General features: G+C 46.8%; 2 protein-coding genes and 7 pseudogenes across 2 annotated transcripts; 3 read left to right on the forward strand and 6 right to left on the reverse strand.

The window, feature by feature from the left end:
* Positions 1-14517: 14517 nt before the first annotated feature.
* Positions 14518-15349, reverse strand: LOC149356317 (uncharacterized; annotated as a pseudogene).
* A 43-nt stretch (positions 15350-15392) lies between these two features.
* Positions 15393-24219, reverse strand: LOC149356318 (uncharacterized; annotated as a pseudogene).
* A 6657-nt stretch (positions 24220-30876) lies between these two features.
* Positions 30877-54677, forward strand: LOC149356319 (aurora kinase C-like). Its single transcript, XM_089576307.1, has 8 exons — positions 30877-30929; positions 33220-33315; positions 38891-39020; positions 42286-42365; positions 44863-45001; positions 47267-47415; positions 53734-53965; positions 54573-54677. Exons 1-8 carry the CDS (start codon positions 30877-30879, stop codon positions 54675-54677), a joined length of 984 nt encoding a protein of 327 aa, XP_089432433.1.
* Positions 54678-76061: 21384 nt separating this feature from the next.
* LOC149356320 (uncharacterized) lies at positions 76062-76881 on the reverse strand (annotated as a pseudogene).
* A 53-nt stretch (positions 76882-76934) lies between these two features.
* Positions 76935-81135, reverse strand: LOC149356321 (uncharacterized; annotated as a pseudogene).
* A 5449-nt stretch (positions 81136-86584) lies between these two features.
* On the forward strand, positions 86585-116331 carry LOC149356322 (aurora kinase C-like). The gene is made up of 8 exons (XM_089576308.1): positions 86585-86658; positions 86951-87046; positions 96591-96710; positions 99984-100070; positions 102574-102712; positions 105403-105551; positions 109536-109767; positions 116227-116331. Exons 1-8 carry the CDS (start codon positions 86585-86587, stop codon positions 116329-116331), a joined length of 1002 nt encoding a protein of 333 aa, XP_089432434.1.
* Positions 116332-132843: 16512 nt separating this feature from the next.
* On the reverse strand, positions 132844-133668 carry LOC149356323 (uncharacterized; annotated as a pseudogene).
* Positions 133669-133721: 53 nt separating this feature from the next.
* Positions 133722-142811, reverse strand: LOC149356324 (uncharacterized; annotated as a pseudogene).
* Positions 142812-143218: 407 nt separating this feature from the next.
* Positions 143219-144179, forward strand: part of LOC149356325 (aurora kinase C-like) — a 27068-nt pseudogene continuing 26107 nt past the window's right edge.

Here is a 144179-nt window from a genome sequence, read left to right on the forward strand (position 1 = left end):
CGCCCAACCCTCGACTTCAGCGTATTTAATGCTTGCAGATATTCTCTATCGATGCCTTGGCTATGTACATGTGCTGCTTTATTATTATTTTCCTTTGTGATGTCGGCTTGATGCAAGACAGTTGTAGCGAAGTGCGCTTTATCGTTAGCCTGATAGGAATAAGAAAACCCTCGGTGAAAGCATGCTCCATGTGGGTTCATCTATTTCAGCCGTGAGGAAGTTGTGCTTAGGGAAACGTATGCTCACACTGCGGTATATCCTGCAAAGTTGCATGTTCGGTTACCTGTGCTTCTTATTTAATGCTAATCCACTTTTTTATCATTCTTTTTCTATTACAGCCGACATTTTCTTCTTCTCCCTGCGTGATTGAAGCGGGCGGCAAAGCCTGGACGTTTTCTCGCCTGGTGGGCAGTCGAAATCTTCGTGCAGAAGTCGCCTTAATCTTGCTTTGTCTGTAGCAATGCTAATAAACTAATTTTGTTTTTTCACTTCGTACTTCTGTGTGTTCTCCGTCATCCTTTCTGCACTCTGACTTCGGCATAAGGTGTTGCCGACCGGGCTTCTCGAGAGTGGCAAAGGGGATTGTGATACGAAGGATTTCTGACTCTCCGTGTTCGGGTCATATTTCACCATACACATGCTACCTAATTCTTCATGGCCATTGTTTTTCGCCGGTATTGGGAGAGCCATGAAGGTGAATGAACTATCGTGACGCTTTAAACACCTTAGCTTTTTAAACGGGCATGCTGCTACACTAGGTCAGTTTTTTTTTTCTGAACTGGGCGCTATTTTGCAAGTAATGTCTATGTGCAACGTTCGTGTGCGGTATAGAGGAAGATAAAAGGAGGGTTTCATAACGGACGACGTACAAACAGTGTTGATGAATGTAGGTAATATGTAAGTGCTGGAATGCAAGAGGAGGCGAGCTCTCACACAGGAAAGCCTGCTTGGATTTGGCAGCAGGGTGACGTGTCTATCAAAGATACCGTGATCTGCCTCCCCATCCCGTGGCTGTTCTGAGTTGTACGCGGCGTTGCCCTGGAGCAACAATTCCTTACGTAGTAATTTATAAAGCCAGGGCTCTGCTTTACTTGTCTGATGCTTTTTGTGCGTATTCACACTGTATTATTCTCTTTAGCTCTCGGGATGACAAAATAAAAATTTGGGTATGAAAACGGAATTAGATAGCATGATGATTCATATCTTGCTTTACAACCGTCACATTCAGACTGCTAGCTGTAGTAGCGCATATTCGCCGTGGTGTTCCGGTGCCGAAATTGTATACATTGAATTTTATTCTTATTGATAAAGGCTGCTTTCTAGAACCAGGTTGATAACAAACCCGCTGGGCATGTTGTTATGACGTCACAAGGTGACGTGACCTCTCTCGACCAGTCAGGGCATGTTGCGATGACGTAACAAGATCACTCGACCTCATTCGAGCGATCAGCCTATTTCGACTCGGATATCAGCAGGGTTTTTATGCCATGCATTAACAGGGAACCTGTGCTATCGGCTTTTGTGGCGTAGGTAGTCGCTAGAGAGAAAAACGTTTAAAGTATGAAATGGTTGGGTTGTCCTTCATTCCAGAAGCGGATTGGTCAGCGCCGCCTCTCAGTCCTCAGTTGTTGAGTTATTGATTCTTTGTATAGTTGGGTTTGTCTGGCATGCCCATACCATACGGTATAAGTCAGCCACTTCATTGCAGAAGGCGCGATGCGGTTCGTGCAAATTTGGAAACATACAGCTGAATTTGACAGGATTTATATAAGTATCCGATTGCAATTTGCTTAAAATAATCCCTTGCGTAGTAATCTTGGGAAATATTAGTAAACATGGGCATTCACAATAATGTCGATGAAATTACTCAAGGCCATTCGATATCGCAGAGGATAGGGCTATCAGGAAGCAGGACAGAAAGGGACATACTCGATGGGCTAGGGCTTCTATGCATTTGGTCTACAGTATATCATAAGAAGAAATAAAGGCTAATCCCGAGGAGAAGTTTGCGGGCGCTATGGTGCGCCAGTTAAGGAAAGCACAGGCCCTTCTGTTGCAAGGGAAGGAGCTGAGGGCGTCGGCTCTTGAAGCCGCGCAAGCAGCCAGGGAAGCCTTGGGCACTTCCTGTATGGCAGATACGAAAGCGGGCGGGAGGCTGCGTACTGCCCAGCAGCGAAAGAATGTATAGTGTGTGTATAGTACAGTGTATAGTCTCCTAAAATGCTCTGCGGCTTCCCTGAAATAAGCATCCCCCCCCCCCCCCCGTAGTTTCTAAGGATACAAGTTCATTAGCGCTCTGCATATCTGGGCAGCCTTTTGCACCGCTTGAGTGCTTAGTCCTCACCCTTCATTATTTATAGGCGCATACATTCAGCCGTTTTTACCTACTGAGACAAGTGATAATTTTAATTTAGTAGACAGCTACTCTCTTAGAAGTATACCGGATTGGCGATGTGCTTTTCACCTGGCGCCGCAACTGGTACCTTGCATGCGCAGTACGCAATCCGTAATTCTCCATGGCTGGCTTGCACTGACGTAATTGTAGGACCCATTTTTGTAGACCATTTGAAAGGTTGCGTGCTTATCTAATCAGCGGATCGTCACCTGCTCGATATACACTGGGCAAAATTTGCAAGTTCCAGAATCATGACACTTCTGATCTCATGTGAAAGCCATTTTTTTACATGGTTTGCACTTGCGCAGACCCGCTAATCTGTAACTCTCTAAAGTTTGCATCGTTCACCTGTTTAATCTCCCTTTCAATTTTCACATCTTCAGTCAAGCCATCCGTCCATATCAAAAAACCTTTTCTCTGTCTATATCTTCATTAGTGCTCCTGCTTCATACAGACACACACGCAAAATAAAAAAGACGCTCTCCATTTCTTTCTTTTGGCGTCACCTTTTCCTGAATTATCTCGTAACGCACAGAGCGAGCTGCACATAAGCAGGAGGCGATTATTGAGGAGCTCGTTCCTGTTGCGGTGATGCTCCGTCCATCGCACAGGGTGCCGCTGAGCCTATAGTGAGGCATAAGTACAGAATTCTTCAGAAAAAGGTGGAACACTTTGCTTCGTAATGTTCCCTGAAACCCAAAGGAGAAGGATTAACCTAGTTGGAGCTAGTTGGTTGTTTATATATAACGATAAACAGCGCAAAAGTACACAGAGGACAGAGAAAGGCAAGGCACGTCTGTGTGCGGTCTTCCCTTTCTGTGTGCTTTTTTTGTTGGTAGTTTTGCGCTGCTGTACAATGAGAAGATGCCTTTAGTGCGAAAGCAATAGTTCACGAAGTGAAACCGCCTGACCACTTTGGGTGAAGCTTGCCCTGAAGGGGGACATTGGTCAAACTATAAAATATTTTCTGTGGCTTCGCTCAGCTAGGCCAGGATATACATAGCAAAAGGTGCGTTAGGCGCCGAGCACTACATAATCGGCGCCTAACAACCATGGCGACCGGTTGCCATGGTTACGGCGCATGCGCAGTACTGGCCTGCGACGACCGCCCGAAATGCGCCGAATACATTATTAAAATAAATATTGCCGCGACTGGAACTACAACTCGCGCCGGCGCAAACAGATCAGCCTCAGTGGCCCCTGTACGAGGGCACTATGCCGGTCACGCCTTGTGTTCATCTGCAACACATCGTCTTCTTCAGCAACTAATATTAATATCAAACTAATATTCGCGCTTTTAGCTAGGTGGCGGTACTGACAGAGATGTGCATTGCATGCGTTGGCGTGGAGAAAGGTGTGGCAGAAGCATGGTCCATAGAGCAATACACGTTGGCATTGACAAGATTGCTGCAGAAACGCAGCTGTGGAGTGTAGACCGGTGGCGTGCATTCGGTAAATTGACATTGACGATGAAAAAACGAAAACGCCTATAACTGGCTCCTTGGGTCTGTGGACACCTCAATCGCGCTTTCATATCTGGTACGCGGTGTGGTCTACACCAGAGAAAAAAACTGCGGTTTCGAACAATATTTGATGCTTAGCAATGTGAAATCGCCGACAAGTTTTTGCTTATTTTACACCTACAATTCTTTTAAAAAGGTACAATTTTCTGAATGAAACACCACTGCCTTTACATGTGTTTATCAAAAGCTATCAGTGGGTCCTAGAAAAACTTTCCTTGCTGGGAGAAATGCCCTGTTATGGGGGTTCTGCTTGTACTTTTAAATTTTTTTTTATATGATCTATGGTTAACTTATTTTGCTATTTTTTTTCGCCATTGTGACTGAACGCTTTTTCTCTATAAGAATTTAAGTACCTTAACTGCCATCTGTTATCATTCAATTTCCTCTGGCATTCTTCACATAGTATTTTTCGTTGAGCTTCCCGTGCTCAAGCGGTGCTCAGCCCATATCCCCCTGTACTGCCTCGTTTGTGGTTTTACAGTGGGCACCTAGTGCTAGTCTTCCAACAGCTCTCTGATTTACTTCTAATCTCTAGTGATCTTCTCCCTTAAGCACAGAACCGGATTCCCAAAAGTGTGCCCCGGCACCATTATTCCTTTCCAAATACCTCTCAGTACTTCATATTTGTTGTACCCCCATAATGCCGCGTGTTTCATTGTCCCGGCGACTTTTCACCCGTTCGCCCTCAGAGACTGTTCGTGCTTTCTGTGTGCAGCTGCCCTTCGCTTACCCACACCGCTCGACCACTCTGGGTATTTCATTGCCTTGTATTGTAAGCACCTTATGAATTTCATTGTTGAAAATCATCACACCTCCCTTAGCTACGCTGAACCTGAAACCTAGAGCGTCTGCTTCGTCTCCACAACAATTAATTAGAATTTGCAAATCTTGCTGGCTATCTGCTCACAGTACGATATTGTCCGCATACTTTAAACCCGGGAGCCGTTGCTCAGCGACCTTTCCGCCCAAAATGCACGACAGATTATAACGTGGATTACTTCCTTGTAGCCTTCTTGCCATATTTACAATAGAAAACATGAACAGCAGCGGTGATAGATTACAAGCTTGCCTTAATCCTTTGTGTACCTCGACAGTTGTCGTACTTTTTGCCCCTTCCCATGTAATTTCAACTGCGTTATCTCCGTATATTTCCTGTTGAAAATCAGTTACCTCATGACCGATACCTTCAGTTTTTAATATGTTCCACAGTTGCTCCCTGTTCACTTTGTCGTATGCACCGCTTATGTTGGGAGGTCTGTTCTCCGCTTAAGCTGTTTCTGTGCATTGGGTAAGCACGAACAGGCTAGCATCTAAGCGCCTTTCCCTTCCGAAGTACTCCGAGTATCCTTATACTTTCTACCCATGGCTGCATTTTTAAGTTCATCACCGGCATTTTTCCCGAGCACTCAATTTCGCGGAATGTGGCAGTCACCAACCTTCCTAGCGAAGCAAGGCCTATACGTGACTCATCATACACGGTGCCACACCCATGATGCACCCATCTTCGCTTCAACTCAGCAGTACAGAAAAAAAAGCATGGTAATGGTTGGCGCCCTGTTTAAGAAGATGATTTTGGAATCCACATTTTTCTCGGAACTGAAGCCACATTTTCTTGATAAGCTCCTCTAGATCACATGCGCAGAACAGAGCACTATCCCCGTAAAAGCACAGAAGCTCAGAAGCGTTTTCATCTCGTCGTTCGTTTCTAAAAAAATTACGGAAAGTAAAGGCAAACGAAATGAAGCTACAGAAATGAAAGAAGAATTCAACAGAATCTACCGCATGCGATCAAGGATCGAACCGGGAGAACCGGGGGGAACTCTTCTAAAGAAAACGTTGCATTTTCGCCGGAAATATCCTCACGAAAACAAAGCCCCGTACAAATGATAACTCGTGAATGATGCAGCATATGCCCCTGGGAGTATGTTCAGCCGATCGCATCTACCGGTTTTCATATTTTGTAATTAATACCCATGAACATACAGAGTGACATTCGAGGGGGTGGGAGTTGATAGGGGATTAACCACGGCTCATTCGCATTAACTGCGATATTATGAAGATCAGTCGGTGCCGTTTTCTGGGGGTCTCTTTTAAGGGGCACGTTTCGTACTTTAGTTGTATCCAACTGTAGTTACCATCTTTTTGCATCTTGCCTATGCCTAATTCTTCAATGGGCGCGTATGTTGGGTAAACGGTATCTTAAAAGAATTTCATCTAATTTGTGGTGATATTCCATGCTCCCGGGCACCACTGTTGGGAAGAGCCGGACTTGTAAACTAAGAATAACCAGTCACAAAAGACAAGGGATAAGAGAAGGAGAGTTCACGCCACAACGACTGGAGTTGGTGCATTGTACTTTCAAACGTTTTCAATTTACAATGTACCAACCGGCCCGCATTTCAGATCTTGAGCCGGACTTGAACTGTGCTGTTGTAATTTGTCATCAAGGATGAAAGAACGTCCCTGGGAAAAGTCTCTTGTAAGCGCACCCCCGTGATTCTTGTGCTGTAAAAATTAGCTGCCCATGCGAATACCAACCGTGAGCGTATTCGTGTTCATTTTTTATTTTTTCCACTTACAAATGTATGACATGATCGGCTTGCTTCCTAATCGAGATTGTTACAAAATGCTTTTTATTTCCAAATCGCTGGACACAGGGCGACCCACGCAAGCCAGCGGGTTCCGCGTAGAAATGTACTTTCATTGTACCACACCAACAATGTTAATCACTGGCATCGATTTGCTACATTTTACAGTAGACATTTCGTGGACTAGAACAAACGATGTGTGGAATGGCAGGGTATATTGCGAAATCACAGCCGATAATTGGACTAGATATGCAGCCGCTACCCCAACAAGCGCTTCGACTTCGTCACCAATAGCCAGCGCCGTGGCCGCCGCGGTGCCACAAACTGGACCTTTCGCCATCACCGGTGGCGGGGCGCATTCGGCGGGTAGCTGCTACAGGAAATCGAGCGGTCGTGCTATAGTAAACGCTTAGTCCGACTAGGAAAAAATTCTCGATAGTTTGACAGCGAATTTTTATACCTCTTACCAACTCTAAATTAAAAACGCGGAAACAGTTTCCCTATCCCTGAAAATCATGTTGCTGCTTTTTCTAATGACCTGACCGCTAGAGCAGTGACCTAAATTCTGGAACCAAGTCTGCAGAGAACAAATCATAAAATAAAATAAACAAGTTACCATTTTGGCGTTGCGAGTTCGTTCTGCTCCTGGTGCCTTGATGGGCCGAAGGTAGTGGTGCCCCCTCGTGTGGAGCTCCCTTGCGTTCCACAAGTCTGAGCGCAGAAGGAGGGCGAGGGTAAGCAGGGAATGGGGAGGAGAGAGAGAGGTATAGACGCTTTACAGCGCGGAACTATGGGCGCCGCCATATTAGGTCAGGTGACCACTCTTCCATCGCTGGCCTTCTTGACTCCGCTGCCTGCCTGCGAGGAAGCTTCAACTGCAAGGACGTTCTGCAGCGAGACTATTTATTTTGATCGCAAAATGGATACAGGATGGGTTGGTGACTTCAAGCTTTGGCCAAGCTTCAGCGGCCGTGTATGTGCGCTAATATTTGTGCATTTTAGGCCTCTTTTCTCTTGTTTTCGTGTGGGCCTTCACGCCAGATAGCGTTGTTTGGTGACGGCGGTGTGCTCGCTGTATGTCCTTTCTCGCTTTTCTAACTTAAAAATTACTGCTGGTATTTCTGTCCTAGTGTGCTTATGACTGTTTTCGTACATGCGTTTGAAGTCAGAACTTCCTACATTTCGTTGCTGGACAACTTAGTTGCACTCTACGAAACATGTACTTTCTTTGCGGCTGGCTCGTAACTGCCTTGTTCTACAAAAAATCCCCAACACCTGCGTACCGGTCGCTGACAGATATTGAGAACTAATTATTTGTGTCTGATCGGCCGCGGCAATCATGCTGCGACCCGCGGCATGTGTTTACGGTGGATGAACGGCTGGTATTAGCTCCTGCTGTTCGACTTTGCATCAAGTAGAACCTTTGCTTGCTTCCGGAAAGGATTTTCGAATTTAAGCTCTTTAAAGCCTCCCGCAAAGAGCGCGAGATTTAACGTGCGCTCGTTTGCAAACAAGTTAGCGTTTATGAAAAGCTCTTTTGTATTTAACCTATAGCTGTTGCGTGGCATCTCCCGATGTAATGCGGTACGCCTTGCGTACGATGAGCCAAGTTTTGAGCGTGGAGAGCAAGCCATAACTGGCAGCCGCTAGTAAAATACGAAGTAAAATTATCAGCAAAAGCGACAATATTCTTCATAGCATGTTTCTGCACCCGTATTGTTAGATTAAAAAGGTCGGAGCTGAGGACGCATTTAATGAACAGTTCCTTTTATTTTGGTTTCGCAGCTACCTTTGCTCAGAGCATAAGTGTATCATGCAGAACTTTACTAGATTCCTTGGCAACCAACTTTCAACATGGGGACAAATTTTCTGTTACCACAAAGCTAACCAACTACAGAAATAGCACATATGACGACATAGTGTACTGATATCATTCTTTGTTTCAGCTGTCTACAACTACAAGATGGAAATGCCCGACACAGATGGCAATGCTGCCCTCAACTACCGAGGATTTGCTGAAGGCAGCAACCTGCTTGACAATTGGCCATGTCGGTGTGGCACTGCACCAGCAGAAAAGTGGTGTGAGCTGCATCCAGGCAGACATCAGGTCATCGCAAACAGCAAGCCGGACGTACCGAACACGAGTAAATTTTGGACAACCTTCCCCAGCCAGCTGCACATGCAAAGCGGGGCTGAGTGAACGGTGCAGCCATATTTGTGCCCAGCTTATGGAGGTTGTCGAGGCAACATCCAAGGGGCTCACCGGACAGTCACCAACTGGCAAAGCATGTGCATGGAATGCGGCAACAGCGAAAAATGTGACCCCGGCAACAATGGAGGCAGTTTCTTCACATAAAAAAAAACAGGAACAAAGGCCCGGCAGTTTTTATGGGAAAAGGAGATGCTCCTTCACTTTGAAAAATGCCCTCTCGACATCACCAAGCTGCAGAACACCATGCTACACGGTGTTCTGAAGCCACGCAGGAAATTACCTACAGGTGGTGGTGAAGACGGCCGTGCATGAAAGAAAATTATTTCCTGATGTTGCGCATGACTGACTCGAAAAAGTGAGTCGAGTAGGCATAGAGGCTGTCATTAAGTGCAAGTAAGATTGCCTTCTGGATTTTGTTGTTGCATAAGTGTACATTTTGTTTGTCTAAATGCAGTCAGTTTCTATAAAGACATAATGCGTAAAGATTTGCTTTTGCTATGTTCAAAACTGCATATGCAACGGACATCTGCTTACAGTTGAACCATCTCAAAATACTGGCTGTAATGTTTACCCAGTAATGAGCTTTACAGCAGAGCGTGCATATCGACATTGGGACATGTGGTATAGCATCAACAAGACCCTCATACCCATTTATACAGTCTGAGCTGTTCACCACGCGCTCTTGAATATGATAGCGCATGAACAGCAGGAGTTCCTATCATATGGTCATGTGGATTATATCAGATCCAAAATATCTTCAGCTGTCGGAGTTACGTCGCGCCTGCGCACCATTCTTCCTGTCAAAATTAGGCTGGTGGTGTATAATTCTTTAGTTCTATCTCTCTTACAATACAACATTATCGTTTGGGGTACCACTGGTATCACGAACAGTACCAAGTTACATCTTCTCCAAAAAAGAGCTGTGAGATGCATTGCTGCTGTTCCTTATTGTTTCCCTACGAGTGACCTCTTTTTAAAATATGAAATCTTGCCAGCCTTAGCTTTACACGAACACAGACTTTTAATGAGTTTCAAAAGTGCTCCGCGGAGCATTGAAAATTATGTTGGTAATTTGGCAGAACTTACAGAAAACACCCATATTCCACAAACCAGAAATAAAGAAATGTGGCTAGATCCTGCGCCTAGAGCATATTACTCAGAACAATCTATCTCGTATACGCTGCCAGTGCTGCCGCCGCGGTGGCTAAGCGGTTATGGTGCTCGGCTGCTGACCCAAAAGGAGCGGGTTCGATCCCGGCCGCGGCGGCAGAATTTCTTTGGAGGAGAAATTCTAGAGGCTCGTGTACTGTGCGATGTCAGTGCACGTTAAAGAACCCCAGGTGGTCGAAATTTCCGGAGCCCTCCACTACGGCGTCTCTCATAGCCTCAGTTGCTTTGGGACGTTAAACCCCATAAACCAACCAAACCAACCAACCTGCCAGTGCTATTAAATAAATAAAACAAAGAAATGTTTGAACCTTTCTAGCATTCAAATACTGTTATTGAGAAATTTTTTCTGAACAAGTTTGTGTCATCACGTTGCATGTATATTTGTGTTGGTACTTTTTGCTTTTTTTCCAAGGTGTGTTATTTTCTTTTCTGCTATAATGTATAGCGCAGAATTTTTTGCCGCTTCTCTGTTGCAATGGCAACATGAAAAATAGGACAGGACCTCTGTCAAGCTTCCGAGCTTTTAGTCCTGTCTCCTTCTCTAATATAGAGAAAAAATAAAAGGCTGATTGATTGATGAAGTTGCGATGGTTTTTAGAGCGATGATCTCTCGGGGTGCGCAATTCCAAAGTTCCAGGTGCACCGAGAAACAGCTATTGGTCATGCTGCAGCAGATTTGATTTTTTGCAACTTCTCATGATTTTAAAGTGCACCTATACATGGACCTACATTGCATACTGACTGCGTGATTTTCAGGTTTTAGCTACCATAAGCCTGTTTCGAATATGCGCTAAATGTCGTTAAATTAACGGACCCTTCGCGTACTGCAGAGTTCTCCAGCAGGATCATGGGCAGCACGACTGCAAGCTGCTGTGTCAGGCATGCCAAGGTTTCCTCATGACCAATGTGCTGCTGTCTCCTGAGCAAGCTGCAACACTGGCAAAGCACCGTCAGGGAAGTGCAGCGTGGCACAAAGAACGATTCCTAAGGATAACTTCCAGTGAGGCCCGTACCATTCCAATCAAAGCTGCCCCTGAGAAGTGGGTATCAAAGCACATACCTCCAAGCTTCTATGGTAATGCCAGCACACGGTAAGGAGCCAAATATCTCATTGATTCCAGCCTTTGGCGTGGTGACTCAGTTGCTCTGCATGGCATGCTGAAGTTTTTACACCTAGGATTCACAAATGCTATGGCAAGTTTTATAGTACAAGAACTATTGCTAAATACTGTTTTGCATGAGATGCTGACAATAGATTGGTTGTGACACCACAATTTTATGTTGTACAGCAGCTCTTTTGTGTATTTGCAGTGTGAACTTTCTATTACTGATTTATGCAACGTGCCAATTCGCAGGCCGGATTTGCCTGCAAAAAAAATGAAAGTATTACTGTCTGGTTGTAAAATATGATGTAAATTTTCATTCATTGCTTCCAACAGCAGAGCACAACTTCACGGCTTGTTCATTGCAAATCGCATGCAAGTTACAAGCCTGAAAGCATGAAATTGGAGGTTGGTTTTTGTTATATTGTGAATGCTTGGATTGTATATTGGAATATACTAGTCACTGTTGAAGTTACTTTAATATGAGGCAGACTAATTCATTAGAACATGAATGTAATTTTTACATGAAGGTATGGAAGAGATTCAGAAGCAAAAGGCCGTGCCTGGTACAAGGAAGCAAAGAACACGGACGTTGTGGAATGTGGCCTTATCGTCCGACCTGCCACTTCATGGCTTGGTGCCAGCCCTGATGGCATTACTCCAGACTCGGACACAGTGCTGGAAATAAAGTGCCCGACACCATAGACTGCACTCAAGCGTGGCACCCTTGATGCCCTGTTTAAGAGCGACAAATATGACGTGATTGAGAAGGGCAAAAAACTCATGCTGAGCAAGGCCGGGAAGAACAGATATTATCTGCAAGTACAGTTGCAGCTATTTTGCTGCGAGAGAAGCCAGTGCGGCTTTGTGATTTGGGCACCCAACGAGGCATACAGGGTCTGTTCTGAATTTTGTAGGACTGGTTTTTTTCCTGGGCGAACGGGCCGACGAGAGGCGGCCTGCGCGTGCAGGATTGCTGGAGGGGGATATTGGGAATGCTGGGGAAAATCGCCAGTCGGCTCTCGGCCGTTGAAGAGCGCAGGTCGCTTGCATTGTGCGCCCCTGTCGAAACGTCTCGTCATGCAAAATCATGGAGCGTTTATCGGATCAGCGATACACGATTAAATTTTGTGTAAATCTTGGTAAAACGGACAAAGAGACTCACGACATGATTAAGGAGGCCTACGGTGACGCTGCCATGGGTAGACCAGGTATTTTTTCAGTGGCGCAAGCTGCTCCGAGAAGGTAAGCAAAGAGTGCAAGACTACGACCGCTGTGGACACCCTTCGACCAGCAAGACTAACGAAAATGTGTAGCGAGTGAAACATTTATTCCAGAGCGATTGTAGGATGAGTATCAGAATGATTGCTGATGATTTGAGCATTCCTCAGACCCAAGTTTTTGAGATCGTGACAGAAAACTTAGCCATTAGGAAAGTGTGCGCGAGTGTTGTCAGAGCAGCAAAAGGCCAACCGGAAAGCGATCTGCCAGGATCTTCTTCATCATGTTAATGAGGACCCCGATTTTTTGCCCAGCACAAGGCGGGAACGCTGCCTCAGCCCCCCTACCGCCCCGACTTGGCCCCGACAGATTTAAATTGACGTTCAAGGGGAAACATCGCGGATTAGTAGAGGCGGTTCAAATGGCCGTGTCGAGGGAGCTAAACAGCAATCTGGTCCAGGCGTTCCTGGAGGCGTACGAGAACTGGAAAACTCATTAGCAGCAGCGTGTAGGTGTAGAAGGGTGCTACTTTGAAAAATTATAATCGTTTTTACTACTCTCATGAATAAATTTTATTAAAAAAATGAGTCCCACTACTTGCAGAACAGACCTGTATGTTATCGAGGTGCCCTATGACAAGCAGTTCTTAAGCAAGCAAGTGGCACACCCTGAGGATTTCTATTTATCACACCTGCTGCCAGCAATTGTTGACAGCAAGCAATAAACAGGTTCTCACTCCAATAAACTAACAAGATTCCACTAATCGTCTCGTCATTAAGAACAATTGACCAGGTTTATTTGTGCATGCAACATCAGAATCGTCAAATACGTATCTGAACATATAAAACAAATACAGGCACAAAGCAAAAACCAACAGGCTCGTACCCTCACCTGATACTGAACATTTCTCATCATCCCAAAAGTAAATGCAGGGAGTACAGGCAATAAATATTCAAAGAATGACAAAGTAAGACATCTCCTATATGGCTTTAACAAAGGTTTCTGTCAGACAAGCCAATGCAGAAACTCCCCAACAAAACTTTGCGTTGCATTTTAAAAATTCGAAATCCACACAAACGTCAGACCTACACTGTACGCCACAGCTGCAAAGGAAGTGCCCCTAAGAAAGCCGAAAACCAAACCTCAAACAGGGAGTTGCTCCACTCATAAAATGCACTGACCGATTCCACCTGTACCATTCTGCACATACAGCTACGGATGTCTGGGCTTGATGCCTTGCCTATAATGCTTGTTTCTTCAACTAGCATCTTACACACCCACTGCCAGTGGCACAAAAATACAAATACTGGTTGTGCTCATTTTAATGTATTTTACCTGAAAGACAAGTTGATTCAGGTTAACAGCTGTGAATATTTCCATCAATTAGATAACACAATGTAGCCACCCCCCCCCCCTTTACACAGCCTTCACTGAGTGTAAGAAAGGCTTTATTTGAAGCATCATGAGGCATTGCGTAACCATGGTCCTGAAAAAGCCCATGTAAAAGCATTAAAAAATTTCTGAAGGGAATGAATGGACTACATAGCCCTTCAAAGGAAAAGCAAAATTTCAACAGGGAAGGTGTCAAGCTGGAAGAACATATCTTTACCACCATCAAGACAATGAAATAGGCTCAGAACATCAATCTTGGTAGCTCAAACGTGCTCTTCAAATGATTCCAACTTCAGTTCCTCAAGGAGAAAGAGTGCTTTAGAGTTTGCTCTTCCTGGACGTAAGCTAGCGGACTTGAAATTTCTGTCGAACACATCGGTAATCGGATGGTATGAAAGAAGGCTCGAACGTGACTTGTTTGTAGCGGCAAAGATAGCTCGGAGCCATTAGTGAAATAGCTAGGAATATACCTGAATAGCATATATATATTGGCAGATATTTTTAGGTCATCAACAGCAGCCTGCCAGTACACCAGCATGCTAGAGGAGGTAATTCGTTGTATCTTGAAAGTGTTCACCTATAGGGCAGAAACTGTGAAGCCAATGAAAATGCTTAATATTAAATTGAGAGCAATGCGAGCTATGGATATATATATGATTAGAGTAGGTTGGTTGAGGGAATAAATGCAATTTAATGATCCTAGTTTAATGATATCCTAGTTGGAACTGATTGGCAAGTTTGCAGGGGTAAGGTGGCTACAGCTGGCCCAGAAGATTTAACTGAATGCAGGTTTGAGGAGCGTTTCTCTTGCAGAGAACATTAGTGACGTTACTCAGTGAACAGAGAACATAGGAGGTGCACAAAAGAAAGAGATGACTAGAAGATGTGGCTACTCCACATAAATCTCGATGCATCATTCAGGTGTGTTGCCTACCACTTCCAGATGCTTGCCTGAATGCGACGGTGCCTGAGCACCAGGCTCTGATGCATCACCATGATCTCTAATCAGATTTGGTTGGAGGTTGGAGAGCCCAGCGATGGCACGAAGTACATCATTTGCTAGGGGTTTCTTTGCGAATATACTAGCAGGGCATTGCTTCAAAATCCTGAAGCATTTGAGACGCCTAATTGATCGCTCAACATAAATCTGAAGTCTTGCCAGGCGACGCGAAGCTACTACCTCTGAACGACAGATCTGCGGCCGGCCTTTGGAAAAGCATGTGAGTGAACCTTTGACACATGGTGGCAGCAGGTCACCTATGTTAATGCCACGGTCAGCGAGGACTTCATCGCCTTGCGTCAGGTGGCCTAAAAACCCACTGTCCAAAGTGATGAAACGATCGCTGCACGGCCACTAACGGTTTTAACATCAACTTAATAAACCCACTTGGTGCAATGACGAAAAATTTTGGCCGTATTGTGCGATTTGTAGGAACTAAGTTATATTTCTTCTGTGCAGCTGCCCAGGTCTGTCAATGAAAATTTCGAAATAGTCCACAATGCAAGTTACGAAGTAATTCTCCTCAAAAACATAGGTCACTGTGCTCCATATTATTGCTCTTGGCCGCCAGAACACTATGTACTCTCTGGTGAACTTTGCAAGTTCTTTTACAATGTAGCAGAAAATCATGCTAATGGCTGCCGTGGATGCACCAAAACGTAAGGCGAGGTCATTCAGCAACAGGCCAAGACGCAGCTGCATCAGTGTAAGTAGGATTTGGTCCTCAAAGGGCATAGGGAAAGGGCTCTTCACAATATTGGAAAGAGTGTGAACCAGTTCGTCAAATGCTACTTTTGACAGACCTGTAAAGAATAGGAAGAGACTTGGTGCAAGAGTTGAGTATGCACTGAAGATAGTCTGGCAAGCACTGTCTGCAGTGACTGGGGCCTGCTTGCGAGTGGTGTCATACACATGGTCATGAACAGCCGCTGGCTCCTCCACTCGAGTTGCTTTTTCATATGTTTTGGCAATCTTGCATCTGCAGCCACAGGCCAAGTAGCCATCACCAAGATACTGAGTTCCTTCTCTCCTGCACAACGAAGGATGGGGAGGAAAGCGAGACAATATTTAGCACGGTGGTATGAGCTAACAGGCACACAGGATAAAATGACCATGCTGTGCAAGGGTTACACTACAAGGAAATAACTTGAGTGTTCTGACTGTATAAATGTGGGCTGCATCGTACTCCTGTAGCGACTTGCAGAAGTACTGAAAGCTTTAAAGGGACACTGAGGAAAAATTGAAATTGGCCTCTATCGATAAGGTATTGTGTTCTAATCACAAAGAGATTATGATGAGCGAACACTTGGCCGACAATATACAGAGTTGTTCTCAGTAGCCCGTTAAACACTGCTAATGATAGCAGCAACTTTAATCGTAAACAGATTCTGCTGTTGAAATCCTCAACTCTTTCACACGCTATTCTTTTTTCTCCACTCAAATGAAGCACAACTACCAAAAATGTATCTTCAAGTGCAAAATACTAGTAGAGGTGTTATTATGGAAATAGCAAAAATAAAATTATGCAACTTATGAACGATTGTGGGTCTAATTTCGATTTCTAAGGTGCATATTACGCTTTAAATTGTAAAAAAAATGATGTCACTAATCGTGGCAAACTATATTTGCACAAATATGGTAGACGCGTGCTACCCCGCTGAAGAGATCGCTGCATATTTGTTTACTTCATTCACTGTATGGCACAAAAACCACCTTATTTGCGACATGAAGGATGCAAAATTCACTTGGAATGCAGAAAGCACTGCTAAGTGCAGCACACTCTCAGCTAAAGGAGCAATATCCGTACCATACCACAGGATTAAACTGTGCATATGATTAGTGAAAGCAAACGTGCATGTTTTGCGACAGACTAGCATAAAAGCACGTAAATGAGAACCCATAAAGGATAATTCACACCACTTTACTGTACCTATGTGACAGGTCCTCTGTTGCAATGTTGATGGGCAGGTGATCATAAGCTGCAGCACTCTCTTCATCTTGCTCGCCTGATGAATGCTGCATGCCCCTTTCCTTGCATGACAAAGATTGAGCTGTTCAACACGCCTCTGGCTCCAAACTTGTGACGTCGTGCCCCTTGTGACGTGGTGCCCCCGTCGTGCCCTGTTCCCTTGTGGTGAACAGTGTAAAGAATTGCACAGTATGAAAATTAAAAAAAAATAAACTGCAGTAATGAGCAAACTCCAAAAGCCATACCGGTGTTCCAAGGTGCAGTGTTGGGTATGGATTGTCTCTAGTGGGACGCCCATCAATGAAATGAACTGAGCATACCTGCAAGACATGTGTATGAAGGCCACATTAAGTTCTGACAACCAGTGCAAGCGGACTACGTCAAACACTACAAATGCAAGGAAATATGTAATATGTTCATTCTAACTAAACATGCAATATGTTGATTTCATGCAACTGTCCAGGCGCTGCACTTCTGCTTTGTGCTCTTCAAAAATATTTCACCATAATATTTTCTCAATGGATATTTGAGAAGTTTTGTTTTCTGTAAACCGGGGCGCACAAGAAATATTTTTCAACCGGCGTTTGCACCCACTCAAGAATAGCTCAACAGTATTCATAGGCTGCGCGATGCCAAAATTCATTAACAAAAAACAATTCCAACACAATGCCTGGAAAGCTTCAGGTCGGATTGTCATGTCTGGCATCCAAGAACTGGGCGGCGTAGACGTAGCATCGAAGGAACGTTTATTCCTGCTACTTGGCAGGAAGCCAACAGGTTACATACTGAGCGCGGTGGGCCCGTGCGAGCGGTCTTTTAAAGCCAGCACGGGCTACCCGATAAGAGATAGCCGGGCAGTGAGCATGCGCAGACAGTACGCGATAACACGAGTGCTTGGTTTCGCGCGCACACATCTCCTTCCTCCTAATGAGCCCAAAGTCCTTTTGCTACATTATACAATGCAACTAATGCTATGGCTGATATCTATCAGGAGGTCGCCGGTCCCTCTGTGGATAGCGTCGCTCCCCTGGAGGGTCGTTTGTTGCCGCAGGGGCCGCAGCTGGAAGTGGCTCGTTGGCGCTCTCAGGATCCCCGAAATCTGGAATAAAATCTTTCATGATGCTCTGCTTTGAGCTGTCGATGCTGATCAGTAGCTGGTCTTGATGACGACGCCAAATGAGCACCCCACGATTCGTCTTAACTCGAACCTTGAATGAAACGGGGCCAGACTGCTGAATGATAGTGCCAGGGACCCATTTCTCAGGACCTCTGTAATTCCTCACGAGGACCTCATCGTTGATGTTGAAAAGTCGCTCACGTGCCTTGCGTCGCACCATATCGGAGAGCTGTTGCTGAGCCACTCTTCCCCCGACAGAAGGCTTGACTGCGTCGAGTCTCGTGCGCAGTCGTCTACCTATGAAAAGGTTTGCTGGAGTTTCTCTTGTAGTCGCATGCGGCGTGTTGCGGTACGTCATCAGGAAAGTCTGTAAGGTTGCCTGCAAGGAGTCTTGGGGTCGTCCTTTCCGCAACGCAGATTTCATTGTCTGTACAAATCTCTCCGCAAGGCCATTCGTGCTTGGATGGTACGCTGCACTCACGATATGACGACCACCGAAGCCTTTGACGAAGCTCTTGAATTCTTCGGAAACGAACTGTGGTCCGTTGTCGGTCACGATGGTCTCGGGTACGCCAAAACGCGAGAACAGGTCTTGGAGACACTGAATTGTGTGGTACGCCGTAGTCTTCTGCATGACATAAACTTCCGGCCATTTTGAGTGTGCGTCCACAGCAACAAGGAATATTTTGTCTTTCATGGGTCCAGCAAAGTCCAAGTGAACTCTTTGCCACGGCGAAGTCGGCCATGACCATGGATGAAGCGGAGCCGGTGCTGGTTCGTTCCGTTGCTGTTGACACTCTTCACATTTCTTCACGTGTTGCTCTAGGTCCGCGTCGATACCAGGCCACCAGACGTAGCTCCTCGCGAGTTCTTTGCATCTTACGATACCGGGATGACCCTGATGAAGTTCCTCAAGCAAGAAGGCTCGGTGTTTTGGAGGCACGACTACTCTCATGCCGTACATTAAACACCCTTGATGAACTGTGAGCTCCAAACGCTTGTCGAAGAAAAGTTTCAACTCCTTTTCAGCGACATGCGACGGCCAGCCAACACTTGTGAAGTTCAGTACCTTGCTTAGTAAATGATCACGCCTCGTTTCACGAGCGATGTCTTGGCCTGTGACAGGCAGCGTTTCCAAACGAAGCGAATAAAAAGTTTCGCTTTCTTCTGCCGATTGCTTTTTGCTGCTGTCGAGCGGCAAGCGCGATAAACAGTCTGCTTCCGCATTATCGGTAGATTTCTTGAATTCAAGAGCATAGTTGTAGGCTGACAGCGTCAGCGCCCAACGCTGCATGCGGGCAGCTGCCATCGCGGGAATGCCTGTTTTCGGGCCGAAAATTGTTTGCAGTGGTTTATGGTCAGTCACAAGCGTGAAGAACCTTCCGTAGACGTAGAAGTGAAACTTCTTTACGCCGAATACGAGGGCAAGGGCTTCTTTCTCGATCTGACTGTAGTTCTTTTCGGCACTTGACAATGTGCGGGATGCGTAGGCAACCGGTCGAACTGATCCATTGATCATTTTCTGCGAAAGAACTGCGCCTATGCCGTACTGAGATGCGTCGCAGGCAAGTTGAAGCGGTCGCTTCGGATCATAATGGGCAAGAACTGGAGGGGAAGCCATAGCTGCTTTTATCTCCGTGAAAGCAAGCTGGCATGACGCATCCCACGTCCACTCTGTTGTTTGCTTTAGCAGCCTGTACAACGGCTGTGCCAAAGTCGACAGACGCTGAACAAACTTGCCGTAATAATTGACCATCCCAAGGAATGACTGCAGTTGCTGCTTGTCTTTTGGAGCAGGCGCATTTAGCAGTGCCAATACCTTTTCAGGCGATGCGCAAACACCCTCGGCGTTGATGACGTGGCCCAGATAACGGAGCTCTCGTTGAAAGAACGAGCACTTATCGCGCCGAATGCGCACACCGCGTTCCTGCAATCTTGACAAGACGGCTTCCAAGTTATGGAAATGCTCTTGCTTGGTCTTGCCTGTGACCAGGATGTCGTCAAGGTAGCAACTGACTCCTTCCAAACCTTTCAGCATGTTGTCCATAATTCTTTGAAATATGCTTGGGGCGGACGAAATGCCGAAAGCCAGACGGTTCATAGTATACAATCCCTTATGCGTGTTTATCGTCAGTAGTTTCCGGGAGCTTTCCGCCATAACTACCTGCTGGTAGGCCCTACTCAGGTCGATCTTTGAAAATTCCTCTCCTCCTGCAAGCGCTGCTAGAAGGTCATCTATCCGAGGTAGCGGGTACCGGTCTACTTCCAGACAGGGATTGACGGTGGTTTTATAATCGCCACACAGCCGGAGGCTTCCATCCCTCTTCACTACCGGTACCAAGGGCGTTGCGTATTCGCTTGTAGCAACAGGCGTTATGATGCCCAGCTTCTCCATTTTCACAAGTTCCGCTTCTACTGCACCTTGCAGAGCAAAGGGAACGCTTCTTGCCTTTACAAACTTCGGCTGTGACCCTTCGCGAAGGACAAGCTCGGCCTGCTCTTCCGTGATGGTACCTAGCTCATCCTTGAAAAGTTCGGAATGGCTGTCTAGCATGGCTTCCAGCTTTTCTTGCCAGTGCTTTGACATTTCTCGAGAGAGACCAAGGTGATTAAAAAAAACTAGGTTCTTCCAATCCAGACGAATATCTTGCAACCATTCTCTGCCGAGGAGTGCCGGTCCTGTAGTGTCCACGACGTACAGGGGAAGCTCCACGCTCTGGTCGTTGTGGTGCACGACGACTTTCGCCAGACCCTTCGGTTTTACTATAGCCCCAGTATACGTGCGCAGCTTTAACGATGCTGGCTGAAGTCGCTTACGTGGAAACAGCCTCCGGTATTCGCGCCATGATATGACGGATACGGCTGCGCCGGTGTCAAGCTCCATCGTCAGTAGGACACCGTCAACGTTCACGGGTACAGTAAATGGGTCTGCGTTGACTGATTTAAGTGGGACAGACGACTCGTTTCGGACGGACGTGAGCATCTTCACACGTTTCCGGGGCTTTGCCTCCCTAGCTTTCTTTCCTTTCCTGCAGGCGCGTTGAATATGCCCTTTTCGGTTACAATTATAACATGTATCGCCGATATGAGGGCATGCTTCGCTAGAATGATTGGGTGACCCGCAACGGAAGCAGCTTGGCGACATCACAGACTGCTTTTCGCCTCGAACCTTATTCACTTCGTACGCCGGGGATGCGCTGTTATGCGTGAACGCCGCGCTTTTAGTTGCAGTTTCCATGGCAAGAGCTCTATCTACGGCCTTCTGGAAGGTTAGCTTCTTGTCTTCTGTGAATAATACACGCTGAATGTCCTCGCGGAGCAGGCCGCAAACGAAACAGTCCCGGAGCGCTTCATCCAAGAAACTTCCAAATTCGCAACTCTGCACCAGCCTTCGAAGTTCCGCGACAAATTCTGTAATGGACTCACCGCTTCGCTGTGACCGCTTGTAAAATTTCGCACGCTCTGCGATGACGGACGACTGCGGCGCCAGGTGATCGCTCAGGAGTTTCAGAAGACTGTCAAACTCTCGTGACGACGGTGCGTCCGGTGCCGTCAGCGACTTGAGCAGCGCATAGGTCTTCGCGCCGATGAGACTTAGGAAAGCAGGAACCTTCTTTGCTACTGGAACATCATTGACCAAAAGATAGGCTTTCAACCTTTCCTCGTACGAGCGCCAGTCACTCGTGGTCTCGTCGAAAGGTTCAATGTGGCCGATGTGACTCATGACTCACTTGGAAGTTTCGGCTGCCGTGATGCCAGTTTCAGGAATTTCACCGCAGGGAAATCTTCGTGGCGGGAAGCTTTTACACAGAGGCCAGGTTCTTCACACTGCGAATTCCGTACGGCGGTCATCCCATCCTCGTCGCCAATATGTCATGTCTGGCATCCAAGAACTGGGCGGCGTAGACGTAGCATCGAAGGAACGTTTATTCCTGCTACTTGGCAGGAAGCCAACAGGTTACATACTGAGCGCGGTGGGCCCGTGCGAGCGGTCTTTTAAAGCCAGCACGGGCTACCCGATAAGAGATAGCCGGGCAGTGAGCATGCGCAGACAGTACGCGATAACACGAGTGCTTGGTTTCGCGCGCACACAACACGGATCCTATCTCACGTGCGCAAACACTCGCATCTCCCCGTTGTGGCGAAAATGAAATGCGGCCAGGAAGGCATGTTCGCGTATATATTTAAAAACGAGAAGGTAGAGATAAGGTATTTACAGTGAAACTGTTTTACGCTTCAAGCGCGAATGCACAGCCGACTCGAAAGGCACCGACCAAATGCGGACATGGACATCAGCCCGTTTAGCTCGGTCCTAGATGACATTATATTTACCATTAAAACAGCAGGCTCTATGTCGTACTACCCTACTCACCGTTTCAGGCTCATGCACAAAACGTCCTCTACGGCAACCGAATTAGCAGCCATACGAGAAGCCGTCCTTTATATTGGTCACCAGCCAGCGCAGCAATGGACTATATTCTGCGACTCGAGATCGGCATTGCAGGTCGTACAAACTTATCTAAAACCAAGGGCATGCGAGCAGCTGGTTCAACAAATTGTAGTTTTGTTAGCCGAAGCTTTCCACCGCGGCCATATCATAAAGTTTCAATGGATACCGAGCCATTGCGGCATAGCGGGAAACGAGCGTGCTGACGCCGAGGCTCGGATGGCACATAGTGATGGTGCTTTCATTGAGATAGCCTTTTCTAGATCAGACATTGGAGCCTTGTTGGCGCATTTAATGCAAGCTGCAATGCAGTCGCACTGGCATGATTCGAGTCATCAACAGGACCGCGTCTGTAACCTTGACGCTGGCTCACGATTACATTTGCCATCTATGGTGGTGCGACGTCACGGGACTTTACTCCACCGGCTACGGCTTGGCGTTGCCTACACCAAACACTATCTTCACAAGATCGGCATCGAAAGTAACCCAAATTGCGCACAGTGCCACACTCCAGAGACTATTGGACACCTTCTTTGAGAGTGCCCGAACTATACTGCTGAAAGAACAACATTGGAGGCGACTGTGAAACGACTGGACTCTCGCCCTCTCTCTGAGGAAACTCTTCTGGGCGCCAGGACGAGACGTTCTGATTGGTGCCGTGTGACAAAGGCCCTGCTCACCTTTTTGTGTGAAACAGGCCTGGATACTCGTCTGTGACCGCCTGTGCACAACCTACATGGTTAATAACATGTGTCGGTGTTTGTATTGCTGACACCAGTTTTATGAGTTTTATGTGCGTCTACTCACCGCGATGCGAGTGCCAGCCAGTGTGGTGTGTGTGGTGTGTGTGTGTGTAGACATCACCCGAGAAACTCATTGTATTATGCCATCATCAGCCTTCATTCGCACTTTCCTTTTCCTCCTCTTCCCTTTCCCCTGTGTGGAGTAGCAGGCCAGGGCCATGTTACCACCGGCCGACCTCTCCACCTTTCCCTCATTAAAATTCCTTTCTCTCTCTCTCTCTCTCTCTCAGATTAACATTGAATGCAAGGTGACTGAAACGATACTAGCAAACCAAAACCTCCCGTCAGACCATGTACAGAAATTCGTTTCAACAGCGGCTTGAGGGCGCGATCACTAACGGCTGCCGGCGTTACAGGTACCGTCAACAAACGACCCGAGAAACTGGAGCTTCACTTTTATCCTGTGTACTCACCCTAGCCGATCAGGCGGGGTAGAAGTCTTTCCTCTGCAGGTTAGCGATCTAATGCTGTCGAATCAACTTGTTCTTCTCTCCTTGCGGAAACCTGTGCATCGGAAATCTGTGCATCGCGGACAATTTTTGTGATCTTGAGACCCGTGTGTTTCGCAAACAGATATGTTCCCAGCCTTAAAATCTTCGTCGCAGTTCTTGCAACCGAACACGGAACATGTTTTGCCTCTACTGTCTGCTGTCGTCTGAGATCCTGTAGGCCACTTATGTCGAGACGGCGGTGGCGCAGTGAGCGTCAACTAAGCAAACTGCTCTCTGTAAACGGTCTATAAAACGCCGCGTCTTGCAGAGAAGTCCCCAGTCGTCTGCGAACGCTTTGGAGTGGCTACCCACTGAAAATTTATCGTACGCCTTCATTGGACTACGCTCCTGGCTAAGAGGCTTTCGTTCTGTGCTTCAGTAAGTATTATCGGTACATATTCATAGCTGACTAACAGTAGCAGTGAAAGATTTTCCGCGGTGCGCGTCTCTAAGCCTCAATTCTGGTTCCTTGATTCGCAGGTGACAGCATGGAGGACCCCGGTTATTACAGCGAGTGGGTAAGCAGCGTCGAAGACCTGATGCTCCAGGACACACCACGGTCGTTTACGCCACTGCCGAAAAGCCGGCACGATTCCCAGGAGCAGTCAAATCCCTCCAGTTCGTGGGTGTCTTCCACAGTTCCTTGCACGTACTAGTGCGATGCATCAGTGATCAGCTCCGGGTCCTGATCCATTCTCTGTCCGCCGTTGCGACCAAAGAAAATCTCCGTTGAAGAATCTGTGTCTCGCTGCCGTCGGAGCCTACAATTCTCTGACGGTTGCAGGCATCATGACAAAGGCGGGCGCGATGATTCCGAGGAGTTCCCGTCAAGCACTGGTGACGCGGAAGGCGCTCTTTTTGCTAATGAGTTGCAGGAGTGAACCAGCGAGACGTCTTGGAATTTTCTGGATAGCCTGGAGAACGACTCCGTCCAGCTGCCTGCGCTCTTCCAGCGCTTCCCTGTCAACGCTTCTGCCTGTGCAGTTTGCCGTGAAAGGCAGCTCCTCCGCTTGCAGCGCGATCGGATCATACTGCCACGTATCATTGCAGTGTTCGTTCGTTCGTGCTGAAGGCCGCAGGAACGGGGCGTTATCATTTTTGTTCTTGACGCGTGAAGCTACCCGACTAATCTCGATTGATGACAGCCATGACGAAGTGCATCTACGTTTTTCCAGATTGCTGTAGTTGATTTTGACCGGTTACCTCGAAGTTTCCTTGCCGGCTTTAAGTTGAACTATGCAGAGAGCGGCCGGCATTCGTAGTTCGACAACTGACAAGCACGTTTTCTGCTTACGCCCTGTCGTGCTGTTCAGTTCTTTCGCTGGCGCAAGTCAGCCCAAATAAAGGGCTACGTTTGCAAGTCGTGTTGCTCTTTTCCTGACCTCTCGACTGCCGTCACTACAACTTGAAAATACGAGCCCAGACACGTCTGTCGAGCTATAACGCACTTCTGGAATCCTCGGAAGCAGCGGCGAGAGCATAGAATCATTGGAATAAGCTGCATTTGGATGGTAAGTGCAGTATAGTTGCATAGCGTGCTTAAAGCTTGCACACAGTTTCTGTCAATGCCTTGGCTATGTATTCATGAACTGCTTTATTATTATTTTCCTTTGTGATATCGGCTTCATGCGAGACAGCTGCAGCGAAGTGCGCTTTATCCTTTGCCTGAGAGCGTAAGAATACCCTCGGTGAAAGCATGCTCCATGTGGATTCATCTATTTCAGTCGTGGGAAAGTTGTGCTGAGGGAAACGTATGCTCACTCTGCGGTATATCCTGCAAAGTTGCATGTCCGGTTACCTGTGCTTGTTATTTAATTCTAATCCGCCTTTTTTGTCATTCTTTTTCCATTGTAGCCGACATTTTGTGCTTCTCGCTGCTTCACTGAAGCGGGGACTTGGTCGAAGTCTTGTGCAGAAGTCGCCTTAATATTGTTTAGCCTGTAGCAATGTTAATGAACTGATTTTTTTTACTTCGTATTTCTGTCTGTTCGGCGTCATGCTATCTCTAATCCGCTTCCGCCTGAATCCGGCATAAGGTCTTGCCGACGGGGCTCATCGAGAGCGGAAAAGGGGACGGTGATGCGAAGGATTTCTGACTCCCCAAGTTCGGGTGGTACTTTACCCTTATACAAGCTACCTAATGATTTGTAACGGCGCTCGGCTGCTGACAACAAAGACGCGGGTTCGATCCCGGTCGCGGCGGCTGAATTTCGATGAAGGCGAAATTCTGGAGGCCCGTGTGCTGTGCGATGTCACTGCACGTTAAAGAACCCCGGGTGGTCGAAATTTCCGGACTCCTTCACTGCGGCGTCCATCATAGCCTGAGTTCCTTCGGGACGTTAAACCGCAATAAGCCAAACCGTAACCATTGTTTTACGGAGCTATTAGGAGGGTGATGAAGGTGCATAAACTATCGGGACGCTTCAACCGCCTTAGTTTTTTAAACGGGCATGCTGCTACACCAGGTGAGTTTTTATTTCTGCTAGCGAGAGCTGGGCGCTATTTTGCAAGTCATGTCTAGGTGCGACATTCATGTACAGCACAGCGGAAGAAAGATTTATAATTTCATAACTCACTACGTGCGAACAATGTTGATGATTGTGGGTAATATATTAGAGCTGGAATGCCAAATGAGACGAGCTTTCACACAGGAATGCCAACTTGGATATGGCAGCACAGTGACGTGTCTGTCACAGATACCATGCAAGAAAGTCATCTGCCTCCCAAACCTGTGGCTGTTCCGAGTTGTGCCTGATGTTCCCCTTGAGCAACAATTCCTTACCTAGAAATGAATGAAGCTAGTGTTCTGCTTTACTTATCTCATGCTTTTTGTGCGTATTCAAACTGTATTATTCTATTTAGCTCCCGCGATCGCAATATCATAATTTTTGTTATGGAAGTGGAATTCGATAGCATGATATTTGAGGTTTTCCCCTTGTTTCTTTGGAATTGTCGGTCGATCAGCCGTCATATTCGAACTGCTAGCTGCAGTAGCGCATATCCGCCATTGTGGTCCGGTGCCGAAATTATATGAATTTTATTGTTATTCATCACGACTGCTGTCTAAAAACCAGGTTGCTAACAAAAACCCGCCGGACATGTTGTCATGACGTCACGAGGTGACGTGACCTCTTTCCACCAATCAGGACATATTGTGATGACGTAACAAGATCACTCGACCTCCTTCAAGCAATCAGCCTATTTTCGTCTCGCATATCGGCGGTGTTTTTATGTGACGCATTAACAAGGATCTGAGCAAGCGGGTTTTGTGTCGTAGCTAGTCGTTAGAGAGCGAGAGATAAAAACGGTTAAAGCTTAAAATGGTTTGGTGGCCTTCATTCCAGAAGCCCATTGGCTTTGGCCGCTGTTCTTGCCCGGTTCACCAACGAATGCTGGCCTTCGAAATGAGCTGGACACCGCCGCCTATCAGTCCTCAGTTGCAGGGTTATTGATTCTTTGTGTAGTTGGGTTTTTGTGGCATGCCCATACCATACGGTATAAGTCAGCCACTTCACCGCAGAAGGCACAATGCGGTTCGTACGAATTTGGAAACATGTCGCTGAATTTGACTGCATTTATATAAGTTTTAAATTGTCATACGCTTAAAGTGACTCCTTGTGCAGTAATTTTTAGAAATATTACTAAACGTGGCATTCACACTCAATTACTCAATTCCATTCGATATCGCAGGGGATAGGGCTATCAGGGAGAAGGACAAAAATTGACGTACTCGATAGACTAGTGCTCCAATGCCTTTGGTCTACGGGATATCATAAGAAAAAAGAAAGGCTAGTCTCAAAGACAAGCTTGCGTACGCCAGTTAACGACAGCACCAGCCGTTCTGTTGCAAAGGATGTGGCTTAGGGCGTCGGCTTCTGAAGCCGTGCAAGCCGCCAGGCAGGCCTTGCGGGAGGAAAGTGGGCGAGAGGCTGCGTGCCGTCCAGCAGCGAAAGAACGTATGGTGCGGTGACTCTCGCCTGCTAGAGTCCTAAAATGCTCTGCGGCTTTCCTGCAATGCGCCTTAGCTTTTTCGTTACCGCATCTGGTACATCAATTTATACTCTTGAGTCTCGGGGATTACGCGTCTTTTCAAGCTCCTGATCGCACTCCGTCTAAATACGGTACAGTTGCTTTGCTTACCGGGGCACAAGGGATTTCATTTAATGAGGTTGCAGATTCCGTAAAAAGGGCCTCTCCCTGCGGCCCAATTGTTCATGCCCTGCCAAATTTAGGCATACACAGCTGCGCTCAGGTTTCGGCAGATACACAATATTTCAGGAATTTCCTGCCTCGGCTCTTACATCACCTCCCGGATATCAGCATCTGCTGAATCCTTGGAGTAGCAAAGATTGGCGCCCGCAGGGACTGGAGCTATCTTTCACGCTTTTGGGTTGCTGGGTTCCTCTGCTAAATTTCTACTTTCACAGATTTCTTCTGGCGGCTTCCCCACTCTGCCCATTTTCTGCCGAACCTGAGGCAATGGATCACTACCTGTTATTCAGCCGCCGCCTCTATTCTTTGAGGAGGCGTCTACTAGAAATTCCGTTCCACCAGTTGGGTCTGCCTGTGTCCACTGCTTCTGTTCTTCCCATTGGCGCTTCTTTGCTTGGAAGAAGCAACAAGAGTGTTGGCTCTGCTATGTAAAACTTCCTTCTGGAAACACAGAGACTCCCATTCTAGAGGTTTTTTTTTTCTTTCTCCTCTCCGCTCTCAGTCAGTGCGAACTTCAAACATTACATGCGTTATATTCAAATTTGCACATTAAGCTATTGTCCCGTCTTCGATCTCCTAGTTAACAGGTCCCCTGTCGTTGCGTCGCTTAGTGTGTCAGCCTATATCCAATTACTTCTCATATTTCCCCTCTTAACGCTCCTGTTTCCAGCAATTCAGCGCCTGTGTCGTGGACACCCCCGTAGTTGGTACGTGGCATCTTCATTTGAAGTCAACCAACCAACCATAGGCACACTAGCAAGACACCAGAACAAAAGACGCAAAGGAAAGCACTTTCACTGGGGCCAGACATCAAGCTGCCATGGTATATGAACGGCTTGCTTGTGCGGTTGTGCACTTGACCAACTTAAAAAAGGGCGTATTTTGTGTTGTTGTCACCGTGTGGTTTGTTCTTTGTCTTCGTCAACTACAGCACTCCCGTGATTTCGCCTCGTTTATACTGGGTTTATACTCAGGTTGGACCCACGAAATCCGGCCCGGAAGGCATGTCAAAACGCCAAAAGGTTTTCGAATACATGCTACCTTCCTTCCTCTGCGCGCGGGGGCGTGCAAGTCTGGCTACCGACGCGTCGGTTTCTGGTTACGGAGAAACCAGGTCCGCGCGGGGGTTCATAGTGGCCAGGCTCTGAGGACCGCCGCCCCGGGGAAGCGGCCTTACGGCCGGCCGCAGGCTTAACCGCCTGCGGGATGCCGGGGGATGAGGGCTTAGTACTGCCTCGTAAGAGTCTGGCGAAAACCGAAGATGTGTGGAGTACCGGTGGAGTAGGCCCGGGTCATCTCATCCTAAGCCACGTTCTTGGTTAGTGGCCCGGTCGCCCAGCCTTGAACACTCTCTCCTCAGTAGGAGAAGAGTAAGCTAGGAGAGGAAATAAGTGCATGGATGGTTGGAGGAAGCACAGATGGGCCCCCCGGAGTCTGACCGGTTCTGAGGCCGCGAGGCCGTTGACGAACTGGGCGTCCACTGGCCGGGACTATCACACATACTTCCGGTGTCCGAAAAACCGCGAAAAACCTTCAACGGCTAGTAGCCGGCAGGTGGGAAAAGCCTTCTAGTGAGCGATGAGGAGCCCCAGGTAGCTACTGACCCCGTGTTAGGTTTTCCTGTCTCCGACGGTCGGAGCCCGTTGCGTATGGTGGGTGGTCGGGCATCCCGTGAGTGGGGCCGCACCATTGGGCAATCTCGATGCTCTCCCTGCCCTGGCCAGGCGGGCCAGTAATGGAGTCGAGATAATTGAAGGATCAGAGCAAAAATCTCGCTGTCCCCATTCCCTTCCCACGTCCCATTTCCCTTTCCGCTACTTCCCAGGGGAGGTCAGGGGAGCCTCCCCGGGCCCGCTCTCTCGGCTGTGGGTCGCTAATGTAGCATTATCCCTAATATTTTATTTTTCCACCCACGGGTGGTCAAATTACAACTTGCCTACGGGCATCCTCTTTTATTTTTCAATTGGGTTAAGCCTGTTGTGTGTAAACGGTGCAGGCAGGGGCCTATTATTTTTATTTCCTTTTCGGTTGCCCCAACCTATTCAATGTCTGCACGTAGGACTCGTTCCTCTGTCTTTGGGTTCGCGTTTTACGAGGAGTTTTCTGCAGCCTGAACAGTTGTTCTTCATGTCGTAACGGCAGGGGCTGGGCTCGGGGCTCTGAGGAATATAAGATCTGGTGACATGGTCAAGGCTAGCGCGTAGGATATCTGGGAATCATTTAGAGCGCTACTTCTTCCTGAGTTGAGCTGCGTGAGCGCAAGCGGCAGCGAGAACGAGAAGCTCAGCAGCGGATGAAAGTACGGCGGTAGCGAAGAGAGCGCGAAGAGGAAGGAGGAGGAGGGTCGAGTTAAGGCGAGAGCGCAGGTTGAGGCACGCACACGCAGGCCTCTCGGGTAACGAGCAGGTCCACTCCCTCGCCCGAGGTCTCACTTTATGGGCCGGAGTTGGACCTCCTCCGCCATCCCATGAGCGTCTGCTTACCTTCAGAGATAGCCTTACCCATTGCCGAGATACCCGGCACGTTTACGCACCGCCGGCTCCCTCCGTAAGCCTACCCCAGGCCTCCCACTGATGCCTACTCCACGCCCGTACTGTTCCCTACCCTATTCTCCGTCATTCCCGCTGCCCCGATCAGTTCCTCTCCTCCTGTAACTTCTGCGGGAAACCGGGAGACTTTCTTCACGTCCTCGTAACGTGTCTGACCATCCCACAGCTTTCATACCCAACCACGGCGGAATGATACAGGGAGGCTCTCCTGGCCAACTCCGTTGCTGCTGATCAGCGCCGGATAATTACCTACGCCCGGAACCAGATGGCCCTCCATGGGCTCTCCTTTGGCCCGTAAGGGCAGCCCCCTTAGGGTTGCCTCGTCCCATGTGACAGGGGAGGAGAGAGGGTGGGGTTTTCCCCTTATTCATTGTTTGTCAATAAACATTTTCCGTGGCCAAACGTTGCCGCCACCGTTTGGCATTGCAGTTTCCTTATGCTATCGAGTATCGTTCAAATACATCGACAAATGCGCTCAAGTTTCGCAGTACCGTTTATCGTAATCATTGAGCGATTTTTTACCTTTTACTGCACCTCTTTAACTTAAATCCGCCCTGCGTGCCTTGTGCGATAGCGCGTGCATTGCATCTTTTCATTACATTGTCTCGTTATTCCTGAACCTGCAACGTTGCATTTCGCAGCGCTCTTGGCGCGAAGGAACTCCTGAGAGCGACTCGCAACGGCATGGACAAGCAGCAGGCTCCCACGAGCAGCTCGGAAGAATGCGTGGAAGATTCGTAAGCGCCCAGGCTACTTATAGCCAATCTTTTCGTTGCTTTCGTGTTGTGTGTGGCGATGGAGGCGAAATTCTAGAGCCCCGTGCGCTGAGTGATGTCAGTACAAGGAAATGGCTATGTTGCCGGCAGCCGGCGGAATAGCCGAAGAGTATGCCGGCCGCGTCGTCTTATTGGCTCGCTGGTGTCACGAGACATGCGCAGCAAAGGTAAGAAGCACGAATACATTGCTACGTTCCATCGATTCTGCGACGGTGGATTTGTACGGCTTTTGGGGACGCAAAAGAAAGAAATTCAGAGCGCCCGTCGAAAGGAAATTTTTCGCTAAACCACCCTTAGCTGAGCTAAACTGCAACCATTCCTCAGGAAAGGCAAATGCGTACTGCCTGACTTCTTGGCGGATACCCCAACCGCACCGTGAGGGGAGGGATGAGAAGAAGGGGAACGAACAAAGGAGATGGTGCCTTCGTTAAGGGCTCCATGCACTTTTACGATCTGAAATGCGCGAGGCGAAAGCCTTTCCACGCAACTTTAGCTGCTACTGTTTATGCATCTGATGAGTAACTAGTCATGCCTGGTTAATGATTAACTATTAATGACTGGTTAGTGATTAGATAGTCATGACTAATTTCTTGATGACTAACTAGTCACAATTGATCAACTAGATATGGTTGGTTAACGACTAACTAGTCATGACTAATTATTCGATGACTGGTTATAGACTAGTTGTCATGACTTGGACTACTAACGACTAGCTATGACTTTCACTTCAATATGTAATGAACGGACGGACAGTCATGGCCGCGGATGTGAGCTGTTAAACGCTTTGGCCTTGAACGTAACAATGTATTCGTGCTCCTTACATTAGCTGCGCACGTCACGTGACGCTAGCGAGCCAATAAGACGACACGGCTGGCATCCTCATTTTCGGGTATTCTGCCGGCTGCTGGCAACATAGCCACTTCTTTAAGGATATTTATACCATGCGTATCAACTACTGGGCTGGACTGGCACAGAGACCGATTCGCTGGACAGGATGTCAATTTCTGATCGCTGATGACAGCCTGCGCAGGATCTTTACAGCGTTAAGGGAATTAATAAAAAGGCGATAGCCCGACGTTAATCCGGTTCAAATTAGAGAAATCGGCCGCCAGGGCAATAATTCGAAGTTTCCAAGAACGCTCAGAACGTGTAGATCAAGTTCCATCTGTAGAAATACGAGCTCAGATTCCTCCTCTGTGCACCTCTAATTTGTACCTATAGATTCGATCCGTTATATATGTGCCAGTATAGCGAACATTTGCATTAAGTTTAAGGGCCGCGCTTTTGGCGCAGAATGTTTCAAGCGATGTCAAATGACTTGGCACGCTCCTGAGGATAATATTAATAATTGAGATGCAGCTCAAAATATGTGCGGGATTGGCAACTACAACCTTTCCCACCCCCAAATTTTGCATTCCGAGGACCTTCAGACGGCCATTACGGCTGAACCGGTTGTCACAGGGGGTTCTGGATGGTGTCAAACGATTTGTCCTGTTGTGAAGCATATGTCTTAGAAATTTATTAGCTGATATTACAAGGAAATATCAAGGACATAAGGTAGGTGGCTTATATCGCAATAGTAATGAAAAATCCATGAGGTAGATGGCGTTGCTTGTCTCTTAGAAGGGAGGTTTCTTGAAAGGAAACATCCGTGGATGTTTGGATTTGGTCTTCTCCACCTTTGCTGATAACACCGACGTAAACACTTGAAGCTCCCGTAATTAACGCTTTTAAGTTGAACACTGAGGCAGTGTCGGTGGAAGATTTTTTCTTATTTCACTCCCATTTTACTCCGTTCCCTTACGGCGCGGTTGAGGAGTCCACAAAGAAGTGAGACAATAACTACGCCATTTAATTTTCATTTCCATTTGTAGGTCACTTTTGGAGGGGCGGTTTATTGACAAAATACATTGCTTGACTTATCTTCGAAGAAAAAAAATGGGAGGGGGGGGGGGGTGTACTTATTAGCTCTGTGTATTTCGTGGACTTCGCCAAAGAAAAATAGAATTTGTATAAATATCCCAAAAAAAAGTCCTCGCTGGAAGATGCGCCGCCCCCTGTCCCGCCCCCCCAAGTACGCCAGTGGGCTAATGGGGTCTTTCTAAACTAAATTTCTTGTTTGAGAGTCGAAAGGTGCGACTGCAGCTCTTTTGATCAAATCCCCCCTTCATGCCTTTGCGATAGCACATGCATTACATCTTTTGATTATTTTGTCTCCTTATTCCTCACCCTGGAACGTTACGATTCGCAGCGCACTTGGCACGACGGAACCCGTGAGCGCGACTCGCAGCGGCATGGACGAACAGCAGACTTGCACGAGCAGCTCGGAAGAATCCGTCGAAGAATCGTAAGCGCTCGGGCTACTTTTAGCCAGTGTTTTCGTTGCTTTCGTGTTGTGTGCACCGATGAAGGCGAAATTCAAGAGGCCAGTGTACTGTGCGATGTCAGTGCAGCGCCCGCATTTTGATGGAGGCAGAGTGCAAAAGTTTCACGTTCTGTGTACGATGTCACTGCATATCATTTACCGGCCCTTAGGTTGTCTGTGTTAATCCGGAGTCATACTCTACGGCACCTCCTTTTCTCTTCCCTCTTACACTACATACCTTCCCCGACGGCGTGGTTGAGCGGTCCATTGAGAGTGAGCCAGCTGCTGCACCTTTTCTTTCCTTTCTTTTCCTCACATTTTTTTTGTGTATTTACTGCTCCTGACACCACACCGAATCCATCCATGCACTGAAATCACGGTGACTGAAACCTTTGCAATCGTAGGAGGAGCATTGAAATTGGTTTTTGAGGAAAGCAAATGGCTCAGTAACTGTTTCAAATATCTCGGTGGGCACCGGAACCGCGCCCGTAAGGTAAAGGATAAAGGAGGGAGTGAAAGAAGAAATGAAGAAAGAGGTGCCGCAGTGGAGAGCTCCGGATTAACTTCGACCACCTGGGGTTCTTTAACGTGCACTGATATCGCATCCAAATGTTGCCGCCGCGATCGGGTTTGAACCCGGGTATTCCGGCTCAGTAGCCGAGCGTCCTAATGAATGAGCCACTGTGGCAGGTATGGGAGTATTGAATTCGTTGCATGGTTTCAAGCAGATCACACAGGTTGGTACATTCGTCTTTGAGGAAAGGAAATGGCGCAGGATCTGACTCACATATCTCGGTGGTCAATTTAACCATCAAACATTTTGCTCTTCAACATATGCAATAGAACATCGTTAGTTATTTCGCTTATATATTATCTTGGCGGGAAAGAAATTTCTAACGCATGCACTCCTGCATCCGGTGATGAATCGTCCTTCCCACTGTCCTCGTTGTCGAATCCTTAGCCCCCTTGCACGTGTGTGCTGCGATGAAACCACCGCGGCCTCCTGTTGCCTCTGCGTTTTGCCCTTGCCGTCGCCTGCCTCGAGGCCCACAGGCTCCACGTGGTTCGTTGGGAAGGGAAGCTGAGGAGAGGCCATTGCCAGTGGGAGGAAAGCGCGAGTAACTTGCTTCCAGGCTAATTCAAAAAACCTTCTCTGAAGCCCTAACTGCTCCGCCAATAGCTATGATCGCAACTGGACAAAGAAATGGCGCTAAAGTTTGTAATAGAGCGAGGTTTAACCACAAGAAGTTTCTGAAGAGACTACGGCACCTCTTTCTTTCTCTTTTCTTTCACTCCCAACTTCCTCTTTCCTTAGGCGCGGTTGAGGGGGTCATCGAGATATGTGAGACAGATATTCCGCCATTCCAAAACCAAATTTAAAAGAGCTATCTCTATCCCTTTTGTATTTCTGACCACAGCGGCCGTTGTTACCATCGCATATGGTTTTCGTGTTTCGTGAACTCCCCCAGTAACGTTATCTAGGGCGCTGTCGCCTGCTTTGTGGCGCCGGTCACAGGCACTTTTTCGTCGCATTCCTTCGTGTGTTAGTGATGTCGGTGCCGCGACAGCTACGGTGGTGTTTGGTTTTGGGCTCGCGACCTTGGAAACTGACACTGCGAATATTGCAGCGAGACTCGCAGAGATATGTCGGGTACCCCTAATTGCGCTCGCTTTTTCGGTAGCCACTGCTCATTTTCACGCCGTGGATCATAAACTATGATTTACTCACTGCTATGATTTGATTCGGCACATCGTGGGAACTGATAGTTCAAGTGTATGCTAAGTGAATTCTATTGCTGTTCCATATATCGCCACGGACTCTGAAGGCCATTGCGTGATAGCGGTTTGCCTTCACGGGTTTACGTGAACACTATACAATTTTTTTCAATAATCTGCGATGCTAAGGTACATAGTGCGCGCATTAAATTGTGTGCACTCACTGTGCACAAAATGATTCCTATGTATCGCATGAACAGTATGCACGGAATGATCGCACACGTATTGCTTGAATGATGCACGAACTGATGTACTTAAAATATGGGCTGCGCCGTTTGGGAGAAGCTTAACACCTCTGGTGAGCGGACAAATGTTATCTGTATTTTAGGGAATGGTGTAACATAGACGTCTAATGTATATTGAGATATATCCCTTTTAGACTTAAAATAACGGGAAGGCCATGGGCGTCAATAAAACTATGAAATATATTTTCTGTTCTCCGTACATTGGCTCAGCGCTGCGCTTACCACTGCTGACCACCAGCGCAACCACTTTTAACCTGCCAAAACAGCAACGAAATGGTGTGCGAAAACCTCTAGCGCGTGGCCGCGGCAGAGTAGGTGGACAGCGAAACATCGGCCCGCCTGCCCTAGCGGGCCCGATTTTAGACTTCTCCACGCGTAAAGTAGATGCCATCGGAGAAGGAAAAAAACTCAGGGTAGGCGGTTTCGTCACATTTTTTGGCGCCGCTCCCCAATGCTTCCACCGCTACTTGGCTGCCGTTTCAGCGCCCTTGCGTATGCGCACAAGACAATCTAGCAGACGACGCCGCTGCTCCTCGCGTTACTATTTGCTGCGCCGTCGGCCGAAAACTCCAAGTAGTCCTTGCGAAAGCGCTGACTTCCGGCACGCTTTTTGGCGTGCAGCTCGGATATCAAGGCCTCCTGAGCTTTCCTTCTTCCTCCATGGTATATGCCATGCGAACACCCCCCTCGCCCGCGTGTTTCGGTTATCCATTGTCATGGGGATTGATACGCCGTTATTCGTCCGCCAACAGCTATGAAGGTAACTGAAGGAAGAACTGGCGCCAGCGTCTGTAATTCGCGGCCGCTGGATTGCATAGGAAATGTCACCACCCCTGCCCTCACTATCCGAGCTGTACGCCAAAAATATGCCGGAAGTCACGTGTTTTCACAAGGACTACTGGGAGTTTTTTGCCGACGCCGCAGCAATAGTCACGTTGGCCGCAGTGGCGCAGTCTGTTGCATTATCTCCTGCGCATGCGCCTGCGCGCGGAGACGACGCCAACAAACCAGAGGGAGCACTCACGTCTAACTTCAAATAATGTGACCTAACGGCCTCTCCTAATTGTTTTCCTTCCTTCATGCCATGCTCTGAGCAATGACATTTAAAGAGCTTTAGCTCTTACGTTTGTCAAGGACGCGTCTGTCTGCACCGAAGGTCAAATTGACCGAAACAGTATCTATGTGCACACACTGTCACATAATAACAGTGGGCGAGTAGCGCCTTAACTCATACCTATACTTTCTATCCGTTATATATGTGCCAGTATAGCGACCATCGAAAAGAGACCCCCCCCGTGGTATTACGATTTGCATGAAATTGCATCTGCCATCGAAACCTGAATCACCTGATGTGCGGGTAGTGGGAATAAAAGGGCAGGGAGAGGACAGGGAGAGGGGAAGAAGTGGGGGACCACAGAAGAAAGGATAGGGGAAGGGTGGCGTTATGCACTTCACAACTTTTCATTTCTGCCCCATCATTCCTTCTCCTGAAGAGTTACAATTCCTAGCGGACTTGGTACGAAGGAACCTATGAGGCCGACTAGCAACCGCATGGGCGAACAGCAGGCTTCCACGAGCAGCTCGGAAGTATCCGTCGAAGAATCGTATGCGCTCGGGCTACTTTTGGCCAGTGTTTTCGTTGCTTTAGTGTTGTCTGGGCCATTGCCTCTGATTCTGTGACGCTCCTGATATTTTAAAAATAATCACTCACAGCACACAGCAGCGTGTTAAGACATCAGCAGAGTCGAGTCTGTACCCGTTTCGTAAAACTCCTTATACAGCATGCGCTTTTGCGTGGAAAGCCGCGGTCGAAAAAAAAAGAAACACCTCAAACCGAATATTGACGGCCTCGGACTTATCTTCGTACAGCGATTACAATTGTCCTGCTGCTGACCCGAAAGACGCGGGCTTGATTCAGCCACGGCGGTCAAATTTCGATGGAGGCGAAATTTTAGAAGTCCTTGTACTGTGCGTTATCAGTGCACGTTAACCCCAGGGGGGCCGAAATCTCCGAAGCCCTTCACTGCGGCGGCTCTCATAGCCTGAGTCGCTTTCGGACGTTAACCCCTCATAAACCAAACCGAACTTTGTATGTTCGGGAGGACAAGATTTCTAATTGAGATGAAGCCCAAATTTTGTGTGGGATTCGCAAAGACGACCTTCTCCGCCTCCAAACCGCACACTCCCAGGACCTTCAGAGGGCCATTACGGCCGAATCGTTTGTCGCAGGGGGTTCCGAATGGCGTCAAACAATTCATCGGGTTGTGGTTCACGCGTTAATTAAGTTCATTAACTGTTATAACGAGAAAATATACCGTATATTCGGCCGCGGCGGTTGAATTTCTTTGGAGGAGAAATTCGAGGCCCGTGTACTGTGCGATGTCAGTGCACATTAAAGAACCCCAGGTGGTCGAAATTTCCGGAGCCCTCCACTACGGCGTCTCTCATAGCCTTTGTCGCTTTGGGACGTTAAACCCCATAAACCAACCAACCTATACCGTATATTACGAATTTAGCTGTAAATCGCAATAGTATAGTGCAAAACATGTGGTAGATGGCGCACCTTTGTGACTTAGAAGGGTTATTTCTGGAAAGGAAACATACCTGGGTGTTTGGATTTCGTCTTCTCCACGTTTGCTAAGCATATCGATGAAAACTCCTGAAGCTCCCGTAGCTGCCGCTCTGAAATCGAGCACTGAGGCAGTGATGGCGGAGAATTTTATTTATGCTTCCACACGTGCACTTATGCATTGCGGAGAATCCACTTTGGCTGCTGACTGCCTTTCCCTTTCTGCTCTTCGCATCCCCTACCTCCAGGCACTTTGGCTCCGCGTGCTTCTACAAAAACATCGCCATATTTTCATGGCTCCCCACGTGCACGTATGCATTGCGGAGAACCCACCTTGGCGGCTGACTGCCTCACCTCTCCTGCTCCTCTCTTCCCCTCGGCGCCTAGGCCTTCAGGCTGCGCGTGCAGCGATAAAAGCAGCGACGTCATCTATGCTTGCCCACTTACACTTTTGCATGAATTCCGGAGAACTTACCTTGGCAGCTGACTTCCTCTGCGCTTGTGCCCATGCTGGACCCGCTTGCTCGCTAGCGCGACTTTTATCAGTGACTATACTTACCGCACGATCATAGTTTGCCGAGTTACAGACGCATTTACCTGGAAGCCGTATTGTGGAATGTATAGAAATGTATCCATATTAATGCAACTTTAAGGAACATAGCGCAGTATTTTGGCGGCTATTATCTTGGAACCAACAGTTTCCTTGTACTGCATTTTTTTTTTACTGAAGAATCTACTCAAAAAACAGCTCAGAACGACACATGTGCATTAAGATGCTAGGTGCCACCAGCCAGGATGGTGTCACTTTTTTCCTCCCCATGTGCTTTACTTTAAGTAAACCTGAGAGGAGATATAGCACTCGTTCTCTCGTTGTCCTTGACACTATGTGGCCTTCCACTCCTTTATTGGGTGAAACTATTACTTGTGCTGCGTCGTCCATGTTATAAGAATTTGTACTTGATTGCAGCCCCGACGAAGCAGTCAAAATCTGGTGCCTGAGTGACTTTCAGATCGGCCGGCCACTGGGGAAGGGCTGGTTCGGCAAGGTCTACCTTGCCGGAGAAAAAATGACGCACTATCTCGTTGCTGCTCTCAAGGTGGGTAGACAGTGCGCATTGAGATCATTTAATGTAGAGTTTGTGTCACAGCACTGCATTTGTTGAGCGAGAATTGTTTTTTTACAGCACGTCACTGCTGCCGTATCACCTACATTTTGCTGTCCGACAGCATTGTTCATGTGCTGTCAGCCGCGGCTCCATTTCATCCTTTATATACCGGGTGATGCGCATAAGGTGTTCTGTAATTAAAAAAAAGACTTTTTCGAGTTAGCAGACATAAAACTCTCAGTGGTGCAGCGCACCAGAATACACCTAAGGCGCTTTAACTACTAGACTGCTTGACTAGTACTGAATATATAACTTTTTAACTATTACGTTTAGTCTCCTTACTTCCAGGGGTGTAGCTTCGCCTTAAGTAATATCCATATCAGTATTTAGAACTTTGAAAACGAAGTTGTCCTCTGCGCTGTGGCCTAACACTAGCAGCTTAATACAGCAAGGCGTGGTTTTTTTTTAAACACACACCTAATGGTGCACCAATGAGCCAAATAGGGAGACTGTTCCACCCGCTTGTCTTTGCACGCAAATGCTTATACATGGCGCAGTTTAAACACGAACGTTTTTTTAGCCACCGTTGCGGCACACGTGTGAGGTCGCAGCTATCACATCATCGAAGCTTCGCCTTGTCCGATAAAGAAATCTTAGTCGCACAGGGAGAGATCTGTTATCTGTCTGTATAAAGCGCACCGAACTCAGCGCTTATCCTAACCTAGTCAACAACAACAAAAAAAAAACGGCCGAACGATGCCAGAAGTACGATATTCTGCTGTTTTGTCGTAACGACAGATTTTTCTTTTGTTTTGTAGCTTTTTTCAATACTACGGTATTTATTTTTTATAGTACTTCTATTCAGTCTGTGGTTCTGCAGTACTTCACTGCCGTAACGATACAAAATTCTGTCGTTGCTGCAAAACATTTTGTTGTTACAGGAAGATCATGAGCAGGAACATTGCAGAAAATCTCTGTGACGACAGATAATTTTATATTGTATTTCTAGATTGGGATTGTTGCTTTTCTTCGTATTTCTTTTTCGTTGCGCTCTTGGCCAGGTATCAAACTGTAATAACGTGCCGAACTGTACGTCGTGTCTGAAATCTGATTTTCCGCAACTGTCCAGAATTGCGGCTCCGCCATTCTGAAGCGATTTATATAGAACGGGAACACTGTGATTGTGTGCATACTGCATTCATGCACCGAGGCCCAGGGCTCATCAAAATTTAACAAAGCTAAGCACCTATTCCGATAGCTAATTATTATATATGTAGTTATTAGAATAATTACAATTATTGTTTTTATGTTTATAAGAATAAAAATAGTACAAATAAAACAGAAACACAAAAGTAAACCTAAATATGACAACAATAAAAAATAACTGAATAAAACAAAAATCACAAAATTAATACAAATTAACGACATCATAAAAATAGCGCAGTATGTCCTAACTCGAAATGTACTCCGCAAACGCGTGATGTCACCTATGACGTCATCTCACCGACCGCCACTCCGACTCCACCCTGGCAGCTGCTGGAGCATGAGCGTGACCTCACCTATGACGTCATCACCACAGTAACAGGCGCATCAACAGAGGCGGAAGTGGCTTTCGCCTCATCGCACTTTAGTAAGAGCAAAGTGCCCCCCAGAACTTTTATCGCTGGCTGTCGTATGTGCAGCCTTACAATGAATTTACAAACAATATGGGCCAACCATATGAAAATCTTACAATCAGCTTAAGCTGTCAAAGTGTGGTCACGTATGGCATCCGGAGGCAATCAAGTATAGTATCGGCAGGCGGTCGACAAGGAAGGCTGGCAGAACTGCTTGAAACTTGAACGCTGTTTATTGTGGGATCTTGTTTCCGCAAATGAGTAAAACTCAGCGACAGCCATATCATCAAGTGTACCAGCTGGTCCACGAAGAGCAGGATCACCGTCGCCCTCACACAGCGTTCAGTTTAAAGGTGACGAGGAAGTTTATAGATAAGGCGCGAAACGACACTACGACAACCTCCAACATCGTACAAGCCATTGCGAACGGCTACAATATTTCCATAAATAACTGGTCGCCTATTGTGTCACAGAGTGATATGACCACGTGCCGTTGCGTTCGAGCATTCACAAACATTACAAATTTTCACGAAAATACAGCAGCACCTTAAGCCTGTAGACGCAAAGGTTCTGTGCACCTTGCCAGTTTTCAATTTCATGGAGTTTGTTTATGTACGCAAAAAAAGAGTGTTTAGAGCTATTAAAAGATATCTTGGCACAAAGCAACAGCACGCTCAATAAATTTCAAGAATTTCGGTTGGCAGTGTTATTACAGCCCTCGAGCACTGCTCCCTTTGCTTGTGAATACATAAACATTTTTTAAGGCGAATGCCTTCAATGGCTCATTGTTGCCCGTCCGTCCGCGAAAACTGTCACATTATAGCTATCAATCATCCTGATGACGTCATCAGTGGTGTAATGCGCCATAACCAAACATCACTAAAATCATCGTAAAATAAAATTAACAGAATGAGGTAACAAAAATTAAAGTAAGAAGAATAACATAAAAGTGATAATAAATAAACGTGCAAATAAAGTGACTTAGAAATAAATCTTAGAAATTATTATTTTATTACATTAAGAACTCGCGGTTCGATCCCGACCGCGGCGGTCGAAATTCGATTGAGGCGAAATTCTAGAGGCCCGTGTATTGTGCGATGTCAGTGTACGTTAAAGAACACCAGGTGGTCGAAATTTCCGAAGCCCTTCACTACGACGTCTCTCATAGCCCGAGTCGCTTTGGGACGTACGCCATTAACCAAACCAAACCAAACAGTCCGAACAGCTCACCATCTAAGTTGTGAGGTTTCTGGCATTCTTTTTGCTACTATGGTGTTCTCGCCTCTTCTGTTAAAAAGGCCTTCAGATAAGGTGTTTAGCAAGACACGTCCTAATCACACACAGAAATGATGTGTAAGCGTTGTGCATGACACGGCAGCAGTGGCCTAGCGGTTTGGGCATCCGCCCCGTAAGGGGGAGGTGCGGAATCCAGTCCCTAGTGCCGCCAGGTATAACCGTCAGTTTCCAGTTGGTGCAAGCTACCCCTTCCCTGGTGTCCGACTTCTCTGGGATGAAATTCTTGGAAAATGGGTCTCTGACCCCACCTTGAACAGATGAAAATACCGTTTGCCTTGGTGCTTTTTGGCCAAAGCTTCCCTTAAAGGCTGCCAACAAACTCATCGTCAACGTCGTGCGTGCAGGTCCTGTTCAAGTCTGAGCTGCAGCGCTGCAATATGGAGCGTCAGTTGCAAAGGGAAATCGAGATCCAGTCCCACCTAAGGTGAGCTTGCTTGCTTTGCAATCGGCATTGTCAGGAGTCCACCCTGTAGCACAGTGCTTTGTGCTACATTCTTGTTTGAAGATTATCCCGCTCTTTGTGTTTGTTGTTTTTTTTGTGTGTAGATTTAGTTATGGCCTGAGCGTGCTCATTAACTGCAGTTCTTTATTTATCTTTGAAGTTTTTTAATGCGAGAGCTTTATATGACTCTGTCACGTAAGCAAGAAGTTACCGCAATTTATGTCCGCACGATTGCGTCGTCCTTTGACGATGAATGTGTGAAAGTGTGATTGTGACACATTGTGTGTGATAAGATGTTCCCGTGGAAAAATTTGCATGATGAAGTGTAATTAGTTTAATAATTAAGCGAGAAAAAACTCAAAAAATACACTTAGACGTTAAAACAGCCGCGGACGTCGATATAGTATGTGGACGTTTTTCTTTCGCATCGCTCCAATGCAGGTCGCCGCAGTGATATCAAAGTTTTTTTTCTTCTGCAATTATATCACTTGTCTGCTGCGCCAGGCAGCTACGAAGCTGGAGGATATTCTCCTGACAGTGTCTTCTGAGCCTCTTTTTTTCCCTCATTGGAAGTGCACACGTGCCACTATCACGTCTGATTGCAGCCAGCCAGGAAGTGAAAAATTGATAACTGCGCACAAGTAAAGTCAACACGCTCTAAAGCGAAAGGCGTTTCACAGCCCAGGTTACGCACACGGCTTCTTTTGACAACGCTTGATTTAGTTTGTTGGCGTTCTAAGTACTAATTCTGCAGTTGTATTGGTTTTTCAACGTCCTTATGAAAGAACAATTGATGCGTTCTGGACGTAGCATGGTGGCTGGTAGAAGATACCACGCTGTGATTTTGTACGGGGGCTCTTTCTCGGTTTTTTTGTTATTGTCGATGTGGCAATGTAAAAAGTCTGACCTAATATATGGAATTTTGAAGGAGACAGGCCCCACCAGCAATTTTAAAATAAGCTTTGCAGCGGGACATCATTATAATAAGAAGAGTACCAGAAGCCATGCTTATGTAAATTTCACACAAAAATTCCATGGCGTGATGTATCCGTAATGAAGTGCATTTGTGTGCAGAAAGTATAGCAGTTTTGATGAAAAAGTTGATTCGAGAAATCAATGCCGTCATTCTCGTCAACTTCCGTTTCGTTTCTTATTTTTATATTTTGTATTCTCAAGCAAAGCAGTCACGGTGACGCACTGCCGCGCTTAACCTTGGTTAAGCTAACCACGGTTTTCGCAAAGCATGCTGCTGCTGTTCACACGGCAGAGTTAGACTAATTGTTAACGTCGGTTAAGGTCTCCACTCTGAAGGAAAAAAGCGGTTGCATAACTGAGCTTAAGCGTGCCCTTGTGACAAGGATATTATTAGGCGGGCAAAATAAGTGCATTGGCATTCTTTTCTCCTTTTTTTTTTGCTTGAAAGTAAAGGATATGCATCCATTAAACAACCTTGAAATTCATGAAGGCCTTTTCACTCAGTAATGGTTTTTAAGCGTCCATCTGTTCTGTCGTTTTCTATGTATGCTCTGTTATGAGCGCTGATTTAGTTAATATTTAACTCGCACGCACTTCAACATTACTCGAAATTGTCGAACAGTTTGATAATAGTTTAAAACGCAACTTCAAGCAGGCACCTGCTGATTTGAAGGAGACACTCTACTTGACAAACGTGCGTCCCATCTTAGAATATTGTTGTGCGACTTGGGATCCTCCAACAAAAACACTTATCAGCGAACTCGAACGAATTCAAAAACGAGCAGAAAGGTTTGTGTCCGCAAACTATGAATTGACCAAAAGCTCTTCTCAGCTTTGCAAAAATTTGGGCTGGCCTTTACTGCAAGACAGGCGCAAATACCTAAGTCGGCTATTTCACAATATTTTTATAGGCTCAACAGGTTTGTCTAAAGATTCATTCATGAAAGCTCCCAGCTACATATCCTCCCGTTTAGATCATTCTTTAAAGGTTCAAGAATACCAGTGCCGTATAAATGTCTTTAAAAACTCATTTTTCCCAGAACAGTGCATGACTGGAATAAATTGCCGGAAGAAGTTGTCTTAGCCCCGCAGTCTTCTTTTGAAAATGCTCTGTGCGACTTTTGTTGAATTAAATTTTTTTTTCGTCTTTCTTGCTTTCATGATCCTTTAGTTATAACTTTACTTAGTATTGGAATGCGTTGTATTTTTATTTTTATTGTTTGTTTGTTTCGTACGCAGTGTCATCTGCATGACAATGTATGCTTTGCAACTGTATCCCCCCTGCAAAAATGCCCTGAACGGGCGCTGCAGGTACCTGAATAAATAAATAAATAGTATAAAATGTGGTTGCTCAAACTTATGTTCAAAATAATTTCCTTTTCTTCCCTTCCCTAGTGTTGCCTTTATCTTTCAGTGCGCTCTAACACAGCGTTTGGTTTGCGAGTGACCACCGGTGCCAGACTGGTTCACATGCCCAACGGCCACTTTGGGCCTTCCCTCGCAGGCACTCAAACATCCTATGCCTCTACACCTGGTTTCATGACAGCACCCGTGTCTACCTCATCCTTGGGTATGCACCTCAGGGGGCGGTGTACCCCCGTCTTCTTGACGCAGGGCGATTCACCGACCAGCAAGCAGCCACGGTGAGTGCTCTGTCCTTTTATCACTCGTGTGTCACCCCCGTCATGTGTCACTGCCGTCACCACAGCTCTCAGTGATGGCACAGCCCCTTCTCTGATGATGTTGTGGAGACGAATCGTGGGCACCAGTCATCGTCAGGTCTCTACAAATATATTCGGCTGGACGCGCTCAGCCAGGCTGGGATGGAACAGCGCTGCGCCGGCCTTGCAGTTAAGCAGCCATGAAAATCCAGTCTGCGCGTTCTTGGCAGGCGTACTGGGACAGTCGTCGTCTTCGGCTGCCGGACCACGATGGCACGCTACAGGGCTAAAATGTCACAATGTCACAGGGCTACAATGTCACAAAAGCCCTGTGCCTCTGGGCACAAGCCAGTAGTCTGATCTTCAGGGCTCGTTACTGATGGCGGGTTGTTCTTCTCTATAACGTTGAAGAACAGGTCAACGAAGGGGTATTGCACAATGTGGTTGTTTGGGAGCCACAATGTTAACGCTTATAAAAGGTTTAAAGGCAGAGCAGGGCGGGCACGTAATAGGCAGAATTAAATGATGAGCCTGAGAAGGAAGGCTGACCACATTTACCTTCCCATTTCTGCAGCTAATTCGTACATCCCCTATGTTTTGGTGTTGAGCTGACCTTCGGAGAAAGTACTGGGTATAGGGGTGTACGCTTGGAATTTTCTCACGCCCGGACAGAATTCCAATCGACAAAAATATTTCTACTATTCGCTGCCAAAGTCAATATCCTTACAAAACAAATAACCATGCGCAACAACGAACAGCTAGCGGCGCTGCTCCGAAACAGCGCTACAGTTTCAGCTGCAGCTGTCAAGGGACGCAAGGCTGATCTCCAAAAGGAGGACGCAGCACGAAGTCCGTGTAATAACTCTATGATCATCATGTTATACGTAAAAAAAAACTGCTGCCTCTGTGGCGGTCATGTTATCGTTTCAAGAAGGTTTCTGTTCTACTGATAAACAAAGCGATTAAATTATCGCCGCATCTCAATCGAGGAGTGGGGTGAAAGCTGTATGAGCCACGGCCACCCAGATCGGGCATCAAGCCACGGTCTGCTAAAACTGCCTCATCCCTGCCGCGTTGTCCAGACTTGTTGGTCAAGTATGAGCAGTAGGATACAGCTGTTTTATACGTTCCTACTTAGGGCTATCGGCAAATAAAACAGCTGTCTTACCGGTGCGCTCCTATGGGGCAGAAACTTGCAGGCTAACGAAGATGGTTCAGCGTAAGTTCAGGAGGACAACGTAATGAGGTATGGAAAGAAAAATGACAGGTGTAACGCTGAGAGATGGGTAGCGGGCAGAGTGGTTGAGGGAACAAACGTGACTTAATGACTTGCTAGCCGAAATCAAGAGGAATAAATGAGCTTGGGCAGGGCATGCAATGCGAAAGCAAGACAACCGCTCGTCCCTATAGGTAGCGGAGAGAATCCCCAGAGAACGCAAGAGTAGCAGGGGGCGGAAGAAAGTTAGGTGGGTTGGTGAGATTAAGAAGTGGGCGAGGATAAGGTGTATGCAGCAGGCAAATGACAGGATTAATTGGAGAGACATGGGGGAGGCCTGTGTATTGCAGTTGGTGCAGTCAGATTGGTGGTGATGATAGTGATGACTATGAGCAATATGAATGTCGCCAGATAAATGGACCGGATCGCTGCACTCAAGCCTCAATACCGCGCTGTCCGATCTCGGCAGCATGATGTGGGGCACGGGGGAGGGGGGGGTGGGTGACCTTTAGTTTTGTGTAACAAAAAAAAATAGCCAGTTTAGACCAAACAGTTCGTATTTACGGCTCTCATTCCTTACAATGATGCAGTGAAATTTCCTGCATTTTCCCTATGTTATTTCTTTTTCGTTAATCATTTCCATTTCAATAGAGATTAGTGAAGGCCAAAGAGCTCTAATTTTCCACGTGCTACTCGTTACGATTGTATTTCAGGCAGGAATTACCTTTCTGAAGAGATGGGCGCCATCACCATCTAAAAGTTACGTGATAAAAGAAAAAGCTCAGAATCCAATATGGAGCTTTGTTCATTGATAATGCACTTCATAATAGACGCTCGAAGGAAGCAAGCATGTATATGACTAGAATAAACTGCTACTTAGTAGTAACTTACAGAACTCATTAGAGTATCGATCTACATGAATGCCATATTTACTCCCTGACTGGTCGACCCCTTGCCTAATGTCGATCCCTTGTGCGATTGGTCGATTTAGTTCCTTTTCTTACAAAGCGCGCACACCTTCCCCCATACAGTACACCTACCAGCTGTGCCAGGCCCTGAAGTTCTGCCACAGCCGCAAGGTGATCCACCGGGACATCAAGCCAGAGAACTTGCTCCTTGGCTTCAACGGCGAGATAAAGATCGCCGACTTCGGCTGGTCCGTGCACGCGCCCTCTTCAAGGTGGGCACACTGGCTAGTTTTCACTTGGCATGCTCGATTGTCAGCAGATACTGTACTGGTTGACACTACTCTCATGTTTTTTTTCGTTATATGTGCCTAGTATGCTCTGTACAGGGTGTACCGTATTGATCTGTCCGGTTTGTAAATCATCCTGCACAAACTACTGGACTATTTCGGCTCAAGCACAAACCACGAGGTAGCTTATGATAGTCTCCGTTTTCCGATAAATAATTTAAGATCGGAGCGTACCTGGAATGATTAGAATCGGCGAACAACTGCGGTCGTCTGCGTAGAGGATTTCCGTGAGGGCGAACGAAATAGCCGATTTGAGAGGCTGCATCATCTGGGGTAATGTCAGGCCTGCCCCAGATTCAAGCAGGGTCACTGGTTTTCTCGAAGTTCGCCTGATGGCGCAGCCTCGCAAATTGGCTACTCCGGTCGACTGGAAGAAAATGCTCTACGCAGGCAACTGCAGTTCTTCGTCGACTTCTGTCAAAACATAAGTTCCGGGGCTATATTATTTATTGAAAAACGCAGACCATCACAAGCTGCCCTGTGGTCTATGCCTGGGGCCAAGTAAGCCTGTAGTTTGAGCAGGAGAAATTTTAAATCCCGGACTTATAAATACGGAATACCCTGTATACAGTTCCTTTGGTCAAATGTTTTAGGGGAATCCCCCAAGGTGGAGTAAATTTGTAATAAGGGAGTAGATACTCATTGGCATGCACCCAAGCGCAGCCATACGGCTACAAAGGAAAGCTATACAGCTTTCTCAGAAACTTCGTAGTTAAAGAAAAATTCGTCCTGGTCCGGGGTTCGAGCCCGGGACCACCGCTTCACCGGAGCAGTCGCTCTACCAACTGAGCTAACCGGGACAGCAAGCTTGTGGTAGGGCGAGAGCGAATTGATCAATAACTCGAAGTGGGAACAGTGTTGGTCAAATGTTTTAGGGGAATCCCCCAAGGTGGAGTAAATTTGTAATAAGGGAGTAGATACTCATTGGCATCCACCCAAGCGCAGCCATACGGCTACAAAGGAAAGCTATACAGCTTTCTCAGAAACTTCGTAGTTAAAGAAAAATTCGTCCTGGTCCGGGGTTCGAACCCGGGACCACCGCTTCACCGGAGCAGTCGCTCTACCAACTGAGCTAACCGGAACAGCAAGCTTGTGGTAGGGCGAGAGCGAATTGATCAATAACTCGAAGTGGGAACAGTGTTGGTCAAATGTTTTAGGGGAATCCCCCAAGGTGGAGTAAATTTGTAATAAGGGAGTAGATATTGGCATCCACCCAAGCGCAGCCATACGGCTACAAAGGAAAGCTATACAGCTTTCTCAGAAACTTCGTAGTTAAAGAAAAATTCGTCCTGGTCCGGGGTTCGAACCCGGGACCACCGCTTCACCGGAGCAGTCGCTCTACCAACTGAGCTAACCGGGACAGCAAGCTTGTGGTAGGGCGAGAGCGAATTGATCAATAACTCGAAGTGGGAACAGTGTTGGTCAAATGTTTTAGGGGAATCCCCCAAGGTGGAGTAAATTTGTAATAAGGGAGTAGATATTCATTGGCATCCACCCAAGCGCAGCCATACGGCTACAAAGGAAATCTATACAGCTTTCTCAGAAACTTCGTAGTTAAAGAAAAATTCGTCCTGGTCCGGGGTTCGAACCCGGGACACCGCTTCACCGGAGCAGTCGCTCTACCAACTGAGCTAACCGGGACAGCAAGCTTGTGGTAGGGCGAGAGCGAATTGATCAATAACTCGAAGTGGGAACAGTGTTGGTCAAATGTTTTAGGGGAATCCCCCAAGGTGGAGTAAATTTGTAATAAGGGAGTAGATACTCATTGGTAAGGGAGTAATATCTACTCCCTTATTACAAATTTACTCCACTTTGGGGGATTCCCCTAAAACATTTGACCAACACTGTTCCCACTTCGAGTTATTGATCAATTCGCTCTCGCCCTACCACAAGCTTGCTGTCCCGGTTAGCTCAGTTGGTAGAGCGACTGCTCCGGTGAAGCGGTGGTCCCGGGTTCGAACCCCGGACCAGGACGAATTTTTCTTTAACTACGAAGTTTCTGAGAAAGCTGTATAGCTTTCCTTTGTAGCCGTATGGCTGCGCTTGGGTGGATGCCAATGAGTATCTACTCCCTTATTACAAATTTACTCCACCTTGGGGGATTCCCCTAAAACATTTGACCAACACTGTTCCCACTTCGAGTTATTGATCAATTCGCTCTCGCCCTACCACAAGCTTGCTGTCCCGGTTAGCTCAGTTGGTAGAGCGACTGCTCCGGTGAAGCGGTGGTCCCGGGTGCGAACCCCGGACCAGGACGAATTTTTTTTTAACTACGAAGTTTCTGGGAAAGCTGTATAGCTTTCCTTTGTAGCCGTATGGCTGCGCTTGGGTGGATGCCAATGAGTATCTACTCCCTTATTACAAATTTACTCCACCTTGGGGGATTCCCCTAAAACATTTGACCAACACTGTTCCCACTTCGAGTTATTGATCAATTCGCTCTCGCCCTACCACAAGCTTGCTGTCCCGGTTAGCTCAGTTGGTAGAGCGACTGCTCCGGTGAAGCGGTGGTCCCGGGTTCGAACCCCGGACCAGGACGAATTTTTCTTTAACTACGAAGTTTCTGAGAAAGCTGTATAGCTTTCCTTTGTAGCCGTATGGCTGCGCTTGGGTGGATGCCAATGAGTATCTACTCCCTTATTACAAATTTACTCCACCTTGGGGGATTCCCCTAAAACATTTGACCAACACTGTTCCCACTTCGAGTTATTGATCAATTCGCTCTCGCCCTACCACAAGCTTGCTGTCCCGGTTAGCTCAGTTGGTAGAGCGACTGCTCCGGTGAAGCGGTGGTCCCGGGTTCGAACCCCGGACCAGGACGAATTTTTCTTTAACTACGAAGTTTCTGAGAAAGCTGTATAGCTTTCCTTTGTAGCCGTATGGCTGCGCTTGGGTGGATGCCAATGAGTATCTACTCCCTTAATACAGTTCCTTTGTATGAACAAAGTACCAAAGGAGACGTTTAGGGCAAAAATCGAAAGCTATACTGTTTGCTTCAAAAAACAAACCAGTAAGCTTGGTTTGTGGACTGCGCTTCGGCAGTTCTCCACTCGATACAGTGGAAGAGCTCAAACATTTAGGGCTGGCATCCCAACCTTATCAGTTGGGATGCACATATTAAGTAACTGGTCAAAAAGCTCTCTTCCACTGTTTGCTTACCACAAAGATATTGAGACATTTTTCTAACCAACATTAATTATGCTTCAAGTAAAATCTTTCACTCTCTCTTTCGGTCCCACAATAACTATCGCACATTAATTTGGGCCATGATTAATAAAAAAAAAATAACAGTATTACATAGGCTCGAAAAAGAAACTGTCCGCTGCATTGCTAATGTTCCATACTGCCAGCACACTCTCGAGCAGTTTGCTCAATTCAAGATAGGTAGTGCCGCCGCAGTGGCTCAGTGTTTATGGCGCTCGGCTGCTGTCACCTAAGACGCGGGTTCGATCTCGGGAGCGGCGGTCGAATTTCAATGGAGGCAAGATTCTAGCGGACCGTGTACAGTGCGATGTCAGTGCACGTTCTAGGGGGCCGAAATTTCCATTGCCCTTCAGTACGGCGTCCCTCAGAGCCGGAGTCTATTTTTGACTTTAAACCCCCATAAACCTCAAACCAAGATAGTTAGTATAGAGCAAATATACAATTACTGTCTTCCATAACTGCTTGGACGAGAAATTCTAGAGGCCCGTGTACTGTGCGATGTCAGTGCACGTTAAAGAACCCCAGGTGGTCGAAATTTCCGGAGCCCTTCATTACGGCGTCTCTCATAGCCTGAGTCGCATTGGGACGTTAAACCCTATAAAACCAAACCAAACCTAACTGCTGCACTTTTCGAGGGTATGTTAGCAAGAATTCTTAAAAAAATTGTGTAGTCTTAGATTGCAAACTCACGTACATCGAACCTGGTCATCTAAATAATTGTTTGTGCCACGGCCGAGCAAAAATCATCCTCTGACACAACATACTATGCACGATTTCTTACAAATAAGCTCAAAAGACGTTTTTTTTTTTCATTGACATAACTCGCAGAGCCTTGCAAGGCATATTTGTTATTTGACAGTTTTCTTAGTACTTTGCATCTATTTTGTCGCATAAATTATGTTAATGAATATGCAAAGTGTTTGTCTTTCCACCTGGATCGTCATGTACGACGCTATACAAACAGAATGCCGCTGCTTTGCAGACCACGTTGATTGTTAAGTCCTTCATTCAGTGGTTATGGCGCTCGACTGCTGACCCAAAAGACGCGGGTTCGATCCCGGCCGCGGCGGCTAGAATTTCTTTGGAGGAGAAATTCTAGAGGCCCGTGTATTGTGCGATGTCAGTGCACGTTAAAGAACCCCAGGTGGTCGAAATTTCCGGAGCCCTTCACTACGGCGTCTCTCATAGCCTTAGTCGCTTTCGGGCGTTAAACCCCATAAACCAACCAACCAACCTAATTATGTTGATAAGCGGAGCGCATGTATCATATTGTAATTTTATTCTCGCAGTTGAACCTTTGTACTGTTCATGTAAAGTCACTGCTGCCAAAATGGCTCCCCAGCCTAGTCAAGCTGTGGTCACAGCTTTTTTGTCAGGGAAGCCATCAACATTGCACTGTCCTGAAGATTGAACCCGATTTGATTTGAAACCATTGAAAGTTTGATGAACACAGGGTTCGGCAAATGAAAATTGTACTGTTATAGCAGTTGAGCTGACAAGGGTAAGGAAAAATGGGGCTCGTTATGACTAGCCTGACGGAAAACAGTCACTCAAACCAAGAAGCATAGGGGATGTTTTTTTAACCTTTGGTATTCGTCAAGTTGAGATTAAAATCATATATTTTAAAGATAATTGATTAAAAAGCAAACGAAAAAACTACATACCGCCAGTGGGATCCGAAACAAGGAACTTTGAATTTCGCGTCCGGTGCTCTACCGACTAAGCGCAGGCGACGCCTGTCTAATCATCTGCTTTCGGGGTATTTATTTTAGGCGTAACCCGACCTTGAGAGTGTTCACCAGCGCCACCCTCGTCCATAGCGGCGGGCGCAGTACGTCATGCATCACCGCGAGGGTCACGTAGGAAGGTGATCGAACGGTGAGGGTAGAAGCTTGCGAGAACCCTCTTATGCTACGTATGGTATCAAGACTGCCAAAATCGAGGTCTTCGTTAGCTATAGAGCAGGCAAGGGAAGGTAAAGAGGGCTCCTTACGACATAAATGACGGAAGCCGATAGTCACTGAAACCAAGGAGCATATGCGATGTTTTCATCACTGAAGTGTCATCATAAATTAACTGCTTCTACTTAGTGCAGCTGCGCTCTTCGGTTAGCCTCACTGCAGCAATTTCATTCCTTATACAAAGCAGCTAACGCGTCACGACTCACGATGCGGAAACAAGAAACCAAAAGTGGCTTGAAGAACTACCTGCGAGCGATGGTCAGTGACTGCAAAAAACAGCAAAACCGCTGTTTGTTGTTAACTGTTTGTTGATAGCTGGTAGGCACATGACTAGTAATAGCGAGCGATAGATTGCCTCTTAGTGCAAGCTGCAAATATACCGGGTGTTTCAGCGAACACTTTCAAAAATTCCCATAAGTACAATTTTCTTGGTAAAGATATGGCTTTTGCAGCATAGTATTACTAATGTTGGCGGACACCAGAAAACCGGTAAATCATATTAGGTAGTAAACTCGTTCACTAATTTTTTAATAATTAACTTTTTAACTATTACAGTTAGGCGCCTAGTTGCAATTAGATATTTTTGTAGCCGGTCGTTAGTAATAGCCATATTAGTTTTTAGAATTTCGAAAACGCAATTACCTCACCACTGTGGCTCGACAAAGTCTGGCTGTTTCGTGCGAAAAATAGATGCGCTATCGAAAGCATGCAGGCGAAGCATCCCCTCCAGTGCACGTAACTAGTCGAAAAAGCCAAATTTTGTCGAGCCACAGCATCCAGGATAATCGCATTTTCGAAATTCTAAAAACTGAAATGGCTATTACTACCGACCGGCTACAAATATCTCATTGCAACTAGGCGCCTAACTGTAATAGTTAAAAAGGTAATTATTAAAAATTAGTGAATCAGTTTACTACCTACTATGATTTACCGGTTTTCTGGTGTCCGCCAATATTGGTAATACTATGCTGCAAAAGCCATACCTTTACCAAGAAAATTCTACCTATGAGAATTTTTGAAAGTGTTCGCTGAAACATCCGGTATGTACGCATGTTGAATCTTGCATTGTTGCCTGCAGGCGACATACAATGTGCGGAACTGGGGAGTACCTGCCGCCGGAAATGGTGATGCGCCTCGCATACGACGAGAAGGTGGACCACTGGTGTCTGGGCATCCTCATCTACGAGATGGTGGTGGGCAGCACACCCTTTGCGTCGGACTCATTTGTCAAGACCCGTGAGCTCATAACGGCGGCCAAGCTAGAGTTCCCGCACCATGTCGGTGCCGATGCTCGCGACATCATCGGAAAGGTTAGAAGCACGCATTGCGCGAAATAGTGTACGCCCAGTGGCTACATGTTGCATCCGTGTCTGTCAGTGAAGCATACGTGCTGAGTTTGTTGTGCTTTTCTGCGCTGCGGATATACACTGCTGACTCAGCAGAGTTGTGTTCTCTTCCTATTTGTGCCGCACCTTTCGTCTAGCAATGCTGGCATATTGCACTGAAAGAGACCTGTGCCTATACGGTTTTCTTCTTCAGAAGTAGCGAATGTGGCAATAGGTTCTGTTAGTCGAAAAAGCGCTTACTTTATAGAAATATATTCAGTTTTTGATGGATGCAGTTGATCAACTGAGAGGTATGTAGGTTAAGGTATGATAGGGTAGGTGGGAGTGTATGGTACGGTAGGGTTGGTAAGGCACGTAGGTTAACAGGTTATGGTGCCGTAGTGTAGGCAGTTTAATGAGGGTAAGTAGAATAGTTAAGGGGACGTTATGGTAGATAATATACGTAAGGGTATTAAGGCTAAGGTACGATGCGTAGGGGTTCGTAAGGGAAAGCAGGTGTGTTAGTTAGGGAGATGGACATGCTGTTTAGTTTTAAATATGCGGACGACTGAAACATATATTATTTTCGCAGCTGGTCCGGATACGTGCCGTAGACCGCATTTCCTTGGATGAAGTGCTGGCCCACCCGTGGATCACGAAGAACGCCGACACCACAGTGGTGTCCACGACTTTCTGAAAAGATCCCCGCTGGCATCGCTCATTGCGTTCACTGGGCACGCTCATTTTGTCGTGCACATTTGACGAGGCATCTCAAATTCCTTCTATCGGTTTAGGTGTTTGTTTCGTATTTTTTTTGCGCATTCATAATGTCAGTACATGTAGTACAGCATTTATAGGGCATTCATTGGGTAAATTTTTACTTAGTTTCGTACGGCACGTTTTTAGAATACTAGTTATTTTTATTCACAAAGTTACGAGCATTCATTTGGATCGTTTACTGGTGAAGCTTGGAGGCATTGTGTTCTGAGAACGCTAGTTATTTTTTAATTTCTATGCTTCAACTAGTTTATCTGATCACATCCCGCGAACAAAAAATTGAACTAGATATCCTTAAAGGGACGCAGGAGGAATTTATGTTGTATCGATAGAGTACCACCTCCTAACCACAAAAAGATAACTCTTACCTGCAAATAAGGGTCTTGAGAAGTGAAGTACAGGTACCGCGGTCACAGGCTCATCTCGCAGGCACAAGTGCGTTGACGAAATAGCTGAAAAGAAGGAATGGATCTCTGAGGCTGACCAACGTGCTTGAAGGTTAGCGTTTGTGTATCGGACCTTCGGTCGTGTCGCACGCATGGGCACTAACCACCGGCCAAGCTCCGGGGAGCATGCCGCTATCTAATGCGGGATAACCCACTCGCCCTCTTACGCACCGAGTGAGCTATAAAAACTATCGCTGAATAAAGCAGGTCGTTCAGTGTTCTGTGGCTGCGTCCACGTTTGACTTCGGCCAGTGGTGAAATGATGCTTGGTGTCAGAAGTGGGATGATCCTCGAGCCTGCTGTTCGTGGATTCCACTCGTCATGCTCACCCGCCGACGGACGACCCGGAGCAGCTTTGCAGACATGGAAAGCATCAAGCTTTCAGAACCACTTACCCTGTCCGGGCAAGCCGGAAGAAGATGGAAGCTTGTCCACCCAAGTTTTGAACTCTTCTTGGAGGCAACGTCACCTGTAAAACCAAAGACTGAGCGGCGAAAATGGCGCTCTCGATCAGCGTAGCAGGCGAAGTTGCGATGGATATTTACAGCAATTTCTCGTTCTTGGAGACAAGGCAAACAGGACTTCAAAGTGGTTGTCGCCATGTTTCAGGAATACTTCGCTGGAAAGAAGAACTAAGTGCACGAAAAGTATATGTTTCGTAAACGCGTGCAGTAGCCGGCAGAACCTTTCGAACAATTTTGCGAGAGGTGAAGAAACAAGCGAGGTGGTGCAATTTCGAGGCCCTAACTGACGACATGGAACATGACTAAGTGGTTTTCGGCACAAAATCTCCCAAGCTACGAGAGCAAATGCTCAGAGAAAAGTATTTTGCGCTCGAAAGAGCTATGACCTTATGCAACGCAGCTGAAACCGCTGCGTTGAGATATGGTTCAAGACAGAGACAGAATCTATGCAATAACTTCAAGAAAAGAGCATCAGCCAGCCACATGCCCCTATTGCGGCCGGACACATCCGTCATTGCGCTGCCCGGCATACGGAAAAGAGCATCAGCCAGCCACGTGCGCCCGTTGCGGCCGGACACATCCGCCAATGGGCTGCCCGGCATACGGAAAAGAGCATCAGCCAGCCTCGTGCCCCCGTTGCGGCCGGACACATCCGCCAATGCGCTGCCCGGCATACGGAAAAACGTCGTTCGTGCTACAGGCCAAACCATTCTACCTCGTGTTGCAGAGGGAGAACAAATGTTGGTGAGGTATAGCAAGATGTTCACTTGGAGAGAAATCCCCTTCTTGGAGAGAAATCCCCAGTCCCCAGTCTTGGAGTGCCTTCCGTCTACACATCGTAGATCGCGGTTGGGCTGCGCTCCTCACGAAGAGGCATTTGACGTGCACTTCAGTAAGTACAACCGATCCATATTCGTAGCTTACACGGAGTAGCTGTGAACGATTTTCCGGGTGCACTTATGAAAATCTGTGCGCCTCAATTCTTGTTCTTGATTCGCAGGTGACAGCATTTAGGACCCCGGTCATTACAGCGATTGGGTGAGCAGCATAGACGACCTGATGCTTGAGGACACCACGGGCGTCTACGCCGCTGCCGAAAAGCCACCACGATTCCAAGGAGCAGTCAAGTTCGTCGAGTTCATGGGTGTCTTCGGCTCTTCCTTTCACTTACTCTTGGGACGCCTCAGTGAGCAGCTCCGGGGCCGGATCCCTTCTCTCTCCGCCGTCGCGGCGAAAGGAAATCTCCGTAGAAGAGTCTGTTTCCGGCTGCCGTCGGCGCCTGCAATTCTCTGACGGTTGCAGGCATCATGACAAAGGCGAGCGCGATGATTCCAAGGAGTTCCCGTCAAGCACTGGTGACGCGGAAGGCACTCTTTTTGCTAATGAGTTGGAGCAGTCAAGCATAGAGGTGTCTTCGAGTTTCCTGCATAGCCTGGAGGACGACTCCGACGGGCTGCCTGCGCTCTTCCAGCGCTTCGATGTCAACGCTACTGACTGTGCAGTTTCCGTGAAAGGCAGCTCCGCCACTTGAAGTGCGAACGGATCATACAAGCGCTGGAGCTCCCAGACACGTCTCTCGAGCTACACCTCACTTCTGGAATCTTCGGAAGCAGCGACCAGAGCTGGGAATCTTCGGATTGATTGCCGTTTGCATGGTAGGTGCACCGCAGTTCCGTAGCGTATTTAATGAAGACTAAGGCAGAACACCGACCAAAAGAAAAATGAACACTTAAGCGACGTTCCGGCTACCACACGGGAGCCTTGTTCACAAACTGATACGGACGTAAAAAGACTTGCTATTTATGCTTGAAAATGGGCCCTAGGCACCGGGCGTATGCACTAGAATGCCTAGTGCATAGCCCGCTCCCTAGGGCCCATTTTCAAGCTTAGACAGTCTGTTCACGTCCGTACCTTTTTGCGAACAAGGCTCCCGCGTGGGAGCCGAAACGTCGCTTAAGTGTTCATTTTTATTTTGGTCAATGTTCTGCCTGCTTCATGTACACTCCCGACAATGTGTTTCCGTCCAGCCCTCGACTTCAGCGTATTTAATGCTTGCAGATATTCTCTGTCGATGCCTTGGCTATGTACATGTGCTGCTTTATTATTATTTTCCTTTGTGATGTCGGCTTAATGAAAGACTGTTGTAGCGAAGTGCGCTTTTTCGTTAACCTGATAGGAATAAGAAAACCATCTGTGAAAGCATGCTCCATATGGGTTCATCTATTTCAGCCGTGAGGAAGTTGTGCTTAGGGAAACGTATGCTCACACTGCGGTATATCCTGCAAAGTTGCATGTTCTGTTACCTGTGCTTCTTATTTAATGCTAATCCACTTTTTTATTATTCTTTTTCTATTACAGTCGACATTTTGTGCTTCTCCCTGCGTGATTGAAGCGGGTGGCAAAGCGTGGACGTTTTCTCGCCTGGCGGGCAGTCGAAGTCTTCGCGCAGAAGTCGTCTTAATCTTGCTTAGTCTGCAGCAATGTTAATAAACAAATTTTGTTTTTTCACTTCGTACTTCTGTGTGTTCTCCGTCATCCTTTCTGCACTCTGACTTCGGCATAAGGTGTTGCCGACCGGGCTACTCGAGAGTGGCAAAGGGGATGGTGATACGAAGGATTTCTGACTCTCCGAGTTCGGGTCACATTTCACCATACACACGCTACCTAATTCTTCATGGCTATTCTTTTTCGCAGGTATTGGGAGAGCCATGAAGGTGAATAAACTATCGTGACGCTTTAACCACCTTAGGTTTTTAAACAGGCATGCTGCTGCACTAGGTGATTTTTTTTCTGAACTGGGCGCTATTTTGCAAGTAATGTCTATGTGCAACGTTCTTGTGCGGTATAGAGGAAGATAAAAGTATGGTTTCATAACGGACGACGTACAAACAGTGTTGATGAATGTGGGCAATATGTAAGTGCTGGAATGCCAGAGGAGGCAAGCTCTCACACAGGAAAGCCTGCTTGGATTTGGCAGCAGAGTGACGTGTCTATCAAAGGTACCGTGATCTGCCTCCCCATCCCGTGGCTGTTCTGAGTTGTACCCGGCGTTGCCCTGGAGCAACAATTAATTACGTAGTAATTTATAAAGCCAGGGCTCTGCTTTACTTGTCTGATGCTTTTTGTGCGTATTCAAACTGTATTATTCTCTTTAGCCCTCGGGATCACAAAATAAAAATTCGGGTATGAAAACGGAATTAGATAGCATGATGATTCATATCTTGCTTTACAGCCGTCATATTCAGACTGCTAGCATAGTAGCGCATATCCGCCGTGGTGTTCCGGTGCCGAAATTGTATACATCGAATGCTTTCTAGAAACGAGGTTGATAACAAACCCGCTGGGCATGTTGTTATGACGTCACAAGGTGACGTGACCTCTCTCGACCAGTCAGGGCATGTTGCGATGACGTAACAAGATCACTCGACCTCATTCGAGCGATCAGCCTATTCCGACTCGGATATCGGCATGGTTTTTATGATATGCATTAACGGGGAACCTGTGCTATCGGCTTTTGTGGCGTAGGTAGTCGCTAGAGAGAAAAACGTTTAAAGTATGATATGGTTGGGTTGTCCTTCATTCCAGAAGCGGATTGGTCAGCGCCGCCTCTCAGTCCTCAGTTGTTGAGTTATTGATTCTTTGTATAGTTGGGTTTGTCTGCCATGCCCATACCATACGGTATAAGTCAACCACTTCATTACAGAAGGCGCGATGCGGTTCGTGCGAATTTGGAAACATACAGCTGAATTTGACAGGATTTATATAAGTATCCGATTCCAATTTGCTTAAAATAATCCCTTGCGTAGTAATCTTGGGAAATATTAGTAAACATGGGCATTCACAATAATGTCGATGAAATTACTCAAGGCCATTCGATATCGCAGAGGATAGGGCTATCAGGAAGCAGGACAGAAAGGGACATACTCGATGGGCTAGGGCTTCTATGCATTTGGTCTACAGGATATCATAAGAAGAAATAAAGGCTAATCCCGAGGAGAAGTTTGCGGGCGCTATGGTGCGCCACTTAAGGAAAGCACAAGCCCTTCTGTTGCAAGGGAAGGAGCTGAGGGCGTCGGCTCTTGAAGCCGCGCAAGCAGCCCGGGAAGCCTTGGGCGCTTCCTGTATGGAAGATACGAAAGCGGGCGAGAGGCTGCGTGCTGCCCAGCAGCGAAAGAATGTATAGTGCGGTGACCTTCACCCAGTAGGAGTCTCCTAAAATGCTCTGCGGCTTCCCTGAAATAAGCTTTCTCTCTCACCCCCCCCCCCCCCCCCCCGTAGTTTCTAAGGATACAAGTTCATTAGCGCTCTGCATATCTGGGCAGCCTTTTGCACCGCTTGAGTGCTTAGTCCTCACCCTTCATTATTTATAGGCGCATATATTCAGCCGTTTTTACCTACTGAGACAATGGATAATTTTAATTTAGTAGACAGCTACTCTCTTAGAAGTACACCGGATTGGCGATGTGCTTTTCACCTGGCGCCGCAACTGGTACCTGGCATGCGCAGTACGCAATCTGTAATTCTCCATGGCTGTCTTGCACTGACGTAATTGTAGGACCCATTTTGGTAGACCATTTGAAAGGTTGCGTGCTTATCTAATCAGCGGATCGTCACTTGCTCGATATACACTGGGCAAAATTTGCAAGTTCCAGAATGATGACACTTCTGATCTCTTGTGAAAGCCATTTTTTTACATAGTTTGCACTTGTGCAGACCCGCTAATCTGGAACTCTATAAAGTTTGCATCGTTCACCTGTTTAATCTCCCTTTCAATTTTCACAGCTTCAGTCAAGCCATCCCTCCATATCAAAAAACCTTTTCTCTGTCTATATCTTCATTAGTGCTCCTGCTTCATACAGACACACACGCAAAATAAAAAAGACGCTCTCCATTTCTTTCTTTTGGCGTCACCTTTTCCTGAATTATCTCGTAACGCACAGAGCGAGCTGCACATAAGCAGGAGGCGATTATTGAGGAGCTCGTTGCTGTTGCGGTGATGCTCCGTCCATCGCACAGGGTGCCGTTGAGCCTATAGTGAGGCATAAGTACAGAATTCTTCAGAAAAAGGTGGAACACTTTTGTTCGTAATGGTCCCTGAAACCCAATGGAGAAGGATTAACCTAGTTGGAGCTAGTTGGTTGTTTATATAGGATGACAGACAGCGCAAAACTACACAGAGGACAGAGAAAGGCAAGGCACGTCTGTGTGCCGTCTTCCCTTTCTGTGTCCTTTTTGTGTTGGTAGTTTTGCGCTGCTGTACAATGAGAAGATGCCTTTTAGTGCGAAAGCAATAGTTCACGAAGTTAAACCGCCTGACCACTTTGGGTGAAGCTTGCCCTGAACGGTGACATTGGCCAAACTATAAAATATTTGCTGTGGCTTCGCTCAGCTAAGCCACGATATACATAGCAAAAGGCGCGTTACGCGCCGAGCTCTACATAATCGGCGCCTAACAACCATGGCAACCGGTTGCCATGGTTACGGCGCATGCGCAGTACTGGCCTGCGACGACCGCCCGAAATACGCCGAATACATTTTTAAAATAAATATTGCCGCGACTGGAACTACAACTCGCGCCGGCGCAAACACATCAGCTTCAGTGGCCCCTGTACGAGTACACTATGCCGGTGACGCCTTGTGTTCAACTGCAACACATCGTCTTCTTCAGCAACTAATATTAATATCAAACTAATATTCGCGCTTTTAGCTAGGTGGCGGTACTGACAGAGATGTGCATTGCATGCGTTGGCGTGAAGAAAGGTGTGGCAGAAGCATGGTCCATAGAGCAATACACGTTGGCATTGACAAGATTGCTGCAGAAACGCAGCTGTGGAGCGTAGACCGGTGGCGTGCATTCGGTAATTTGACATTGACGGTGAAAAAACGAAAACGCCTATAACTGGCTCGTTGGGTCTGTGGACACCTCAATCGCGCTTTCGTATCTGGTACGCGGTGTGGTCTACACCAGAGAAAAAAACTGCGTTTTCGAACAATATTTGATGCTTAGCAATGTGAAATCGCCGACAAGTTTTTTGCTTATTTTACACCTACAATTCTTTTAAAAAGGTACAATTTTCCGAATGAAACACCACTGCCTTTACATGTGTTTATCAAAAGCTATCAGTGTGTCCTAGAAAAACTTTCCTTGCTAGGAGAAATGCCCTGTTATGGGGGTTCTGCTTGTACTTTTAAAATTTTTTTATATGATCTATGGTTAACTTGTTTTGCTATTTTTTTTTCGCCATTGTGACTGAACGCTATTTCTCTATAAGAATTTAAGTACCTTAACTGCCATCTGTTATCATTCAATTTCCTCTCGCATTCTTCACACAGTATTTTTTGTTGAGCTTCCCGTGCTCGAGCGGTGCTCAGCCCATATCCCCCTGTACTGCTTCGTTTGTGGTTTTACCGTGGGCACCTAGTGCTAATCTTCCAACAGCTCTCTGACTTACTTCTAATCTATAGTGATCTTCTCCCTTAAGCACAGAACCGGATTCCCAAAAGTGTGCCCCGGCACCATTATTCCTTTCCAAATACCTCTCAGTACTTCATATTTGTTGTACCCCCATAATGCCGCATGTTTCATTGTCCCGGCGTCTTTTCACCCGTTCGCCCTTAGAGACTGTTCGTGCTTTCTGTGTGCAGCTGCCCTTCGCTTACCCACACCGCAAGACCACTCTGGGTATTTCATTGCCTTGTATTGTAAGCACCTTATGAATTGCATTGTTGAAAATCATCACACCTCCCTTAACTACGCTGAACCTGAAACCTAGAGCGCCTGCTTCGTCTCCACAACAATTAATTAGAATTTGCAAATCTTGCTGGCTATCTGCTCACAGTACGATATTGTCCGCATACTTTAAACCCGGGAGCCGTTGCTCAGCGACCTTTCCGCCCAAAATGCACGACAGATTATAACGTGGATTACTTCCTTGTAGCCTTCTTGCCATATTTACAATAGAAAACATGAACAGCAGCGGTGATAGATTACAAGCTTGCCTTAATCCTTTGTGTACCTCGACAGTTGTCGTACTTTTTGCCCCTTTCCATGTAATTTCAACTGCGTTATCTCCGTATATTTCCTGTTGAAAATCAGTTACCTCATGACCGATACCTTCAGTTTTTAATATGTTCCACAGTAGCTCCCTGTTCACTTTGTCGTATGCACCGCTTATGTTGGGAGGTCTGTTCTCCGCTTAAGCTGTTTCTGTGCATTGGCTAAGCACGAACAGGCTAGCATCTAAGCGCCTTTCCCTTCCGAAGTACTCTGAGTATCCTAATACTTTCTACCCATGGCTGCATTTTCAAGTACATCACCGGCATTTTACCCGAGCACTAAATTTCGCGGAGTGTGGCAGTCACCAACCTTCCTAGCGCAGCAAGGCCTATACGTGACTCATCATACACGGTGCCACACCCATGATGCACCCACCTTCGCTTGAACTCAGCAGTACACAAAAAGAAAAGCATGGTGATGGGTGGCGCCCTGTTTAAGAAAATGATTTTGGAATCCAGATTTTTCTCGGAACTGAACGCACATCTTCTTGGTAAACTCCTCTAGACCACATGCGCAGAACAGAGAATTATCCCCGTAAAAGCACAGAACCTCAGAAGCGTTTTTGATCTCGTCGTTCGTTTCTAAAAAAATTACGGAAAGTAAAGGCAAACGAAATGAAGCTACAGAAATGAAAGAAGAATTCAACAGAATCTACCGCATGCGATCAAGGATCGAACCGGGAGAACCGGGGGGAACTCTTCTAAAGAAAACGTTGCATTTTCGCCGGAAATATCCTCACGAAAACAAAGCCCCGTACAAATGATAACTCGTGAATGATGCAGCATATGCCCCTGGGAGTATGTTCAGCCGATCGCATCTACCGGTTTTCATATTTTGTAATTAATACCCATGAACATACAGAGCGACATCCGAGGGGGTGGGAGTTGATAGGGGATTAACCACGGCTTATTCGCATTAACTGCGATTTTATGAAGATCAGTCGGTGCCGTTTTCTGGGGGTCTCTTTTAAGCGGCCCGTTTCGTACTTTAGTTGTATCCAACTGTAGTTACCATCTTTTTGCATCTTGCCTATGCCTAATTCTTCAAAGGGCACGTATGTTGGGTAAACGGTATCTTAAAAGAATTTCATCTAATTTGTGGTGATATTCCATGCTCCCGGGCACCACTGTTGGGAAGAGCCGGACTTGTAAACTAAGAATAACAAGTCACAAAAGACAAGGGATAAGAGAAGGAGAGTTCACGCCACAACGACTGGAGTTGGTACATTGTACTTTCAAACGTTTTCAATTTACAATGTACCAACCGGCCCGCATTTCAGCTCTTGAGCCGGACTTGAACTGTGCTGTTGTAATTTGTCATCAAGGATGAAAGAATGTCCCTGCGATAAGGTCTCTTGTAAGCGCACCCCCGTGCTTCTTGTGCTGTAAAAATTAGCTGCCCATGCGAATACCAACCGTGAGCGTATTCGTGTTCATTTTTTTATTTTTTCCACTTACAGATGTATGACATGATCGGCTTGCTCTCTAATCGCGATTGTTACAAAATGCTTTTTATTTCCAAATCGCTTGGCACAGGGCGACCCACGCAAGCCAGCGGGTTCCGCGTAGAAATGTACTTTCATTGTACCACACCAACAATGTTAATCACTGGCATCGATTTGCTACGTTTTACAGTAGACATTTCATGGACTAGAACAAACGATGTGTGGAATGGCAGGGTATATTGCGAAATCAGAGCCGATAATTGGACTAGATATGCAGCCGCTACCCCGACAAGCGCTTCGACTTCGTCACCAGTAGCCAGCGCCGTGGCCGCCGCGGTGGCACAAACTGGACCTTTCGCCATCACCGGTGGCGGGGCGCATTCGGCGGGTAGCTGCTACAGGAAATCGAGCGGTCGTGCTATAGTAAACGGTAAGTCCGACTTGGAAAAAATTCGCGATGTTTTGACAGCGAATTTTTATACCTCTTACCAACTCTAAATTAAAAACGCGGAAACAGTTTCCGTATCCCTGAAAATCCTGTTGCTGCAGGTCCTGATGACCTGACCGCTAAAGCAATGACCTAAATTCTGGAAACAAGTCTGCAGAGAACAGATCATAAAATAAAATAAAATAAACAAGTTATCAATTTGGCGTTGCGAGTTCGTCCTCCTCTTGGTGCCTTGATGGCCCGACAGTAGTGGTGCCCCCTCGTGTGGAGCTCCCTTACGTTCGACAAGTCTGAGCGCAGAAGGAGAGCGAGGGTAAGGAGGGAATGGGGAGGAGAGAGAGAGGTATAGACGGTTTACAGCGCGGAACTATGGGCGCCGCCATATTAGGTCACGTGACCACTCTTCCATCGCTGGCCTTCTGACTCCGCTGCCTGCCTGCGAGGAAGCTTCAACTGCAAGGACGTTCTGCAGCGAGACTATTTATTTTGCTCGCAAAATGGATACAGGATGGGTGGGTGACACCAAGCTTTGGCCAAGCTTCAGCGGCCGTGTATGTGCGCTATTATTTTGTGCATTTTAGGCCTCTTTTCTCTTGTTTTCGTGTGGGCCTTCACGCCGCATAGCGTTGTTTGGTGACGGCGGTGTGCTCGCTGTATGTCCTTTCTCGCTTTTCTAACTCAAAAATTGCTACTGGCATTTCTGTCCTAGTGTGCTTATGACTGTTTTCGTGCATGCGTTTGAAGTGAGAACTTCCTAGATTTCGTTGCAGCACAAGTTAGTTGCACTCTACCAACATGTACTTTCTTTGCAGCTGGCTCGTAACTGCCTTGTTCTACAAAAAATCCCCAACACCTGCGCACCAGTCGCTTACAGATATTGAAAACTAATTATTTGTGTCTGATCGGCCGCGTCAATCACGCTGCGACCCGCGCCACATGTTTACGATGGATGAACGGCTGGTATTAGCTCCTGCTGTTCGACTTTGCATCAAGTCGAACTTTTGCTTGCTTGCGGAAGGGATTTTCGAATTTAAGCTTTTTAAAGCCTCCCGCAAGGAGCGCGAGATTTAACGTGCGCTCGTTTGCAAACAAGTTAGCGTTTATGAAAAGCTGTTTTGTATTTAACCTATAGCTGTTGCGTGGCATCTCCCGATGTAATGCGGTACGCCTTACGTACGATGACCGAAGTTTTCAGCGTGGACAGAAAGCCATAACTGGCAGTGGCTAGTAAAATACGAAGTAAAATTATCAGCACAAGCGACAATATTCTTCATTGCATCTTTCTGCACCCGTATTGTTAGATTAAAAAGGTTGGAGCTGAGGACGCATTTAATAAGCAGTTCCTTTTATTTTGGTTTCGCAGCTACCTTTGGTAAGAGCATACGTGTATTATGCAGAACTTTACTAGATTTCTTGGCAACCAACTTTCAGCATGGGAACAAATTTTCTATTACCACAAAGCTAACCAACTACAGAAATGGCACATACGACGACATAGTGTACTGATATCATTCTTTATTTCAGCTGTCTACAACTACAAGATTGAAATGCCCGACACAGATGGCAATGCTGCCCTCAACTACCGAGTATTTCCTGAAGGCAGCAACCTGCTTGACAATTTGCCATGTTGGCGTGGCACTGCACCAGCAGAAAAATGGTGTGAGCTGCATCCAGGCAGACATCTGGTCATCGCAAACAGCAAGCCGGACGTACCGAACACGAGTAAATTTTGGACAACCTTCCCCAGCCAGCTGCACATGCAAAGCGGGGCTGAGTGAGCGGTGCAGCCGTATTTGTGCCCTGCTTATGAAGGTTGTCGAGGCAACATGCAAGGGGCTCACCGGACAGTCACCAACTGGCAAACCATGTGCATGGAAAGCGCAACAGCGAAAAATTTGACCGCGGGAACAATGGAGGCAGTTTCTTCTCATAAAAGAAAACAGGAACAAAGGCGCCGCAGTTTTTATCGGAAAAGGAGATGCTCCTTCACTTTGAAAAATGCCCTCTCGACATCACCAAGCTGCAGAACACCATGCTGCACGGTGTTCTGAAGCCACGCAGGAAATTAAATACAGGTGGCGGTGAAGACGGCCGTGCATGTAAGAAAATTATTTCCTGATGTTGCGCATGACTGACTCGAAAAAGTGAGTCGAGTAGGCATAGAGGCTATCATTAAGTGCAAGTAAGATTGCCTTCTGGATTTTGTTGTTGCATAAGTGTACATTTTGTTTGTTAAAATGCAGGCAGTTTCTATAAAGACATTATGCGTAAAGATTTGCTTTTGCTATGTTCAAAACTGCACATGCAAGGGACATCTGCTTACAGTTGAACCATCCCAAAATACTGGCTGTAATGTTTACCCAGTAATGAGCTTTACAGCAGAGCGTGCCTCTCGACATTGGGACATGCGGTATAGCATCCACAAGACCTTCATACTCATTTATACACTCTGAGCTGTTCACCACGCGCTCTTGAATATGATAGCGCATGACCTGCAGGAGTTCATATCAAGTTGCCACGGTTTTTAGTGCGATGATCTCACGAGGATATACTTAGCATCTGGACGCAATTCCGAAGTTCCAGGTGCACCGAGAAACAGCTATTGGTCATGCTGCAGCAGATTTGATTTTTTGCAACTTCTTTTCATTTTAAAGTGCACCTATACATGGTCCAACATTGCATACTGACTGCGTGATTTTCAGGTTTTAGCCACCATAAGCCTGTTTCGGGTATGCACTAAATGTCGTTAAATTAACGGACCCTTACCGTACTGCACACTTCTCCAGCAGAATCATGAGCAGCACAACTGGAAGCTGCTGTGTCAGGCATGCCAAGGTTTCTTCATGACCAATGTCCTGCTGTCTCTTGAGCATGCTGCAACACTGGCAAAGCACCCTCAGGGAAGTGCAGCATGGCACAAAGTGCGATTCTTAACGATAACTTCCATTGAGGCCCGTACCATTCCAATCAAAGCTGCCCCTGAGAAGTGGGTATCAAAGCACATACATCCAAGCTTCATGGTAATGCCAGCAGACGGTAAGGAGCCAAATATCTCACTGACTGCAGCCTTTGGTGTGGTGACTCAGTTGCTCTGCATGGCATGCTGAAGTTTTTACACCTTGGATTCACAAATGCTATGGCAAGTTTTATAGTTCAAGAACTATTGCTAAACACTGTTTTACATGTGATGCTGACCATAGATTGGTTGTGACACCACGATTTTATGTTGTACAGCAGCTCTTTTGCGTATTTGCAGTATGAACTTTCTATTACCGCATAATGCAACGTGGCAATTCGCAGGCCGGATTTGCCTGCAAAAAATGAAAGTATTACTGTCCGGTTGTAAAATGTGATGTAAATTTCCATTTCAACAGCAGAGCACAACTTGACTGCTTGTTCATTGGAAATCGCATGGAAGTTACAAGCCTGAAAGCATGAATTTGGAGGTTGGTTTTTCTTATATTGTGAATGCTTGGATTGTATATTGGAATATACTAGTCACTGTTCAAGTTACTTTAATATGAGGCAGACTAATTCATTAGAACATGAATGTAATTTTTACATGAAGGTATGGAAGAGATTCAGAAGCAAAAGGCCGCGCCTGGTACAAGGAAGCAAAGAACACGGACGTTGTGGAATGTGGCCTTATCGTCCGACCTGCCACTTCATGGCTTGGTGCCAGCCCTGATGGCATTACTCCAGACTCGGACACAGTGCTGGAAATAAAGTGCCCGACACCATAGACTGCACTCAAGCGTGGCACCCTTGATGCCCTGTTTAAGAACGGCAAATATGACGTGATTGAGAAGGACAAAAAACTCATGCTGAGCAAGGCCCGGAAGAACAGATATTACCTGCAAGTACAGTTGCAGCTGTTTTGCTGCGAGAGAAGCCAGCTCGACTTTGTGATTTGGGCACCCAACGAGGCATACAGAGTCTGTTCTGCAGTTGTAGGACTGGTTTTTTTCCTGGGCGAACGGGCGAACGAGAGGCGGTCTGCGCGTGCAGGATCGCTGGAGGGGGATATTGGGAACACTGGTAAAAATCGCCAGTCGGCTCTCGGCCGTTGAAGAGCGCAGGTCGCTTGCACTGTGAGCCCCTGTCGAAACGTCTCGTGATGCAAAATCATGGAGCGGCCGCCACGGTGGCTCAGCGGTTATGGTGCTCGGCTGCTGACCCAAAAGACGCGGGTGCGATCCCGGCCGCGGCGGCTGGAATTTCTTTGGAGGAGAAATTCTATAGGCCCGTGTACTGTGCGATGTCAGTGCACGTTAAAGAACCCCAGGCGGTCGAAATTTCCGGTGCCCTCCACTACGGCGTCTCTCATAGCCTTAGTCGCTTTGGGACGTTAAACCCCATAAACCAAACCAACCAAACCAGGAAAATCATGGAGCGTTTATTGAATCAGCGATACGCGATCAAATGTTATGTAAATCTTGGAAAAACGGACAAAGAGACTGACGTCATGATTAAGGAGGCCTACGGTGACGCTGCCATGGGTAGACCAGGTATTTTTTTAGTGGCGCAAGCTGCTCTGAGAAGGTAAGGAAAGAGTGCAAGACTACGACCGCTCTGGACGCCCTTCGACCAGCAAGACTAACGAAAATGTGTAGCGAGTGAAACATTTATTCCACAGCGATTGTAGGATGAGTATCAGAATGATTGCTGATGATTTGAGCATTCCTCAGACCCAAGTTTTTGAGATCGTGACAGAAAACTTAGCCATTAGGAAAGTGTGCGCGAGTGTTGTCAGAGCAGCAAAAGGCCAACCGGAAAGCGATCTGCCAGGATCTTCTTCATCATGTTAATGGGGGCACGACATCGGTCGCCGCACAATGCTCACCGCACTCCTGATGTTTCAGGTGCTGTCGTACTGGCAACCTGCTTGTACGTGGTGCCGCCCTGATCTACCACCCTCCGAAGATTACAGCGCACCTGCTGGACCTAATGCCGCCTATTCCACGCTCGAGACACCATTCCCGACGATAATCGCCGTCCCCACCTGGCAACCACCCCTATCCATTACGTCATCAACCACGGGACTCGACGGTTCCCTACTTAACCAGCAGATCCACCCGGTCCACACGGGGCACGACATCGGTCGCCGCACAATGCTCACCGCACTCCTGATGTTTCAGGTGCTGTCGTACTGGCAACCTGCTTGTACGTGGTGCCGCCCTGATCTACCGCCCTCCGAAGATTACAGCGCACCTGCTGGACCTAATGCCGCCTATTCCACGCTCGAGACACCATTCCCGACGATAATCGCCGTCCCCACCTGGCAACCACCCCTATCCATTACGTCATCAACCACGGGACTCGACGGTTCCCTACTTAACCAGCAGATCCACCCGGTCCACACGGGGCACGACATCGGTCGCCGCACAATGCTCACCGCACTCCTGATGTTTCAGGTTAGTTACCTTAACCATTGCAAACAATACCGTAGTAGCAACCGTTTCTTGGTGATGGTGTCGTGCCCCTACGACTCGAAGTGGCGCGATGTTTTTCACATACTCACTGACGTTCTAGCTTTCAACTACCTGTCAAAACTCATGCTAATATTATCTGGTGACGTTGCACTCAACCCTGGCCCTGACACGACCAAAGAACCATTACCTGTTGAAGCCCGTATTCAGCGACTCGAAGAAAGTTTTGCAGCACTCCGCTTAGAAATAGCTAACCTCGGTGTGACTCAAGTCTCGCACGAAAAACAAATAGCCGATTTAAGCAAACGTCTAGCGAATCTTGAGTCGCCGGAACACTCACCGAATACCGTCAATACCCATAATGAGACTGACCACATGCAGCGCGAAATCGCAGTCTTAAAAGCTGCCAACATCGACACCAAAAACCGTATGCGCCGCAACAACTTGCTTTTCTTGGGCCTTGACGACACAAACACCGAAACATGGACCGAATCGGAGAACAAAATTGTCCAACTTTGCGCAGATCACCTTGACCTTCAACTCGAACGGAGTAGCATCGAACGTGCCCACCGTATTGGAAGTCATTCCGACGACAAAAAACGCCCCATCATCGTAAAGTTTGTACAGTTTAAAACGAAAGAGAACATTCTTTCCCAAGGGCGTAAACTTAAAGGGACGAACTTCGCCATAAGAGAAGACTTTGAATTTCCCACACGCAAAGCACGTTCGAAGCTGCTCGAGTTCATAAGACCAAAAAAATGTGCCTTTAAACTTGCTTTCGACAAACTTTATGTAGGCAGTAAATGCTATTATTATAACGCTGACGCTGACAGCGTACTGGAAATCCCAAGCTCAGCAGCTACCATGCGCAGTAACACTGAATCACCCCCCACAAACACCCAGCGAAGCGATACGTGACACACCGGCCAACAAGTACTTTCACCCGTCATTATACAGCGTCCATCAATTCACCTCGACCTGAATATTGCGTTCACAAACATCCGAAGCGTTATCCCAAAACGCGATAAACTTGAAGGCTGCATTACTGACATTGAAGCGGATGTCGTGCTACTTACTGAAACCTGGCTGAACGAAGATATTAGAGACAGTGAAATATTTTGCCCCTCCCTTAACTTCACAATATACCGGCATGACAGGAAAAACAAGAAAGGCGGAGGCGTCCTCATAGCTATCAATAACACCTTTTCATCTTCTCACATCTCTAATGACGACACTCTTGAACTCACGTGGGCATCCGTGAATGACAGGGCAAAGAAAGTCGTTTTTGGTATTTGCTATCGACCACCTGATAGTGATTCATCCTTCTGCGACGCGCTGTGCCTTGCTTTGAACAACATCAAAGATAAATTTCCAAATTCTCCCATCTATTTATTCGGCGATTTCAACTTCCCTAACATCAGCTGGCGCTTACTCTCAGTGCTTAATAGATCACCTTCCCACGAATCAAAACGCTTCCTTGATCTAACACTTGACTTCAACCTACACCAAGTCATTACATGCCCCACAAGAGGAAGTAACATTCTTGACCTACTTCTGACAACCTCCCCCGATGACGTTAAAGGCATCACCATGTTACCTGCCATTAGCGATCACAAACTAATTCACATCCGTCTATCATTGCCCATCACAAAGCGGTCCCCAACGAAAAAGATAATAACCGACTACAAAAGGGCTAATTTCAATGCCATCAACCACGCACTATCAGAATTTTATAACTCTTTTGTGAAATCTTATAATGCTCGCTCGGTCAGTGCCAACTGGGAACTTTTTAAATCTACAATGCTAACACTGAAAAACCTACACATTCCGTCCTTCCTTGTAAAATCCGATTGTAACAACGAATGGTTCAATAGAGACTTGAAAAGAATTCTTAATCGGAAAAAGCGTCTTTACCGTAAAGCTAACTTGCATAACCTGCCTGAAACATGGGAACGATACCATCTATGCGCAAAAGAATATAATGAAAAATTGGTCTCCGCTAAACTGAAGTTTTTTTCTTCCGACTTACATTCTATCCTTCAAACAAACCCTAATAAATTCTGGCGTATTCTCTCCCCTAAACTCCGATCCTCTAGAATTGAGCTTCTTGACGCTGACCGTGAGCCCATAGACAGCAATGAGTGCGCGGAAATTCTAAATAAATACTTCTGTTCAGTGTTCTCCTCAGCAACTAGCAGTCCAAGTTTTTTGCCAGCCACCTCAGCATTACCCATGTCCCAAATCACAATCACACCGGCAGGAATAGCAACCTTAATCAGTTCTCTCAAAACTTCATCATCGGCTGGCTGTGACAATATCAACAGCAAACTCCTGAAAAATACTAGTTCAGTCTCAAGCTTAATCCTGCATCTAATTTTTACCCAATCGTTGGAATCCGGCGAAGTCCCCGACGACTGGAAGATAGCTGAAATCATTCCGATATTCAAGAAAGGTGACCGCACAAATCCGTCCAACTATCGCCCCATTTCCTTGACCAGCATTCCTTCAAAATTACTCGAACATGTTATATCGTCTAACTTAATGAGCCATCTAGACTCAATTAACTTCTTTTATCCCCACCAACACGGTTTTCGAAAACACTATTCCTGTGAAACCCAATTGGCCGAATTCACTCATGACATCCTACACTTTATGGACAATAAACTTCAAATAGACGCCGTTTTTTTAGATTTTTCGAAAGCATTCGACCGTGTTCCTCACTCGCACCTGCTCGCAAAACTCTCCTCCCTAGGCATTCCTGGTAACCTAATAACCTGGATCGATCATTTCTTAAATGGGCGCATGCAATTCACTTCATGCAATGGTTACCGCTCACCCCTTACCGATGTATCATCAGGTGTCCCCCAGGGCGCTGGATTATCACCACTGCTATTCCTCATTTACATCAACGATCTTTCAGTAAACACAAACGCCAAATTAAGACTGTTCGCGGACGACTGCGTAATTTACAGCCCCATTCGTGATCCCACCGATTGTCACCTACTACAAAAAGATATTGACATAATAGCCACATGGTGCGACCGATGGCTCATGCCTTTAAACCTAGATAAATGCCAACTGTTGTCATTCTCTCGCAAACGCGCAGTTATTCATCATTCATACAATATTAACTCAGTCCCGATTGCCTCAACAACGTCATATAAGTATCTTGGATTACATCTGACATCTTCACTATCTTGGGTGAACCATGCCCAAAGAATATGTTCTGATGCCTCCCGTGTCTTGGGTTATCTCCGACGTAACCTCAAGTCAGCATCTCCCGAAGTAAAAAAGCTTGCTTACCTAACATTTGTTCGTCCCAAACTTGAATTTGCATCATCCATCTGGCATCCCTCTCAAGCGTACCTTAGCACCGAACTTGAGGCCATCCAAAACCGCGCGACCCGTTTTATCACCTCTGAATACTCAAAAGAAAGTAGCATCACTGCACTCAAACATTCTATCTCCCTCCCCACACTTGAATCACGCCGCATCATCTCACGCCTTTGCCTACTACACAGCTTTTTCTACCATCCGATATCAAAACATCCCCTGCTGAAAGCACCGATCCGAACTTCCAGTCGCCTCAGCCACAGCCACCCCATAGCCAGCATCAAGAGTCGTACTTTAGCAATGAGCAGTTCCTTTTTTCCTGACGCAATAAACCATTGGAATGCCCTGCCCAACGACATAGTATCATGCAACGATCGCAAATCATTTCGCGCGAAACTCACCAGTCATTTTCAGAACACGTGAATCATTTGCTGGCCTTTACTTTTTTTTCTGTATTTTCCCTGAGTTTTTATTGTATTTTTCTGTGCTTTCTTGGCTTCTCTTGTTTTTTTTTATATAACCACTTGATACTTTTTATCTTTATTTTTAGTGTTTGCAGTTGCAGTGTTTCTTTTATTGTCTATGTTTTCATCATGAGTGCGTTCACACAAAACAATTTGTAACCCCCTCCTTATGTAATGCCCTCGGGCCTTTAAGGACGAAATAAATGAAATGAAATGAAGGACCCCGATTTTTTGCCCAGCGCAAGGCGGGAACGCTGCCTCAGCCCCCCTACCGCCCCGACTTGGCCCCGACAGACTTAAATTGACGTTCAAGGGGAAACATCACGGATTACTAGAGGCGGTTCAAATGGCCTTGTCGAGGGAGCTAAACAGCATTCTGGTCCAGGCGTTCCTGGAGGCGTACGAAAACTGGAAAACTCATTAGCAGCAGCGTGTAGGTGTGGAAGGGTGCTACATTGAAAAACTATAATCGTTTTTACTACTCTCATGAATAAATTTTATTAAAAAAATGAGTCCTACTGCTTGCATAACAGACCTGTATGTTATCGAGGTGCCCTATGACAAGCAGTTCTTAAGCAAGCAAGTGGCACACCTCGAGGATTTCTATTTATCACACCTGCTGCCAGCAATTGTTGACAGCAAGCAATAAACAGGTTCTCACTCCAATAAACTAACAAGATTCAACTAATCGTCTCGTGATTAAGAACATTTGACCAGGTTTATTTGTGCATGCAACATGAGAATCGTCAAATACGTCTCTGAACATATAAAACAAATGCAGGCACAAAGCAAAAGCCAACAGGCTCGTACCCTCACCTGATACTGAATATTTCTCATCATCCCAAAAGTAAATGCAGGGAGTACAGGCAATAAATATTCAAAGAACGACAAAGTAAGACATCTCCTATATGGTTTTAACAAAGGTTTCTATCAGGCAAGCCAATGCAGAAACTCCCCAACAAAACTTTGCGTTGCATTTTAAAAATTCGAAATGCACACAAACGTCAGACCTACACTGTACACCCCAGCTGCAAAGCAAGTGCCCCTAAGAAAGCCGAAAACCAAACCTCAAACAGTGAGTTGCTTCACTCATAAAATGCACTGACCGATTCCACCTGTACCGTTCTGCACATACAGCTACGGATGTCTGGGCTTGATGCCTTGCCAATAATGCTTGTTTCTTCACAAATCATCTTACACACCCACTGCCAGTGGCACAAAAATACAAATACTGATTGTGCTCATTTTAATGTATTTTACATGAAAGACAAGTTGATTCAGGTCCACAGCTCTGAATATTTGCATCAATTGCATAACACATGTAGCCACCCCCCCCCCTTTACACAGCCTACACTGAGTGTAAGAAAGCACTTGCTTTATTTGAAGCATCATGAGGCATTGCGTAACCATGGTCCAGAAAAAGCACATGTAAAAGCATTAAAAAATTTCTGAAGGGAATGAATGGACTACATAGCCCTTCAGAGGGAAAGCAAAATTTCAACAGGGAAGGTGTCAAGCTGGAAGAACATATCTTTACCATCATCAAGACAATGGAATAGGCTCAGAACATCAATCTTGGTAGCTCAAACGTGCTCTTCAAATGATTCGAACTTCAGTTCCTCAAGGAGAAAGAGTGCTTTAGAGTTTTCTCTTCCTGGACGTAAGCTAGCGGACATGAAATTTTTGGCGAACACATCGGTAATCGGATGGCATGAAAGAAGGCTCGAACGTGAGTTGTTTGTAGCGGAAAAGATAGCTCAGAGCCATTAGTGAAATAGCTAGGAAAATACCTGAATATCATATATACATTGACAGATATATTCAGGTCATCAACAGCAGCCTGCTAGTACACCAGCATGCTAGAGGAGTTAATTCGTTCTATCTGGGAAGTGTTCACCTATGGGGCAGAAACTCTGAAGCTAATAAAAATGCTTGAAATTAAATTGAGTGCAATGCGAGCTATGGATATATATATGATTCGAGTAGGTTGGCCGAGGGAATAAATGTAATTTAATGATATCCTAGTTGAAACTGATTGGCAAATTTGCAGGGGTAAGGTGGCTACAGCTGGCCCAGAAGATTTAACTGAATGCAGGTTTGAGGAGCGTTTCTCTTGCAGAGAACATTAGTGACGTTACTCAGTGAACAGAGAACATAGGAGGTGCACAAAAGAAAGAGATGACTAGAAGATGTCGCTACTCCACATAAATCTCGATGCATCATTCAGGTGTGTTTACTACTTCCAGATGCTTGCCTGAATGCGACGGTGCCTGAGCACCAGGCTCTGATGCATCACCATGATCTCTAATCAGATTTGGTTGGAGGTTGGAGAGCCCAGCGATGGCACGAAGTACATCATTTGCTAGGGGTTTCTTTGCGAATATACTAGCAGGGAATTGCCTCAAAATCCTGAAGCATTTGAGACGCCTAATTGATCGCTCAACATAAATCTGAAGTCTTGCCAGGCGACGCGAAGCTACTACCTCTGAACGACAGATCTGCGGCCGGCCTTTGGAAAAGCATGTGAGTGAACCTTTGACACATGGTGGCAGCAGGTCACCTATGTTAATGCCACGGTCAGCGAGGACTTCATCGCCTTGCGTCAGGTGGCCTAAAAACCCACTGTCCAAAGTGATGAAACGATCGCTTGCACGGCCACTAACGGTTTTGACATCAACTTAATAAACCCACTTGGTGCAATGACGAAGAATTTTGGCCGTATTGTGCGATTTGTAGGAACTAAGTCATATTTCTTGAGTGCAGCTGCCCAGGTCTGTCAATGAAAATTTCGAAATAGTCCACAATGCAAGTTACGGAGTAATTCTCCTCAAAAACATTGGGCACTGTGCTCCATATTAATGCTCTTGGCAGCCAGAACACTAAGTACTCTCTGGTAAACTTTGCAAGTTCTTTCACAATGAAGCAGAAAATCCTGGTAATGGCTGCCGTGGATGCACCAGAACGTAAGGCGAGGTCATTCAGCAAGAGGCCAAGACGCAGCTGCATCAGTGTAAGTAGGATTTGGTCCTCAAAGGGCATAGGGAAAGGGCTCTTCACAATATTGGAAAGAGTGTGAACCAGTTCGTCAAATGCTACTTTTGACAGACCTGTAAAGAATAGGAAGACTTGGTGCAAGAGTTGAGTATGCACGGAAAATAGTCTGGAAAGCACTGTCTGCAGTGACTGGGGCCTGCTTGCGAGTGGTGTCATACACATGGTCATGAACAGCCGCTGGCTCCTCCACTCGAGTTGCTTTTTCATGTTTTGGCAATCTTGCATCTGCAGCCACAGGCCAAGTAGCCATCACCAAGATACTGAGTTCCTTCTCTCCTGCACAACGAAGGATGGGGAGGAAAGCGAGACAATATTTAGCATGGTGGTATGAGCTAACAGGCACACAGGATAAAATGACCATACTGTGCAAGGGTTACACTACAGGGAAATAACTTGAGTGTTCTGACTGTATAAATGTGGGCTGCATCGTACTCCTGTAGCGACTTGCAGAAGTACTGAAAGCTTTAAAGGGACACTGAGGAAAAATTGAAATTGGCCTCTATCGATAAGGTACTGTGTTCTAATCACAAAGAGATTATGATGAGCGAACACTTGGCCGACAATATACAGAGTTGTTCTCAGTAGCCCGTTAAACACTGCTAATGATAGCAGCAACTTTAATCGTAAACAGATTCTGCTGTTGAAATCCTCAACTCTTTCACACGCTATTCTTTTTTCTCCACTCAAATGAAGCACTACTACCAAAAATGTATCTTCAAGTGCAAAATACTAGTAGAGGTGTTATTATGGAAATAGCAACAATAAAGTTATGCAACTTATGAACGATTGTGGGTCTAATTTCTATTTCTAAGGTGCATATTACGCTTTAAATTGTAAAAAAAATGATGTCACTAATCGTGGCAAACTATATTTGCACAAATATAGTTTGCCAACTATATTTTGTGCAAAATATAGTGCAAACTATATTTGCACAAACTATATTTGCACAAAAAAAATAAAGGGCAATAAATCTAAGGCCATATTATTCATGGCTAGAGGGAAGCAAGCACAGATAGAAGAAAGGTTGGTCCTTGGGGGTGCACCCATAGAAATTGTTAAGAAACATAAAATTCTTGGCGTGACCTTTGCTGCTGACATGTCGTGGAATCATCACTTTCAATCATTATCAAGGACACTATCTACGTCAGTCGGAGCACTAGCACGGTGCCGTCATTTTCTTCCAGATAGAGCAAAACTTCAAATTTATCATGCACTGTTTTCCTCTCACATAAATTACTGTACACTGGTTTGGGCCACAACCACACAAACAAATATTCAAACACTGCTCCTTCTTCAAAAGAAAGCACTTCGTTGCATTGCAAATGTCTCCTATTTACATTCATCTGCACCATTGTTCACACGGTATAACATAATAAGCGTCGAAAAAATTTACGAGTTCCGTCTACTGTACTCACACTTATTTTCCGATGGAAAGTTTAAGAGCCTCATCAAATTCCTTTCGCATTTGCAGAAACAGAAAAGTGATTGTCGCACCCGTGGATCTGAGACATGGCTGATACCACGCAGACGTACAAATTATATGCTACAGTCGCTCACGCACAACTTGCCGTGCTTGCTTAACAAATTACTGTCAGCAAATTTTGACTTAAGCGCATGTAATAGAAAACAGACACGTGAAATTTTTTTCTCATCCCAGTTTTTGTGCAGCTAATCGTATTCAATGTATTTACATTGCGTTTATGTTTTTCGTACTGTATACTTTCTTGTGCTGTGTTTTGATGTGTTTGGAATGTGTTTCGATGAGTCAATTTATGTGAAAGTGTTCAGAATTTTGTGTTGGCTATATGCTGCTGCCTTGTACGGGCATCAGGCACCCTCAAGCTGCCAATGGCAGCTTTTTTGCCTCATGACCCCCAACGAGTCGTTGGAAATAAAGTTTTGAATTTGAATTGAATTGAAATATGGTAGACGGCGTGCTACCCCGCTGACGAGATCGCTGCATATTTGTTTAGTTCATTCACTGTATGGCACAAAAACCACCTTATTTGCGATATGAAGGATGCAAAATTCACTTGGAATGCAGAAAGCACTGCTAAGTGCAGCACACTCTCAGCTAAAGGAGCAATATCCGTACCATACCACAGGATTAAACTGTGCATATGATTAGTAAAAGCAAACGTGCATGTTTTGCGACAGACTAGCATAAAACCACGTAAATGAGAACCCATAAAGGATAATTCACACCACTTTACTGTACCTATGTGACAGGTCCTCTGTTGCAATGTTGATGGGCAGGTGATCATAAGCTGCAGCACTCTCTTCATCTTGCTCGCCTGATGAATGCTGCATGCCCCTTTCCTTGCATGACAAAGATTGAGCTGTTCAACACGCCTCTGGCTCCAAACTTGTGACGTCGTGGCCCTTGTGACGTGGTGCCCCCGTCGTGCCCTGTTCCCTTGTGGTGAACAGTGTAAAGAATTGCACAGTATGAAAATTAAAAAAAAATAAACTGCAGTAATGAGCAAACTCCAAAAACCATACCGGTGTTCCAAGGTGCAGTGTTGGGTATGGATTGTCTCTAGTGGGACGCCCATCAATGAAATGAACTGAGCATACCTGCAAGACATGTGTATGAAGGCCACATTAAGTTCTGACAACCAGTGCAAGCGGACTACGTCAAACACTACAAATGCAAGGAAATATGTAATTTGTTCATTCTAACTAAACATGCAATATGTTGATTTCATGCAACTGTCCAGGCGCTGCACTTATGCTTTGTGCTCTTCAAAAATATTTCACCATAATATTTTCTCAATGCATATTTGAGAAGTTTTGTTTTCTATAAACCGGGGCGCACAAGAAATATTTTTCAACCGGCGTTTGCACCCACTCAAGAATAGCTCAACAGCATTCATAGGCTGTGCGATGCCCAAATTCATTAACAAAAAAAAATGCCAACACAATGCCTGGAAAGCTTCAGGTCGGATCCTATCTCACGTGCGCAAACACTCGCATCTCCCCGTTGTGGCGAAAATGAAATGCGGCCAGCAAGACATGTTCGCGTATATATTTAAAAACGAGAAGGTAGAGATAAGGTATTTACAGTGAAACTGTTTTACGCTTCAAGCGCGAATGCACAGCTGACTCGAAAGGCACCGACTAAATGCGGACATGGACATCAGCCCGTTTAGCTCGGTCCTAGATGACATTATATTTACCATTAAAACAGCAGGCTCTATGTCGTACTACCCTACTCTCAGATTAACATTGAATGCAAGGTGACTGAAACGATACTAGCAAACCAAAACCTCCTGTCAGACCATGTACAGAAATTCGTTTCAACAGCGGCTTGAGGGCGCGATCACAGACGGCTGCCGGCGTTACAGGTACCGTGAACAAACGACCCGACCAACTGGAGCTTCACTTTTATCCTGTGTACTCACCCTAGCCGATGAGGCGGGGTAGAAGTCTTTCCTCTGCAGGTTAGCGATCTAATGCTGTCGAATCAACTTGTTCTTCTCTCCTTGCGGAAATCTGTGCATCGGAAATCTGTGCATCGCGGACAATCTTCGTGATGTTGAGGCCCGTGTGTTTCGCAAACAGATATGTTCCTAGCCTTCAAATCTTCGTCGCAGTTCTTGCAACCGAACACGGAACATGTTTTGCCTCTACTTTTCCACATTTTGGCCGCAAAGCGATGCGGATACAGCGGCGAAGTTAGCAGACCGTAGGCACCAGCTGCTGTCGTCTGAGATCCTGTAGGCCACTTATGTCGAGACTGCGGTGGCGCAGCGAGCGTCAACTAAGCAAACTGCTCTCTGTAAACGGTATATAAAAGGCCGCGTCTTGCAGAGAAGTCCCCAGTCGTCTGCGAACGCTTTGGAGTGGCTACCCACTGAAAATGTATCGTACGCCTTCGTTGGACTACGCTCCTGGCTAAGAGGCTTTCGTTCTGTGATTCAGTAAGTATTATCGGTACACATTCATAGCTGACTAACAGTAGCAGTGAAAGATTTTCCGCGGTGCGCGTCTCTAAGCCTCAATTCTGGTTCCTTGATTCGCAGGGGACAGCATGGAGGACCCCGGTTATTACAGCGAGTGGGTAAGCAGCGTGGAAGACCTGATGCTCCAGGACACACCACGGTAGTTTACGCCACTGCCGAAAAGCCGGCACGATTCCCAGGAGCAGTCAAATCCGTCCAGTTCGTGGGTGTCTTCTACAGTTCCTTGCACGTACTCGTGCGATGCATCAGTGATCAGCTCCGGGTCCTGATCCATTCTCTGTCCGCCTTTGCGACCAAAGAAAATCTCCGTTTAAGAATCTGTGTCTCGCTGCCGTCGGAGCCTACAATTCTCTGACGGTTGCAGGCAGCATGACAAAGGCGGGCGCGATGATTCCGAGGAGTTCCCGTCAAGCACTGGTGACGCGGAAGGCGCTCTTTTTGCTAATGAGTTGCAGGAGTGAACCAGCGAGACGTCTTGGAGTTTTCTGGATAGCCTGGAGAACGACTCCGTCCAGCTGCCTGCGCTCTTCCAGCGCTTCCCTGTCAACGCTTCTGCCTGTGCAGTTTGCCGTGAAAGGCAGCTCCTCCGCTTGCAGCGCGATCGGATCATACTGCCACGTATCATTGCAGTGTTCGTTCGTTCGTGCTGAAGGCCGCAGGAACGGGGCGTTATCATTTTTGTTCTTGACGCGTGAAGCTACCCGACTAATCTCGATTGATGACAGCCATGACGAAGTGCATCTACGTTTTTCCAGATTGCTGTAGTTGATTTTGACCGGTTACCTCGAAGTTTCCTTGCAGGCTTTAAGTTGAACTATGCAGAGAGCGGCGGGCATTCGTAGTTCGACAACTGACAAGCACGTTTTCTGCTTACGCCCTGTCGTGCTGTTCAGTTCTTTCGCTGGCGCAAGTCAGCCCAAAAAAAGGGCTACGTTTGCAAGTCGTGTTGCTCTTTTCCTGACCTCTCGACTGCCGTCACTACAACTTGAAAATACGAGCCCAGACACGTCTGTCGAGCTATAACGCACTTCTGGAATCCTCGGAAGCAGCGGCGAGAGCTTAGAATCATTGGAATAAGCTGCATTTGGATGGTAAGTGCACTATAGTTGCATAGCGTCCTTAAAGCTTGCACACATTTTCTGTCAATGCCTTGGCTATGTATTCATGCACTGCTTTATTATTATTTTCCTTTGTAATGTCGGCTTCATGCAAGACAGCTGCAGCGAAGTGCGCTTTATCCTTAGCCTGAGAGCGTAAGAATACCCTCGGTGAAAGCATGCTCCATGTGGATTCATCTATTTCAGTCGTGGGAAAGTTGTGCTGAGGGAAACGTATGCTCACACTGCGGTATATCCTGCAAAGTTGCATGTCCGGTTACCTGTGCTTGTTATTTAATTCTAATGCGCCTTTTTTGTCATTCTTTTTCCATTGTAGCCGACATTTTGTGCTTCTCGCAGCTTCACTGAAGCGGGGACTTGGTCGAAGTCTTGGTGCAGAAGTCGCCTTAATATTGTTTAGCCTGTAGCAATGTTAATGAACTGATTTTTTTTTACTTCGTATTTCTGTGTGTTCTGCGTCATGCTATCTCTAATCCGCTTCCGCCTGAATCCGGCATAAGGTCTTGCCGACGGGGCTCATCGAGAGCGGAAAAGGGGATGGTGATGCGAAGGATTTCTGACTCCCCAAGTTCGGGTGGTACTTTACCCTTATACAAGCTACCTAATGATTCGTAACGGCGCTCGGCTGCTGACAACAAAGACGCGGGTTCGATCCCGGTCGCGGCGGCTGAATTTCGATGAAGGCGAAATTCTGGAGGCCCGTGTGCTGTGCGATGTCACTGCACGTTAAAGAACCCCGGGTGGTCGAAATTTCCGGACTCCTTCACTGCGGCGTCCATCATAGCCTGAGTTGCTTCGGGACGTTAAACCCCAATAAGCCAAACCGTAACCATTGTTTTACGGAGCTATTAGGAGGGTGATGAAGGTGCATAAACTATCGGGACGCTTCAACCGCCTTAGTTTTTTAAACGGGCATGCTGCTACACAAGGTGAGTTTTTATTTCTGCTAGCGAGAGCTGGGCGCTATTTTGCAAGTCATGTGTATGTGCGACATTCATGTACAGCACAGCGGAAGAAAGATTTATAATTTCATAACTCACTACGTGCGAACAATGTTGATGATTGTGGGTAATATATTAGAGCTGGAATGCCAAATGAGACGAGCTTTCACACAGGAAAGCCTACTTGGATATGGCAGCACAGTGACGTGTCTATCACAGATACCATGCTAGAAAGTCATCTGCCTCCCAAACCTGTGGCTGTTCCGAGTTGTGCCTGATGTTTCCCTTGAGCAACAATTCCTTACCTAGAAATGAATGAAGCTAGTGTTCTGCTTTACTTATCTCATGCTTTTTGTGCGTATTCAAACTTTATTATTCTATTTAGCTCCCGCGATCGCAATATCATAATTTTTGTTATGGAAGTGGAATTCGATAGCATGATATTTGAGGTTTTCCCCTTGTTTCTCTGGAATTGTCGGTCGATCAGCCGTCATATTCGAACTGCTAGCTGCAGTAGCGCATATCCGCCATTGTGGTCCGGTGCCGAAATTATATACATCGAATTTGATTGTTATTCATCACGACTGCTGTCTAAAAACCAGGTTGCTAACAAAAACACGCCGGACATGTCATGACGTCACGAGGTGACGTGACCTCTTTCGACCAATCAGGGCATATTGTGATGACGTAACAAGATCACTCGACCTCCTTCAAGCAATCAGCCTATTTTCGTCTCGCATATCGGCGGTGTTTTTATGTGACGCATTAACAAGGATCTGAGCAAGCGGGTTTTGTGTCGTAGCTAGTCGCTAGAGGGCGAGAGAGAAAAACGGTGAAAGCTTAAAATGGTTCGGTGGGCCTTCATTCCAGAAGCCCATTGGCTTTGGCCGCTGTTCTTGCCCGGTTCACCAACGAATGCTGGCCTTCGAAAAGAGCTGGACACCGCCGCCTATCAGTCCTCAGTTGCAGGGTTATTGATTCTTTGTGTAGTTGGGTTTTTGTGGCATGCCCATACCATACGATATAAGTCAGCCACTTCTCCGCAGAGGGCACAATGCGGTTCGTACGAATTTAGAAACATGTCGCTGAATTTGACTGCATTTATATAAGCTTTAAATTGCCGTACGCTTAAAGTGACTCCTTGTGCAGTAATTTTTAGAAATATTACTAAACGTGGCATTCACAATACTGTAGATGAAATTACTCAATGCCATTCGATATCGCAGGGGATAGGGCTATCAGGGAGGACAAAAATTGACGTACTCGATAGACTAGTGCTCCAATGCCTTTGGTCAACGCAAATATCATAAGAAAAAAGAAAGGCTAATCTCAAAGACAAGCTTGCGTACGCCAGTTAACGACAGCAACAGCCGTTCTGTTGCAAAGGATGTGGCTTAGGGCGTCGGCTTCTGAAGCCGTGCAAGCCGCCAGGCAGGCCTTGCGGGAGGAAAGTGGGCGAGAGGCTGCGTGCCGTCCAGCAGCGAAAGAACGTATGATGCGGTGACTCTCGCCTGCTAGGAGTCCTAAAATGCTCTGCGGCTTTCCTGCAATGCGCCTTAGCTTTTTCGTTACCGCATCTGGTACATCAATTTATACTCTTGAGTCTCGGGGATTACGCGTCATTTCAAGCTCCTGATCGCACTCCGTCTAAATACGGTACAGTTGCTTTGGGTACCGGGGCACAAGGGATTTCATTTAATGAGGTTGCAGATTCCTTAGCAAGGGTCTCTCCCTGCGGCCCAATTGTTGCTGCCCTGCCAAATTCTTCATACACAGCTGCGCTCAGGTTTCGGCAGCTACACAATATTTCAGGAATTTCCTGCCTCGGCTCTTACATCACCTCCCGGATATCAGCATCTGCTGAATCCTTGGAGTAGCAAAGATTGGCGCCCGCAGGGACTGGAGGTCTCTTTCACGCTTTTGGGTTGCTGGGTTCCTCTGCTAAATTTCTACTTTCACAGATTTCGTCTGGCGGCTTCCCCACTCTGCCCATTTTCTGCCGAACCTGAGGCAATGGATCACTACCAGTTATTCTGCCGCCGCCTCTCTTCTTTGAGGAGGCGTCTACTAGAAATTCCGTTCCACCAGTTGGGTCTGCCTGTGTCCACTGCTTCTGTTCTTCCCATTGGCGCTTCTTTGCTTGGAAGAAGCAACAAGAGTGTGGGTTCTGCTATGTAAAACTTCCTTCTGGAAACACAGAGACTCCCATTCTAGAGGGGTTTTTTTTTCTTTCTCCTCTCCGCTCTCAGTCAGTGCGAACTTCAAACATTACATGCGTTAAATTCAAATTTGCACATAAAGCTATTGTCCCGTCTTCGATCTCCTAGTTAACAGGTCCCCTGTCGTTGCGTGGCTTAGTGTGTCAGCCTATACCCAATTACTACTCATATTTCCCCGTTTAACCAACCAACCATATGCACACTAGCAAGACACCAGAACAAAAGACGCGAAGGAAAGCACTTTCACTGGGGCCAGACATCAAGCTGCCATGGTATATGAACGGCTTGCTTATAGGGTTGTGCACTTGACCAACTTAAAAAAGGGCGTGTTTTGTGTTGTTGTCACCGTGTGCTTTGTTCTTTGTCTTCGTCAAATACAGCGCTCCCGTGATTTCGCCTCGTGCACGAGCCAGTGCTCGCAACGAACGTCGCGGTGCTCGCGGTGAACCGAACCTCGGTCGACGGCTCGGTCCAGGCGCACTGTTGGCAGCTGGCTGGAACTAGCATGTAAGTCGGTGGCAGGACGCAATGGCTGGCAGTGGCGGCAGCCTGTGGCCCAAATTCCGGCAAGACTAAAGCGGCGGGCACGCTTTCGCCCCTTTAGTGGTGCATTTGACACCCAGACCATTGGCAGCTGCTCCCTGCTACTGCTCAGCGAGCGTCCACTGTCTGCACGTAGGACTCGTTCCTCAGCCTTTGGGTTCGCGTTTTACGAGGTTTTTTCTGCAGCCTGAACAGTATTTCTTCATGTCGTAACGGCAGGGGCTGGGCTCGGGGCTCTGGGGAATACAAGATCCGGTGACATGGTCAAGGCTAGCGCGTAGAATATCTGGGAATCATTTAGAGCGCTACTTCTTCCTGAGTTGAGCTGCGTCAGCGCAAGCGGCAGCGCGAACGAGAAGCACAGCAGCGGATGAAAGTACGGCGGTAGCGAAGAGAGCGCGAAGAGGAAGGAGGAGGAGGGTCGAGTTAAGGCGAGAGCGCTGGTTGAGGCACGCACACGCAGGTCTCTCGGGTAACGAGCAGGTCCACTCCCTCGCCCGAGGTCTCACTTTACGGGCCGGAGTTGGACCCCATCCGCCATCCCATGAGCGTCTGCTTACCTTCAGAGATATCCTTACCCATTACCGAGATACCCGGCGCGTTTACGCACCGCCGGCTCCCTCCGTAAGCCTACCCCAGGCCTCCCACTGATGCCGACTCCACGCCCGTACTGCTCCCTACCCTATTCTCCCTCATTCCCCGCTGCCCCGATCAGTTCCTCTCCTCCTGTAACTTCTGCGGGAAACCGGGAGACTTTTTTCACGTCCTCCTAACGTGTCTGACCATCCCACAGCTTTCATATCCAACCACGGCGGAATGATACAGGGAGGCTCTCCTGGCCAACTCCGTTGATGCTGATCAGCGCCGGAGAATTACCTACGCCCGGAACCAGATGGCCCTCCATGGGCTCTCCTTTGGCCCGTATGGGCAGCCCCCTTAGGGTTGCCTCGTCCCATGTGACAGGGGAGGAGAGAGGGTGGGGTTTTCCCCGTCTTCATTGTTTGTCAATAAACATTTTCCGTGGCCAAACGCCGCCGCCGCCGTTTGGCATTGCAGTTTCCTTATGCTATCGAGTATCGTTCAAATACATCGACAAATGCGCTCAAGTTTCGCAGTACCGTTTATCTTAATCATTGAGCGATTTTTTACCTTTTACTGCACCTCTTTAACTTAAATCCGCCCTGCGTGCCTTGTGCGATAGCGCGTGCATTGCATCTTTTCATTACATTGTCTCGTTATTCCTGAACCTGCAACGCTGCATTTCGCAGCGCTCTTGGCGCGAAGGAACTCCTGAGAGCGAGTCGCAACGGCATGGACAAGCAGCAGGCTCCCACGAGCACCTCGGAAGAATGCGTGGAAGATTCGTAAGCGCCCAGGCTACTTATAGCCAATCTTTTCGTTGCTTTCGTGTTGTGTGTGGCGATGGAGGCGAAATTCTAGAACCCCGTGCGCTGCGTGATGTCAGTACAAGGAAATGGCTATGTTGCCGGAAGCCGGCGGAATAGCCGAAGAGCATGCCGGCCGCGTCGTCTTATTTGCTTGCTGGTGTCACGAGACATGCGCAGCAAAGGTAAGAAGCACGAATACAGTGCTACGTTCCATCGGTTCTGCGACGGTGGATTTGTACGGCTTTTGGGGACGCAAAAGACAGAAATTCAGAGCGCCCGTCGAAAGGAAATTTTTCGCTAAACCACCCTTAGCTGAGCTAAACTACAACCATTCCTCAGGAAAGGCAAATGCGTACTGCCTGACTTCTTGGCGGATACCCCAACCGCACCTTGAGGGGAGGGATGAGAACAAGGGGAACGAACAAAGGAGATGGTGCCTTCGTTAAGGGCTCCATGCACTTTGACTATCTAAATCCGCGAGGCGAAAGCCTGTCCACGCAACTTTGGCTGCTACTGTTTATGCATCTGATGAGTAACTAGTCATGCCTGGTTAATGATTAACTATTAATGACTGGTTAGTGATTAGTTAGTCATGACTAATTTCTTGATGACTAACTAGTCACAATTGATCAACTAGATATGCTTGGTTAACGACTTACTAGTCATGACTAATTAGTCGATCACTGGTTATTGACTAGTTAGTCGTGACTTGGACTACTAACGACTGGCTATGACTTTCACTTCAATATGTAATGAACGGACGGACAGTCGTGGCCGCGAATGTGAGCTGTTAAAGGCTTTGGCCTTGAGGAACGTAGCACTGTATTCGTGCTCCTTACATTAGCTGCGCACGTCACGTGACGTCAGCGAGCCAATAAGACGACACAGCTGGCATCCTCATTTTCGGGTATTCTGCCCGCTGCTGGCAACATAGCCACTTCTTTAAGGATATTTATACCATGCGTATCAACTACTGGGCTGGACTGGCACAGAGACCGATTCGCTGGACAGGATGTCAATTTCTGATCGCTGATGACAGCGTGCGCAGGATCTTTACAGCGTTAAAGGAATTAATAAAAAGGCGATAGCCCGACGTTAATCCGGTTCAAATTAGAGAAATCGGCCGCCAGAGCAATAATTCGAAGTTTCCAAGATCGCTCAGAACGTGTAGATCAAGTTCCAGCTGTAGAAATTCGAGTTCAGATTCCTCCTCTGTGCACCTCTAATTTGTACCTATAGTTTTGATCCGTTATATATGTGCCACTATAGCGAACATTTGCATAAAGTTTGGGGGCCGCGCTTTTGGCGCAGAATGTTTCAAGCGATGTCAAATGACTTGGCACGTTCCTGAGGATAATATTAGTAATTGAGATGCAGCTCAAAATATGTGCGGGATTGGCAACTACAACCTTTCCCGCCCCCAAACTTTGCATTCCGAGGACCTTCAGACGGCCATTACGGCTGAACAGGTTGTCACAGGGGGTTCAGGATGGTGTCAAACGATTTGTCGTGTTGTGAAGCATATGTCTTAGAAATTTTTTAGCTGATATTACAAAGAAATATCAAGGACATAAGGTAGGTGGCTTATATCGCAACAGTAATGAAAAATCCATGAGGTAGAGAGCGTTGCTTGTCTCTTAGAAGGGAGGTTTCTGGAAAGGAAAGATCCGTGGATGTTTGGATTTGGTCTTCTCCATCTTTGCTGATAACACCGACGCAAACACTTGAAGCTCCCGTAATTAACGCTTTTAAGTTGAACACTGAGGCAGTGTCGGTGGAAGATTTTTTCTTATTTCACTCCCATTTTCCTCCGTTCCCTTACGGCGCGGTTGACGAGTCCACAAAGAAGTGAGATAGTAACTACGCCATTTAATTTTCATTTTCATTTGTAGGTCACTTTTGGAGGGGCGGTTTATTGACAAAATACATTGCTTGACTTATCTGCGAAGAAAAAAAATGGAAGGGGGGGTGGGGGCACTTATTATTAGCGCTGTGTATTTCGTGGACTTCGCCAAAGAAAAATAGAATTTGTATAAATATACCAAAGAAAAGCACTCGCTGGAAGATGTGCCGCCCCCTGTCCCCCCCATCCCCCCCATCCATCCCCCCACCCACCCAAGTACGCCAGTGGGCTAATGGGGTCTTTCTAAACTGAATTTCTTGTTTGAGAGTGGAAAGGTGGGACTGCTGCTCTTTTCCTCAAATCCGCCCTTCATGCCTTTGTGATAGCACATGCATTACACCTTTTGATTATTTTCTCTCCTTATTCCTCACCCTGGAACGTTACGATTCGCAGCGCACTTGGCACGACGGAACCCGTGAGCGCGACTCGCAGCGGCATGGACGAACAGCAGACTTGCACGAGCAGCTCGGAAGAATCCGTCGAAGAATCGTAAGCGCTCGGGCTACTTTTAGCCAGTGTTTTCGTTGCTTTCGTGTTGTGTGCACCGATGAAGGCAAAATTCAAGAGGCCAGTGTACTGTGCGATGTCAGTGCAGCGCCCGCATTTTGATGGAGGCAGAGTGCAAAAGTCTCACGTTCTGTGTACGATGTCACTGCATATCAGTTACCGGTCCTTAGGTTCTCTGTGTTAATCCGGAGTCATACTCTACGGCACCTCCTTTTCTCTTCCCTCTTACACTACATACCTTCCCCGACGGCGTGGTTGAGCGGTCCATTGAGAGTGAGCCAGCTGCTGCACCTTTTTTTTCCTTTCTTTTCCTCACAATTTTTTTGTGTATTTACTGCTCCTGACACCACACCGAATCCATCCATGCACTGAAATCACGGTGACTGAAACCTTTGCAATCGTAGGAGCAGCATTGAAATTGGTTTTTGAGGAACGCAAATGGCTCAGTAACTGTTTCAAATATCTCGGTGGGCACCGGAACCGCGCCCGTAAGAGAAGGGATAAAGGAGGGAGTGAAAGAAGAAATGAAGAAAGAGGTGCCGCAGTGGAGAGCTCCGGATTAACTTCGACCACCTGGGGTCCTTTAACGTGCACTGATATCGCATCCAAATGTTGCCGCCGCGATCGGGTTTGAACCCGGGTATTCCGGCTCAGTAGCCGAGCGTCCTAATGAATGAGCCACTGTGGCAGGTATGGGAGTATTGAAGTCGTTGCATGGTTTCAAGCAGATCACACAGGTTGGTAAATTCGTCTTTGAGGAAAGGAAATGGCGCAGGATCTGTCTCACATATCTCGGTGGACAATTTAACCATCAAACATGTTGCTCTTCAACATATGCAATGGAACATCGTTAGTTATTTCGCTTATATATTGTCTTGGCGGGAAAGAAATTTCTAACGGATGCGCTCCTGCATCCGGTGGGGAATCGCCCTTCCCACTGTCCTCGTTGTCGAATCCTTAGCCCCCTTGCACGTGTGTGCTGCGATGAAACCGCCGCGGCCTCCTATTGCCTCTGCGCTTTGCCCTTGCCGTCGCCTGCCTCGAGGCCCACAGGCTCCACGTGGTTCGTGGGGAAGGGAAGCTGAGGAGAGGCCCTTGCCAGGGGGAGTAAATCGCGAGCAACTTCCTTCCCGGCTAATTGGAAAAACCTTCTCTGAAGCCGTAACTGGTCCGCCAATAGCTATGATCGCAACTGGACAAGGCAGCGGCGCTAAAGTTTGTAATAGAGCGAGGTTTAACCACAGGAAGTTTCTGAAGAGACTACGGCACCTCTTTCTTTCTCTTTTCTTTCACTCCCAACTTCCAATTTCCTTAGGCGCGGTTGAGGGGGTCATCGAGATATGTGAGACAGATATTCCGCCATTCCAAAACCAATTTTAAAAGAGCTATCTCTATCCCTTTTGTATTTCTGGCCACAGCGGCCGTTGTTACCATCTCATATGGTTTTCGTGTTTCGTGAACTCCCCCAGTAACGTTATCTCGGGCGCTGTCGACTGCTTTGTGGCGCCGGTCACAGACACTTTGGCGTCGCATTCCTGCGTGTGTTAGTGATGTCGGTGCCGCGACAGCTACGGTGGTGTTTGGCTTTGGGCTCGCGACCTTGTAAACTGACACTGCGAATATTGCAGCGAGACTCGCAGAGATATGACGGGAACCCCTACCTGCGCTCGCTTTCTCGGGAGCCACTGCTCATTTTCACGCCGTGGATCATAAACTATGATTTACTCACTGCTATGATTTGATTCGGCACATCCTGGGAACTGATAGTTCAAGTGTATGCTAAGTGAATTCTATTGGTGTTCCATATATTGCCATGGACTGTGAAGGCCATTGCGTGATAGCGGTTTCCCTTCACGGGTATACGTGAACACTATGCAATTTTTTCAATAATGTGCGATGCTAAGGTACATAGTGCGCGCATTAAATTGTGTGCAATCACTGTGCACAAAATGATTCCTATGTATCGCATGAACAGTATGCACGGAATGATTGCACACGTATTGCTTGAATGATGCACGAACTGATGTACTTAAAATATGAGCTGCGCCGTTTGGGAGAAGCTTAACACCTCTGGTGCGCGGACAAATGTTATCTGTATTTTAGGGAATGGTGTAACATAGACGTGTAATGTATATTGAGATACATCCATTTTAGACTTAAAATAACCTGAAGTCCATGCGCGTAAATAAAACAATGAAAAATATTTTTTGTTCTCCGTACATTGGCTCAGCGCTGCACTTACCACTGCTGACCACCAGCGCAACCACTTTTAACCTGCCACAACACACAAAGAAATGGTGTGCGAAAACCTCTAGCGCGTGACTGCGGCAGAGTAGGTGGACAGGGAAACATCGGCCCACCTGCCCTAGCGGGCCTGATTTTAGACTTGTCCACGGGTAAACTAGATGCCATCGGAGAATGAAGAAACTCAGGGTAGGCGGTTTCGCCACATTTTTTGGCGCCGCTCCCCAATGCTTCCCCCGCTACTTGGATGCCGTTTCAGCGCCCTTGCGTATGCGCACAAGAAAATCTAGCAGACGACGCCACTGCTCCTAGCGTTACTATTTGCTGCGCCGTCGTCCGAAAACTCCAAGTAGTCCTTGCGAAAGCGCGTGACTTCCGGCACGCTTTTTGGCGTGCAGCTCGGATAGCGAGGGCTCCTGAGCTTTCCTTCTTCCTCCATGGTATATGCCATGCTAACATCCCCTCACCCCCGTGTTTCGGTTATCCGTTGTCATGGGGATTGATACGCCGTTATTCGTCCCCCAACCGCTATGAAGGTAACTGAAGGAAGAACTGGCGCCAGCGTCTGTAATTCGCGGCCACTGGATTGCATAGGAAATGTCACCCACCCCTGCCCTCACTATCCGAGCTGTACGCCAAAAATATGCCGGAAGTCACGTGTTTTCACAAGGACTACTGGGAGTTTTTGCCGACGGCGCAGCAATAGTCACGTTGGCCGCAGTGGCGCAGTCTGTCGCATTATCTCCTGCGCATGCGCCAGCGCGCGGAGTCGACGCCAACAAACCAGAGGGAGCACTCACGTCTAACTTCAAATAATGTGACCTAACGGCCTCTCCTAATTTTTTTCCTTCCTTCATACCATGCTCTGAGCAATGACATTTTTAAGAGCTTTAGCTCTTACGTTTGTCAAGGACGCGTCTGTCTGCACCGAAGGTCAAATTGACCGAAACAGTAACTATGTGCACACACTGTCACATAATAACAGTGGGCGAGTAGCGCCTTAACTCATACCTATACTTTCTATCCGTTATATATGTGCCAGTATAGCCACCATCGAAAAGGGACCCCCCCCCCCCCCCCCCCGTGGTATTACGATTTGCATGAAAATGCATCTGCCATCGAAACCTGAATCACCTGAGGTGCGGTTAGTGGGAATAAAAGGGCAGGGAGAGGACAGGGAGAGGGGAAGAAGTGGGGGACCACAGAAGAAAGGATAGGTGAAGGGTGGCGTTATGCACTTCACAACTTTTCATTTCTGCCCCCTCATTCCTTGTCCTGAAGAGTTACAATTCCTAGCGGCCTTGGTACGAATGAACCTATGAGCCCGACTAGCAACAGCATGGACGAACAGCAGGCTTCCACGAGCAGCTCGGAAGTATCCGTCGAAGAATCGTATGCGCTCGGGCTACTTTTGGCCAGTGTTTTCGTTGCTTTAGTGTTGTCTGGGCCATTGCCTCTGATTCTGTGACGCTCCTGATATTTTAAAAATAATCACTCGCAGCACACAGCGTGTTAAGACATCAGCAGAGTCGCGTCTGTACCCGTTTCGTAAAACTCCTTATACAGCATGCGCTTTTGCGTGGAAAGCCGCGGTCGAAAAAAAAGAAACACCTCAAACCGAATATTGACGGCCACGGACTTATCTTCGTCCAGCGATTACAATTGCCCTGCCGCTTACCCGAAAGACGCGGGCTCGATTCAGCCACGGCGGTCAAATTTCGATGGAGGCGAAATTTTAGAGGTCCTCGTACAGTGCGTTATCAGTGCACGTTAAACCCAGGGGGCCGAAATCTCCGGAGCCCTTCACTGCGGCGGCTCTCATAGCCTGAGTCGCTTTCGGACGTTAACCCCCCATAAACCAAACCGAACTTTGTATGTTCGGGAGGACAAAATTTCTAATTGAGATGAAGCCCAAATTTTGTGTGGGATTCGCAAAGACGACCTTCTCCGCCTCCAAACCGCACACTCCGAGGACCTTCAGAGGGCCATTACGGCCGAATCGTTTGTCGCAGGGGGTTCCGAATGGCGTCAAACAATTCATCGGGTTGTGGTTCACGCGTTAAGTTCATTAACTGTTATAACGAGAAAATATACCGTATATTCGGCCGCGGCGCTTGAATTTCTTTGGAGGAGAAATTCGAGGCACGTGTACTGTGCGATGTCAGTGCACATTAAAGAACCCCAGGTGGTCGAAATTTCCGGACCCCTCCACTACGGCGTCTCTCATAGCCTTTGTCGCTTTGGGACGTTAAACCCCATAAACCAACCAACCTATACCGTATATTACGAAGGTAGCTGTAAATCGCAATAGTATAGTGCAAAATATGTGGTAGATGGCGCAGCTTTGTGACTTAGAAGGGTTATTTCTGGAAAGGAAACATACCTGGGTGTTTGGATTTCGTCTTCTCCACGTTTGCTAAGCATATCTATGAAAACTCCTGAAGCTCCCGTAGATGGCGCTCTGAAATCGAGCACTCAGGCAGTGATGGCAGATAATTTTTTTATGCTTCCGCACGTGCACTTATGCATTGCGGAGAATCCACTTTGGCTGCTGACTGCCTCTGCCTTTCTGCTCTTTGCATCCTCTACCTCCAGAAACTTAGGCTCCTTGTGCTGGTAGAAAAACATTGCCATATTTTCGTGGCTCCCCACGTGCGCTTATGCATTGCGGATAATCCACTATCGCTGCTGATTACCTTTGCCTTTCTGCTCTTCGCATCCCCTACCTCCAGGCACTTAGGCTCCGCGTGCGTGTACAAAAACATGCCATATTTTCATGGCTCCCCACGTGCACTTATGCATTGCGGAGAACCCACTTTGGCTGCTGACTGCCTCTGCCTTTCTGCTCTTCGCATCCCCTACCGCCAGGCACTTATTATCCTCGTGCTTGTAGAAAAACATTGCCCTATTTTCATATCTCCCCACGTGCACTTATGCATTGCGGAGAATCCACTTTGGTTGCTGACTGCCTCTGCCTTTCTGCTCTTCGCATCCCCTACCGCCAGGCACTTATTATCCTCGTGCTTGTAGAAAAACATTGCCCTATTTTCATATCTCCCCACGTGCACTTATGCATTGCGGAGAATCCACTTTGGTTGCTGACTGCCTCTGCCTTTCTGCTCTTCGCATCCCCTACCGCCAGGCACCTATTCTCCTCGTGCTTGTAGAAAAACATTGCCCTATTTTCATATCTCCCCACGTGCACTTATGCATTGCGGAGAATCCACTTTGGTTGCTGACTGCCTCTGCCTTTCTGCTCTTCGAATCCCCTACCGCCAGGCACTTATTATCCTCGTGCTTGTAGAAAAACATTGCCCTATTTTCATATCTCCCCACGTGCACTTATGCATTGCGGAGAATCCACTTTGGTTGCTGACTGCCTCTGCCTTTCTGCTCTTCGCATCCCCTACCGCCAGGCACTTATTATCCTCGTGCTTGTAGAAAAACATTGCCATATTTTCATGGCTCTCCACGTGCAATTATGCACTTCGGAGAATCCACTTTGTTTGCTGACTGTCTCTGCCTTTCTGCTCATCGCCTCCCGTACCTCCAGGCACTTAATCTCCGCGTGCTTCTAGAAAAACATCGCCATATTTTCAGGGCTCCCCACGTGCAATTATGCACTGCGGAGAATCCACTTTGTTTGCTGACTGCCTCTGCCTTTCTGCTCATCGCCTCCCCTACCTCCAGGCACTTAGGCTCCGCGTGCTTCTACAAAAACATCGCCATATTTTCAGGGCTCCCCACGTGCAATTATGCACTGCGGAGAATCCACTTTGTTTGCTGACTGCCTCTGCCTTTCTGCTCATCGCCTCCCCTACCTCCAGGCACTTAGGCTCCGCGTGCTTCTACAAAAACATCGCCATATTTTCAGGGCTCCCCACGTGCAATTATGCACTGCGGAGAATCCACTTTGTTTGCTGACTGCCTCTGCCTTTCTGCTCATCGCCTCCCGTACCTCCAGGCACTTAGGCTCCGCGCGCTTCTACAAAAACATCGCCATATATTCAGGGCTCCCCACGTGCACTTGTGCATTGCGGAGAATCCACTTTAGCTGCTGACTGCCTCACCTCTCCTGCTCCTCTCTTCCCCTCTGCGTCTAGGCCTTCAGGCTGCGCGTGCAGCGATAAAAGCAGCGACGTCATCTATGCTTGCCCACTTACACTTTTGCATGAATTCCGGAGAACTTACCTTGGCGGCTGACGTCCTCTGCGCTTGTGCCCATGCTGGACCCGCTTGCTCGCTAGCGCGCCTTTTATCAGTGCCTATACTTACCGCACGATCATAGTTTGCCGAGTTACAGACGCATTTACCTGGAAGCCGTATTGTGTAATGTATAGAAACGTATACATATTACTTCAACTTTAAGGAACATAGCGCAGTATTTTGGCGGCTATTATCTTGGAACCGACAGTTTCCTTCTACTGCAATATTTTTTACTGAAGAATCTACTCAAAAAACAGCTCAGAACGACCGATGTGCATTAAGATGCTAGGTGCCACCAGCCGGGATGGTGTCATTTTTTTCCTGCCCATGTGCTTTATTTTAAGTAAACCTGAGAGGAGATATGAAATGAAGTGAAATGAAATGAAATTTATTTCAGCAGAATCGGGGTACATATACTTGATGTTTTTTGTTTTTATATCTCCTGAGGTTCACGAGGCAAAAGGCGTCCATATGGCGCCTGACGGGGCCTCGTGACCTTCACGCACGCCGTGCGTGACCTGTGCGTGACCACGCCGTGCGTGACGAGAGCACTCGTGCTCTCGTGGTCCTTGAGACTATGTGGCCTTCCACTCCTTTATTGGGTGAAACTATTACCTGTGCTGCGTCGTGCATGTTATAAGAATTTGTACTTGATTGCAGCCCCGACGAAGGAGTCAAAATCTGGCGCCTGAGTGACTTTGAGATCGGCCGGCCACTGGGGAAGGGCAGGTTCGGCAAAGTCTACCTTGCCCGAGAAAAAACGACGCACTATCTCGTTGCTGCTCTCAAGGTGGGTAGACAGTGCGCATTGAGATCATTTAATGTAGAGTTTGTATCACAGCACTGCATTAGTTGAGCGAGAATTGGTTTCTTACAGCACGTCACTGCTGCCGTATCACCTACATTTTGCTGTCCGACAGCAGTGTACGTGTGCTGTCAGCGGGGGCTCGATTTCCTCCTTTATATACCGGGTGATGCGCTTAAGGTGTTCTGTAATTTAAAAAAAAGGCTTTTTCGAGTTAGCAGACATAAAACTCTCAGCGGTGCAGCACACCAGAATACACCTAAGGCGCTTTAACTAATAGACTGCTTGACTAGTACTGAATATATAACTTTTTAACTATTACTTTTAGTCTCCTTACTTCGAGGGGTGTAGCTTCGCCTTAAGTAATATCCATATCAGTATTTAGAACTTTGAAAACGAAGTTGTCCTCGGCGCTGTGGCCAAACACCAGCAGCTTAATACAGCAAGGCGTGGCTTTTTTTTAAACACACGCCTAATGGTGCACCAATGAGCCCAAAAGGGAGACTGTTCCACCCCCTTGTCTTTGCAAGCAAATGCTCATGCATGGCGCAGTTTAAACACGAACGTTTTTTTAGCCACCGTTGCGGCACACGTGTGAGGTCGCAGCTATCACATCATCGAAGCTTCGCCTTGTCCGATAAAGAAATCTTAGTCGCACAGGGAGAGATCTGTTATCTGTCTGTATAAAGCGCACCGAACTCAGCGCTTATCCTAACCTAGTCAACAACAACAAAAAAAAAAACGGCCGAACGATGCCAGAAGTACGATATTCTGCTGTTTTGTCGTAACGACAGATTTTTCTTTTGTTTTGTAGCTTTTTTCAATACTACTGTATTTATTTTTTATAGTACTTCTATTCAGTCTGTGGTTCTGCAGTACTTCACTGCCGTAACGATACAAAATTCTGTCGTTCCTGCAAAACATTTTGTTGTTACAGGAAGATCATGAGCAGGAACATTGCAGAAAATCTCTGTGACGACAGATAATTTTATATTGTATTTCTAGATTGGGATTTGTTGCTTTTCTTCGTATTTCTTTTTCGTTGCGCTCTTGGCCAGGTATCAATCTGTAATAACGTGCCGAACTGTACGTCGTGTCTGAAATCTGATTTTCCGCAACTTTCCAGAATTGCGGCTCCGCCATTCTGAAGCGATTTATATAGAACGGGAGCACTGTGATTGTGTGCATACTGCATTCATGCACCGAGGCCCAGGGCTCATCAAAATTTAACAAAGCTAAGCACCTATTCCTACAGCTAATTATTATATATGTAGTTATTAGAATAATTACAATTATTGTTTTTATGTTTATAAGAATAAAAATAGTACAAATAAAACAGAAACACAAAAGTAAACCTAAATATGACAACAATAAAAAATAACTAAATAAAACAAAAAATCACAAAATTAATACAAATTAACGACATCATAAAAATAGCGCAGTATGTCCTAACTCGAAATGTACTCCGCAAACGCGTGATGTCACCTATGACGTCATCTCACCAACCGGCACTCCGTCTCCACCCTGGCAGCTGCCGGCGCATGCGCGTGACCTCACCTATGACGTCATCACCACAGTAACAGGCGCATCAACAGAGGCGGAAGTGGCTTTCGCCTCATCGCACTTTAGTAAGAGCAAAGTGCCCCCCAGAACTTTTATCGCTGGCTGTCGTATGTGCAGCCTTACAATGAATTTACAAACAATACAGCGCAACCATATGAAAATCTTACAATCAGCTTAAGCTGTCAAAGTGTGGTCACGTATGGCATCCGGAGGCAATCAAGTATAGTATCGGCAGGCGGTCGACAAGGAAGCCTGTCAGAACTGCTTGAAACTTGAACGCTGTTTATTGTGGGATCTTGTTTCCGCAAATGAGTAAAACTCAGCTACAGCCATACCATCAAGTGTACCAGCTGGTCGACGAAGAGCAGGATCACCGTCGCCCTCACACAGCGTTCAGTTTAAAGGTCACGAGGAAGTTTATAGATAAGGAGCGAAACGACACTACGACAACCTCCAACATCGTACAAGCCATTGCGAACGGCTACAATATTTCCATAAATAACTGGTCGCCTATTGTGTCACAGAGTGATAAGACCACGTGCCGTTGCGTTCGAGCATTCACAAACATTACAAATTTTCACGAAAATACAGCAGCACCTTAAGCCTGTAGACGCAAAGGTTCTGTGCACTCTGCCAGTTTTCAATTTCATGGAGTTTGTTTATGTACGGAAAAAAAGAGTGTTTAGACCTATTAAAAGATATCTTGGCACAAAGCAACAACATGCTCAATAAATTTCAAGAATTTCGGTTGGCAGTGTTATTACAGCCCTCGAGCACTGCTCCCTTTGCTTGTGAATACATAAACATTTATTAAGGCGAATACCTTCAATGGCTCATTGTTGTCCGTCCGTCCGCGAAAACTGTCACATTATAGCTATCAATCATCCTGATGACGTCATCAGTGGTGTAATAGGCCATAACCAAACATCACTAAAATCATCGTAAAATAAAATTAACAAAATGAGGTAACAAAAATTAAAGTAAGAAGAATAACATAAGAGTGATAATAAATAAACGTGCAAATAAAGTGACTTAAAAATAAATCTTAGAAATTATTATTTTATTACATTAAGAACTCGCGGTTCGATCCCGACCGTGGCGGTCGAAATTCGATTGAGGCGAAATTCTAGAGGCCCGTGTATTGTGCGATGTCAGTGTACGTTAAAGAACACCAGGTGGTCGAAATTTCCGAAGCCCTTCACTACGACGTCTCTCATAGCCAGAGTCGCTTTGGGACGTACGCCATTAACCAAACCAAACCAAACAGTCCGAACAGCTCACCATCTAAGTTGTGAGGTTTCTGGCATTCTTTTTGCTACTATGGTGTTCTCGCGTCTTCTGTTAAAAAGGCCTTCAGATAAGGTGTTTAGCAAGACATGTCCTAATCACACAAAGAAAAGATGTGTAAACGTTGTGCATGACACGGCAGCAGTGGCCTAGCGGTTTGGGCATCCGCACCGTAAGGGGGAGGTGCGGAATCCAGTCCCTAGTGCCGCCAGGTATAACCGTCAGTTTCCAGTTGGTGCAAGCTTTCCCCTTCCCTGGTGTCCGACTTCTCTGGGATGAAATTCTTGGAAAATGGGTCTCTGACCCCACCGTGAGCAGATGAAAATAGCGTTTGCCATGGTGCTTTTTGGCCAAAGCTTCCCTTGAAGGCTGCCAACAAACTCATCGTCAACGTCGTGCGTGCTGGTCCTGTTCAAGTCTGAGCTGCAGCGCTGCAATATGGAGCGTCAGTTGCAAAGGGAAATCGAGATCCAGTCCCACCTAAGGTGAGCTTGCTTGCTTTGCGATCGGCATTGTCAGGAGTCCACCCTGTAGCACAGTGCTTTGTGCTACATTCTTGTTTGAAGATTATCCCGCTCTTTGTGTTTGTTGTTTTTTTTTGTGTGTAGATTTAGTTATGGCCTGGGCGTGCTCATTAACTGCAGTTCTTTATTTATCTTTGAAGTTTTTTAATGCGAGAGCTTTATATGACTCTGTCACGTAAGCAAAAAGTGTCCGCAATTTTGTCCGGACGATTGCGTCGTCCTTTGAAGATAAATGTGTGAAAGTGTGATTGTGACACATTGTGTGTGATAAGATGTTCCCGTGGAAAAATTTGCATGATGAAGTGTAATTAGTTTAATAATTAAACGAGAAAAAACTCAAAAATTACACTTAGACGTTAAAACAGCCGCGGACGTCGATATAGTATGTGGACGTTTTTCTTTCGCATCGCTCCAATGCAGGTCGCCGCAGTGATATCAAAGTTTTTTTTCTTCTGCAATTATATCACTTGTCTGCTGCGCCAGGCAGCTAAGAAGCTGGAGGATATTCTCCTGACACTGTCTTCTGAGCCTCTTTTTTTTCCCTCATTGGAAGTGCACACGTGCCACTATCACGTCTGATTGCAGCCAGCCAGGAAGTGGAAAATTGATAACTGCGCACAAGTAAAGTCAACACGCTCTAAAGCGAAAGGCGTTTCACAGCCCAGGTTCCGCACACGGCTTCTTTTGACAACGCTTGATTAAGTTTGTTGGCGTTCTAAGTACTAATTATGCAGTTGTATTGGTTTTTCAACGTCCTTATGAAAGAACAATTGATGCGTTCTGGACGTAGCATGGTGGCTGGTAGAAGATACCACGCTGTGATTTTGTACGGGGGCTCTTTCTCGGTTATTTTGTTATTGTCGATGTGGCAATGTAAAAAGTCTGACCTAATACTTGGAATTTTGAAGGAGACAGGCCCCACCAGCAATTTTACAATAAGCTTTGCAGCGGGACATCATTGTAATAAGAAGAGTACCAGAAGCCATGCTTATGTAAATTTCACACAAAAATTCCATGGCGTGATGTATGCCGTAATGAAGTGCATTTGTGTGCAGAAAGTATAGCAGTTTTGATGAAAAAGTTCATTCGAGAAATCAATGCCGTCATTCTCGTCAACTTCCGTTTCGTTTCTTATTTTTATATTTTGTATTCTCAAGCAAAGCAGTCACGGTGACGCACTGCCGCGCTTAACCTTGGTTAAGCTAACCACGGTTTTCGCAAAGCATGCTGCTGCTGTTCACACGGCAGAGTTAGACTAATTGTTAACGTCGGTTAAGGTCTCCACTCTGAAGGAAAAAAGCGGTTGCATAACTGAGCTTAAGCGTGCCCTTGTGACAAGGATATTATTAGGCGGGCAAAATAAGTGCATTGGCATTCTTTTCTCCTTTTTTTTTTTGCTTGAAAGTAAAGGATATGCATCCATTAAACAACCTTGAAATTCATGAAGACCTTTTCACTCAGTAATGGTTTTTAAGCGTCCATCTGTTCTGTCGTTTTCTATGTATGCTCTGTTATGAGTGCTGATTTAGTTAATAATATTTAACTCGCACGCACTTCAACATTACTAGAAATTGTCGAACAGTTTGATAATAGTTTAAAACGCAACTTCAAGCAGGCACCTGCTGATTTGAAGGAGACACTCTACTTGACAAACGTACGTCCCATCTTAGAATATGGTTGTGCGACTAGGGATCCTCCAACAAAAACACTTATCAGCGAGCTCGAACGAATTCAAAAACGAGCAGAAAGGTTTGTGTCCGCAAACTATGAATTGACCAAAAGCTCTTCTCAGCTTTGCAAAAATTTGGGCTGGCCTTGACTGCAAGACAGGCGCAAATACCTAAGACGGCTATTTCACAATATTTTTAGAGGCTCAACAGGTTTGTCTAAAGATTCATACATGAAAGCTCCCAGCTACATATCCTCCCGTTTAGATCATTCTTTAAAGGTTCAAGAATACCAGTGCCGTATAAATGTCCTTAAAAACTCATTTTTCCCAGAACAGTGCATGACTGGAATAAATTGCCGGAAGAAGTTGTCTTAGCCCCGCAATCTTCTTTTGAAAATGCTCTGTGCGACTTTTGTTGAATTAAATTTTTTTTTCGTCTTTCTTGCTTTCATGATCCTTTAGTAATAAGTTTACTTAGTATTGGAATGCGTTGTATTTTTATTTTTATTGTTTGTTTGTTTCGTACGCAGTGTCATCTGCATGACAATGTATGCTTTGCAACTGTATCCCCCCTGCAAAAATGCCCTGAACGGGCGCTGTAGGTACGTGAATAAATAAATAAATAGTACAAAACGGGATTGTTCAAACGTATGTTCAAAATAAGTTCCTTTTCTTCCCTTCCCGTGTGTTGCATTTATCTTTCAGTGCGCACTAACACAGCGTTTGGTTTGCGAGTGACCACCGGTGCCAAACTGGTTCACATGCCCAACGGCCACTTTGGGCCTTCCCTCGCAGGCACCCAAACATCCTATGCCTCTACACCTGGTTTCATGACAGCACCCGTGTCTACCTCATCCTTGGGTATGCACCTCAGGGGGCGCTGTACCCCCGTCTTCTTGACGCAGGGCGATTCACCGACCAGCAAGCAGCCACGGTGAGTGCTCTGTCCTTTTATCACTCGTGTGTCACCCCCGTCATGTGTCACTGCCGTCACCACGGCTCTCAGTGATGGCACAGCCCCTCCTCTGATGATGTTGTGGAGACGAATCGTGGGCACCAGTCATCGTCAGGTCTCCACAAATATATTCGGCTGGACGCGCTCAGCCAGGCTGGGATGGAACAGCGCTGCGCCGGCCTTGCAGTTAAGCAGCCATGAAAATCCAGTCTGCGCGTGCTTGGCAGGCGTACTGGGACAGTCGTCGTCTTCGGCTGCCGGACCACGATGGCACGCTACAGGGCCAAAATGTCACAATGTCACAGGGCTACAATGTCACAAAAGCCCTGTGCCTCTGGGCACAAGCCAGTAGTCTGATCTTGAGGGCTCGTTACTGATGGCGGGTTGTTCTTCTCTATAACGTTGAAAACAGGTCAACGAAGGGGTATTGCACAATGTGGTTGTTTGGGAGCCACAATGTTAACGCTTATAAAAGGTTTAAAGGCAGAGCAGGGCGGGCACGTAATAGGCAGAATTAAATGATGAGCCTGAGAAGGAAGGCTGACCACATTTACCTTCCCATTTCTGCAGCTAATTCGTACATCCCCTATGTTTTGGTGTTGAGCTGACCTTCGGAGAAAGTAGTGGTTATAGGGGTGTGCGCTTGGAATTTTCTCACGCCCGGACCGAATTCCAATCGACAAAAATATTTCTACTATTCGCTGCCAAAGTCAATATCCTTACAAAACAAATAACCATGCGCAACAACGAACAGCTAGCGGCGCTGCTCCGAAACAGCGCTACAGTTTCAGCTGCAGCTGTCAAGGGACGCAAGGCTGATCTCCAAAAGGAGGACGCAGCACGAAGTCCGTGTAATAACTCTATGATCATCATGTTATACGTAAAAGAAAACTGCTGCCTCTGTGGCGGTCATGTTATGGATACAAGAAGGTTTCTGTTCTACTGATAAAGAAAGCGATTAAATTATCGCCGCATCTCAATCGAGGAGTGGGGTGAAAGCTGTATGAGCCACGGCCACCCAGATCGGGCATCAAGCCGCGGTCTGCTAAACCTGCCTCACCCCAGCCGCGTTGCCCGGACTTGTTGGCCAAGTATGAGCAGTAGGATACAGCTGTTTTATACGTTCCTACTTAGGGCTATCGGCAAATAAAACAGCTGTCTTACCGGTGCGCTCCTATGGGGCAGAAACGTGCAGGCTAACGAAGAGGGTTCAGCGTAAGTTGAGGAGGACAACGTAATGAGCTATGCAAAGAAAAATGACAGGTGTAACGCTGAGAGATGGGTAGCAGGCAGAGTGGTTGAGGGAACAAACGTGACTTAATGACTTGCTAGCCGAATTCAAGAGGAATAAATGAGCTTGGGCAGGGCATGTAATGCGAAAGCAAGACAACCGCTCGTCCCTATAGGTAGCGGAGAGAATCCCCAGAGAACGCAAGAGTAGCAGGGGGCGGAAGAAAGTTAGGTGGGTTGGTGAGATTAAGAAGTGTGCGAGGATAAGTTGTATGCAGCAGGCAAAGGACAGGATTAATTGGAGAGACATGGGCGAGGCCTGTGCATTGCAGTTGGTGCAGTCAGGTTGGTGGTGATGATAGTGATGACTATGAGCAATATGAATGTCGCCAGATAAATGGACCGGATCGCTGCACTCAAGAGAAGAATCATTTCCAGATTAAAGTTTTTGTTCCAACTTCTTCACGGTCACTTCAAAATAGCCAATTCACAATACTTACACCCGCCATTCAAACACTCGTCTAGAACAAACCATAGTAAAACACTTCGTCAACCAGTCAGCCGTGTAAATATCCACAGGTACTCCCTGTTTCCAGATGCTATATCATATTGGAATAAATTGCCTGAAGATGCGGTGAAGAGTACGTCCGTGGAACTATTTCTTAATTATATCGAAAAAATTGACTTTTCTGTTTAATTCTCTCCTAATCTTTTTGTGTTTGGGTCAGAGAACATCTCTGTATTTTTGAATTTTTGTTTTTACTCTGTTTGATCAATGATGCATTGTAAACACTCCTGCATGGGCCCGAAAAGGGCCTGCAGTATGTTCAAATAAATAAATAAATAAATAAATAAATACCGCGCTGTCCGATCTCGGCAGCATGCTGTGGGGCGCGGGGGAGGGGGGGCTGACCTTTAGTTTTGTGTAAGAAAAAAAAATAGCGTGTTTAGACCAAACAGTTCGTATTTAGGGCTCTTAATCCTTACAATGATGCAGTGAAATTTCCTGCATTTTCCCTATGTTATTGCTTTATCGTTAATCATTTCCATTTCAATAGAGATTAGTGAAGGCCAAAGAGCTCCAATTTTCCACGTGCTACTCGTTACGATTGTATTTCAGGCAGGAATTACCTTTCTGAAGAGATGGGCGCCATCACCATCTAAAAGTTACGTGATAAAAGAAAAAGCGTAGAATCCAATATGGAGCTTTGTTCATTGATAATGCACTTCATAATAGACGCTCGAAGAAAGTAAGCATGTATATGACTAGAATAAACTGCTACTTCGTACTTAACTTACAGAACTCATTAGAGTATCGATCTACATGAATGCCATGTTTACTCCCTGACTGGTCGACCCCTTGCCTAATGTCGATCCCTTGTACGATTGGTCGATGTAGTTGCTTTTGTTACAAAGCGCGCACACCTTCCCCCATACAGTACACCTACCAGCTGTGCCAGGCCCTGAAGTTCTGCCACAGCCGCAAGTTGATCCACTGGGACATCAAGCCAGAGAACTTGCTCCTTGGCTTCAACGGCGAGATAAAGATCGCCGACTTCGGCTGGTCCGTGCACGCGCCCTCTTCAAGGTAGGCACACTGGCTAGTTTTCACTTGGCATGCTCGATTGTCAGCAGATACTGTACTGGTTGACACTACTCTCATGTTTTTTTTTCGTTATATGTGCCTAGTATGCTCTGTACAGGGTGTACCGTATTGATCTGTCCGGTTTGTAAATCATCCTGCACAAACTACTGGACTATTTCGGCTCAAGCACAAACCACGAGGTAGCTTATGATAGTCTCCGTTTTCCGATAAATAATTTAAGATCGGAGCGTACCTGGAATGATTAGAATCGGCGAACAACTGCGGTCGTCTGCGTAGAGGATTTCCGTGAGGGCGAACGAAATAGCCGATTTGAGAGGCTGCATCATCTGGGGTAATGTCAGGCCTGCCCCAGATTCAAGCAGGGTCACTGGTTTTCTCGAAGTTCGCCAGATGGCGCAGCCTCGCAAATTGGCTACTCCGGTCGACTGGAAGAAAATGCTCTACGCAGGCAACTGCAGTTCTTCGTCGACTTCTGTCAAAACAGGTACGTTCCGGGGCTAAATTATTTATTGAAAAACGCAGACCATCACAAGCTGCCCTGTGGTTTATGCCTGGGACCAAGTAAGCCTGTAGTTTGAGCAGGAGAAATTTTTAAATCCCGGACTTATAAATACGGAATACCCTGTATACAGTTCCTTTGTATGAACAAAGTACCAAAGGAGACGTTTAGGGCAAAAATCGAAAGCTATACTGTTTGCTTCAAAAAACAAACCAGTAAGCTTGGTTTGTGGACTGCGCTTCGGCAGTTCTCTACTCGATACAGTGGAAGAGCTCAAAGTTTTAGGGCTGGCATCCCAACCTTATCAGTTGGGATGCACACATTAAGTAACTGGTCAAAAAGCTCTCTTCCACAGTTTGCTTACCACAAAGATATTGAGACATTTTTCCAACCAACATTAATTATGCTTCAAGTAAAATCTTTCACTCTCTCTTTCGGTCCCACAATAACTATCGCACATTAATTTGGGCCATGATTAATAAAAAAAAATAACAGTATTACATAGGCTCGAAAAAGAAACTGTCCGCTGCATTGCTAATGTTCCATACTGCCACCACACACTCGAGCAGTTTGCTCAATTCAAGATAGGTAGTGCCGCCGCAGTGGCTCAGTGTTTATGGCGCTCGGCTGCTGTCACCTAAGACGCGGGCTCGATCTCGGGAGCGGCGGTCGAATTTCGATGGAGGCAAGATTCTAGCGGACCGTGTACAGTGCGATGTCAGTGCACGTTATAGGGGGCCGAAATTTCCATAGCCCTTCAGTACGGCGTCCCTCAGAGCCGGAGTCTATTTTTGACTTTAAACCCCCATAAACCTCAAACCAACATAGTTAGTATAGAGCAAATAGAGTTAGTATAGAGCAAATATACAATTACTGTCTTCCATAACTGCTTGGAGGAGAAATTCTAGAGGTCCGTGTACTGTGCGATGTCAGTGCACGTTAAAGAACCCCAGGTGGTCGAAATTTCCGGAGCCCTTCATTACGGCGTCTCTCATAGCCTGAGTCGCATTGGGACGTTAAACCCCATAAAACCAAACCAAACCTAACTGCTGCACTTTTCGAGGGTATGTTAGCAAGAATTCTTAAAAAAATTGTGTAGTCTTAGATTGCAAACTCACGTACATCGAACCTGGTCATCTAAAAAATTGTTTGTGCCACGGCCGAGCAAAAATCATCCTCTGACACAACATACTATGCACGATTTCTTACAAATAAGCTCAAAAGACGTTTTTTTTTCCATTGACATAACTCGCAGAGCCTTGCAAGGCATATTTGTTATTTGACAGTTTTCTTAGTACTTTGCATCTATTTTGTCGCATAGGTTATGTTAATGAATATGCAAAGTGTTTGTCTTTCCACCTGGATCGTCATGTACGACGCTGTACAAACAGAATGACGCTGCTTTGCAGACCAGGTTGATTGTTAAGTCCTTCATTCAGTGGTAATGGCGCTCGACTGCTGGCCCAAAAGACGCGGGTTCGATCCCGGCCGCGGCGGCTAGAATTTCTTTGGAGGAGAAATTCTAGAGGCCCGTGTATTGTGCGATGTCAGTGCACGTTAAAGAACCCCAGGTGGTCGAAATTTCCGGAGCCCTTCACTACGGCGTCGCTCATAGCCTTAGTCGTTTTGGGACGTTAAACCCCATAAACCAACCAACCAACCTAATTATGTTGATAAGCGGAGTGCATGTATCATATTGTAATTTTATTCTCGCAGTTGAACCTTTGTACTGTTTATGTAAAGTCACTGCTGCCAAAATGGCTCCCCAGCCTAGTCAAGCTGTGGTCATAGCTTTTTTGTCAGGGAAGCCATCAACATTGCACTGTCCTGAAGATTGAACCCGATTTGATTTGAAACCATTGAAAGTTTGATGAACACAGGGTTCGGCAAATGAAAATTGTACTGTTATAGGAGTTGAGCGGACAAAGGGAAGGAAAAATGGGGCTCGTTATGACTAGCCTGACGGAAGACAGTCACTCAAACCAAGAAGCATAGGGGATGTTTTTTTAACCTTTGGTATTCGTCCAGTTGAGATTAAAATGATATATTTTAAAGATAATTGATTAAAAAGCAAACGAAAAAACTACATACCGCCAGTGGGATCCGAAACAAGGAACTTTGAATTTCGCGTCCGGTGCTCTACCGACTAAGCGCAGGCGACGGCTGTCTAATCTTCTGCTTTCGGGGTATTTATTTTAAGCGTAACCCGACCTTGAGAGTGTTCACCAGCGCCACCCTCGTCCATAGCGGCGGGTGCAGTACGTCATGCATCACCGCGAGGGTCACGTAGGAAGGTGATCGAACGGTGAGGGTAGAAGCTTGCGAGAACCCTCTTATGCTACGTATGGTATCATGACTGCCAAAATCGAGGCCTTCGTTAGCTATAGAGCAGGCAAGGGAAGGTAAAGAGGGCTCCTTATGACATAAATGACGGAAGCCGATAGTCACTGAAACCAAGGAGCATATGCGATGTTTTCATCACTGAAGTGTCATCATAAATTAACTGCTTCTACTTAGTGCAGCTGCGCTCTTCGGTTAGCCTCACTGTAGCAATTTCATTGCTTAGACAAAGCAGCTATCGCGTCACGACTCACGATGCGGAAACAAGAAACCAAAAAGTGGCTTGATGAACTACCTGCGAGCGATGGTCAGTGACTGCAAAAAACAGCAAAACCGCTGTTTGTTGTTAACTGTTTGTTGATAGCTGGTAGGCACATGACTAGTAATAGCGAGCGATAGATTGCCTCTTAGTGCAAGCTGCAAATATACCGGGTGTTTCAGCGAACACTTTCAAAAATTCCCATAAGTACAATTTTCTTGGTAAAGATATGGCTTTTGCAGCATAGTATTACTAATGTTGGCGGACACCAGAAAACCGGTAAATCATATTAGGTAGTAAACTGGTTCACTAATTTTTTAATAATTAACTTTTTAACTATTACAGTTAGGCGCCTAGTTGCAATTAGATATTTTTGTAGCCGGTCGTTAGTAATAGCCATATTAGTTTTTAGAATTTCGAAAACGCAATTACCTCACCACTGTGGCTCGACAAAGTCTGGCTGTTTCGTGCGAAAAATAGATGCGCTATCGAAAGCATGCAGGCGAAGCATCCCCTCCAGTGCACGTAACTAGTCGAAAAAACCAAATTTTGTCGAGCCACAGCATCCAGGATAATCGCATTTTCGAAATTCTAAAAACTGATATGGCTATTACTACCGACCGGCTACAAATATCTCATTGCAACTAGGCGCCTAACTGTAATAGTTAAAAAGGTAATGATTAAAAATTAGTGAATCAGTTTACTACCTAATATGATTTACCGGTTTTCTGGTGTCCGCCAATATTGGTAATACTATGCGGCAAAAGCCATATCTTTACCAAGAAAATTCTACTTATGAGAATTTTTGAAAGTGTTCGCTGAAACAACCGGTATGTACGCATGTTGAATCTTGCAATGTTGCCTGCAGGCGACATACAATGTGCGGAACTGGGGAGTACCTGCCGCCGGAAATGGTGATGCACCTCGCATACGACGAGAAGGTGGACCACTGGTGTCTGGGCATCCTCATCTACGAGATGGTGGTGGGCAGCACACCCTTTGCGTCGGACTCATTTGACAAGACCCGTGAGCTCATAATGGCGGCCAAGCTTGAGTTCCCGCACCATGTCGGTGCCGATGCTCGCGACATCATCGGAAAGGTTAGAAGCACGAATTGCGCGAAATAGTGTACGCCCAGTGGCTACATGTTGCATCCGTGTCTGTCAGTGAAGCATACGTGCTGAGTTTGTTGTGCTTTTCCGCACTGCGGATATGCACTGCTGACTCAGCAGAGTTGTGTTCTCTTCACATTTGTGCCGCACCTTTCGTCTAGCGATGATGGCATTGTCGCGTTCGTTAAAAATAGACAACTTCGTTCAGCGAGTACAACCGACATCCGTTTATTTCAGGTTACATGACACGACTGGCGCCCTAAGGGGCGCTCCTTTGTTTCCCTTTCCCAGCTTGCTTGGCTTGTCTTGCCTTCCGACTTGGGACGGTCTTGTTTCGGTTTCGGTTTCGCAACACATTCCCCCCCGAAAATGACTTGAGTCATTTTTTCCTTTTACGTTAACTCAAGAGGATACACGAGTTGGATTGGTCTCTTGAGGGTTGATCCTCCAGGTAGTCTCAGAAGGCACGATCGCACCTTCCCGTCTCTTCCAGGAAACAGTTTATCAATCCTTGCGGTTTTCCACTGCTGCCGTGGTTGAAGACTGTCACGAAGAAGAATCAAGTCACCTTCCTTGATCGCTTTTCCCTGACGTTCGTTCTGACTCTGCACATTTCGCAGTTCCTCAAGATACTCTCTGGTCCACCTACGCCAGAAAGCTTCTGTGGTCTGTTGGCGTCGGGTCCACAGTCTCTGAAGGGATATGTTGATTTGGTCATCTTCGTTTTTCCCCACGCTAGGCAGCGACGTGAGGCGTCTTCCTGTCAAGAAGAAGGAAGGGCAAAGAGGTTCCGGTTCTTCCGGTCCGTCGTATACATGAGTTAGAGGTCTTGAGTTCAAGACAGCTTCAATTTCGGCCAAGGTCGTTGCTAGCTCGTCGAAGGACAGAAACTTGGCAGCGATAACTTTCTTGAGCGCAAGTTTGGTTGATCCGACGAGTCGCTCATAAAAGCCACCCCACCAGGGGGCGCGCTCTACTATGAACTTCCATTCGATTCGTGTCTTTGCAAAGTAGTCAAGAACCTCCGGTTTCCGGATAGAGTTCCAGAGGTATAAAAGATCTCTGTTGGCTTTCTTGAAGGAAAGCGCGTTGTCACTGTAGATGACTCTGGGTACACCTCTTCTTGAGATGAAACGTCTGAAGGTCATCAAGAACGACTCCGCTGTCATGTCCCTCGCAAGCTCTAAGTGAACTGCCCGTGTCACGGCACAGGTGAATAGCGTGATATAGGACTTGTACAGCGAGTTTTCTCCTTTTACTAGAAGTGGCCCTGCAAAGTCCACCCCTGTGACTTCAAATGGTTGAGCCTGGGTCACTCGATCATGTGGAAGCGGTGCAGTCACTTCCGATGCTGGACGTGCATTGTAGCGTTGACAGGTTATGCACCCTTTGATGATTCTTTTTACCAGCTGGCGGGCTCGTACAACATGGTACTTCTCTCTCAACTGTACCAAAGTATCTCGTGCTCCCCCGTGAAGTACTTGGAGATGAGCTTGACGCACGAGCAATTCGGCTAGGTGATGTCGCCTCGACAGTACAATTGGATGGCGTTCGTTGTACGGCTTGCCACTCTGTTGAAGTCTGCCGCTTATACGTAGAATACCGTCGTTGTAAACAAACACTGGAGTGTCCCTCAAGGGCGAGTCCGCTGGAAAGCGATCTCCTTTTTTCGCGCACTCAATTTCCCTCTTCAGGTCTTCTCGCTGAGCTTGTCGTATCCAGTATTTCTCGGCATCATCCAGTTCAACTGCCGTCAGTGATCCTTTGTTAGTGCTCAGATGTCGCAGCTTGTTGACATATCGTAATATCCAAGCTGTCACTCAGAAGAGTTTTGTTGCATTGCAGTATCGATCTGGGTCTAACAGCTTCGGAACTTCAGTGGAGCTTGTTGTATGAAGGACTTCCACAATTCGCTTTTCTTCGTCCACTGTCGGAATGTTTCTTGGTTGAGAGAAGCGTGGCCAATTGTTTTCAGTCGCCTTCATCCAGGGCGTTCCTTCCCACCAGGTGGAACGCTCAACAAGCTGATCTGCTGTCACTCCCCTGGTCATGAGATCCGCCGGATTCTCGGATCCGGGACAATGTCTCCATGCTGAGGTGTCGGTAAGACGCTGAATTTCTGTTGCGCGATTCCTCACGAACTGTTTCCATTGCGAGGGCTCTCCCGTGATCCAATGCAATGCGATTGCCGAGTCGGTCCAGAAATGTGTCACTTGTGGTGGTTCCTTTAGGCTTTTCAGGATGTATCGACTCAGTCTGGCCGCTAAGAGACACGCCATCAATTCGAGTCTCGGAAGAGTGAGTTGCTGCATCGGGGCGACCCTCGACTTGCTAATGAGGATGCTCGAAGTTGCGATGCCATCCGCATCTGTTACGCAGATGTAGGCCACCGCCCCGTATGCCACTGGGCTGGCGTCAGCAAATACGTGGAGGACTGTTTTGATGGCAGGTTCGACTGTGCCTGCTTTGTAGCGGCGTTGCACTTGAACTCTTTTCAATTCGGTTAGTTCCTCGCACCACCGCATCCATTTTGCGTCCAGATCCTCTGGTAGGATGTCATCCCATTCCACGTTTCTTTGCCACAGCTCTTGCAATAAAGCCTTTGCCCGGACTGTGAATGGAGCTAGCCATCCAAGTGGGTCATACAGTCTTGCTGTTGTCTTCAGAACAGACCTTTTAGTACTTGTTCCTGGCTCAGGCAGCTCGATAGACTGTGGGGTGAAGGTGAGGTTATCTGTGCTGGGATTCCACGTCAGTCCTAACACCTTAAGGACCCCTGGGAGGTATCCTAAGTGTCTCGCTTGACAATCATCTGTCGCAAACCGTTCGTTCAATGTGTGGTTGTTGGACGCCCACTTGTGGAGTGTCATAGAGGCCGCGCTGAAGATGGTCCTAGCTTCTTCATAGATCTTCAGGGCTCTCTCTTCGTTTTCTGCTCCCGTTAAGAGGTCGTCCACATATAAGGAATGCGCCAGCAGCGATGCTGTGTCCGGATACTCTTCTTCCATATTCCTCAAGTGATGCTGAAGAGTTGCTGTCAACAAGAAAGGACTCGCTGTGGTTCCGAAAGGAACTCGCTTCATTCGCAAAGTCTGCACCTCGCCCATTGGTCCACTCGCACCTGGCTTCGTATGGTACCACAGAAAGCGCAATGCATCTCTGTCGTTCTCTCTTATATCTATTTGTAAGAATGCCTTTTCAATATCTGCCACCAAGGCGATTCTGTTGCTCCTGAAATTCAGTAGCAGTGCGACAAGGTCGGCTGTCAAATTTGGACCACTCTCGAGGTTTTGATTCAATGACTTTAACTTCTGTCCATGCGAAGAAGCATCGAAAACCACTCGCAGTCTTGTGGTATTGCTCGTTTCTCGGAACACCGGCTGATGAGGCATGTAGTAGATCAGTTTTCCTTGTTCTTCTTTTTCTACTACTGGCTCAGCTATGTCTTCCATGCAATACTGCCTGATGACTGCGTCGTAGGCTTCCAGTAATTCTGGATTTCTTCGAAGACGGTTTGTCAGTTGGGACAGGCGTTTTTCCGCAGTCCCCTTGTTGTCACTTAGATCTATGTTTTGCTTCCAGGGAAGGGCTACCTCGTATCGATATCCACTACGCCTGATATTGTCTTCGAAAGATTCGAGTAGCTGTCGCCCAATACAGTCGTCGTTATCCGTGACTCCGATAGACTCCAAGGTCCAGAAACGTTCCAAGCAGTTCGTGGTCTCACTCTCGGCCAATGATATGCGAAGGGCGATGGTTTGCATGCTCTGTGAGTCAACCATGTTTGTTCCTACAGGTCCTTGAATGCACCACCCAAATGCAGTCTCGACTGCTCGGAGTTTACCGTCTAGCTGCTTGCTTCTACCAGTTACAAATTCCCAGTAATGCTCTGTTCCGATGAGGAGGTCGATATCACCTCTTTCGTTATCGCAGGTCCTGTCGGCCGCGGCCAAAGGTCCAAGCAGTTCCTTGATCCTGTGTTCAGGAATCGGGATTCGTTGTTCGCATATGATATCCGTCTCAAGAACTTCGATCTGTTGAATCTTCTTGTTTTGTGCGGTTAGCGACACCATCACTCTATTAAAGTCTTGTTCTGACTGGTGTCCACCGAACACGCCAACTTTCAACGTTTCTGTTCCGAGAACTCGACACCAGAGTTTTTCTGAGGCTCGCTTCGTAATGAACGAACGTTGGCTTCCGCCGTCAAAGAGCGCTCGTAAGTATACCGCTTTCGTTTCACCGGCACACAACGCCGTTGCCGTTTGTAGCAGTACTTCTCGTTTGCGAGTTTCTTTCACGGTAGATTGCAAATTCACTGGGACTGTTGTCACATCGGTTGCATTTGCCTTGACTTTCGGATGAGTAAATTCTGGGTCGCACATTGTTGTCGCATGCCGCCCTGCACAGTTACCGCATTTAATGCTGCTTCTGCACTCGTTAGAACGGTGATTTGGTTTCATGCAGCGGAAGCAGCGTCTTCCCAAACGTAGCATTTTTTTCTTTTCTTCCAACGAAATGCCAGCACGGCAGGCAGCGGATTCGTGGTTATTCTTGTTGCAAAGAAAACAATGATCTGCTCTTGCTGACTGCTGCAGTACAGCAGCTGATGATTTAAATTTCGTTCCAATGCTCTTCTTGTAACTCCCAGTTGGGTTTAACGTCTTCAGCATTGACACCTGGTGCTTCTTGCCAGTACCTTGCTGAGCAACCAGATTCTCGCGGCTTTGCACTTCAATCCTCAAAAAGTCAAGTAACTTCGAGAATAAAGACGGAGTACCTTTTGTAGCTGTTTCTGTTGGCTGCCCCGGTGCGTCGTCGCTCCGCAGCGCAGATCCAGTTCGTTCCGTGTTCTGTGTTGACGTTTCGGAGGGTTCCTCCCTCGCCACTGCTCGGTGAAACTCGAGCAATATTTCTTTCGGCAGGGCGCGCTGTACCGCGGGGTAGAGGAGCGTGCAGTAGGTCTCCTGTTTCTGGCCGAGCGCCTCCAGCCCGCGGAGGTGAGAGACGAGGGCATCGTACAACCGTCGGAGGGACCGTATGTCTTCGGCGTTTCGCACAGGCTCAAGGTCCAAGAGCATTCGCATGTGCGCTTGCACGATGGCGTCCTCACCGCCGAAGCGTCTTTTCAGCAGCAAGATGGCGTCGTCATAGCACTGCGATGTGGGGGGAAGGCCCTTGATCGTTCTTGCTGCTTCGCCAGTCACAACCGATTTTAGGTACCCGAACTTGTCCAAGGTCGTCAGCCGATCGTTCTTGTGAATCATTTGCTCGTACTGTTCCCAAAATTCTTGCCAGGACACATCTTTGTCGTCAAATTTTACGAGCTCTAATTTTGGAAGCTTCACCTGGCAGGTCGTGGTTGCCGCGCCTGCGTCGTTGCTTGGTGATGGCTCTTCTTTCGGCTGACTGTTTACTTGAATTTCTTGAATCTCCGCTTGGAGCTTCGCAATGTATGTAACGATCTTGTCGTCATACTCGATGGTTTCGATATAGTCCTGCTCCGCTTCTTTCGCTGGCAATAGCGCCTCGACAGCGGCGTTAGCTTCGTTTAGACGTTTCTGCAGAGAGCTCATTCTTGCCAAAAAGACACTGAGTTCCTTTTCGTTGCCCGTGCGGCTTTTCATGCAGGAGTCAATTTCCGTAATGAGTCTAGTCACCTGTGATTGGACAGCTGATCTCTTAGCTTTGTGTCTGTCCATGTCGCTGCACTCGGTAGCACTGGGCGGCGGCTTTGGAGTAGAAATGGGCTTTTTCTTCGTTATTCGTTGCCGTCGCATCCAGGTAGTCGTCTTCGTTAGGTCTCGGGGAATTTCCCGGGTTTCGGCACCAGCTTATTTTATGTCGCGTGCGTTAAAAATAGACAACTTCGTTCAGCGAGTACAACCGACATCCGTTTATTTCAGGTTACATGACACGACTGGCGCCCTAAGGGGCGCTCCTTTGTTTCCCTTTCCCAGCTTGCTTGGCTTGTCTTGCCTTCCGACTTGGGACGGTCTTGTTTCGGTTTCGGTTTCGCAACAGGCATATTGCACTGAAAGAGACCTGTGCCTATACGGTTTTCTTCTTCAGAAGTAGCGAATGTGGCAATAGGTTCTGTTAGTCGAAAAAGCGCTTACTTTATAGAAATATATTCAGTTTTTGATAGATGCAGTAGATCAACTGAGAGGTATGTAGGTTAAGGTATGATAGGGTAGGTGGGAGCGTAGGGTACGGTAGGGTTGGTAAGGCACGTAGGTTAACAGGTTATGGTGCCGTAGTGTAGGCAGTTTAATGAGGGTAAGTAGAATAGTTAAGGGGACGTAATGGTAGATAATATACGTAACGGTATTAAGGCTAGGGTACGATGCGTAGGGGTTGGTAAGACAAAGCATGTGTGTTAGGTAGGGAGATGGACATGCTGTTTAGTTTTAAATATGCGGACGACTCCAACATATATTATTTTCGCAGCTGGTCCGGATACGTGCCGCAGACTGCATTTCCTTGGATGAGGTGCTGGCCCACCCGTGGATCACGAAGAACGCCGACACCACAGTGGTGTCCACGACTTTCTGAAAACCCCGCTGCCATCGCTCATTGCTTTCACTGGGCACGCTGATTTTGTCGTGCACCTTTGACGAGGCATCTCAAATTCCTTGTATCGGTTTAGGTGTTTGTTTCGTGTTTTTTTTTGCGCATTCATATTGTCAGTACATGTAGTACAGCATTTATAGGGCATTTATTTGGTGAGGTTTTACTTAGTTTCGTACAGCACGTTTTTAGAATACTCGTTATTTTTATTCACAAAGTTACGAGCATTCATTTGGATCGTTTACCGGTGAAGCTCGGAGGAATTGTGTTCTGAAAACGCTAGTTATTTTTTAAGTTCTATGCTTCAACTAGTTTATCTGATCACATCCCGCGAACAAAAAATTGAACTAGATATCCTTAAAGGGACGCAGGAGGAATTTATGTTGTATCGATAGAGTACCACCTCCTAACCACAAAAAGATAACTCTTACCTGCAAATAAAGGTCTTGAGAAGTGAAGTACAGGTACCGCGGTCACAGGCTCATCTCGCAGGCACAAGTGCGATGACGAAATAGCTGAAAAGAAGGAATGGATCTCTGATGCTGACCAACGTGCTTGAAGGTTGGCGTTTGTGTATCGAACCTTCGGTCGTGTCGCACGCATGGGCACTAACCACCGGCCAAGCTCCGGGGAGCATGCCGCTATCTAATGCGGGATAACCCACTCGCCCTCTTACGCACCGAGTGAGCTGTAAAAACACTCGCTGAATAAGGCAGGTCGTTCAGTGTTCTGTGGCTGCGTCCACGTTTGACTTCGGCCAGTGGTGAAATGATGCTTGGTGTCAGAAGTGGGATGAACCTCGAGCCTGCTGTTCGTGGATTCCACTCGTCATGCTCACCCGCCCACGGACGACCCGGAGCAGCTTTGCAGACATGGAAAGCATCAAGCTTTCAGAACCACTTACCCTGTCCGGGCAAGCCGGAAGAAGATGGAAGCTTGTCCACCCAAGTTTTGAACTCTTCTTGGAGGCAACGTCACATGAAAAACCAAAGACTGAAGCGGCGAAAATGGCGCTCTTGCTCAGCGTAGCAGGCGAAGTTGCGATGGATATTTACAGCAATTTCTCGTTCTTGGAGACAAGGAAAACAGGACTTCAAAGTGGTTGTCGCCATGTTTCAGGAATACTTCGCTGGAAAGAAGAACTAAGTCCACGAAAAGTATATGTTTCGTAAACGCGTGCAGTAGCCGGCAGAACCTTTCGAACAATTTTCCGAGAGGTGAAGAAACAAGCAAGGTTGTGCAATTTCGAGGCCCTAACTGACGGCATGGAACATGACTAAGCGGTTTTCGGCACAAAATCTCCCAAGCTACGAGAGCAAATGCTCAGAGAAAAGTATTTTGCGCTCGAAAGAGCTATGACCTTATGCAACGCAGCTGAAACCGCTGCGTTGAGATATGGTTCAAGACAGAGACAGAATATGCAATAACTTCAAGAAAAGAGCATCAGCCAGCCACGTGCCCCTGTTGCGGCCGGACACATCCGTCATTGCGCTGCCCGGCATACGGAAAAGAGCATCAGCCAGCCACGTGCCCCCGTTGCGGCCGGACACATCCGCCAATCCGCTGCCCGGCATACGGAAAAGAGCATCAGCCAGCCACTTGCCCCCGTTGCGGCCGGACACATCCGCCAATGCGCTGCCCGGCATACGGAAAAACGTCGTTCGTGCTACAGGCCAAACCATTCTACCTCGTGTTGCAGAGGGAGAAGTAATGTTGGTGAGGTATAGCAAGATGGTCACTTGGAGAGAAATCCCCTTCTTGGAGAGAAATCCCCAGTCCCCAGTCTTGGAGTGCCTTCCGTCTACACATCGTAGATCGCGGTTGGACTGCGCTCCTCACGAAGAGGCATTTGACGTGCACTTCAGTAAGTACAACCGATCCATATTCGTAGCTTACACGGAGTAGCTGTGAACGATTTTCTGGGTGCACTTATGACAATCTGTGCGCCTCAATTCTTGTTCTTGATTCGCAGGTGACAGCATTTAGGACCCCGGTCATTACAGCGATTGGGTGAGCAGCATAGGCGACCTGATGCTTGAGGACACCACGGGCGTCTACGCCGCTGCCGAAAAGCCACCACAATTCCAAGGAGCAATCAAGTTCGTCGAGTTCGTGGTTGTCTTCGGCTCTTCCTTTCACTTACTCTTGGGACGCCTCAGTGAGCAGCTCCGGGGCCGGATACCTTCTCTCTCCGCCGTCGCGGCTAAAGGAAATCTCCGTAGAAGAATCTGTTTCCGGCTGCCGTCGGCGCCTGCATTTCTCTGACGGTTGCAGGCATCATGACAAAGGCGAGCGCGATGATTCCAAGGAGTTCCCGTCAAGCACTGGTGACGCGGAAGGCACTCTTTTTGCTAATGAGTTGGAGGAGTCAAGCATAGAGGTGTCTTCGAGTTTCCTGCATAGCCTGGAGGACGACTCCGACGGGCTGCCTGCGCTCTTCCAGCGCTTCGATGTCAACGCTACTGACTGTGCAGTTTCCGTGAAAGGCAGCTCCGCCACTTGAAGCGCGAACGGATCATACAAGCGCTGGAGCTCCCAGACACGTCTGTTGAGCTACACCTCACTTCTGGAATCTTCGGAAGCAGCGACCAGAGCTGGGAATCCTCGGATTGATTGGCATTCGCATGGTAAGTGCACCGCAGTTCCGTAGCGTATTTAATGGAAGACTAAGGCAGAACACCGACCAAAAGAAAAATGAACACTTAAGAGACGTTTCGGCTACCACACGGGAGCCTTGTTCACAAACTGATACGGACGTAAAAAGACTGGCTATTTAAGCTTGAAAATGTGCCCTAGGCACCGGGCGTATGCACTAGAATGCCTAGTGCATAGCCCGCTCCCTGGGGCCATTTTCAAGCTTAAATAGGCAGTCTGTTCACGTCCGTACCTGTTTGCGAACAAGGCTCCCGCGTGAGAGCCGAAACGTCGCTTAAGTGTTCATTTTTATTTTGGTCAGTGTTCTGCCTGCTTCATGTACAATCCCGACAATGGGTTTCCGTCCAGCCCTCGACTTCAGCGTATTTAATGCTTGCAGATATTCTCTGTCGATGCCTTGGCTATGTACATGTGCTGCTTTATTATTATTTTCCTTTGTGATGTCGGCTTAATGAAAGACTGTTGTAGCGAAGTGCGCTTTTTCGTTAGCCTGATAGGAATAAGAAAACCCTCGGTGAAAGCATGCTCCATATGGGTTCATCTATTTCAGCCGTGAGGAAGTTGTGCTTAGGGAAACGTATGCTCACACTGCGGTATATCCTGCAAAGTTGCATGTTTTGTTACCTGTGCTTCTTATTTAATGCTAATCCACTTTTTTATTATTCTTTTTCTATTACAGTCGACATTTTGTGCTTCTCCCTGCGTGATTGAAGCGGGTGGCAAAGCGTGGACGTTTTCTCGCCTGGCGGGCAGTCGAAGTCTTCGTGCAGAAGTCGTCTTAATCTTGCTTAGTCTGTAGCAATGTTAATAAACAAATTTTGTTTTTTCACTTCGTACTTCTGTGTGTTCTCCGTCATCCTTTCTGCACTCTGACTTCGGCATAAGGTGTTGCCGACCGGGCTACTCGAGAGTGGCAAAGGGGATGGTGATACGAAGGATTTCTGACTCTTCGAGTTCGGGTCATATTTCACCATATTCGCAGGTATTGGGAGAGCCATGAAGGTGAATAAACTATCGTGACGCTTTAACCACCTTAGGTTTTTAAACGGGCATGCTGCTGCACTAGGTGATTTTTTTTTTCTGAACTGGGCGCTATTTTGCAAGTAATGTCTATGTGCAACGTTCGTGTGCGGTATAGAGGAAGATAAAAGTATGGTTTCATAACGGACGACGTACAAACAGTGTTGATGAATGTGGGCAATATGTAAGTGCTGGAATGCCAGAGGAGGCGAGCTCTCACACAGGAAAGCCTGCTTGGATTTGGCAGCAGAGTGACGTGTCTATCACAGGTACCGTGATCTGCCTCCCCATCCCGTGGCTGTTCTGAGTTGTACGCGGCGTTGCCCTGGAGCAACAATTCCTTACGTAGTAATTTATAAAGCCAGGGCTCTGCTTTACTTGTCTGATGCTTTTTGTGCGTATTCAAACTGTATTATTCTCTTTAGCCCTCGGGATCACAAAATAAAAATTCGGGTATGAAAACGGAATTAGCATGATGATTCATATCTTGCTTTACAACCGTCATATTCAGACTGCTAGCTGTAGTAGCGCATATCCCCCGTGGTGTTCCGGTGCCGAAATTGTATACATCGATTTTTATTCTTATTGATAAAGGCTGCTTTCTAGAAACCAGGTTGATAACAAACCCGCTGGGCATGTTATGACGTCACAAGGTTACGTGACCTCTCTCGACCAGTCAGGGCAGGTTGCGATGACGTAACAAGATCACTCGACCTCATTCGAGCGATCAGCCTATTCCGACTCGGATATCGGCAGGGTTTTTATGCCATGCATTAACGGGGAACCTGTGCTATCGGCTTTTGTGGCGTAGGTTGTCGCTAGAGAGAAAAACGTTTAAAGTATGAAATGGTTGGGTTGTCCTTCATTCCAGAAGCGGATTGGTCAGCGCCGCCTCTCAGTCCTCAGTTGTTGAGTTATTGATTCTTTGTATAGTTGGGTTTGTCTGGCATGCCCATACCATACGGTATAAGTCAACCACTTCATTGCAGAAGGCGCGATGCGGTTCGTGCGAATTTGGAAACATACAGCTGAATTTGACAGGATTTATATAAGTATCCGATTCCAATTTGCTTAAAATAATCCCTTGCGTAGTAATCTTGGGAAATATTAGTAAACATGGGCATTCACAATAATGTCGATGAAATTACTCAAGGCCATTCGATATCGCAGAGGATAGGGCTATCAGGAAGCAGGACAGAAAGGGACATACTCGATGGGCTAGGGCTTCTATGCATTTGGTCTACAGTATATCATAAGAAGAAATAAAGGCTAATCCCGAGGAGAAGTTTGCGGGCGCTATGGTGCGCCAGTTAAGGAAAGCACAAGCCCTTCTGTTCCAAGGGAAGGAGCTGAGGGCGTCGGCTCTTGAAGCCGCGCAAGCAGCCAGGGAAGCCTTGGGCGCTTCCTGTATGGAAGATACGAAAGCGGGCGAGAGGCTGCGTGCTGCCCAGCAGCGAAAGAATGTATAGTGCGGTGACCTTCACCCAGTAGGAGTCTCCTAAAATGCTCTGCGGCTTCCCTGAAATAAGCTTTCTCTCACCCCCCCCCCCCCCCCCCCCCCCCCGTAGTTTCTAAGGATACAAGTTCATTAGCGCTCTGCATATCTGGGCAGCCTTTTGCACCGCTTGAGTGCTTAGTCCTCACACTTCATTATTATAGGCGCATATATTCAGCCGTTTTTACCTACTGAGACAATGGATAATTTTAATTTAGTAGACAGCTACTCTCTTAGAAGTACACCGGATTGGCGATGTGCTTTTCACCTGGCGCCGCAACTGGTGCCTGGCATGCGCAGTACGCAATCCGTAATTCTCCATGGCTGTCTTGCACTGACGTAATTGTAGGGCCCATTTTGGTAGACCATTTGAAAGGTTGCGTGCTTATCTAATCAGCGGATCGTCACCTGCTCGATATACACTGGGCAAAATTTGCAAGTTCCAGAATGATGACACTTCTGATCTCATGTGAAAGCCATTTTTTTACATGGTTTGCACTTGTGCAGACCCGCTAATCTGGAACTCTATAAAAGTTTCCATCGTTCACCTGTTTAATTTCCCTTTCAATTTTCACAGCTTCAGTCAAGCCATCCCTCCATATCAAAAAACCTTTTCTCTGTCTATATCTTCATTAGTGCTCCTGCTTCATACAGACACACACGCAAAATAAAAAAGACGCTCTCCATTTCTTTCTTTTGGCGTCACCTTTTCCTGAATTATCTCGCAACGCACAGAGCGAGCTGCACATAAGCAGGAGGCGATTATTGAGGAGCTCGTTGCTGTAGCGGTGATGCTCCGTCCATCGCACAGGGTGCCGTTGAGCCTATAGTGAGGCATAAGTACAGAATTCTTCAGAAAAAGGTGGAACACTTTTCTTCGTAATGGTCCCTGAAACCAAAAGGAGAAGGATTAACCTAGTTGGAGCTAGTTGGTTGTTTATATAGGATGACAGACAGCGCAAAACTACACAGAGGACAGAGAACGGCAAGGCACGTCTGTGTGCCGTCTTCCCTTTCTGTGTGCTTTTTGTGTTGGTAGTTTTGCGCTGCTTTACAATGAGAAGATGCCTTTAGTGCGAAAGCAATAGTTCACGAAGTGAAACCGCCTGACCACTTTGGGTGAAGCTTGCCCTGAACGGTGACATTGGCCAAACTATAAAATATTTGCTGTGGCTTCGCTCAGCTAGGCCAGGATATACATAGCAAAAGGCGCGTTAGGCGCCGAGCTCTACATAATCGGCGCCTAACAACCATGGCAACCGGTTGCCATGGTTACGGCGCATGCGCAGTACTGGCCTGCGGCGACCGCCCGAAATGCGCCGAATACATTTTTAAAATAAATATTGCCGCGACTGGAACTACAACTCGCGCCGGCGCAAACACATCAGCTTCAGTGGCCCCTGTACGAGGACACTAGGCCGGTCACGCCTTGTGTTCAACTGCAACACATCGTCTTATTCAGCAACTAATATTAATATCAAACTAATATTCGCGCTTTTAGCTAGGTGGCGGTACTGACAGAGATGTGCATTGCATGCGTTGGCGTGAAGAAAGGTGTGGCAGAAGCATGGTCCATAGAGCAATACACGTTGGCATTGACAAGATTGCTGCAGAAACGCAGCTGTGGAGCGTAGACCGGTGGCGTGCATTCGGTAAATTGACATTGACGATGAAAAAACGAAAACGCCTATAACTGGCTCCTTGGGTCTGTGGACACCTCAATCGCGCTTTCGTACCTGGTAGTGGTCTACACCAGAAAAAAAAACTGCGTTTTCGAACAACATTTGATGCTTAGCAATGTGAAATCGCCGACAAGTTTTTTGCTTATTTTACTCCTACAATTCTTTTAAAAAGGTACAATTTTCCGAATGAAACACCACCGCCTTTACATGTGTTTACCAAATGCTATCAGTGGGTCCTAGAAAAACTTTCCTTGCTGGGAGAAATGCCCTGTTATGGGGGTATTGCTTGTACTTTTAAATTTTTTTTATATGATCTAGGGTTAACTTATTTTGCTAATTTTTTTTCCGGCATTGTGACTGAACGCTATTTCTCTACAAGAATTTAAGTAGCTTAACTGCCATCTGTTATCATTCAATTTCCTCTGGCATTCTTCACATAGTATTTTTCGTTCAGCTTCCCGTGCTCGAGCGATGCTCAGCCCATATCCCCCTGTACTGCCTCGTTTGTGGTTTTACTGTGGGCACCTAGTGCTAATCTTCCAACAGCTCTGATTTACTTCTAATCTCTAGTGATCTTCTTCCTTAAGCACAGAACCGGATTCCCAAAAGTGTGCCCCGGCACCATTATTCCTTTCCAAATACCTCTCAGTACTTCATATTTGTTGTACCCCCATAATGCCGCATGTTTCATCGTCCCGGCGTCTTTTCAGTCGTTCGCCCTCAGAGACTGTTCTTGCTTTCTGTGTGCAGCTACCCTTCTCTTACCCACACCGCTCGACCACTCTGGATATTTCATTGCCTTGTATTGTAAGCACCTTATAAATTGCATCGTTGAAAATCATCACACCTCCCTTAGCTACGCTGAAAGTGAAACCTAGAGCGTCTGCTTCGTCTCCACAACAATTAATTAGAATTTGCAAATATTGCTGGCTATCAGCTCACAGTACGATATTGTCCGCATACTTTAAACCCGGGAGCCGTTGCTCAGCGACCTTTCCGCCCAAAATGCACGAAAGATTATAACGTGGATTACTTCCTTGTAGCCTTCTTTCCATATTTACAACAGAAAACATGAACAGCAGCGGTGATAGATTACAAGCTTGCCTTAATCCTTTGTGTACCTCGACAGTTGTCGTACTTTTTGCCCCTTCCCATGTAATTTCAACTGCGTTATCTCCATATATTTCCTGTTGAAAATCAGTTACCTCATGAGCGATACCTTCAGTTTTTAATATGTTCCACAGTAGCTCCCTGTTCACTTTGTCGTATGCACCGCTTATGTTGGGAGGTCTGTTCTCCACTTAAGCTGTTTCTGTGCATTGGCTAAGCACGAACACGCTAGCATCTAAGCGTCTACCCCTTCCGAAGTACTCCGATTATCCTAATACTTTCTACCCATGGCTGCATTTTTAAGTTCATCACCGGCATTTTTCCCGAGCACTCAATTTCGCGGAGTGTGGCAGTCACCAACCTTCCTAGCGAAGCAAGGCCTATACATTACTCATCATACACGGTGCCACACCCATGATGCACCCATCTTCGCTTGAACTCAGCAGTACACAAAAAGAAAGCATACTGATGGTTGGCGCCCTTTTTAAGAAGATGATTTTGGAATCCACATTTTTCTCGGAACTGAAGGCACATTTTCTTGGTAAACTCCTCCAGACCACATGCACAGAGCAGAGCATTATCCCCGTAAAAGCACAGAAGCTCAGAAGCGTTTTCATCTCGTCGCTCGTTTCTAAAAAAATTACGGAAAGTAAAGGCAAACGAAATGAAGCTACAGAAATGAAAGAAGAATTCAACAGAATCTACCGCACGCGTTCCTGGATCGAACCGGGAGAAGCGGGGGGAGCTATTCTAAAAAAAAAACGGTGCATTTTCGCCGGAAATATCCTCACGAAAACGAAGCCCCGTACAAATGATAACTCGTGAATGATGCAGCATATGCCCCTCGGAGTATGTTAAGCCGATCGCATCTACCGGTTTTCATATTTTGTAATTAATACCCATGAACTTACAGCGTGACATCCGAGGGGGTGGGAGTTGATAGGGGATTAACCACGGCTCATTCGCTTTAACTGCGATTTCATGAAGATCAGTCGGTGCCGTTTTCTGGGGGTCTCTTTTAAGGGGCACTGTTCGTTTTTTTGTTGTATCCGACTGCAGCTACCATCTTTTTGCATCTTGCCCATGCCTCATTCTTCAATGGGCACGTATGTTGTGTAAACGGTATCTTAAAAGAATTTCAACTCATTTGTGGTGATATTCCATGCTCCCGGGCACCACACTTGCGAAGAGCCGGACTTGTAAACTAAGAATAACCAGTCACAAAACACGAGGGATAAGAGAACGAGAGTTCACGCCACAACGACTGGAGTTGGTGCATTGTACTTTCAAACGTTTTCAATTTACATTGTACAAACCGGCCCTCATTTCAGCTCTTGAGCCGGACTTGAACTGTGCTGTTGTAGGTTGTCATCAAGGACGAAAGAATGTCCCTGCGATAAGGTATCCTGTAAGCGCACCCCCGTGCTTCTTGTGCTGTAAAAATTAGCTACCCATGCTAATACCAACCGTGAGCGCATTCGTGTTCATTTTTTATTTTTTCCACTTACAAATGTATGACATGATCGATCGGCTTGCTTTCTAATCGAGATTGTTACAAAATGCTTTTTATTTGCAAAATCGCTGGACACAGGGCGACCCACGCAAGCCAGCGGGTTCCGCGTAGAAATGTACTTTCAGTGTATCACACCAACAATGTTAATCACTGGCATCCATTTGGCACGTTTTACAGTAGACATTTCGTGGACTAGAACAAACGATGTATGGTATGACAGGGTATATTGCCAAATCACAACCGATAGTTGCAATAGATATGCAGCCGCTACTCCGACAATCGCTTCGACTTCGTCACCGATAGCCAGCGCCGTGGCCGCCGCGGTGGCACAAACTGGACCTTTCGCCATCACCGGCGGCGGGGCGCATTCGGCGGGTAGCTGCTACAGAAAATCGAGCGGTCGTTCCATAGTAAACGCTTAGTCCGACTAGGAAAAAATTCGCGATGTTTTGACAGAGAATTTTTATACTTCTTACCAACACTAAATTAAAAACGTGGAAACAGTTTCCGTATCCCTGAAAATCCTGTTGCTGCTCGTTCTAATGACCTGACCGCTAGAGCAATGACCTAAATTCTGGAAACAATTCTGCAGAGAACAAATCATAAAATAAAATAAACAAGTTATCAATTTGGCGTTGCGACTTCGTTCTGCTCTTGGTGCCTTGATGGGCCGACGGTAGTGGTGCCCCCTCGTCTGGAGCTCCCTTGCGTTCCACCAGTCTGAGCGCAGAAGGAGAGCGAGGGTAAGCAGGGAATGGGGAGGAGAGAGAGAGAGAGGTATAGACGCTTTACAGCGCGGAACTATGGGCGCCGCCATATTAGGTCAGGTGACCACTCTTCCATCGCTGGCCTTCTGACTCCGCTGCCTGCCTGCGAGGAAGCTTCAACTGCAAGGACATTCTGCAGCGAGAATACTTATTTTGCTAGCAAAATGGATACAGGATGGGTGGATGACACCAAGCTTTGGCCAAGCTTCAGCGGCCGTGCAAGTGCGCTATTATTTGTGCATTTTAGGCCTCTTTTCTCTTGTTTTCTTGTGGGCCTTCACGCCACATAGCGTTATTTGGTGACGGCGGTGTGCTCGCTGTATCTCCTTTCTCGCTTTTCTAACTTAAAAATTACTGCTGGCATTTCTGTCCTACTGTGCTTATGAATGTTTTCGTGCATGCGTTTGAAGTGAGAACTTCCTAGATATCGTTGCAGCACAAGTTAGTTGCACTCTACAAACATGTACTTTCTTTGCAGCTGGCTCGTAACTGCCTCATTCTACAAAAAATCCCCAACACCTGCGTACCAGTCGCTGACAGATATTGAGAACTAATTTTTTGTGTCTGATCGGCCGCGGCAATAATGCTGCGGCCCGCGGCATATGTTTACGATGGATGAACGGCTGGTATTAGCTCCTGCTGTTTGACTTTGCTTCAAATCGAACTTTTGCTTGCTTGCGGAAAGGATTTTCGAATTTAAGCTTTTTAAAGCCTCCCGCAAGGACCTTGAGATCTAACGAGCGCTCGTTTGGGAACAAGTTAGCTTTTATGAAAAGCTCTTTTGCATTTAACCTATAGCTGTTGCGTGGCATCTCCCGATGTAATGCGGTAGGCCTTGCGTACGATGACCGAAGTTTTCAGCGTGTACAGTAAGCCATAACTGGCAGTGGCTAGTAAAATACGAAGTAAAATTATCAGCACAAGCGACAATATTCTTCATTGCATGTTTCTGCACCCGTATTGTTAGATTAAAACGGTTGGAGCTGAGGATGCATTTAATGAACAGTTCCTTTTTATTTTGGTTTCGCAGCTACCTTTGCTCAGAGCATAAGTGTATTACGCAGAACTTAACTAGATTTCTTGGCAACCAACTTTCAGCATGGGGACAAATTTATTATTACCACAAAGCTAACCAACTACAGAAATAGCACATATGACGACATAGTGTACTGATATCATTCTTTATTTCAGCTGTCTACAACTACAAGATTGAAATGCCCGACACAGATGGCAATGCTGCCCTCAACTACCGAGGATTTGCTGAAGGCAGCAACCTGCTTGAGAGTGCCCATGTTGGTGTAGCACTGCACCAGCAGAAAAAATGGTGTGAGCTGCGTCAAGGCAGACATCAGGTCATCGCAAACAGCAAGCAGGACGTAGCGAACAGAAATAAATTTTGGACAACCTTTCACAGCAAGCTGCACATGCAAAGCGGGGCTGAGTGAGCGGTGCAGCCATATTTGTGCCCTGCTTATGAAGGTTGTCGAGGCAACATCCAAGGGGCTCACCGGACAGTCACCAACTGGCAAAGCATGTGCATGGAATGCGGCAACAGCGAAAAATGTGACCCCGGCAACAATGGAGGCAGTTTCTTCACACAAAAAAAAACAGAAACAAAGCCGCGGCAGTTTTTATCGGAAAAGGAGATGCACCTTCACTTTGAAAAATGCCCTCTCGACATCACCAAGGTGCAGAACACCATGCTACACGGTGTTCTGAAGCCACGCAGGAAATTAAATACAGGTGGCGGTGAAGACGGCCGTGCATGTAAGAAAATTATTTCCTGATGTTGCGCATGACTGACTCGAAAAAGTGAGTCGAGTAGGCATAGAGGCTATCATTAAGTGCAAGTAAGATTGCCTTCTGGATTTTGTTGTTGCATAAGTGTACATTTTGTTTGTCTAAATGCAGTCAGTTTCTATAAAGACATTATGCGTAAAGATTTGCTTTTGCTATGTTCAAAAGTGCACATGCAAGGGACATCTGCTTACGGTTGAACCATCCCAAAATACTGGCTGTAATGTTTACCCAGTAATGAGCTTTACAGCAGAGCGTGCGTCTCGACATTGGGACATGTGGTATAGCATCAACAAGACCTTCATACTCATTTATACAGTCTGAGCTGCTCACAACGCGCTGGTGAATATGATAGCGCATGAACTGCAGGAGTTCATATCAAGTTGCGACGGTTTTTAGTGCGATGATCACACGAGGTTACACTTAGCATCTTGGCGCAATTCCGAAGTTCCAGGTGCACCGAGAAACAGCTATTGGTGATGCTACAGCAGATTTGATTTTTTGCAACTTCTTTTGATTTTAAAGTGCACCTTTACATGGTCTTGCATTGCACACTGACTGAGTGATTTTAAGGTTTTAGCCACCATAAGCCTGTTTCGAATATGCGCTAAAAGTCGTTAAATTAACGGACCCTTCCCGTACTGCACAGTTCTCCAGCAGGATCATGGGCAGCACGACTGCAAGCTGCTGTGTGAGGCATGCCAAGGTTTCTTCATGACCAATGTGCTGCTATCTCTTGAGCAAGCTGCAACACTGGCAGAGCACCCTCAGGGAAGTGCAGCATGGCACAAAGAACGATTCCTAAGGATAACTTCCAGTGAGGCCCGTACCTTTCCAATCAAAGCTGCCGCTGAGATGTGGGTATCAAAGCACATACATCCAAGATTCTACGGTAATGCCAGCACACGGTAAGGAGCCAAATATCTCATTGACTGCAGCCTTTGGTGTGGTGACTCAGATGCTCTGCATGGCACGCTGAAGTTTGTACACCTTGGATTCACAAATGCTATGGCAAGTTTTATAGTACAAGAACTATTGCTAAACACTGTTTTGCATGTGATGCTGACAATAGATTGGTTGTGACACCACGCTTTTGTGTTGTACAGCAGATCTTTTGCGTATTTGCAGTATGAACTTTCTATTACCGCATTATGCAACGTGGCAATTCGCAGGCCGGATTTGCCTGCAAAAATTGAAAGTATTACTGTCTGGTTGTAAAATGTGATGTAAATTTCCATTCATTGCTTCCAACATAAGAGCACAACTTGACTGCTTGTTCATTGCAAATCGCATGCAAGTTACAAGCCTGAAAGCATGAAATTGGAGGTTGATTATTGTTATATTGTGAATGCTTGGATTGTATATTGGAATATACCTGTCACTGTTGAAGTTACTTTAAAATGAGGCAGACTAATTCATTAGAACATGAATGTAATTTTTACATGAAGGTATGGAAGAGATTCAGAAGCAAAAGCCCGTGCCTGGTACAAGGAAGCAAAGAACACCGACATTGTGGAATGTGGCCTTATCGTCCGACCTCCCACTTCATGGCTTGGTGCCAGCCCTGATGGCATTACTCCAGACTCGGACACAGTGCTCGAAATAAAGTGCCCGACACCATAGACTGCACTCAAGCATGGTACCTCTGATGCCCTGTTTAAGAGCGGCAAATATGACGTGAATGAGAAGGACAAAAAACTCATACTGAGCAAGGCCGGGAAGAACAGATATTATCTGCAAGTACAGTTGCAGCTGCTTTGCTGCGAGAGAAGCCAGTGCGACTTCGTGATTTGGGCACCCCACGAGGCATACAGGGTCTGTTCTGAAAGTTGTAGGACTGTTTTTTTTTCCTGGGCGAACGGGCGGACGAGAGGCGGTATGCGCGTGCAGGATCGCTGGAGGGGGATATTGGGAATGCTGGGGAAAATCGCCAGTCGGCTCGCGGCCGTTGAAGAGCGCAGGTCGCTTGCACTGTGAGCCCCTGTCGAAACGTCTCGTCATGCAAAATCTTGGAGCGTTTATGGGATCAGCGATGCGCGATCAAATTTTGTGTAAATCTTGGTAAAACGGACAAGGAGACTCACGACATGATTAAGGAGGCCTACGGTGACACTGCCATGTGCAGACAAGGTATTTTTTTCAGTGGCGCAAACTGCTCCGAGAAGTTAAGGAAAGAGTGCAAGACTACGACCGCTCTGGATGCCCTTCGACCAGCAAGACTAACGAAAATGTGTAGCGAGTGAAACATTTACTCCACAGCGATTGTAGGATGAGTATCAGAGTGATTGCTGATGACTTGGGCATTCCTCAAACCAAAGTTTCCTCAAACCCAAGGAAAGTGTGCGCGAGTGTTGTCAGAGGAGCAAAAGGCCTACTGCCTTTTGCAAAAGCGCAACTGCAAAAGCGATCTGCCAGGACCTTCTTCATCATGTGAATGAGGACCCCGATTTTTTGCCCAGCACAAGGCAGGAACGCTGCCTCAGCCCCCCTACAGCCCCGACTTGGCCCCGGCAGGCTTTTTTCTATCCCAGGAGTTAAATTGACGTTCAAGGGGAAACATCCCGGATTAGTAGAGGCGGTTCAAATGGCCGTGTCGAGGGAGCTAAACAGCATTCTGGTCCAGGCGTTCCTGGAGGCGTACGAAAACTGGAAAACTCATTAGCAGCAGCGTGTAGGTGTGGAAGGGTGCTACATTGAAAATTTATAATCGTTTTTACTACTCTTATGAATAAATTTTATTAAAAAAATGAGTCCTACTGCTTGCAGGTCAGACCTGTATGTTATCGAGGTGCCCTATGACAAGCAGTTCTTAAGCAAGGAAGTGGCACACCTTGAGGATTTCTATTTATCACATCTGCTGCCAGCAGTTGTTTACAGCAAGCAATAAACAGGTTCTCACTCCAATAAACAAATAAGATTCAACTAATCGTCTCGTCATTAAAAACAGTTGACCAGGTTTATTTGTGCATGCAACATCACAATCGTCAAATACGTCTCTGAACATATAAAACAAATGCAGGCACAAAGCAAAAACCAACAAGCTCGTACCCTCACCTGATACTGAACATTTCTCATCATCCCAAATGTAAATGCAGGGAGTACAGGCAATAAATATTCAAAAAGAACGACAAAGTAAGACATCTCCTATATGGTTTTAACAAAGGTTTCTATCAGGCAAGCCAATGCAGAAACTCCCGAACAAAACTTTGCGTTGCATTTTAAAAATTCGAAATCCACACAAACGTCAGACCTACACTGTACACCACAGCTGCAAAGGAAGTGCCCCTAAGAAAGCCGAAAACCAAACCCCAAACAGTGAGTTGCTCCACTCATAAAACGCACTGACCGATTCCACCTGTACCATTCTGCACATACAGCTACGGATGTCTGGGCTTGATGCCTTGCCAATCATGCTTGTTTCTTCAACTAACATCTTACACACCCACTGCCAGTGGCACAAAAATACAAATACTGGTTGTGCTCATTTTATTGTATTTTACCTGAAAGACAAGTTGATTCAGGTTCAGAGATGTGAATATTTGCATCAATTGGATAACACAGTGTAGCCACCCGCCCCTTTACACAGCCTACACTGAGTGTAAGAAAGCACTTGCTTTATTTGAAGCATCATGAGGCATTGCGTAACCATGGTCCAGAAAAAGCACATGTAAAAGCATTAAAAAAATTCTGAAGGGAATGAATGGACTACATAGCCATTCAGAGGGAAAGCAAAATTTCAACAGGGAAGGTGTCAAGCTGGAAGAACATATCTTTACCACCATCAAGACAATGAAATAGGCTCAGAACATCAATCTTGGTAGCTCAAACGTGCTCTTCAAATGATTCCAACTTCAGTTCCTCAAGGAGAAAGAGTGCTTTAGAGTTTGCTCTTCCTGGACCTGAGCTAGCGGACTTGAAATTTCTGGCGAACACTTCGGTAATCGGATGGCATGAAAGAAGGCTCGAACGTGGGTTGTTTGTAGCGGCAAAAATAGCTCAGAGCCATTAGAGAAATAGCTGGGAAAATACCTGAATAGCATATATATATTGACAGATGTTTTTAAGTCATCAACAGCAGCCTGCCAGTACACCACCATGCTAGAGGAGTTGATTCGTTGTATCTTGGAAGTGTTCACCTATGGGGCAAAAACTCTGAAGCTAATAAAAATGCTTGAAATTAAATTGTGAGCAATGCGAGCTAAGGATATATATACGGTTCGAGAAGGTTGGTTGAGGGAATAAATGCAATTTAATGATATCCCAGTTGAAACGGATTGGCAAGTTTGCAAGGGTAAGGTGGCTACAGCTGACACAGAAGATTTAACTGAATGCAGGTTTGAGGAGCCTTTCTCTTGCAGAGAACGTTAGTGACGTTACTCAGTGAACAGAGAACATGGGAGGTGCACAAAAGCAAGAGATGACTAGAAGATGTGGCTACTCCACATAAATCTCGATGCATCATTCAGGTGTGTTGTCTACCACTTCCAGATGCTTGCCTGGATGCGACGGTGCCTGAGCACCAGGCTCTGATGCATCACCATGATCTCTAATCAGATTTGGTTGGAGGTTGGAGAGCCCAGCGATGGCACGAAGTACATCATTTGCTAGGGGTTTCTTTGCGAACATACTAGCAGGGAATTGCTTCAAAATCCTGAAGCATTTGAGACGCCTTATTGATCGCTCAACATAAATCTGAAATCTTGCCAGGCGACGCGAATCTACTACCTCTGAACTACAGATCTGCGGCCGGCCTTTGGAAAAGCTTGTGAGTGAAACTTTGACACATAGTGGCAGCAGGTCACCTATGTTAATGGTACGGTCAGCGAGGACTTCATCGCCTTATAAGTCAGGTGGCCTAAAAAACCACTGTCCAAAGTGATGAAACGATCGCTTGCACGGCAACTAACGGTTTTGACATAAACTTAATAAACCCACTTGGTGCAATGACGAAGAATTTTGGCCGTATTGTGCGATTTGTAGGAACTAAGTTATATTTCTTCAGTGCAGCTGCCCAGGTCTGTCAATGAAAATTTCGAAATAGTCCACAATGCATGTTAGGGATTAATTCTCCTCAAAAACATTGGGCACTGTGCTCCATATTATTGTTCTTGGCAGCCAAAACACTAAGTACTCTCTGGTAAACTTTGCAACTTCTTTTCCAATGAAGCAGAAAATCATGCTAGTGGCTGCCGTGGATGCACCAAAACGTAAGGCGACGTCTTTAAGCACGAGGCCAAGACGCAGCTGCGTCAGTGTAAGTAGGATTTGGTCCTCAAAGTGCATAGGGAAAGGGCTCTTCTCAATAGTGGAAAGAGTGTGAACCAGTTCGACAAATGCTACTTTTGACAGACCTCTAAAGAATAGGAAGAGACTTGGTGCAGGAGTTGAGTATGCACTGAAGATAGTCTGGCAAGCACTGTCTGCAGTGACTGGGGCCTCCTAGCGAGTGGTTGCATACACATAGTCATGAACAGCCGCTGGCTCCTCCACTTGAGTTGCTTTTTCATATGTTGCGGCAATCTTGCATCTGCAGCCACAGGCCAAGCAGCCATCACCAAGATACTGAGTTCCTTCTCTCCTGCACAACGAAGGATGGGGAGGAAAGTGAGACAATATTTAGCACGGTGGTATGAGCTAACAGGCGCACAGGATAAAATGACCATGCTATGCAAGGGTTACACTACAGGGAAATAACTTGAGTGTTCTGACTGTATAAATTTGGGCTGCATCGTACTCCTGTAGCGACTTGTAGAAGTACTGAAAGCTTTAAAAGACACTGAGGAAAAACTGAAATTGGCCTCTATCGATAAGGTACTGTGTTCTAATCACAAAGAGATTATGATGAGCGAACACTTGGCCGACAATATACAGAGTTATTCTCAGTAGCCCGGTAAACACTGCTAATGATAGCAGAAATTTTATTCGTAAACAAATTCCGCTGTTGAAATCCTTAACTCTTTCACACGCTTTTCTTTTTTCTACACTCAAACGAAGCACTACTACCAAAAATGTATCTTCAAGTGCAAAATACTAGTAGAGGAGTTGTTATGGAAATAGCAACAATAAAATTATGCAACTTAGGAACGATTGCGGGTCTAATTTCTATTTCTAAGGTGCATATTACGCTTTAAATTGTTAAAAAAATGATGTCACTAATCGTGGCAAACTATATTTGCACAAAAATGGTAGACGGCGTGCTACCCCGCTGACGAGATCGCTGCATATTTGTTTACTTCATTCACTCTATGGCACAAAAACCGCCTTATTTGCGACATGACGGATGCAAAATTAACTTTGAATGAAGAAAGCACTGCTAAGTGCGGCACACTCTCAGCTAAAGGAGCAATATCCGTAGCATACCACAGGATTAAACTGTGCATATAATTAGTGGAAGCAAACGTGCATGGTTTGCACACAAGACAGACTAGCATAAAAGCACGTAAATGAGAACCCATAAAGGATAATTCACACCACTTTACTGTACCTATGTGACAGGTCCTCTGTTGCAATGTTGATGGGCAGGTGATCATAAGCTGCAGCACTCTCTTCATCTTGCTCGCCTGATGAATGCTGCATGCCCCTTTCCTTGCATGACAAAGATTGAGCTGTTGAACACGCCTCTGGCTCCAAACTTGTGACGTCGTGCCCCTTGTGACGTGGTGCCCCCGTCGTGCCCTGTTCCCTTGTGGTGAACAGTGTAAAGAATTGCACAGTATGAAAATACAAAAAAAAATAAACTGCAGTTCAGAACAAACTTCAAAAGCCGCACCGGTGTTCCAAGGTGCAGTGTTGGGTATGGATTGTCTTTAGTGGGACGCCCACCAATGAAATGAACTGAGCATACCTGCAAGACATGTGTATGAAGGCCACATTAAGTTCTGACAACCAGTGCAAGCGGACTACGTCAAACACTACAAATGTAAGGAAATATGTTATATGTTCATTCTAACTAAACATGTAATATGTCGATTTCATGCAACTGTCCAGGCACTGCACTTCTGCTTTGTGCTCTTTTTCACTGTTTCACCATAATATTTTCTCAATGCATATTTGAGAAGTTTTGTTTTCTATAAACCGGGGCGCACAAGAAATATTTTTCAACCGGCGTTTGCACCCACTCAAGAATAGCTCAAAAGCATTCATCGGCTGTGCGATGCCAAAATTAATTAACAAATAAAAACACCAACACAATGCCTGGAAAGCTTCTGGTCGGATGCTATCTCACGTACGCAAACACTCGCATCTCCCCGTTGTGCCGAAAATGAAATGCGGCCAGCAAGGCATGTTCGCGTACATATTTAAAAACGAGAAGGTAGAGATAAGGTATTTACAGTGAAACTGTTTTACGCTTCAAGCGCGAATGCACAGCCGACTCGAAAGGCACCGACTAAATGCGGACATGCACATCAGCCCGTTTAGCTCGGTCCTAGATGACATTATATTTCCCATTAAAACAGCAGGCTCTATGTCGTACTACCCTACTCTCAGATTAACATTGAATGCAAGGTGACTGAAACGATACTAGCAAACCAAACCCTCCCGTCAGACCATGTACAGAAATTTGTTTCAACAGCGGCTTGAGGGCGCGATCACTGACGGCTGCCGGCGTTACAGGTACCGTCAACAAACGACCCGAGCAAATGGAGCTTCACTTTTATCCTGTGTACTCACCCTAGCCGATGAGCCGGGGTAGAAGTCTTTACTCTGCAGGTTAGCGATCTAATGCTGTCGAATCAACTTGTTCTTCTCTCCTTGCGAAAATCTGTGCATCCCGGAAGGCCTAGTACACGGACAATCTTCGTGAAGTTGAGGCCCGTGTGTTTTGCAAACAGATATGTTCCGAGCCTTCAAATCTGCGTCGCAGTTCTTGCAACCGAACACGGAACATGTCTTGCCTCTACTTTTCCACATTTTGGCCGCAAAGCGATGCCGCAAAACGATGGATACAGCGGCGAAGTTAGCAGCCCGCAGGCACCAGCTGCTGACGTCTGAGATCCTGTTGGCCACTTATGTCGCGACGGCGGTGGCGCCGCGAGCGTCAACTAAGAAAACTGCTATCTGTAAACGGTCTATAAAAGGCTGCGCCTTGGAGAGAAGTTCTCAGTCGTCTGCGAACGCTTTGGAGTGGCTACCGACAGAGAATTTATCGTGCGTCTTCGTTGGACTACGCTCCTGACTAAGAGGCTTTGGTTTGGTTTGGTTTATGGGGTTTAACGTCCCAAAGCGACTAAGGCTATGAGAGACGCCGTAGTGGAGGGCTCCGGAAATTTCGACCACCTGGGGTTCTTTAACGTGCACTGACATCGCACAGTACACGGGCCTCGAATTTCTCCTCCAAAGAAATTCAGCCACCGCGGCCGGGATCGAACCCGCGTCTTTCGGGCCAGCAGCCGAGCACCATAGCCACTGAGCCACCGCGGCGGCTAAGAGGCTTTCGTTCAGTGATTCAGTAAGTATAATCGGTACATATTCATAGCTGACTCACAGTAGCAGTAAAAGATTTTCCGCGGTGCGCGTCTCAGTAAGCCTCAATTCTGGTTCTTTGATTCGCAGGTGACAGCATGGAGGACCCCGGTTATTGCAGCGATGGGGTAACCAGCGTCGAAGACCTGATGCTCCAGGACACACCACGGGCGTCTACGCCACTGCCGAAAAGCCGGCACGATTCCTAGGAGCAGTCAAATCCGTCCAGTTCGTGGGTGTCTTCGGCTCTTCCTTTCACTTAATCTTGCGACGCATCAGTGATCAGCTCCGGGTCCGGGTCCATTCTCTGTCCGCCGTCGCGACCAAAAAAAATCTCCGTTGAAGAATCTGTGTCTCGCTGCCGTCGGAGCCTACAATTCTCTGACGGTTGCAGGCATCATGACAAAGGCGAGCGCGATGATTCCGAGGAGTTCCCGTCAAGCACTGGTGACGCGGAAGGCGCTCTTTTTGCTAATGAGTTTCAGCACTGAAGCAGCGAGACATCTTGGAATTTTCTGGATAGCCTGGAGAACGACTCCGACCAGCTGCCTGCGCTCTTCCAGCGCTTCTGCCTGTGCAGTTTGCCGTGAAAGGCAGCTCTTGCGCTTGCAGCGCGATCGGATCATACTGCCACGTATCATTGCAGTGTTCGTTCGCGCTAAAGCCGCTGAATAGGGCGTTATCATTTTTGTTCTTGACGCGTGACGCTACCGGACTAATCTCGATTGATCACAGCCATGACGAAGTGAATCTACATTTTTGCAGATTGCTGGAGTTTATTTTGACCGGTTACCTCGAAGTTTCCTTGCCGGCTTTAAATTTAACTATGCAGAGAGCGGCGGGCATTCGTAGTTCGACAACTGACAAGCACGTTTGCTGCTTAGGCCCTGTCGTGCTGTTCAGTTCTTTCGCTGGCGCAAGTCAGCCCAAATAAAGAGCTACGTTTGCAAGTCATGTTGCTGTCTTCCTGACCGCTCGACTGCCGTCACTACAACTTGAAAATACGAGCCCTGAATCTCCCAGACACGTCTGTCGAGCTATAACGCACTTCTGAAATCCTCGGAAGCAGCGACGAGAGCTTAGAATCATTGGAATAAGCTGCATTTGCATGGTAAGTGCACTATAGTTGCATAGCGTGCTTAAAGCTTGCACACATTTTCTGTCAATGCCTTGGCTATGTATTCATGCGCTGCTTTATTATTATTTTCCTTTGTGATGTCGGCTTCATGCAAGACAGCTGCAGCGAAGTGCGCTTTATCCTTAGCCTGAGAGCGTAAGAATACCCTCGGTGAAAGCATGCTCCATGTGGATTCATCTATTTCAGTCGTGGAGAAGTTGTGCTGAGGGAAACGTATGCTCAGACTGCGGTATATCCTGCAAAGTTGCATGTCCGGTTACCTGTGCTTGTTATTTAATTCTAATCCGCCTTTTTTGTCATTCTTTTTCCATTGCAGCCGACATTTTGTGCTTCTCGCTGCTTCACTGAAGCGGGGACTTGGTCGAAGTCTTGGTGCAGAAGTCGCCTTAATATTGTTTAGCCTGTAGCAATGTTAATAAACTGATTTTTTTTTACTTCGTATTTCTGTGTGTTCTGCGTCATGCTGTCTCTAATCCGCTTCCGCCTGAATCCGGCGTAATGTCTTGCCGACGGGGCTCATCGAGAGCGGAAAAGGGGATGGTGATGCGAAGGATTTCTGACTCCCCAAGTTCGGGTGGTACTTTACCCTTATACAAGCTACCTAATGATTCGTAACGCCGCTCGGCTGCTGACCCCAAAGAAGCGGGTTCGATCCCGGTCGCGGCGGCTGAATTTCGATGAAGGCGAAATTCTAGAGGCCCGTGTGCTGTGCGATGTCACTGCACGTTAAAGAACCCCAGGTGGTCGAAATTTCCGGACTCCTTCACTGCGGCGTCCATCATAGCCTGAGTTGCTTCGGGACGTTAAACCCCAATAAACCAAACTGTAACCATTGTTTTACAGAGGTATTAGGAGGGTGATGAAGGTGCATAAACTATCGGGACGCTTCAACCACCTTAGTTTTTTTAACGGGCATGCTGCTACACCAGGTGAGTTTTTATTTCTGCTAGCGAGAGCTGGGCGCTATTTTGTAAGTCATCTGTATGTGCAACATTCATGTACAGCACAGCGGAAGAAAGATTTATAATTTCATAACTCATTAACACTTCTTCTTGGGCGAGTTGGTGCATACTTGATTTGAAAAAAATAGCGCTTTGTGTCTCGTCCTTGTCTTTTCGTGGTTTGCATGCTCTGGCGCTATTTTCTTCAAATTTCATAACTCACTACTTGCGAACAATGTTGATGATTGTGGGTAATATATTAGAGCTGGAATGCCAAATGAGACGAGCTTTCACACAGGAAAGACTACTTGGATATGGCAGCACAGTCACGTGTCTATCACAGATACCATGCAAGAAAGTCATCTGCCTCCCAAACCTGTGGCTGTTCCGAGTTGTGCCTGATGTTTCCCTTGAGCAACAATTCCTTACCTAGAAATGAATGAAGCTAGTGTTGTGCTTCACTTATCTCATGCTTTTTGTGCGTATTCAAACTGTATTAGTCTCTTTAGCTCCTGCGATCGCAATATAATAATTTTTGGTATGGAAGTGGAATTCGATAGCATGATATATAAGGTTTTCTCCTTGTTTCTTTCGAATTGTCGGTCGATCAGCCGTCATATTTGAACTGCTAGCTGCAGTAGCGCATATCCGTCATTATGTTCCGGTGCCGAAATTATATACATCGAATTTTATTGTTATTCATCATGACTGCTGTCTAAAAACCAGGTTGCTAACAAAAACCCGCCGGACATGTCATGACGTCAGGAGGTGACGTGATGTCTTTCGACCAATCAGGGCATGTTGTGATGACGTAACAAGATCACTCGACCTCCTTCAAGCAATCAGCCTATTTTCGTCTCGCATATCGGCGGTGTTTTTATGTGACGCATTAACAAGGATCTGAGTAAGCGGCTTTTGTGTCGTAGCTAGTCGCTAGAGTGCGAGAGAGAAAAACGGTTAAAGCTTAAAATGGTGCGGTGGGCCTTCATTCCAGAAGCCCATTGGCTTTGGCCGCTATTCTTGCCCGGTTCACCAACGAATGCTGGCCTTCGAAATGAGCTGGACAGCGCTGCCTATCAGTCCTCAGTTGCTGGGTCATTGATTCTTTGTGTAGTTGGGTTTTTGTGGCATGCCCATACCATAGGGTATAAGTGAGCCACTTCACCGCAGAGGGCACAATGCGGTTCGTACGAATTTGGAAACATATCGCTGAATTTGACTGCATTTATATAAGTTTGAAATTGCCATATCCTTAAAGTGACCTCTTGTGCAGTAATGTTTAGAAATACGCGTATTACTAAACATGGGCATTCACAATACTGTAGATGAAATTACTCAATGTCATTCGATATCGCAGAGGATAGGGCTATCAGGAAGAAGGACAAAAATTGACGTACTCGATAGACTAGTGCTCCATTGCCTTTGGTCTACGGGATATCATAAGAAAAAAGAGAGGTTAATCTCAAAGAGAAGCTTGAGGGCGCTATAGTACGCCAGTTAACGAAAGCACCAGCCGCTCTGTTGCAAAGGATGTGGCTTAGGGCGTCGGCTTCTGAAGCCGTGCAAGCCGCCAGGCAGTCCTTGCGTTAGGAAAGTGGGCGAGAGGCTGCGTGCCGTCCAGCAGCGAAAGAACGTATGGTGCGGTGACTCTCGCCTACTAGGAGTCCTAAAATGCTCTCCGGCTTTCCTGCAATGCGCCTTAGCTTTTTCGTTACCGCATCTGGTACATCAATTTATACTCTTGAGTCTCGGGGATTACGCGTCTTTTAAAGCTCCTGATCGCGCTCTGTCTAAATAAGGTACAGTTGCTTTGGGTACCGGGGCACAAGGGATTTCATTTAATGAGGTTGCAAATTCCTTAGCAAGGGCCTCTCCCTGCGGCCCAATTGGTGCTGCCCTGCCAAATTCTGCATACACAGCTGCGCACAGGTTTCCGCAGCTACACAATATTTCAGGAATTTGCTGCCTCGGCTCTTACATCATCTCCCGGATATCAGCATCTGCTGATTTATTGGAGTAGCAAAGGCTGGCGCTCGCAGAGACTGGAGGTCTCTCACGCTTTTGTGTTGCTGGGTTCTTCTGCTAAATTTCTACATTCACAGATCTCGTCTGGCGGCTTCCCCACTCTGCCCATTTACTGCCGAACCTGAGACAATGGATCACTACCTGCTGTTCTGCCGCCGCCTCTCTTCTTTGAGGAGGCGTCTACTAGAAATTACGTTCCACATGTTCGGTCTGCCTGTGTCCACTGCTTTTGTTCTTCCCATTGGCGCTTCTTTGCTTGGAAGAAGCAACGAGAGTGTGGGCTCTGCTATGTGAAACCTCCTTCTGGAAACACTGAGACTCCTATTCTAGAGGTTTTTTTTTCTTTCTCCTCTCCGCTCTAAGTTATTGCGAACTTCAAACATTACATGCGTTATATTCAAATTTGCACATAAGACTATTGTCCCGTCTTCGATCTCCTAGTTAACAGGTCCCCTGTCGTTGCGTCGCTTAGTGTGTCAACCTATATCCAATTACTGCTCATATTTCCCCGTTTAACGCTCCTGTTTCCAGCAATTCAGCGCCTGTGTCGTGGACACCCCCCGTAGTTGGTATGTGGTATCTTCATTTTAAGCCAACCAACCAACCATATGCATACTAGCAAAACACCAGAACAAAAGACGCGAAGGAAAGCACTTTCACTGGAGCCAGACATCAAGCTGCCGTGGTATATGAACGGCTTGCTTGTAGGGTTGTGCACTTGACCAACTTAAAAAAGGGCGTATTTTGTGTAGTTGTCACCGTGTGCTTTGTTCTTTGTCTTCGTCAAATACCGCGCTCCCGTGATTTCGCCTCGTGCACGAGCCAGTGCTCGCAACGAACGTCGCGGCGCTCGCGGTGAACCGATCCTCGCTCGACGGCTCGGTCCAGGCCCACTGGTGGCAGATGGCTGGAACTGGCACGTAAGTCGGCGGCAGGACGCAATGGCTGGCAGTGGCGGCAGCCTGTGGCCCAAATTCCCGCAAGACTAAAGCGGCAAGCACGCTTTCGCTTCTCTAGTGGTGCATTTGACACCCTGACCTTTGGCAGCTGCTCCCTGCTACTGCTCAGCAAGCGTCCACGGTCTGCACGTAGGACTCGTTCCTCTGTCTTTGGGTTCGCGCTTTACGAGGGGTTTTCTGCAGGCTGAACTGTTGTTCATCATGTCGTAACGGCAGGGGCTGGGCTCGGGGCTCTGGGGAATACAAGGTCCGGTGACATGGTCAAGGCTAGCGCGTAGGATATCTGGGAATCATTTAGAGCGCTACTTCTTCCTGAGTTGAGCTGCGTCAGCGCAAGCGGCAGCGCGAACTAGAAGCACATCAGCGGATGAAATTACGGCGGTAGCGAAGAGAGCGCGAAGAGTAAAGAGGAGGAGGGTCGAGTTAAGGCCAGAGCGCTGGTTGAGGTACGCACACGCAGGTCTCTTGGATAACGAGGAGGTCCACTCCCTCGCCCGAGGTCTCACTTTACGGGCCGGAGTTGGACCCCCTCCGCCATCCCATGAGCGTCTGCTTACCTTCAGAGATATCCTTACCCATTACCAAGATACCCGGCGCGTTTACGCACCGCCGGCTCCCTCCGTAAGCCTACCCCAGGCCTCCCACTGATGCCGACTCCGCGCCCGTACTGCTCCCTACCCTATTCTCCCTCATTCCCGCTGCCCCGATCAGTTCCTCTCCTCCTGTAACTTCTGCGGGAAACCGGGAGACTTTCTTCACGTCGTCCTAACGTGTCTTACCATCCCACAGCTTTCATACCCAACCACAGCGGAATGATACAGGGAGGCTCTCCTGGCCAACTACGTTGCTGCTGATCAGCGCCTGATAATTACCGACGCCCGGAAGCAGATGGCCCTCCATGGGCTCTCCTTTGTCCTGTAAGGGCAGCCCCCTTAGGGTTGCCTCGTCCCATGTGACAGGGGAGGAGAGAGGGTGGGGTTTTCCCCTTCTTCATTGTTTGTTAATAAACATTTTCCGTGGCCAAACGCCGCCGCCGCCGTTTGGCATCGCATTTTCCTTATGCTATCGAGTATCATTCAAATACATCGACAAATGCGCTCAAATTTCGCAGTACCGTTTATCGTAATCATTGAGCGATTTTTTACCTTTGACTGCAGCTCTTTTCCTTAAATCCGCCCAGGGTGCCTTGTGCGATAGCGCGTGCAATGCATCTTTTCATTATTTTGTCTCGTTATTCCTCAACCTGCAACGTTGTATTTCGCAGCGCTCTTGGCACGAAGGAACTCGTGAGAGCGACTCGCAACGGCATGGACAAGCAGCAGGCTGCCACGAGCAGCTCGGAAGAATGCGTGGAATATTCGTAAGCGCCCAGGCTACTTTTAGCCCATCTTTTCGTTGCTTTCGTATTGTGTGTGGCGATGGAGGCAAAATTCTAGAAGCCCGTGCGCTGCGTGATGTCAGTACAAGGAAATGGCTATGTTGCCGGCAGCCGGCGGAATAACCGAAGAGGATGCCGGCCGCGTCGTCTTAATGGCTCGCTGGTGTCACGTGAGATGCGCAGCAGAGGTAAGAAGCGCGAATGCAGTGCTACGTTCCATTGGTTCTGCGACAGTGGATTTGCACGGCTTTTGGGGACGCAGAAGACAGAAATTCAGAGCCCCCGTCGAAAGGACATTTTTCGCTAAACCACGCTTAGCTGAGCTAAACTGCAACCATTCCTCAGGAAAGAGAAATGCGTACTGCCTGACTTCTTGGCGGATACCCCAACCGCGCCGTGAGGGGAGGGATGAGAAGAAGGTGAACGAACAAAGGAGATGGTGCCTTCGTTAAGGGCTCCATGCACTTTGACGATCTGAAATCCGCGAGGCGAAAGCCTTTCCACGCAACTTTGGCTGCTACTGTTTATAGATCTGATGAGTAATTAGTCATTTCTGGTTAATGATTAACTATTAATGACTGGTTAGTGATTAGTTAGTCGTGACTAATTTGTTGATGACTAACTAGTCACGATTGGTCAACTAGATATGGTTGGTTAACGACTAACTATTCGTGACTAATTAGTCGATGACTGGTTATTGACTAGTTAGTCATGACTTGGACTAGTAACGACTAGCTATGGCTTTCACTTCAATAAGTAATGGACGGACGGACAGTCATGGCCGCGAATATGCGCTGTTAAAGGCTTTGGCCTTGAGGAACGCAACAATGTATTCGTACTCCTTACATTAGCTGCGCACGTCACGTGACGTCAGCGAGCCAATAAGACGA

The sequence above is a fragment of the Amblyomma mixtum genome, chromosome 3 (genome assembly GCF_055824585.1).
Source record: "Amblyomma mixtum isolate Tamu chromosome 3, ASM5582458v1, whole genome shotgun sequence".
In the NCBI taxonomy this organism is placed as follows: Eukaryota; Metazoa; Arthropoda; class Arachnida; order Ixodida; family Ixodidae; genus Amblyomma; species Amblyomma mixtum.

Coding starts and splice junctions, on each gene's coding strand:
- LOC149356319 (XM_089576307.1), top strand. CDS start 30,877: ATGGACAAGCAGCAGGCTCCCACGAGCAGCTCGGAAGAATGCGTGGAA. Junction 30,930..33,219: donor GAAGAATGCGTGGAAGATTC/GTAAGCGCCCAG, acceptor TACGATTCGCAG/CGCACTTGGCACGACGGAAC. Junction 33,316..38,890: donor GAAGAATCCGTCGAAGAATC/GTAAGCGCTCGG, acceptor ACTTGATTGCAG/CCCCGACGAAGCAGTCAAAA.
- LOC149356322 (XM_089576308.1), top strand. CDS start 86,585: ATGGGCTCTCCTTTGGCCCGTATGGGCAGCCCCCTTAGGGTTGCCTCG. Junction 87,047..96,590: donor GAAGAATGCGTGGAAGATTC/GTAAGCGCCCAG, acceptor ACTTGATTGCAG/CCCCGACGAAGGAGTCAAAA. Junction 105,552..109,535: donor GTGCACGCGCCCTCTTCAAG/GTAGGCACACTG, acceptor TGTTGCCTGCAG/GCGACATACAATGTGCGGAA.